This window comes from Rhinolophus hipposideros (assembly GCF_964194185.1).
Source record: "Rhinolophus hipposideros genome assembly, chromosome: 25".
Lineage (NCBI taxonomy): Eukaryota > Metazoa > Chordata > Mammalia > Chiroptera > Rhinolophidae > Rhinolophus > Rhinolophus hipposideros.
In genome coordinates this window covers 3807263-3951441 of record NC_138071.1, presented here as the reverse complement: position 1 = coordinate 3951441, position 144179 = coordinate 3807263, and the positions used below count along the sequence as shown (strand labels likewise).

The window sequence follows — 144179 nt, the reverse complement described above, 5'->3', positions numbered from 1 at the left end:
TGAATCTCAAAGGGAATTCAGTCCCATGTGTTTCTGATTAGCTTGCACTTGAATTATCCAAAAGTTTTGTAAGAACCATTTGAAATATAAAAAACCTTTGAAAAATAAAGCCTATTATAATTTAAAGTTTTATTTATTTATTTTGGTAGAGGTGTTGGGGAGAAGGACTTAAGGGCGTAGTAAAGAAGAATGGTGAGAAGAAGGTATTTTGAGTTAGAATCTGGATCATCAGGAAATCTCCCTAAGTTGCTAAAATTCACAAAATAATCAAGTTAAGTTTTAAAACATGAAATCTATGTTATTGATATTGAGTGAGGCACAGTATTATTGCCTCATTTTTTAAATTAATTGCTGCCTATAACTAGTACCCACATATTTTCATAAATATGGCATTTATATACTATTAGATTTCAAAATGTCTTTTGTTTTCTTTTCAGAAATCACTATAAATGCTTGGTTATATATCATTGAATATTAATGTAACCTTTTGTCCGTTAAATGAGAATGTCCAAAAGTAGAGAGAGCAAGAAAATATTAAGCAAAATAGAGATTACCAAAGTAATCACTTTGTCTAAAGGAATGAAATGTCTTTTATCAAATTCTGATATGTGTGCAGTAATATCATCTACCGAGTACATTTGAAATTAAATGGCTTTATATAAAAAAATATAAAGTTTGTAGAATTGTTACATTTTAAGAAGCATTACAAGTGCATTATGCCATACAGAAACGCACACAGACTAATAAGTTGTACTCAAAAACTCCTTTTCGTCCATATTTTTGGCCAAGTGTTAGTGTCTCAGAGGTACTGAGTATGCCAATGTGCCTGGAACTCAAGAACGGTCTCCTACCCCATTGGCTCTGTTAAAGGATATACTGGGCTCAGATTTACTCGTTGGATATTGTGTCTAAGTACAATGGCACATTTCTTGCATAATGAGTACAAGGCTTAAAGTTATGAAACAAAACTGTCTTATGAAACACAATTTCTTAATTTTCTGAAATTTGATGCCAAGATGCATCCAGGATTGGAGCATACGTGTCTTAGTGCACAGCTCCCTGTCCTTATTTTGAGCTGTCACCGACCACATTCGACACCTCTTATTCTGGCACAAAGGCCCTCACCACCATCATGGAAGAATGAACTTGCCATGAAATTCATGCTTACCACATTCTATGAACGGGCCAGGATTTCTTAGGACATACTTGATTCCTTCAGGAAACATGATTATTTTGGGGTTTCTGAGCAGATGCCTTTCTGCAGTTGAATAGCAGCTTGCCAAGAAGTTTTTGAAATCTAGCTGTTGTAATAAGAAAAGCCAAAATAGTGGTATAAATTGGTGACCATCTGTTAGTGTTCTTACAGAGAATATTACTGCCTTGGGTGGGAGAAGAGAATGCATGAATCTTTAGTGTCACCTAGTTCTGAGTCTATTATTCAAGCACCTCAGATTCATTTATAATTTCATACGATTTATTGTAGTTTATTTTGGGACTAGCCACGCATACATTTGTGTTATTTAGAATGCATACATATACTTCTCAAGTCTATTCCTTTATCTTCACTAATATCTCTTCTTAATCTCTGAGGCAGATGTTTTCAAAGGTGGAGGTGGGGGAGAAGATATTCCTTCCCATGTCATGTTATAAACAACTTAAAAATCCTTTAAGGGGAAAATATCCAGGAGTTTTAATTTTCACTAAGGTAAAAATGGCTAATATCAGAGCCTGTTCAGTGAGCAAACTGGGATAGCAGACACTAGGCAGCCCTGAAGGTGAGAAGAGGAGCACCTTCCAGGATGGGGGTGGCCCCCTTGCAGGACAGGGGCCACCATCTCGCAGCGCAGCCACGGCAAAGAGTCTGGGACTTTACTGTTTGCTTTCGAGTTGACCCATCTAGTCTTATGCCTCCTACAGGCACAAAAATTACATTCACTCCACAATTTTATACTTGACAGTTCAGCACCCCAAAGTGTAGGAGAATAGCCTCGAGTGATTACAGTGCCATATTATTTCACTCTACCAATATTGGAATTATTTTCATTATGTAAAATTGGGCAATCAATTTACAAATATTGAAGTTTAGCACTGAATTACATGCCACAAGGAGTGTACAAAAGTACAAAAGGTAACAGCCAGTTTTAAATAGCACAGAAGGCAAGGAAAAACTAATCTTCAGAATAAATCGCCATCCTAATAAGTTAAGACCAAAATAAAGTATTTTTGCATCAAATTAAAAATGTAATCCCTATCAAAGTTATTTTTTCACAACATCTACCTTTACTGACCCAAAGTAGGTTATTTAGTTAAAATAATAATAATAATAATAGTAAGTACTTATTACTCATTTCCAATAATAATATCTGGCAGAGGAGCAAATTGGTTTTTGTTCGTTTTAACAGGCCATTCATGACCCTATAAGGAGATGTTTTAATGGCGTTTCTTAGCATTTTGAACAAAATATTTGTGCTCCTTGCTGAAAATAGCTTAACATGAACATGACGTCCCAGGGGAATCCTGTCTGCCTCATGAAGTTGCGTTTAAAGTTTTGAGTTTCTGACTTTCTCCTTCCAAATGCAGAGTGGACATATATTCTAACTTCAAATTCAAGCTTTAGAGAAATAATACATTTATCTTCCTAAATAACGGACTTTCCCCCAATTCTTTCAATAAGGACTACTTGATACACTAAAATTCTTAATCCCTATTTTTTTAAGTGGTGAAATATAAATTAATTACTCACCCCATGATGCCTAGTACACTCAACATAACTTCCCTTTTCATAGGTAAAGATATGTGTATTTTAACTCGATCCATATACTAACCGGAGGGGCCATGTACTCTGTTGAAAGTGTGACCTCAAATTCAAAGCTTAACCAGCTGAATAACCTTGAGCAAGTTACTCTCTGTCAGGATTCTACTTCCTGGTCTGTAAAACAGGATGGCAGTGATAACCAGCAAATACAATAGCTGTACCCCGGAGAAGGTGAGATGGTGAACAAGGAGTTCACGGCATAGCAGCCCGTAGGGAGAAAGCTCTCCATAACCGTTAGTGGTTTCCTCCCATTATTAATTCATCTCTTTCCTGGATTTTGTTAACTGCATCATGTTTTTTGAAAAGTGACACTCTCTGTTTTGACTTAATTAAACAACTCTTGCATAAAGAAGAATTATTTTTGCTTTTACTTCCTTTGCCTTTGAGGTCAAATTCACAATATCCTCTCCAAACGCAAGATCCATGTTTAGTACCTTTGCTTTCTTCTATGCCATTTATTGTTGCAAGTCTTACATTTAGGTCTTTGATCCATTTTGAGTTAATTTTGGTATATGGTGACAGATGGCAGTCTACTTTCATTCTTTTCCACGTGGTTTTTCAGTTTTCCCAGCACCATTTGTTGAAGAGACTTTCTTTTCTCCATTGTATACTTTTGACTCGTGTCAAAAATTATCTGCCCATATACCATGTTTCCCCGAAAATAAGACCTACCCCAAAAACAAGCTCTCGTTAAGATCGTCAGCCAGACGGATGTATTTAGTAGTTATGACGATGTTCCAGAAGAAGATGACATGACTGTATTTGAATAAATGCAATTGTTGTGCATGAAAAAATAAGACATCCCCTGAAAATACGCCCTAATGTGTCTTTTGGAGCAAAAATTGATATAAGATCCGGTCTTATTTTGGGGGAAACACAGTATATGTGGCTATTTCTAGGCTTTCAGTTCTATTCCATTGATCTGTGTGTGTGTTTCTCTGTCAATACCATGATGTTTTGATTATTGTTTCTTTGTAGGATAAATTGAAGTCAGGCAGTGAGCATGATACCTCCTCAGGCCTTGTTCTTTTTTTTCAGGATTGCTCTGGCTATTCTGAGTCTTTTATGATTAAATACAAATTTGATGATTTTTTTGTTGTATTTCTTTAAAAAATGCCATTGGAATTTTGATGGGGATTGCACTAAATCTGTAGATTGCTTTGGGTAATATGGCCATGTTAAATATGTTGATTCTTCCAATCCATGAACACAGAATATTATCCCATTTCTTTGTGTTCACTTCAATTTATTTTAATAACGTCTTGTAGTTTTCACAACATTAGTTAAATTTATTCCAAGGTATTTTATATTTTTATTGTTGTAATTGCAAAAGTAATTGTTTTTCTTTCATTTTTTTCCTGAAATTCTATTGTTAGTATATAGGAACACAAAGGATTTTTTAAAAAGATTTTTACTGAAATATAGCTAACACAATATTACATTAGTTTTGAGGTGTACACCACAATTATTTAATATTCATATATATAAAGAGGTGATCACCATGATAAGTTTAGCAATCATCTGACACTGCAGCACATTATTATGGACTATATTCCCCATGATGTACATTACAGCCATATGACTTATTTGTTTTATACCTGGAAGTTTGAACCTTTTATTTCCCTTCATCTTTCTTCCCACCTTTTAAAATTTTTCAATGACAGTTGACATTCAGTATTATTTTATGTTAATTTCAGATATATATTATAGTGTTTATACATTTATATAATTTAGAAAATGATTCCCCTAACTAGTCTAGTACTCAACTGGCACTGTACGTAGTTATTACAATATCATTGATTATATTCCTTATGCCATACTTAATATACCTGTGACTACTTTGTAGCAACAAATTTGTATTTCTTAATCCCTTCCCCATTATCACCCAACCCCAACAACCTTCCCATCTGGCAACCATCAAAATGGCTTCTGTATTTATCAGTTTGTTTCTGTTTTGTTTATTTGTTTATTTTCTTTAGATTCCAATTATAAGTGAAATCACATGACATTTGTCTGTCACTGTCTGAATACTCTCAGCCCAATACTCTCTAGATCCACCATGTTGTCACAAATGCCAAGATTTCATTCTTTTTTTAATGAGTAATATTCTATTACATATATGTACCACCTCTTCTTTATCCATTCATCCACTCAGGGACACCCAAGTTGCCTTTATATCTTCACTATTGGAAATAATGGTACAATGAACATATGGATGAATGTTTCCCCTCAAAGAAGGATTTTGTGTTTTTTCGGATAAATACCCAGAAATGGGATTACTAGGTCCTTCTTTGTCTCTTGTTATAGCTTTTGTTTTAAAGTCTATTTTGTCTGGTATAAGTATTGCTACCCCAGATTTTTTTTTCCTTTTCATTTTCATGAAATACCTTTTTTCTATTTCTTTACTTTCAGTCTATGTGTGTCTTTTGATCTGAAGTGTGTCTCTTGTAGGCAACATATGTATGGTTCTTGTTTTCTTACCCATTCACAAACCTATCTTTTGATTGGAGCATTTAGTCCATTTACATTGAAAGTAATTGTTGATAGATATGTAGTTATTGCCATTTTACTATTAATGTTTTTCATCTTTATTTTTCATCTTAAAGAAGTCCCGCTAAGATTCCTTATAACACTGGTTTAATGGTGATGGACTTCTTTAGCCTTTTCTTGTCTGGGAAACTCTTTACCTGTCCTTTGATTCTAAATGATAGCTTTGCTGGGTAGGGTAATCTTGGTTGTAGGTCCTTGCTTTTCATCACTTTAAATATTTCATGCATATCCCTTCTGGCCTGTAAATTTCTGTTGAGAAATTAGCTGACAGTCTTATGGGAGCTCCCTTGAAGGTAACTACTTTTCTCTTGCTGCTTTTAAGATTCTCACTTTGTCTTTAACCTTTGGCATTTTAATTTTAATGTGTCTAGGTGTGGACCTCTGTGGGTTCAACTTGTTTGGGACTCTCTGTGATTCCTGGGCTTGTATATTTCCTATATTAGGTTAGGGAAGTTTTCCATCATTATTTCTTCAATTAAATTTTCAGTTCCTTGCTCTCTGTCCTTCTGGTATTCCTGTGACACTTATGAGGTAAATGTTCATAACTTGATGTGCTCCCAGAGGTCCCTTAAATTATCCTTGTATTATTGGATTCTTTTTTTTTTCTGTTCTGATTGGTTGTTTTCTGCTACCTTATCTTCTAAATCACTGATTTGATCCACTGCTTCATCTAATCTACTGCTGAGTCCCTCTACTGTATTCTTCATTTCAGTTTTTATAGTCTTCATTTCTGACTGGTTCTTTTTAATGTTTTCTATCTCTATTTTTCTGTTTCCTATCTTTTTGTTGAAGTTCTTACTGAGATCACTGAGCATCCTTAGAACTCTATATCTGGTAGACTGCTTGTTTCCATTTTGTTTAGTTGTTTTTATAGTTTTTTTTCTATTCTTTTATTTAGGACATGTTTCTTTGTCACCTCACTTTGGCTGCCTCCCTATGTTTTTTTCTATGTATTAGGTAGGGCTGCAATGTCCCCCGGTCTCAGCAGAGTGGTCTTATGTAGTGGGTATCCTGTAGGCAGTCTTCTGGCCACCTGAGCCAGGTGTTCCAGGTATGTCCCTTGTGGGCTGTGTGTGCCCTCCTGTTGTAGTTTATCTTTGGTTGCTGTTTGCACATCAGTGTGAGGGATTGACCCTTGGACTGATTGGTTGTGAGGACTGGCCATGACTACAGTGGAGGAGCTGTTGTGAAGAAGCTACGTCTATGGAGCAAGATTTACTTTAGCGGGGCTCTGATATGTGCTCAGTCTGCCCTTTAGGTGTATCGTCTGTGAGGGAAATCGGTGGTGCTCTGGCTCTGTTCAAAGTCAGCCATCTGGCATGCTGGATCCATGGTCTTCTGGGAGGGGCCCTGCCACAGGCCAGTTCAGTCCCCACCTATGCCCTGCTTAGGACCACCTGGCATGAGCCACAAAGAAATCCCCAGATGGCAGCCATCTGCACTGGTCTTGGAGGTACCTGGGAGAGGCTCAAATGCAAACCGAGGATGGCTGTCGTGACTGCTGGGCTTAGGGCTGCTCAGCAAGAGGTATGGGGCATGCTGAGGCCAGTTACTGCTTGCTTGGAGTTTGTGAACCATTGAGCAATTTTAGGAAATTCCTCATCATCAGCCAAGACAGGCTACTTATATGGAAAAGCCACTGGCAGCTGCTTGGATGGGTTCACAATTTGGGTGGTGTGGGGTCTCAGGGTATTACCAGAGTTGGACAAACATTGTTGCCAGGTTGGTGTAAATTCATTTTACACCATCAGGAGGGAAGAGATGGTAGGCCTCAACAAAGAAACAATGACCTGTGTCAGCACTTCTGTCTGGGAGAAAGCTGCCCATCTAGTCCTCATCCTGAAGCCAGACAATTTAGTTCTTCCCTGTATGTCCCTGGCAATTTTCAAGTTGCTGCCCCAATGCTGGAGCTCAGAGTGAGTGAGTCCATCAGCAAGTAAGTCTGTGTGTGGGCCCTTTAAGAGGAGCGCCTGGGACTTCAACAAACTTTTGTCTCACTCAGTCACCATCTCTGCTAGTTTTCACAGCCAGAAGTTATGGGGACTTCTCTCCCTGACACTGGAACTCTGGGCTGGTGAGCCTGGTGTGGGATCCCTTATTCCTCAGGGGAGACCTCTGCAGCTAAGTTGTCCTTCCTGATGTTTAACCGCCATGTGTGGGAGGGACCAGCTTGTTCTACATCTCTGTCCCTCCTACCATTGTTGACTAGGCTTCCTTTCTATGTCCTTAGTTTTAGGACTTCTGTTCAGCTAGACTTCAGTTATTCTAATGATGGTTGTTTTGTTGTTTAGTTGTGATTTGTGATGGTGAGGAGAAACAAGCATAGCATTTACTTACTCCATCTTCTTGACTGGAAATCCTGGACCTTCTCTTCTCACTGTTGTGTTTTGTTCATGAAAATATATAAGGTCAGAAGTTGAATGTGAGGATGAAGGTTTCAGGTTACAAGAAGCTGTGAAGTCATCAGTGAGGACAGTGGTTCAGTGATTCTAGGGCAGTCGCTTTCATACTTCAGTGCCCGTGAGAATATCTGGAGACTTGTTAAAACAGACTGAGCATCTCCCCAGAATTTCTGATTCAGTAGGTCTGGGATGAGGCCTTAGAAGTTGCATTTTTAACAAGCTCCCAGTTGATGCTGATGCAGCTGATCTGAGGACTACTTGATATTTTTTTAAATATCAAGTTATCTAATACTAATATATCATTATGCATAAAATTCTGAAAGAGCAAACCAAACATGGTTGAAGAAATAGGGGTCATGATTTTTAAATCTCTTTAAGTAGGTCATCTTCTAATCTATTAGCATGATATATGACATATTATTTTATTTTATCTTCTCTTTAATTTCAATTTAAAAAGTTTTATATAAATATTTTGTTGGATTTATCCCTGTTATACTGTTTTTATATTTTCAGTGATTTATTTTAAATTTATTTTCTAATATGTTTGTTGCTGGTATATAAAATGCAGTTAATTTTGAATATTTATTTTGCATTCAATAACCTTTGTTAAAAGGTTTTATTTTGTTTAATAATGAATACATGAAGTTTATCAAATGAATTCCCTGAATTTATTGAGACAATGATATGGTTAATCTGTTAATGTGCTGAATTACATGAACTGATATTCTGTTGTAAATCAATTCTGCATAGTTGGGATAAAATACTTTGGTCATTGGACATGATGAGAGTTGTGGGCAGGGAGGATGGCAGCGCAGGGTTAAGAAAAGACAGTAGTCCTGAATAGAGTTTAAGTGCGGAGGCCAAGGGACCCCCCCCAATCTCAAGGACTGGAAGCGCCACAAGAGCCTTGCATCAGCTTTTATTAGTTTGGTGGGGAAGTATAGGAGATAAAGCTTGTCAATCTCAAGATCTGTGAATCTTATACATCATAATAGGAAACTGATTCGAGTTAATCATCCTTGCCTGCAGGCAGCTGGACCATAAGTTTCAACTTCCCCAAGGGACAAAAACCTATATGCATACGAATAGATGGAGAGCACCTCATTGAATCACTTCCCTTGCAGTTCTGGGAAGGAATTCAGCCACAGAGGCTGAGGCTTTCCTTAGCCTGAGGAAGGTGGGGGCTGTGCCCACCTCCATGAGACCTGTGGGTTCTCCTGTTGGTCCCCACGCGACTGCATCTGGCTTGAGTTGTTCCTTCCGTGAGGAATCTTACTTGTCATTGTCCAGTCATCTTTCTGGTACCAAACAGGGAGGTACCAGAGGTACCAGGAGGTACACAAAGGTTTAGCAAAGTCCCTGAAAGGATCGTCTCACAGACTCTCCTTTCTTTGGGGGCAGGTAGAAGGAAACAAACGGTTAAGCTGCTGCGTGGTGACAGGTCATGATGTAATAGCCTTAATACACTGCAGGGTACATTTGGCTAATATTTTGTTTGGGATTTTTGCATGAGTTAGCCTGTCATTTTCTTTCCCATGCTGTCCCTAGTATTTTGACATCGAGTTAGAGACTATTAGAGAGTGTTTCTTGTTATTTTCTTTGGTAGAATTTACACAGCATTGCAAATATTTGTTTCCTCAATGTTTTGTTAGAATTCAGTGGCGAAGCCGTTTTTGTTTGGTGTTTTCACTTGGGGACAAATTTTACAAAATGATGCAGTTTCTTTAACTCTTCCAGAAAAATACAGGTTTTCTATTTCTTTTTCAGTTCATTTTAAAATACATTATCTGAAGAATTTTTCAATTTTATTTAAGTTTTCTGGAATGAAATTGTTTTTAGTATCTTCTTATTGTTTTTTTTTAAATATCTGCAACAAGGCAGCTAGCTATACCTCCTTTTTCATTCCTCATACTGACTACTTGTATCTTTGCTCTTTATCAATCTCATCAGAGGTTTACCAAATTTATTAATCTTCACAAAGTATCATAATTTGGCTCTTTTCTCTCATATACACTTTTATTCTTAAAACTAGTTTATGCTGTTTTATATGTTTTATTTTATTTTATTTATTTTTAGATTGTTGCTTAGCAGTAATTCTGAGCTTTTGTTCTTTTCCAATATCATAGAAATTGAGACTTAAGTACTAATTTAATTTTGTCACATAAATTTTGATATGTAGAACTTTCATTATTATTCAGTTTTAAATATTTATTACAATTTTATCTTCGACCCATGGGTTATTTAGAGGTGGTTTTCTTCCAAGCATATGTTTTTCTAGTTTTCTTTTTGTTTTAATTTTTAGCAAAATTTCATTGTAGCCAGAGAACATGACCTGTAGGTCTCAGTTCCTTGAACTTTGTTGAGACTACTTTTGGACCAGAATATAGTCAGTTTTACAATATGCTTTGTGTATGCTTCAAATGCTTTTGTAATTTGCAATTGGTAGGTATAATGTTTTATATATATTTATCAATTAAGTTTTGTTAATTATATTTTTCAAATCATTAACATGTTATTTTTATTTCATCAAACTCTCCCATTATTATTTGCATTTATTTTTCCTGTTTTTCTCTCAAGTTTTGATTGCTATATTTTGAGGCTGTGCAAACAATTTTAAAACTGTTATATTCTCTTGAGTTACTGAATCTACTAACATTATCCAGTGACTATTTTAATCTGTCTTAATGCTTTTGCTATTAAATGTATCTAGAGTGATGCTAATAGCTTACCACCTTCCTTTTGCTTAGATTTTGATTAGTATATATTATTTTTTTAAATCATTTTACTTCTACATATTCTGAATCTTTAAGTTTCAAATGTGGCTCTATAAATAGCTCTGGGTTTTTGTTTTTTGGTTCTTTTATCCCAGAAGGCTAAAGCATTTTAAATCAAATTCAATCTAATTATCAAATACTGTAACAATAAAAGAAGGCTGTAAAACTCTTCTTACCTATCTGGGTACCTACTTTTACTCAGTGATGAGACTGCCTTTTAACATTGCTAATTCATTAATGATTTCTAAGAATATATATTTATTCAGGATTATTAGTTGGTTTCAGCAGGTGGTTGATCCAGATAGCTAGCCATATTATAACAAATCAAAAGTCAAAATAGTAAAATTTTAATCCACTAAATTTTATGATTTAGTTATAAGATGTGGTAATTCATATATGTTAAATAGTTATTTAATATTTATTGATGGCATTTAATTTTTTCTTCTTTTTTATAAACATACACTTTACATGCAATAAATTTTATCCATTTTAGTGTATAGTTTTGTGGGTTTTGACAAACAGTTTTATATTTTTTGTGTGTGTAACCACCACCATAAAAAAGATATATAACAGTTGCATCACCCAAAAATATTTCCCATGTCCCTTTGAAACAATTCCTTGCTCTATGTCCCACTCATGGCAACCACCGATCTTGTTTTGTGTCCTTATAGTTTTACTTTTTTCATAATATCATGTAAATTGGATCATCCAGTATGCAGCCTTTTAAGTCTGGCTTTTTTCACTTAGCAAAATCCATTTGAAACTTGTCTGTGTTGTGTTTGTCAGCAGTTAATTCCTTTTAATTCCTGAGTAGTATCCCATTATAGATGTACCACAGTTTGTTTATCAAGTTACTAGTTAAAGGACAGTTGTGTTCCAGTTTTGAGAAATTACAAATAAAGCTGTCATAAATTTTGCATACATATTTTTTATGTAAATAAAACTTATCCTTGACGTGGTATTGTAAGTGGATACTTAACTTTCTAAGAAACCATCAAACTGTTTTGCAAAGTGGCCATACCATTTTTACTCCCATGAGCAATGTATGGCAGTTTCAGTTGCTCTATATGATTGTCAGCATTTGATATTGTTAGTGCATTTGATGTCCACCATTGTAATAAGCATATAGTGGTATGTCATTATGTTTTAATTTGCATTTCCCTTATAACTGACGATGTTTAGCCTCTTTTCATGTAGTTATTTGTCCTATGAATATCTTATTTGGTGAAGTGTCAATTCAAAAATATTTTCCATTTTGTATTAAGTTGTTTATTGTTTTATGATTGAGTTTTGAGAGTCCTTTAGATATCCTTAGTATAAATCCTTATCAGATATGTGATTTATAAAACACTTTCTCCCACTCTGTGGTTTGTCTTTCAAAAAGCAGAAGGATTTAATTTTATTTGAATCCATATTATCAATTTTTCTTTCATAAATTATGGCTTTGGGGTCATAGCCAAGAAAATTTTGCCTAACTCAAAGTCACACAGATTTTCTCCTGTGCTTATTTCTAGAAATTTTACAGTTTTAGATTTCACATTAGGGGATCCATTTTGAGTTCATTTTTGTATGTCTGATGTGATTTTTTCCTTCTTTTTATTCTCCCTTTCTTTTTTCTTCTTCTCTCTTTCTTTTGCTCTTGCTCTCTTGTGTGTTCTCTCTGCATATAAATATTAAATTGTTTCGGCACCAATTGTTTGTGCATTGAATTGCCCTGGCATCTTTTTTGAAAAATCAATTGAACATATATGTGTAGGCCCATTTCTGGACTCTGATTCTCTTCCATTGACCTATGAATCTATCCTATCACCAATACCACATTTGCTTGCTTTATATGTCTGAAAATCAGGTACTATAAGAACTTCAACTTTTTTTCTTTTTTCAAAATTGCTTGGCTCTTCTAGTTCCTTTGCCTTTCCATATAATTTTAGAGTCTAAAAAAACCTGCTGGGATATTGATTGGAATTACATTGAATCTGTCAGTTTGGGGTAAATAGACATCTTAATGATACTGAGTCTTCTGATCCATGAAAACACTATATTTCTCCAGTTATTTTGCTCTCCTTATATTTATTTCACAGTGTTTTGTAGTTTTTATCTTATAGATTTTTACACATTTTGTTAGTTTTGCCTAGGAATTTCATGATATTTTGTGTTTTAAGTATAAACAGTGCTGTTTTAAAATTTAAACTTATGTTCCATTATTAAGATATAAAATATGATTGATACATTTGAACATTGACTTTGTATCCTACCAGCCTGCTTATCTCATTTATTAGTTCTCATAGCTATTTTGTAGATTCTTTGGGATTTTCTATGTAGACAATCTAGGAACTTGAGTATGGTGTTGAAAAGGAGTGATGAGAGCAGATATTTTTGCTTTGTTTCTGATCTCAAGGGGAAAGATTTAGTCTTTCACCATTACGTATGATGTTAACTATATTTTGTTTTTCTTAAACAGATGTCCTTATTAGGTTAAGTTCTTTTCTATTCCTAGATTAATGAGAGGTGTTCTTTCCATATTGAATTTTGTTTTGTCAATTGGTTTTTCTGTACCTGTTGAGATGAGTTTTTAAATGTTTTTTTTTGTTTCTTAATATTATGAATTACATTGATTGATTTTCAAATATTTAACTTGCTTTGTACTTCCATGATAGATCTCATTTATTTATGATGTATTATACTTTTTATGTATTATTGAATTTGATTAATATTTTCTTAAGATTTTTGGATCTATGATTATGTAGAATTATGTTAGATCTATGATTATGGAGGATCTATGGTTATGTAAGTGTGTAGTTATCTTTTCTTGTATTGTCTGGATTTTGGATTAGGGTAATGTAGTACTCATAGATAAATTGAGAAATATTTTCTTGTCTTACCCTGGAAGGAAGAGCTTGCCTAAAATTGAAATTATTTCTTTTTAAAAAATTTGGTACAAGCAAATGAAAATACTTGAAAGAAAAGGTTAATAACTTTAATTTTAATAACATTAAATAACATTAATATTTAAAAAATTAAAGGTAAAAAACACACTAGTGAAAACAAAAGAAAATTTTAAAACTTCTGAAAAAAATTTAAGTGCATATATCAACAATTATAGCTTTACAAATCAATAACCCAATGGATGAGTGGCATTAATTTTCAGTTTAGAAACAAACATACATGGTTAAAAAATTTCTTAACATCATTAGGAATACAAGGAGTAAAGATCAAAATAGTAAAATCTGAGTTTTTTGCCTCTCACGTTAAGCAAGACTTTTTTATGTAAATATAACACATATTACTAACAAGTTTGTGGTTGAATACTGGTAGTAGAATTTTCAACTAATACAAATTTTCCTAAGGGCTATTTGGTGATGAGTAAAAGGAACTTAAAACATTCATATAAGTTGATCCTCTAATAATTCTAGGAGTTTAGCCCAATGAAATAATTTTAAATATGAAAAAAATATTTATGCACTAAGAAAGTAATCAAAATAATATTAATAATAGGAAAAAGTAGAAACATGCTAAACGATTAGCACTGACACTGGGTAAATACCTATGAATATTAACATGATAAAATATTATGCAACAGTTATATATAATACTTTCAAATAATATTTAATGACATAATAAAATGTTCATGGCATAATGTTAATAACTATGATATAAAAGATGTACATTAATATGAAAATTTATAAAAATGTAGGAGTGGGTTAGTATGTAATTATGCATATAAAAACAAAGTTGAAGAAATTGCTGAAAATCTCAATACTAAGTGGTATTGACTATGGGTGAGATGGATTAATTTTTATATTTTATGATTGCCTATATTTTCTTTTGTAAAACAATGCAGCTTACCTACATAAAACATGAGCTCTGGGTTCAGACAAATAGATATGCATTTGAATCCTGCAATTATTCACTTATTAATTATATGCCATCCTCTCTGAAACTTTACCAAGCCTTGGTTATTTGCCATGTTTTCCTGAAAAAGGCGATGTAGTAAATACTTTAGGTTTTGTGGGCCAACAGGCAAAATTGAGGGCATTATGTAGGTAAATATGTAACAAGGCAGGAAACAAATTTTCACAATTTTCTATTGAAAAAATTTAAAAAATAGTGATAATAATTAGATGCAATTTTTTGTACTATCTGTCCACTAATGAGAATAATGGCACTTTTTTCTCAAAATAATATTTTTTAAATTAGTTTTGAAAGTTAGTATTCTCTATCATCAAAATTAATCACAAATATATACATCTACTAATGTTTATCTGTCATGAAACTTTATGTATTTCACTTTGCAGATTTATTTTTACACAGATAGTTACTGTTAAATGCTTATATCTATCCATGACCATAACATTTTAATTAAACATAGTTATTGTTTGGAAAGCATTTATAGAATTCTATTAAATTCTCCTTCATATTTGGTTTTTAGTATATCATTATAATGCAGATTAGTTACTTCCAACTGACAGGTAGGTGGAAACTACTCAATTGCATAGTTAAATAGAGTTTGAAATGTGACATTTCCTTCTCATTTGCATTTGGGTCCGAAAAATACTTCTGCAACTATAGTTTGAGGTCAGAATACAGATCTGTGGTAAATTTGAACTGGACTGATATCTCACTTTTTTTAAAAAACTTTTGACAGCAGTTTGACATTTCTTATGATTCAAATAACATTAATTGTTATTGAAATTACTGAAGTATAAGTTGCACATATGAGCACTGATTTGCCTTGTAATTTAAGATTAAACGAATAGGAAACACATTCAAATTTGCAGCAAAAGCTAACTTCTAAAACTATTCAGTGTTTAGTAATAGTAGCTGAGAGTGGTTCTTTTTCATTCATAAAAATTTCAGTCTTGACCCTGAGCTCCAAAAATGTGAATAAAATTTTACCACTGCTAAGCCATTGAACTTCTGTATGATAGAGAAAGTCAGGTTTTCAGCTTCTATTTCTGACAAAGAATTCACAGAAATGGCGGTTAAGTCCATGAGAGTGAATGCAGTTCACCACAGATACTGCTGGATGACACATGATTTAACTATTTTCTGCAAAGTACTTGCTGATGAATATTACAATGAATCAACACTTTACAGTTTTACAAATGTAATACATGTGTCTAAATAAGCCTGTTTCTGCTTCATACATATTGTTCCTACAATCAGTTGTAACACACCTTAGATTCTACTTCAGGTTGTATTGACTTAGTGTTTTCTCAACATCTTTGAAAATCTTCTCCTCTGTATTTGCTCCAGTGCAGACTGTCCATACAAGCTGCTTCTTTCGTCGCTCCAAATTCACTATTAGTTCTTGAGTCATGAAAAGCCAAGGAAAACCACTTGATATTATTTGCCCAGTTTTCCAATTGACTATTGATGTTACTCCAAATGTCCTCAACTCTTTTTTTAAAGATTATTATTATCATTTTATTAGTTTCAGCTGTATAGAACAATGTAATAGACATTTACACCCCTCGCAAAGTGATAACCCCCCTCCCCAACCTACTACCCCTCTGATGTCGTATATCGCTGTTACAATGCCATTGACTCTACTCCCTATGCTGTATTCCACAGCCTGTGACCATACATATATATATAATTGACATTCGATATTATTCAGCTTCAGTTTCAGGTGTACAGTGCAGTGGTCAGACATCTACACTGTCCATGAAGCAGTCTCCCTAATAAGACAAGTGCCCATCTGACACCCTACAAAATCTTTATATTAATGATTATGTTCCCCAAACTGTCTTTCGTATTCCCGTGGCAATATTGTGGTGTCCTCAGCTCATTAAGCAATTGTTCTTATGCAAAGGCTAATAGTTTTAGACAAGTTTATTTTCTATGAAACATGCCTTCTGTTGGTGCAGTGAAATATGACTTGTTAGCTCACCAGTGGTAAACAACTTTCCTTACCTGGCTAACCAATGAATTGTTCAGAAGCTTAATTTTGTTGCAGCTTCATTATTGATTTTTAAATTTTTGTGTGGAAATTCTGCACGATAAGATAGTCTATTTTAAGTATTCTAATTTTCCTGGCTGTTTTCCTGTGAGTTGAGAATATTGTGAACTCACAGTCTGGGAATAGCAACACATATTGTATTCTATTAGCACAACTATAGTGTCACGGCAGTATAAACACAATGCTTTGCTATCAAACTCAGTAAAAATAATCCACACTCCACTGTGGATGATTAAACATATGGTTTTAACATAGAACCTTGTGTTTGAAGTCCACCTTTCTATTCTTGTTTGAACAGGATATGTATGCAGTAGTAATAACTATAAAGTAGCAAGGCGAGATGGTGATATGCGTGGCACTCAACACTCTGTCAAGTTGTAACTGCTTCACAGTGGTCTGTAGGACACCAAATAGCACTGCAAAACCAGGAGTGCCACATTCGGTCTCTGTCACAACCACTCAGCTCTGCATTGCAGAGGAAAAGCAGCCATAGACACTCCCTAAAGAAATAGGGAGTGCCAATAAAAAAATGATGTACGGCTAATGAAATTTGAATTTCATGTAATTTTCAAGCAAAACGTATGAAATAGTATTCTTGTTTTGATTTCTGGAAAAAGAAGTTAGTAATGCAAAAAGCATTCTTAGCTCATGGGACATGTAAAAACAGGTGACAGGCTACACTGGGCCCACAGACCTTAGCTTGCCTCCACCTGCTCTACCTGAGCCAAACTAGTTTTGTGCCTTACACATCTCATGCTCTTTCTTTCCTAGTTACCTTTTTTGATTTGTGTTGTCTCCAATACCTGGAGACAGCATAAATCCCCTCCATTCACTAGCCACCTCACCATCCGCCTTGTAAGATTAACTGTTACAAGTCCTTTATGATAAGCTCACTTCTTACTGCCCCAAACTTTCCCTGATATGCTCCCATCCCCCAAGATTTTCTCTCTTATTTCCATAATAACCTGTGCATAACTACTATTGATCTTATCTTACTATAATCGAATTTTCTCTTTATCCAATTCTTTCCCAAGAGACTATACAATTGAGCACAAGAACTATGCCTTTTTCTTTTATTACCATGTCATTGGTACCTATACCAAGAAAACATGGGATTTACTTATGATAGGTACATATGAAGGTCTGACAATTCATGAACTCATCCTAGCAAAAGTGCTACATGCCTCATTGCTGAATATCACCATGGTCACCTTCAAAGTACTCCCCTTGGGAAGCTATGCACTGACTCCAGTGCCTAGTCCAACTTCAAAACAATTTTGGAGTCTTTTCCTGGAATGGCCATCAGAGCTCTCGTCGTGTTACCTGTGATGTCCTGAATGTCATCAAAATGACTTCCTTTCAATATTTCCTTTATCTTTGGAGAAAAAAAGAAGTAATTGGGGGTCAGATCAGGTGAGTAGGACAGGTGTTCCAATACAGTTATTTGTTTACTGGCTAAAAACTCCCTCCCAGACAGTGCTGTGTGAGCTGGTGCATTGTCCTGATGCGAGAGCCATGAATTGTTGGCGAAAAGTTTAGGTCGTCTAAATTTTTCATGCAGCCTTTTCAGCACTTCCAAATAGTAAATTTGGTTAACTGTTTGTCCAGTTGGTAAAAATTCATAATGAATAATCCCTCTGATATCAAAAAAGTTAACAACATCGTTGCAACAAGTTCCCAAACTTAATTGTCAGAACTCATATATTACACATATGTAATTCATATGTGTAAATATGTGAGCATACATTTGTATATTTATATTATGTATATTTATATTACACATATGTAAAAGTCCATCTGTTTTTATCACTTTCATAAAACAAAAATCTTCAGCATCATAATTTATTGAAGTCACTGCCCATGCTTAACCTTATAAGATTTAGAAAACATTTGGAAAAAATTTTTGAGCCATGAAGTTAACTCTTGTAAGGAAAGCCAGCTTGAGAGCAATGCCAATTCCACATTTTCTAAAACTCAATTGAAAGACTACCTATAAATATTTATTAAGCCAACTCTGGTTATTGGGCCACCTATATATTCATGTAAAAGTGTCTAGTTTTCTTCCATATTTCTATGTGTCTCCTTTAGTATTTTCCTTTCTAAAAAACAGGCTATATTACTAGGCATATTTTAACACCACAATTAGTCATGGATGTGGTGATTCATCATGTTGGCTTATAAAGCGAAAGCAGCCTTGCCCTTCCTAAGCGTTCACTGTTGGCAGCTCTCTTTTCCCCCCTCTGAATCAGACATGTATTTGTTTGAGTAATCAAGAAAGAACTGTCTGTCTTATGACCTTAGAGGCTGGTGAAAGGGAGCAACTGAGTGCTTTTGGCATAGGAAAGTTAGCAGAACAATGCAAATCTGTAGACCAGAGAGTGCTCTGCTTGGCCACTTAGTCGGGGCAGACTTGAATGTCACACAGTCCTCTGATTTCCGGTAGGATTCTTTATCCTCTGCAGAAAACTATTTTAATATAAGCAGAGTGGATTTCAAGACTTATAAAAACAATTCTGAAACTCTCTGTGTGAATTTTATTGAATTCTCTATCGTCTATTAAGACCTCCAGTCTTTCCAAAATGAGCATTCTGAATTTTAGTGTGATAAGAGCCAGTAAGACAGCTTTACACCATGGATGCCATTTGGGGGAAAAGTACATCAAATACCCCTGCTGGGGAATGAGTGAATCAGCCTAATGCAAATTTAGATGAGGCAATTGCACCACACAGAGGTGGTGTTGGAACCATTTCAAAGATGAGTGGAAGGGGTGATAATCAGTGAGCCAAAGAATTTTGAATGCAGTGACAGATCTGATGACAATGAAGCTGAAAGAATCCGGTGGAAGCAAAGACATCACTTCTCATAATGAATTCACTCTTCTTATTTGCCTGTTAATCAATGGGTGTTTTAAATTTACCAGTTGGAGGTAGTCCAAGTATCTGACATAAGCACACCTATTAGGCTAGTTAAAAGAGAGTGACTCTCTTTCTTTCTCTTGTTAAGGGTACGAGAGAGATCATTAGAAGGCCAGTTAGAGGGATAAACTATAATGCAGCAAAATATCCCAGTTGACTCTTTCCTGCTTTGTTTGACATTCTTGAAATCTATGTCCTATATCTTGATTTCTTTGATCAATCTACACAGTTCTTTGGCTTGCCTGGGGAAACTTATTTCACTAGCAGAATTGTGCTGGTACACATCTTTTTTGACTTTATGTACCCAAGTGATCTTATTTAAGTATGATTTGGTGACAGTTGCATGCACTGTTCTGACATCTTCCTAAAATGAAATTATTTTGGAAAAAAGTCAGTAATAAAATCAATTTAGGAAAATGTACTCGGTCAATATTCATATGAAAATATGAGCATTAATAAAGACCTTGCTGTAAAAATACCAGTCATTTTTACTGGATGGCAGGTACAATAGAACAAAGCTATGTCTTTTAGGGGAGAGTGAAAGGGTCTCAATTTGAAAAACATGAGGCAGCAAAGGTTTTAAATGATTATGTTCAAGAGGGTATTCTTGTCTAGAAGGGAGGAGGTAAATGCTGTGCTTACTATCTCTCACCACCACCTCAAATTTACAACTAAACTACGGAACAACCATTTTTGAAAATCACCTGAAGTCTAGCTGAACCAAAGTCCTATAACTAAGGACATACAGAAGAAGCCACATTGAGAACGATAGAGGGGGCAGAGACATGGAACAGATTGGTCCAACACCCACATGTGGCAGTTAAAAATTGGGACAGACAGCTTGGCTGCAAAGGTCCCCATGGAGGAACGATGGGTCCCACACCAGGCTCCCCAGCCCAGGGTTCCAGTGCTAAGGAAAAAAGTCCCCATAACTCCAGGCTGTGAAAACCAGTGGAGATTGTAGCTGAGTGAGACAGAAGGTGCTGAAGTCCCAGGCACTCCTCTTAAAGGGCTCATGCACAGACTTATTCACTGACAGACTCACTTACACTGAGCTCTGACACTGGAGCAGCAGCTTGAAAGCCACCAGGGACATACAGGGAGGAACTGAATTGTCTGGCTTCAGAGAGAGGACTGGAGAGGCAGTTTAGTCTCAGACAGAAGTGCTGACACAGGCCATTGTTTCTCTGTTGAGCCCTCCAACCTCCCAAAATGCAGGCACAGGCAGCCACCAGATCTGGGTCTCCATTAGCCTGGCTAATGCCAATCACCCTGCCTTGGTGATTTCCTGATACCCAACCCATCCAGCTTGTGGACACATCAAGCTGCTTCTAGTAGCTTTTCCATATAAATGGCCTATTGCAGCTCATGCTGAGGAATTTCCTAAAGATCTCTCAAAGGTTCACAAAATCCAAACAAGCATCACTCGGCCTCAGCATGCCCTATACCTCTTGCTGAGCAGGCCTAATCCTGACACTAGCAGAAGCCATGCTCAGTTCACAGCTTGGCATTTTGAGACACCTTCAAGCACAGCACAGGTGGCTGCTATCTGGGAATTGCTTTGTGGATCATGACAGGTAGTTCCAGGCAGGGCACAGGTGGCAGCTGAACTTGGCTTGCAGCCAGGTCCCTGCCAGGAGGACTTGGGGCCTGCACACAAGATTGCCAAGTTTGGACAGAGCTGACTTACCACCCAACTGCCTCCACAGATGTCACACACAAACGACAGACTGGGCAGGCACCAGAGCCTTGCTAATGTGAATCCTGCTCTGTAGCGTCAGTCCTTGCGCAAGACCCACTCTACTGTGTTCAAGGTCAGTCTTCACAACCAATCAACCCAAGGGTCAATCTCTCCCGTTGACATGCAGACAACAACCAAGGCTCAACTACAACAGGTAGACACACATAACCCACACAAGAGACACACCTGGAGCATCAGCTCAGGTGATGAGGGAGACTGTGTCACTGGGTCACACAGGACACCCACTAAATAAGGCTACTCTACTAAGACTAGGAGACATAGCAGCCCTACCTAATACACAGAAACAAACACAGGGAGGCAGCCAAAATTCAAAGACAAAGAAATATGTCCCCAATAAAAGAATAGAACAAACTCCAGAAAAAGGACTAAACAAAATGGAGACAAGTGATCTACCAGAAGCAGAGTTCAAAACACTGGTTACAAAGATGCTCAGTGATCTCAGTGAGAATTTTAACAAAGAGATAGGAAACAGAAAAATGGAGATAGGAAACATAAAAAAGAAACAATCAGAAATGAAGAATACAATAACTGAAATGAAGAATACATTAGAGGGAGACAACAGTAGATTAGATGAAGCAGAGAATAGAATCAGCAATATAGAAGATAATACAGCAGAAAACACTGAATCAGAACAGCAAAAACAAAAAGTGAATAAAAAATATGAGGATAGTTTAAGGGGCCTCTTGGACAACATCAAGTGTACCAACATTTGCATCATAGAGGTACCAGAAGGAGAAGTGAGAGTGCAACAAATTGAAAACCTTTTTGACGAAATAATGACTGAAAACTTCCCTAATCTGATGAAGGAAATAGGCATACAAGCCCAGGAAGCACAGAGTCCCAAGCAAGTTGAACCCAAAGAGGCCCACACCAAGACATATAATTAAAGACAAAGACAGAATCTTAAAAGTAGCATGAGAAAGGCAGTTAGTTACCTACAAAGGAGCTCCCATAAGACTGTGAGTTGATTTCTTAACAGAAACTTTGGAGGCCAGAAGCGACTGGCACAAAATATTTATAGTGATGAAAAGCAAGGAGCTACAACCAAGATTACTCTACCCAACAAGGCTATCACTTAGAATTGAAAGACAGATAAAGAACTCCTCAGATAAGAAGGTGATGGAGCTCGTCAACATCAAACCAGTATTACAAGGAATGTTAGAGGGACTTCTTTAAGAGGAAGAAGAAGGAGGAGGAGGGGAATGAAGAGGAGGAGGAAAAGGGGAGGGAGAGGGGAAAAATATGAATAATTAAATGTCAATAACTATATACCTATCGATGATTATTTTAAATGTAAATGGATAATTGTTCCAATCAAAAAACATAGGTGGCTAAATGGTGAAGAAAAGAAGACCCTTATATATGCTGCTTACAAGAGACTCACTTCAGATTGAAAGACCCACACAGCCTGAAAATAAAGGAACAGAAAAAAATATTTCATACAAATGGAAACAATAAAAAAAGCTATGGTAGTAATATTTATATCAGACTTAATAGACTTTAAAACAAAGGCTATACCAAGAGACAAACAAAAACATTTCATAATGCTAAACATACCAATCCAACGAGAGGATGTAACCCTTGTAAACATTTATGCACCCAATGTAAGAGCATCTAAATATATAAAGCAAATATTGACCAACATAAAGGGAGTGATCAACAGTAATAATAGGGGACTTTAACATCCTACTGATATCAATAGATAGACCATTCAGATGGAGAATCAACCAGGAAACAGCTGCCTTAAATGACACATTAGATCAATACACTTAATTGATATTTTAAAGATATTTCATCCGAAAGTAATAGAATATACATTTTTTTCACAAGCACATGAAACAATTTCCAAGATAGACCACATGTGAGGCCACAACGCAAATCTCAATACAGAAGACTGAAATCATATCACGTATCTTTTCCAAATACAATAGTATGAAACTAGAAATTAATTAAAAGAAAAGAACTTAAAAAACACACAAACACATGGAGGCTAACTAACATGTTAATACACAATAAATGGGTTAACAATTAGATCAAGGAAGAAATCAAAGGATACCTTGAGATAAGTGAAAATGAAAACATGATCTCCCCAAAAATCTATGAAATACTGCCAAAGCAGTTCTAAGAGAGAAATTCATAGCAATATAGGCCTACCTCAAGAAACAAAAAAAATCTCAGCTAAACAATCTAACCTTCTATATTAAGGAAGTGGAAAAAAGAAGAACAAACATAGCCCAGAGTAAGTAGAAGGGAGAAAATAATAAGGATCAAAGCAGAAATAAGTAAAATAGAATCTAAAAACTATAAAAAATCAATGAAACCAAGAGCTGGTTCTTTGAACAGATTAACAAAATTGATAAATTGTAAGACTCATCAAGAAAAAAAGAGGAACCCAAATAAATAAAGTCAGAAATGAAAAAGGAGAAGTGACAGCCCCTACCACAGAAATACAAAGGATTATAAGACAATACTATGAACATTTATATGCCAATAAATCAGACAACCTGTAAGAAATGGATAAATTTCTAGAAACATACAATCTTCTAACACTGAATTAAAAAGAAACAGAATATCTGAACAGACTTATAACTACTGACAAAATCAAATCAGTAATAAAACAACAACAACAAAAATCCTGGACCAGATGGCTTCACCGGTGAATTTTACCAAACATTCAAGTAAGAATTAACACCTATTCTTCTCAAACTATTCCAAAGAATTGAAGAGAAGGGAAGACTTCAAAGCTCATTAAAAAGCCAACATTATCCTGATTGCAAAATCAGACAAAGACATTACAAAAAAAAAGAAAATTATAGATTAATATCCCTGATGAACATAGATGCAAAAATCCTCAACAAAATACTAGCAAACAAAATCAGCAATACATTAAACACATCAGACACCATGATCAGGTGGGATTTATTCCTGGGATGCAAAGTTGTTTCAGTATCTCCAAATCAATAAACATGATACACTTATAAACAAAATGAAAGATAAAGATTATATGATCACATCAATAGATGCAGAAAAAGCATTTGACAAAATCCTACATCCATTTATGATTAAAAGCTCTTAGCAAAGTGAGAATAGAGGGAATATACCTCAACACACTAAAGGTCATATATGACAAACCCACAGCTAACAACATACTCAATGGTGAAAAGCTGATAACATTTTCCTTAAAGATCGGGAAAAAGACAAAGATGTCCACTTTCACTACTTTATTTAACACAATATTGGAAGTCCTAGCCACAGCAGTTAGTCAAAAAAAAAAAAAAAAAAAAAGCATTCAAATTGGAAAGGCCAAGTAAAACTGTCATTATTTGCAAATGACATGATACGATATGTAGAGAACCCTAAAGTTTCCACCCAAAAAAATAATAATAGAACTGATAAATGAATTCAGTAAAGTAGCAAGATACAGCATTAATATTCAAAAATTGGTTGCATTTTTATATACCAATTACGAACTATCAGAAAAAGAAATTAAGAAAACAATGCCAATTACAATTGAATGAAAAAAAGTAATAAATTTAACCAAGGAGGTAAAAGACCTATACTCAGAAAATTATAAGACATTGAAGAAAGAAACCGAAGAAGATACAAATAAATGGAAGCAGATACTGTGCTCATGGACAGGAAGAATTAACATTGTTCACATGTCCATACTACCCCAGCAATCTACAGATTTAATGCAATCCCTATCAAAACACCAAGAAATGTTTCACAGAACTAGAACAAATAATCCTAAAATTTATGTAGAACCATGAAAGACCCTGAATAGCCACAGCAATCTTGAGAAAGAAGAGCAAAATTGGAGGTATCATGCTACCTGCTATCAAACTGTACTACAAGGCATGGAACTGACATAAAAACAGACACATAGATCAAATGGAACTGAATAGAGAGTCCAAATATAAACCCACGCCTATATTGTCAATAAATCTATGAGAAAGGAAGCAAGAATATGCAATGGGGTAAAGACAGTCTCTTCAACAAATGGTGCTGGGAAAACTAGACAGATACATGCAGTAAAATTAAACTAGGCCACTTTCTTACACTGTATACAAGAATAAATTCAAAATGGATTAAAGACGTAAATGTAAAACCCAAAACCATAAAACTCCTAGAAGAAAACATAGGCAGTAAACTCTTTGACATTGCTCTTAGTAATTTTTTTGAGGGGATATATCTCCTAATGCAAGGGCAACAAAAGAAAAAAAATAACCAAATGGGACCACATCAAACTAAGAAGTGTTTGCACAGCAAAGGACCCATCAACAAAACCAAAACACAATCTACTGAACGGGAGGAGATATTTGCCAGTGATACATCTGGTAAGAGGTTAACATCCAAAATATAAAGAAATCATACAACTTAACACACAAATAATTAATAAATAAATAACCCAATATGATTAAAAAATGGGCAGAAGACCTGAAAAGATTTCTCCAAAATGGACATACAGATTGCTAATAGACATATGAAAAAATGCTCACTATCACTAATCATTAGAGAAATGCAAATAAAAACCACAATGAAATAGCACTTCATTCCTGTCAGAATGACCATCATCAATAAATCAACAAACAAGTATTGCTGAGAATGTGGAGAAAAGGGAACCCTCGTGCACTGTTGGTGGGATTGCAAATTGGTGCAGCCACTGTGGAAATCAGTGTGGAGCCACCTCAAAAAATTAACAATAGGACTGCTTTATCACCTAGCAATTCCACTTCTAAGTATTTGCTTGAAGAAATCCAAAACACTAATTTGAAAAAACATATGTATCCCTATGTTCACTGCAGTACTATTTACAATAGCCAAGATATGAAAGCAACCTAAGTGCCCATCGATAGAAGATTGGATAAAGAAGAGGTGGTACATACATACAATAGTTTATTACTCAGCTATAAAACAGAATGAAATCTTACCATTTGCAACAATATTTATGAATCTAAAGGGTATTATGGGAAGTGAAATTTGTCAGATAGAGAAATATAATTTCAGTTATATGTAGAATCTAAAAAACAAAATAAATGAACAAAAAAACAAGAAACAAACTCATCGATACAGAGAACATTTTGATGATTGCCAGATGCGAGGAGGTTTGGGGGCTGGGTGAAAAAGGGGAAGGGATTAAGTACAAATTGGCATTTACAAAACAGTCATGATTCAGTATAAGAAATATAGTCAATAATATTGTATTATTGTATAGTCCGTAATAACTACAGAGGGTGTCAGATGGGTACTAGACTTGTCAGGGGATCAGTTCATAAGTTATATAAATGTCTAACCATTATAATGTATACCCGAAACTAATATAATATCGAATGTCAACTGTAATTGAAAAATTGAAAAAATTAAAAAGAAATACTTTATTAATTTGTGTTGGCAAAAATCTGGGTGACACATGTGGGAATGAATTCTGAAGGGGCTAGACCCCAGGAGGGTGTAGTTTCATGTGTGTTCATTTTGCAAAAATCCATTGAGCTGTTCATTTATTATACATGCCCTATTTTTCATGCATATTGAAATAAGTAACACTTTCAAACATCAACAAATCTGCATGTTCAGTCAAATGTGAACATGATACTAATCCAACTAAACTTTCTTGCTTTACTTTCTGCAAATTGCTCCCCAGTGACTTTTGAGTTTACCTTTTGTACATATCTGAATCATTTATGACATTCATTAAATTCACCCCCTTTTATAGGTGCTGGCTTTTATAATTAAACAAAGCAGTTCCTTCCAAGATTTGAACAGAATGGGGCCCAAAAGAGCTGCAGAGGTAAAAGCAACCTGGGACTCTGTCCCCAGGTCTTCCTCCCTCTTGGGAGTCTGGGACACTGACGGCTGCCACTCTTACCTCCCAACTTTTTACCACCCTGGCTCCAGCACAAAAAAGCCTTTTCTGTTGCTTCCACTTTGAAAAACTAAGACAGGCTGATATTTTCAAAATAAATTCTACTAAATAGAAATAAAGAAGTACGATAGAAATCTAGAAAAGAAACAGCCTTGCAACAGTCAGGTTTCCAATACAATTTCTCATCCTGTCGTAACTACCCTATTTCCCTCCTCCACCTCTTCCATTTCCCTACTATTTTGTATTGGGAGGGGTAGGTAGTAGCTAACCTTAGTATTTCGTCCATAGCTTACAAAATTTCAAAACCGGGTCATGATGGAACTAGAGGGGGAATGAGAATTTCTGAGGGACGGTAGCTGGGAACCAAATGTAGTAACTCATGAGATTTGAACTGCCTTATTTAACATGGATGGAGAGTATTTTATTCACATGGTAAATAGTGGCATAATGTTGGGTAAGAAAGTAGTGTTTTGGAATTTTAAATAAAGAGGGTAAGTGTTGACATTGGGCAGCAAAGGATAGTTACTGGGCGTGCCCCACATTTGTGAGTGACCTCTAGCTTTTTGAATACTCTTTCTACACTTCAGGAAGCCACAACGCTATTGCCTAGTCTCCTTTGCATGCAGGATTTAGGCATGTGATTCAATCGGATGCATCTATATAAGTAATTAGGTAAATTAAAAGTATCCCTTGAAGGCAAAAAAAAAAAAAAAAGAGAGAGAGAGATATGAGCCTTTTATTTTCTCATGAAATACACTGTTTCTGATTTGAGAGTGTGCCCTCAACCTGGGATCTTTATAAACCAAAAGATAGGTATAGAGCTAGGAGAAAAGGAGGCTGAGTTTTACCAACTTATGAAAAAATTCATTTGAGCACAAATTCTGCTTTATATGTGTCCCTTTTAACACTGATTGCTTTAGAGACGGTAGAGGTTCAGTGAGGATTACATACATTATTATTTCAAAAATCATCCAACTACTATGTTGGCAGATATTCCACGTCAATGTTAGTTTGACAGGATATATGAGATCTGACAATTAATTTCACGAACTTGCGACTGTGCACTTACACTGACGAAAATGTAGCAAAATTTCATCGAATTGTGAGTCAAAATTGTCGGCTGACTGTAAGAAGCATAGCAGACCAAGTAAACATCAATAGAGAAAAAGGAAAATCTTAACTGAAAATATGGGCATGAGAAAGATGTGCTTTCTTTTTCATGAGAAAATGCTCTTGTGTCACAACAATGCACCAGCTCACACAGCACTGTCTGTGAGGGAGTTTTTAGCCAGTAAACAAATACTTGCATTGGAACACCCTCCCTACTCACCTGATCTGGACCCCAATGACTTCTTTCCTTACCCAAATATAAAGGAAATATTGAAAGAAAGACATTTTGATGACATTCAAGACTTCAAGTGCAATACAGCAAAAGCTCTGATGGCCATTCCAGAAAAAGAATTCCAAAATTGCTTTGAAGGGTGGACTAGGCACTGGCTTCGGTGCATAGCTTCCCAAGGGATGTACTTCGAAGGTGACCATAGTGACACTCAGCAATGAGGTGTGTAGTACTTTTTCTAGGATGAGTTCACAAACTTAGTTGTCAGACTCTATGTTACCAACATATACTAAGGGACTTGGCAGCATCTCTAGTTTTAACTCCATAGTAGTGGGGTAAGGGAGGGAATGTAGGGAAAAATAAAACATCCTACTCTGGAGCTGGGAAATATTTTGAATCTGACATCACAATGAATATGAGGGGAAAATAAAATTTTCCTAAAGCATGAGCTCAAAATTCCACGGGTTCTTGCCAGGCAGGGGCAGGCCTTGGTCCAGCTACAATAGTTGTGTGTTAGTGCCAAACCCTGAGATAGAAGAGATAAGAGTAACACAGGGATCATACATGTAACTTAGAAAAAATGGAGGCTTTTTAAAGGAAAACTGTGCGGTACTCAAGAAGTCCCATTAACTGTCAGAATGAAATCTGGCGCTTTAGTTATTGACATCTCAGTGACTCCATGTAATGAGAGATCACAACTTATTCCAAAACCTGTGTCCTTCCTAGTAAGCCATTAATCAAAATCTCCAAATGGACACTCAGAAAGTCAGACACCTTTTAATTTCAATTAAATGTTATGCTTAAATTAAATACATATGAATATCAGATTTAAAAATATATATGTACTCACTTCCCATATTCTTGTGAAGGTCAATTCATTCTTGTCAGCATAGAGATGGAAAGGAATGGTGGTTCTTGAAATAATGTTAAGGGAACTATTAGATAAACTTAAGTTCAAGTACAATATGTGTGGACTCAGCCTGGGTGATTTGGCTGTGGATTTCCTTGGTTCTCTAGCCCACATCCTATATTTTCAATGAGATTAGTTGGCTAGAAAAAGATTTTGAAAAAACAAAATCCAGCTTTACCATTCATTTTGATTTCTCCACAGATCAAAGGTTGATATTTGCCTCATGCTTGCTATGGATTGGAGAAAAAGCTTTCTAAAAAATGATGTATTTTATTGGGTTCAAGAAAGTTGGTAAAAAAACATCATTCATCTCTAGTTGGCCCCTACAATCTCTTTAGTATACTTATGGTTTTGTTAGTTGGCAAGAGTGTCAGAAAAATAGCCCATTCATTCATCACCCATTAAAGGAGGCTTCTTAGGTGCTCAGGAGTGGGAATAACACAGGGTGACGGTATGAGTCACTTGCTTAAATGAGAAGAGTACACTGTCTCATCATCCATCCTGCTTCCAGACGTTTCTAAAAAGTTTAAAGCACTACAAAGCCTGTGAGTTCTGAGCTGTTGTTGGTAGCATTGGGGTAAACAAGTTTGCTCTATTAGTTGTTTAAGGTTGGACCCCAACATGGTAGTGCCAGGCTGGGCCTTGCCATCATGTGCTCAGAAATTCTAAAGTCATGTCTGCAGCTGAATTTGATCCTGAAATCCTTTCTCACTGCTTGCTCTGATTGCCTAGTCACCTCCTTTCTGATCTGGTCTGTTACTGCTAATGAAACACCTGGCTGCTTGGAGCAGTCATGTCTGAATCATTCAGCAAATATTTATTGAGCAACTGCAAGAAGCCAGACGCCAGGCTTGTTGCTAAGGACGCAGAGTTAAATAACATTTCCTCCACTCTTGAGTTACCCATAGTCTAGTGGTGTAGAAACACTGATCTATTCCTTTCTCTTGACAAATTCCTTGATACCTAGAAGGTTTAAAATGGTAGCTATAGCAATGAACTGGAGTAAACAAAGAAAAAGCAAAAGACACATTCTAAAAATAAGAAATAAGATGAGATGGCCTTACAAGTCACATGTGAATGTTTCTGAGTTGGTCTGGAGGACTTAAAAGAACAAAATTTTGCATTAAGTTAGATTTGGGTCAGTAGTTTCTAAGAACCTGTAGAATTCTCAGTTCTACCCCAAATCTGAGACTAGATTTATCAGGTGGCTCAAATTTCGCACCTGGCCCTGAGTAGCTGTCGTGCAGGGACTCATGCAGGGCGGCCTGCAGGGTCTCTGGTCCGACTCCCCACATAAGAACGCAGGACATGGTGAGGCCAAAAAGGAACACCCACGGAGCCATAGACAGGGGAGTCATACCACTATAGTCTCGCTGGCTGCTGTGTTGGAGACACAGGAAGCAGGAGCCACACTGTCCGCAACCCTCACTGCTCCGCTTGCAGGCTCAGCCACCATCTTCTTGCTAGCCCCCATTTTTTTCTGCTAGCGTAGCCATGGCAGTTATATTAGTGGCCAATGGCTCACTGGTTACAGCTGATGGCCAACTAGCCACAGCTGCTGGCCATCCAATCACAGTTGATGGCCATTTACTACCCGAGCCAGCACCTTTCCACGTGAGGCCGAGAGCCTGGAAACTGCACTCCTGGCTCTGTCCCCACAGTAGCATCGTATTTTTATTCTCGGTGGCTCTTGCCTTTAGTCCCAGAATAAGACAAGCATCATAATTTCTTGCCTCCAAGTATTTCTCCTTTGAGTTTTATACTCCATTTAAATGATTTTGTGATATTTCCTGTCCCTTCCAGTACCTTCCCTGACACCCGCAGCCCCTTGCTCTTCTGGCTGATTCTCACAGGTTGTCTCCTACTTATTAAGGCCACCTCTCACTACAATAAAATTTGTCTTTCCTACCTACTGCTTCATAATGCTAAAAACACCAATTATTTCTTTATTAATATTCTTTTCTTACAAAAAAAGGGCTTCCCAGTTACAAGCTCCCAAAGTATGCAGCTTCATTATCACGTGGCCCACGACAATGACTGATTGATCCAGGAGTGGAAAACTGACGGAAACTGGGCCAATTGATGTGCGATTCTAGGAATTTGACATCGAGACACACCTGTGTCAGGTAAGAGTGACCAGTTCACAGAAAGGTAATAGAGAGTCTAGGCTGGAATCAAAGCCATAGTGAGCCAAATGCACATGTAAAAGCTTTTCTCACGAAGGAAGCAGGAGAGCCGTGATGAGAGCCATGATGGAGACTCTTCAGACGAGAAGGTTGGGGAGGCTTTCAATGACATGTAAGGAAATAGGAAGGCATCTGAGTGGAAGTTGTATGGTTCCAATTGTCAGGTTTTCCTTGACCTTCACAGATCATTTGTTCCTTTTGTGTGTTCGGAGTCCTTTGGGGGAAAATAAAATGTAAGCCATGGAAATTTAACTATAGCTTTCTATTTATATTTTTGAAAACTAACATGAATACATATTTCATTGAGTTAACTTGGAGAATTCCCCAAAGTATATGAAATCTGATTCTAGAAATATCAAAAATTTCTCCCATTGGCTCGGTTGGCTTCGGCTGGCTCTGTTTACTTATTAACGTGTACGCTGGGCCAGTTGCTCAATGTCTCTCTGCCTCCATGTCCTCATCAGTAGAACAAGGATAAAAATATTATCTGTATAATAATGTTTTTGTGAGGATTAAATGAGATCACATGTAAAGGAGACTGCCTGGCTCTTGGTTAGACACACTAGAAACACGGGTCATTATTGGTGGCAGCATGATCAAAATGGTATTATCAACATTAGATTTATAATCAAGTTCACTTCCACCACCATTTCTTCAGATCTTTCCTATCTCCCAGCACACCCTGTCCCCAGCCTCCTCCACCTGAGGACGGACCCCTGGGTCAGCTCTCTCCCAGTGTCCACACTCTAAAATTACCTCTGTTCATTGTTTCACCTTCCCTCATTCCTCTACCCGTACCTCCACTCTCCATCCACAGTGAATTTTTGAGAACTCAGAGTTGTGGATGGGAGCAAACCAGTCAAAGTAATTCACATTAAAGCTAGAATATCTAAACGACTTGAGAGGATTGGCCTCTTAAAAATGATACGTTTTAAAAAAAAACATCTTAAACTGGAAAAACTTCAGAGAGTGTAATAAAAGAATGAACTGTTTCTGGAAGATTTTAAAGAAACAGGAGAAGATCAGAAAAGACTGAATCTAAACTGTTTTAAAAATGAGTTGAAATACATGTACTGGCCCATTTTGTAGCAATGTTGCATTTATAACATTTCTGAACAATGCAGTGTTCTGGGCCAGTAAATCGAATAGTTTCTGAGACCTGTTGTTTCAGTTCTAAAACCTAAAATATAAAGGGGGAGAGCTACTCCCGGATATGTTTGTAAAAGCGTTTCTAAATTGCGGCATAGATGAGGACACTGACAGAGTGGAAAGAGATGAAATCTGCAGCCCCACTCTGCCCAAAATCAAATCCTGATTCTGATACTTACTTATAATATGATCATAGTACTTAAAGTCTCTTACCATCAGTTCCTCATGTTAAAAGCAGTGACAATATTGTTTATTCAATGTGGCATTTTAATTAATATTTTAAAAAGTTATTATTAATCTAAAGACTGGCAAATACCATAGCAGTTAACTGTTGTTATTCAAGTGGTCAGTTATCATAACATTGAAAGTTCACATACTGAGTAACTAGAAGTTATGTTAAATAATTTGATAGAACTCTATGAGTAGTCCAGATATGGCGTCACTACATTCTATCTTTTGAAATTCCAAGATGCTTGGTGATATTTGTGACTGGTATAATATGGGACCTATAGCCTGTATTTAATAAATACTTGCTCATTTATGGGTGTTGATCTGATGACTTCTTAATTTCCCAGTAACATTTATAATCTGGCACCTTTATTAATGGTAAGGAGGTTTTACTGTAAAATTTTTAGTGGCGACGAAAGAAAATAATTTTTTTGATATTGTCTAATAAAAAGAACATGCACATTTTTAAAGCTTTGTAATCCTTATCACATTCAATTTACTTTCTGGCTCTGTGGGTTACAGAAATCCAAACTTCCAAGTTGTCTCAGGGAGGATTTGCATAGTTTTATTTTAATCTTTTATACAATTAACACATATTTTCATTGTAAAGTTTAATCAGTTGAGAAGTGTATTTTCAGCATCCCTTTAGCACCCCTCCCCAGCTCCACTTGCCTTCCCAAAGAATGTTATTAACGGTTTTTGGTATATCTTTCCAAAGTCTTTTCTAGGCATTTATGCAAAACGACACACATTTTTACAAATGGGATCAGACTTTATATATTGTTTTGCAACTTCATTAAAAAAATTCTAGTGTCTTGTGGATCTTGCACGTCAACCCATAAATTTTATTTATAATTTTTGCATAGTATTTCATGGTATAGATATATTACAATTTAATTAATCCTCAATTGATTAACGATTGGATAATTGCCTATTTCTTGCTCTTAAAACAATGTTCCATGAAACTTCCTGTTCATGGTTTTTTTTTTTTGTAAACTGTTCTGGCATTTATTCAACTGTTATGCACCAGAAGTCTCAAAAAACGAGCGTGAACCCAAATCTTTACAAAATTTTTTAACAGCTTCACTGAAATATAATTTCAATGAAGGATCTCCATATATTTGATGTGTACAACTTGATAAGTTTGAACATATAGTGACACAAGTGATACCATCATCACAATCAAGGTAGTAGACATATGCAATGCCCCCAGAGTTTCCTTGTGTCTTTTGGGGGGTTGTTATTGTAAGAACAGTTAACATGAGATATACCCTCATAATAAATGTGAAGTACACAAATCATAGTTTTTGATGCTCATGTACAAATGTTTTTCTAGGATAGATATTTATAAGTGGAACTGCCGGCCCAAAGGGTATAAATATTTTTAATTTGCGTAAATCCTGCCAACTTGGGAGTAACATTTTTTGTGCTTCAACTTCTGGCTCTCTAGTGTATCTGAAATAACGTCTGACCTCCCCCCAAAATCTTTGACTGCCTTGCGGACCAACATTCCTAGTATAATATGGGCTTAGCAAAGTTCCAAGATGTTGCAGGGGCTCTGGGGAGGTATCTAGAGTCTGCATTGAACTGCATTGAACAACTCCACCATTTCCATCTTTTATTGTACACATATGGACTCACAAAACCTGGGAAAAATCAGACGTGCTGCTTCCATTGGTAAACATAAAATATTTCATATTGTTTCTTCTATTCCTCTTGGCACTTGCCATGGGTTTCAAATATAAGGAAGAAACTTCCTCTTTTCTGATGGACACTTTACCGGGAAAAATCCTTTTGCCTTATATTTGGTTATAGATATGAATAATACAGAAAAACACTTACCTTCTTTAAACAGAGAATATAGATTTCTTTCAAACACCATGGAACATGTATAAAAATGCCAAGAGTCCTTTTTAAGGTAACAAAGAAAATTCAAAAATTCAAAAAGGTAGAAAAAAAGAAGAAAAAGCTGGGATGCTATTATATTGACATGTTTGTTGAAAATAAAGGTAATAAACCTTTATATACTACGTACCATAACCTTGAAATACATTAAAAAATTTTTTTAAATGGAAATGAAGCTCTAAAGAAAAAAAGCAGACTTTTACACAAATTTCCAAGTCCTTGGTTAAGACAGTTAAAGTGAAATGGTATAACGAATTCGTTGGACCTATCAGGTGTAATGTAAAGCAACTTCATTTTTTTCCCCATAGTCTCTGAAGCTCAAGCTCAATCAAGTCTTTCCCACACTGTTGAACGATATCTCAGGTGGGTCACTAAGCCTCAGGGACACTCACAATTCAGTAATTAAAATGCCCACTGCAATTTAGTAATCAGAACTCAAAATTTCATTTAAGGTGAAGCTTTGTCCCTTTCCTCTGACAGGGAGCAGTTCACCCCACATAGCCTTCCTCTCTTGGAGTCCTTTGTGTCTCTAGGCAGTTTTCTTTTCTTTCTTGTTTTACAAATTAAAATTTATTGTGTTGACAGTGGTTATTAAAGTTACATAGGTTTCAAGTGTACAAGTCTGTAATACATCATCGATATATCACATTGTGCGCTCATCACCCAGAATCAGTTCTTACATTTGATCCACTTTTCTCTCTTCTACCATACCCCTTGCCCCTTACCCTCTGGTAACCACTACACTGTTGTCTATGAGTTTTTGTTTATTTGTCTGTTTGTCTTATTCCTTTGCTGCTTTCAGTTTTATATCCCACATATGAGTGAAGCCATATGGTTCCTGACTTTTTCTGTTCAACTTATTTTGCTTAGCATTATCATTTCAAGATCCATCCATGCTGTTGCAAATGGTACTATTTCACCTTTTCTTATGGCAGAATAGTATTCCATTGTGTATATATACCACATCTTCTTTATCCAGTCATCTATCGAAGGACATTTTGGTTGTTTCCATGTCTTGGCCACCGTAAATAAAGCTGCAATGAACATCAGAGCACATACATCTTTAGGGATAAATGTTTTTCAGATTTTTTTTGGCATACATCCTGGAGAGGATTGCTGGGTCATATGGTAATTCTATTCTTAATTTTTTGAGGGAAAAAAAATACTGTTTTCCATAGTGGCTGCACCAATTTACATTCCCTTTAGGCAGAGTTCTTGAATAAGGGCCCTTTTAAAACTTCCCAAGTATGTTCCCTCCCAGAGAACTACTTGACTCTTGTCAGACATGCTTGCCCTACTCCTTGGAAAGTATAGTCTGTGCTCAAGTCTCCAATTTCTGTTTACTAAAAAAAAGAAGAAGAAATGCCAGTCATTAGAAACTTCAAGGGAAGCCTCAGACAACATTTCCTCCACAAGACATGCTAACTAACATCTCAAGATGATTCTCTCAGAGCCCCTTGTCACCTGACTGAGGTGATGGGGAAACCCTTTCTCATAGTTGGGGACAAGGGTGGGGGGTGATTGTGGGGGCACACAGTGATTTAACAACTTCTCCAGCTTCTTTATCCATCAAACTTGTTTATTTGGCTTGAGATGAGAGGATACAAATTAATATTCTCTTTAAACTCTTTAACACTTCATTCCTTAGTCACTGAAGGTGTGCAATCACCAGAGAACCATTTACCTTTTGTGGGGCCTGAAGTTGATGCAATTCTGTGGGAACATTAAAGAAAAAATGCAAAATTAGGAATGAAAATGAATATTTACTAAGAAGATTAAAAGAAATCAAAACTAATTAAAAGTTTTGGAAGCTTACAAGTACCCTAAACCTCACGAAATTAAAAAATAACAGTATTTTTACTAATTAATTCTCCGACACACCTCTAACACACCTTTCCCTGTGACGTTTGGGTGCATATTCTTTAATCTCCTCTTCATATACCAATGATTTAGAAATCCTTTTCTCAATAGACATATTAGGAAGGTATTTCATTTTTTTGCTCTAGCATGATTACAAAAATTTGTTTTTTTATTATTTAAAAGGTTTATTCCACCTTTCCACCTTTTTATTGGAACTGCCATGTACATTTTTGGAATTCTTGTAAAATTTTGGAAAAATCACTTTCACGTATGAGCTGTAAGATTTCAGGATGCTTCTAGTTTTCTGGTGCAGTGATTAAATATCCTTTTAATGGACATGATTCATTGTCTGGGGAGGGGCCTGTGCAAGTTAATTTGCAGTAAATCCGCTGTGACCCACTAATGTTGGAAGAACTGGTTTTATAATCTCTTGCCATGTATCATCTAGGTCATCAGTCCCTTCACTTGGGATGTGAGGACTCTCATCATCTAATCTATTGTTTTTAGTCTTTAAATTGTTCTTAGTCTTTAGGGCTTCAGCTGAAACAGAGAGTTAATTGCTATTACATAATGACACGTGGAGTCTGACTAAGAGGGTCACGTTTGTTTCAAAGACTAAATCAAATTCTGTACCCTATAGACAGAGAATAAACATCCCACCTTTCAAACCATGGAACTTTTAAGATGTTGTTGCAAGGGTCATAATCTCTGACAACAAGGCAATAAACCTAGAAACTTATTATGTAGTGACAGTAGAAAAGGTCACCACTTATGTTACACAAGATACTGGAAAACAATTTTTTAAAATCATGTAATTATATAACAGTGATCTTTTGCTTGTACTAACCCTTATATTTCTGTTTTGATGTGAATGCTAAGTGACGATTTGCTTAAATTTGCTCCCCCTGTCTCAGTTACTGTTATATAATGGACTAGTAGGTAATAGTACGTCTCATAGATCATCTCATAAAAGTCTGCCCACTTACAGATGAGAAAAATGAGAATCAGATAGCAAGGTGGCCTGCCCTAGGGGCATACTACCATCCAGGATTCTGACCTCCAAGTCTGGTCAATTTTCACCACCACAAGCCATGCTAACCTCTGGTATTCTGTGTACACACAACTAAGTCTTCCGTTTGCCCCTAGTATTCAAGTGTTTTTATTTCTTCATCTTAAACTGGTTCTTTCATCTGCTGATCCCTTAGGTGGAAAGTCCTAAATCCCAGCCACTGTGGCATCAACTACATTGAATAAAGTTTTGGCCATGAACTGATTGGCCAAACCTACTATCTCCCGAGGTCCCAAGATGATTGGCTTTGTTGGGTTTTACTCCCACTTTCTTCAGGGAGATCAATATCACGTCAGCTATTTCCAAGCAAATCTAACATTCCAGCCCAGGAATGACTGCTTCTTCTGGGCGTGTTTCTGTGTGCACGGCTTGTTCTTTTCAACGACCTCCCCATGAGATTCTGGAATGTGAAGACTGCTTTCCTCTGAAGAAACCACTGGCCTACACACTTCTATTTAAAAAAAAAAAAAAAAAAAAAGATTGTTACAAGGGGCAATGCTGTAACAAGTAACATAAAGTCCTGGAGGTTTCCTACTGATCTTTCTGCCTTTATCCATGTGCCCAAGGAGAGTGATGCAGTTTTGTGTCAGCTACATAAATGAAATAAAGAACAAGTTTCTGAAGGACAGGCATCCACCTGTAAAACCAGTGCTTCCACAGTGGGCTTCTCTCTGCCACGTGGCTTTCTTCAGAAACACCCTGTTTTCCTAACCACTTATACTTTTGAATTCCTAGCATGCTGCCTTCTCTTAAACCCAGGTCACTGCCTTTCCTTTCTGCCCCTCTTCCCTGTCTCCACTGCTGCATTTCCTTTAAGCATTCAAACAAAAGTGCAGTTTTAATCATTGAATCATACAATACTGGTTGTTATCAGTTAATAATCCATTAGTAATATTTAGGTTAGGTCTAAATATTATTTTGACGTTTTGCTCCAATTTTCTCATGGTGGTATAAGACTTTTTTGTAATACCAAAAATAAATGTAGAAAAAGAATGAGTTTTGTGTGTGTTTGTGTGAGAGACAGAAACAGACAGAAAGAGACGTAGGGACAGATTGCAGATGAATGTTATTTTATATTATTTGGCAACACTTCCAAAAAAAATACAAAAACCCAAGGGACATTAGCAAAATCAAGCCTCTGTAATACTTAAGTGGAGTCTGAAGAAAGTAGCAAAAGATACTGGAAAACAGTTTTTTTTTAATCATGTAATTATATAACAGTGATTCTTTTGTTTGTACTAACCTTTCCACTTACATTTTGATGTGAATGATGTGATTATTTCCTTAAATTTACTCCCGGCCTGTTCTCACTTGCTGTTACATAAAATCTTGTTTCTTAACATGTTAGAAAGAGAGGCAGAAAAATCAGCCTAGTATCCAAGTGACATGTGCCATACCCACTCCTAAACCATCCATTATAACAATTCACGTGTCTCTCTCCTCCAATTCTAAGGGAGGTTGGGGGATGGAGGCCCCTGCCATACTTGGGGTAGTTGAAAGTGCACAGGTCTTGGAGTCCAGAAAATCTACGTTCCACTCTACCTCAAACTCAGTAGAGGAGACAGCACTTTTCATTTTCCAATCAAAAGGCATGCTCTACTTCCCCATATTCCCAATCTCATTTACAATCATGCTACAACACCTAACTTAAAAAATTTATTTATTTTTTTCAATTACAGTTGATGTTCAGTATTATTATATATCAGTTTCAGGTGTACAGCATTGTGGATATGCATTTATATAACTTATGCAGTGATCCCCCTGATTACTAGTACCCATCTGGCACTATACATAGTTGTTGCAATAATATTGACCATAATCTCTATGCTGTACTTTACATCCTCTTGACTATTTTCTAACTACCAATTTGTATTTATTAATCCTCTTTTTCACCCAGCTTCCCAACCCCTCTCCCCTCTGGCAACCATCAGTTTATTCTCTGTATCTATGAGTCTGTTTCTGCTTTGTTTGTTTGTTTATTTTGTTCTTTAGATTCCAATATAAGTGAGATCATATGGTATTTGTCTTTCTCTGTCTGATTTATTTCACTTAGCATAATGTTCTCTGGGTCCATCCATGTTGCTGCAAATGTAAGATTTCATTCTTTCTTATGACCGAGTAATACTCCATTATATTACGTTGATGCAAAAGTAATTGTGGTTTAAAAGGTTAAAAAAAATTGCAAAAACTGCAATTAATTTTGCACGGACCTAATATGTATGTACCACCTCTTCTTTATCCGACCATTTCTTGATGGGCTCTTTGGTTGTTTCCATGTCTTGGCTATTGTAAATAGCTCTGCAGTGAACATACATAGGGGTGCATATATCTTTTCAAATTAATGTTTTGGATTTCTTTGGATAAATACCCAGATGTGGAATGCTGGGTCATACAGTAATTCTATTTTCAATCTTTTGAGGAACTTCCTTACTGTTTTCCACAGTGGCTGCACCAATCTGCAAACCCACCAACAGTGCACGAGGGTCCCCTTTTCTCCACAGCCTCATCAACATTTGTTGGTTGATTTATTGATGATAGCTATTCTGACAGGTGTGAGGTAGCATCTCATTGTGATTTTTATTTGCATTTCTCTGAGGACTAGTGACATTGAGCATCTTTTCTATGTTTATTGGACATCTGTATGTCCTCTTTGGAGAAAAATCTATTCAGGTCCTCTGCCCATTTTTTAATTGGATTATTTGTTTTTTTGGTGTTGAGTTGTATGAGTTCTTTATGAATTTTGGATACTAATTCCTTATCAGATATATAATTGGCAAATATCTTCTCCCACTCAGTAGGCTGTCTTCTCATTTTATTGAACACCTAACTTTTAAATGGACATTTTTTGCTGAAAAATATATAAAGCCCTTGATTTATTGTTGTCATTTTACTTGAGAGCATTGGTATGGTATTTTATGGCAATATATAACATTTCCAACAAAATCAGAACGAAACTACAGAAAACACATAGGAGAGGAATTTATTTTATAATTTATTCTTCTGTTGATAGAATAAAAGTTACACATAAAAGAATGTACGTGTCATTAGTGTGAAGTTCAATGAATTTTCACAAATTGACCATACCTGTCCTGGGGCTGGCCATACAGAGGATTGCTATTTGCATTTAACTCATTCTTTAAGTACTAGGAAAATGACCCATCAGAAAATATTTCCGACTTTCATTTTGATTTTCATTAAAGCATTCCATAAGCAGAATACAAAAGACCCTGGAGAGGTGGTAGATGGTAGTAGAAACTGCTTTACAGCCTTCTGAAGTTGAGTTTAGGATTATCCTAAATTCATGTGCTAGTCTGTTCGAGCTTCATTTTTATTAACTCTCTGACACATTACTTTTTGAGAGGTAACAAAAGTTTTGAGTAATTTTCTTCAACCCCCATCAGGTCACAGTTTGATTTTCACAATTCCTTTTCACCAACTTCTGTCTGCTCACTACGTGCTTTTCCTCATTTAAAATTACCCCTGCCTCTTCTAACCTCCTTTGTCCCGACTTTCCCCAACATTATATTGGGATGAAGATATTTTTCCCCAAGATGGTCTATGGGTACAGTTTATTGAATAATTTTACAAAGAAAATACCAAAATAGACTACTTGATAATTTAAAATGCGTGACTGGTTAGCTTTTGGTGTTGTTGAACTGCAGTGATGGGCTTATAGGTTCCATAGTTCTTAAGGCAGAGGAATAAAATGGAAAGGTGAATTGCTTTCTTCTAGGCCAGGGCATGGTAATGCCAAACAAACACAGGCAGAGCATGAAGAATGGTCGCAGTCACTTCTAGAAGCTTCCTAGGGTGATAGTAGTAAAAGTGGCCACAGCAAGCACAGAAGGCATCCTTTTCTGAAATTGCCGGGCTGTGAACAGCGCTGGGGGGGGGGGGTCCTCTCATCCCAAGAAATACTATCTGCATTGTAGTTAGAAGTAATAGAATGCACCCTCTGGATAAAAGTAAGCATCTGACAGCTTTCTGATGATGATAAAGATGGGCCCCCAGAGGAAGCTGGACCCTCTATGCATCTAGGCAGGTGGGATTCTTTTTACTAATTGGCTAACCGATATGGCACACTCTGTGTCATTGCTCCATTGTATAAATGGGAAAACAAGACGCGAAGAGATTCAACACCTCATACAAGGTCACGGATAATAAGGGGCAGTCAGAACCACACACACGCAGTCTGGCTAGACACTCTGATATGATTTGACTAGCATTTAAATCCAGTAAAGAGAGTGGAGGGATGACTCTGTTGCTATTCAAATAATTGGGCCAAGAAACGGAAAGAAATTGTGCATGAGTATTTACACGTTAGTGTGAGTTGATGGGAGGGTATCTCTGGCATTTAACACGACACAAGAGTCCTGCAAGCATATCTTGTATTTGTGTTGGAAAACTTGAAACTGCCTTGTGGACACAGACTGAGATATTTATTTCAGCAAAATATTTTGAGTCTGTTCATTTTTATACTCCGAGGTTTGGAAAACCTGACATTTTCTTCGCCTCGCTAGTGTAATCTATTTTAGCATTAGTGTTCTCCATTTTCCAATGAAATTCGAGTTTTAGGTTAAAGGGAAGTACTTATTCAAGCAAACTTGTTTTACTGTAGTGTTGTTTAATTTAACCAAACCGGTACTCCCAAGTTGCCCCTGGAATGCAAGCTCTGTAGATCGTGAAGTTAGGTAGCTTAAAACATACAACTGAGTGTGTTCTTGAGGAATCTTAAAATCTCAACTAATGTGTTATCATTTTCAATCACCTTTTGCGAACATATACAAAATCCGTTTCACTGCCGTTAAAGTCCAGGAGGCCAAGTCCTATCTCCTGAGCCCCAATGTCCACTGACTCAGTTACTTAATATGAGACCCAAACTTCTCTTCTAAACTTACTTGTACGGCGTTTATGTCAGTGATCTTTTGGGGAGTATCTAGCTCATCAAAAAGTGGTAAAATTTCATGTACTATACTTAGAAATTAAAGATTAAGCCAAGGCTAACGTTACAAGTTTGGTCTGGCTCAACTAAAGTTGTCTGAATAGAGAGAGAAGCTCTCATTTAATTAAAAACACCAGCAGGTGGAGACTCTTACGTACAGATGCCTTCAAATCACAGACTCCAGTGTCCCCTGTTTCCAGAACCCCAGGCCCATCTTATCAGGCATGTGCCCCTGGATATGATATCAGCGTTTTACAGAAACATGCCCCCAACAGGCCTCACCATTTTTTTCTGTCAAGCCCGCTCCTCCAAAATCAGCGTTGACTTCTGTTTTGCACCTGTTGGATTTGCAAGTGGAATCGCTGTTATATTTTTAATGTGTTATTTTGAAATAATTTCAAATGTACAGAAAAGTGGTAAAACAGTACTAAGAATTTCCATTTGTCTTTACCTAGATTGGTCATCAATTTTAAATTTTACCGTTGTCTCATATTTGCTTTATTGTTCATTTTTTCCCTCTCTCCATATATATATATATATATATATATATACATATATATGTAGACACACACACACACACACACGTATACATACATATATTTATGTAATTTCCGTTCTGTTTGAGAGAAAGTTATGGACTTCATGTTCCTTCCCCCCTACCTATTTCAGTGTTATTTTCTAAGAATAAGAATGTTCTCCTACATATAAACAGTAAAATTTTTGAATCATAAAAATTAACATCGACACAATGCATTATCTAATCCATGAGACCTACTCAAATTATTCCACTTATCTCTTTAATATCGCTTAGAGCATATTTTTTGCTGGTCCGGGATGGAATTCAGAATCACACTTGCACTTAATTTTCATATCTCTGGCTCTGGAATACTTCTTCAGCCTTTATATGTCTTTTAGTGACACTGATATTTTTGGGGAGTACAGTCCATTGATGTTATGCCTATCAATTTGGGTTTATCTGATGTTTTACAAGATTAGTTTCAGTTTCTGCATTGTTGTCAGGAACCTAGTGTAACTGACAGTGTGTGCACATCACATCAGGAGGCCCAGGACATCCATCTATCTCTATACTGAAAATCTTACGCTTTTTTGCTTTACTTGGTTAAGTCATTATTTACTTTTTCCTTCTCACTCACTTCTTCAGTCCTATCCAGCTAGCCCTGTGATGCTGGCAACTCTGAAAATCTCCCCAGTTAAGACTTTCTCCTCCATTCCAATGGCCTTTGCTTAGACTGTTGCATTAGCTTCCCAACTCATCTCCTAACTCTGTCTCTCTTCCAATCCTTCTTCCTTCCCTGATCTTGCCAAAGTTGCATTTCTGAAATACAAACTTGGACATGAACCTTCAACAATTAAGACCTTAATTCCACTCTACTGCTTATAGGAGCATTTCTAGTGCAACAATGTTTCTTCAAAGTAACCTGTTCAAAACAGGGTTCTATGGTCAGTGTGGGAAATCCTATCTTAGTTACCTGGTCTTGTCTAACCATATAGAATAACATATTGAAGACTCTGAGAAGTTCTGCAGAAATAGGTCCAACATTTCTCAAACTTACTTGAACAAGAAACCTTTCGTTTGCCCCAGTTCACGCCATATAACCCAAGAAACAAGTGGTCTATGGAGTTAATATTGTATAAACCCCTTTGGGAAGATATTGTTGTGTAGTCTATGCTCCTTAGCAAGCCTTACAATGAAACTTACCCCGTGGCTGTCTTCACCAGCCCAAAGTCTATCACTTTTCCCACCAATAGTCCCTCCCTTTCATCAGTCGAAACTACTACTACGACCTCAGTACAACCCATACTCACATGCCTTGCGACTACACAAACAATGCCTTCTATCTAGAATGGCTTTTACTGCTCCATCTGTCTTATGGACAAAGCACACTCCTTCTGTGTGTCTCTTACTACTCACAGAACCCGTCTGTGGTGGCAGCAGATGTTTCCTTACTCACGCACTGCATTACTTCCCTTCTGGCATTTCTGATCACCAAATGTGTGATAGTTATTCCCAGACCAAACAACTCTGTATCCTACATTTTTTCTCAATTCCAACACTATCTTCTACGTGAAGATAGCTTTAGATGCCACAGGTTAAGGGCTCAGTCTTACCAGACTGCCTTCTCATCACATCAGAAGCCAGTCACAAGGCTGGGCTGTTACTTGTGCTTCTGACAGACTGGCTATAAATCTGAGGTACCCACAACTCTTGCATTGAATTAACTTATTTGCTAACGCTGCTCATGAAACTCAGAAAAACAGTTTATTTACTAAGTAACCAGTTTATTATAATAGGATATAACTCAGGAACAGCTGGATGAAAGAGATGCAACATGTGGAGAAGGAGTGAGGAGCTTCCACGCCCTCTCCAAGCACCCCATCTTCATGTACTCACCACCCTGTACATTCCCTCTGACCCTGGCCTTTTGGGTTTTTATGGAGGCATTATGCCCTCGGCGTGATTGGTGAAATCGTTGGCCATTGATAATTGACCGCAGTCTCAGGCCCTCACCCCTCTCCAGAGGTCCGGGAGGGGTGCTGAGAGTTCCAACCCTCTAATCACATGGTGGGTTCCTCTGGCAAACCCAGGGATGGTTGAAAGGCGCTTGTGATGAATAACCAAAGACACCTTTGTCTCTCATCACTGAAGAAATTCCAAGAGTTTGCAGCTCTGTGCTGTGAACACTCATTGGAGCGTGTCACACTCGGGTCAATGGCCCGGTTCAAACGCTGCCCCTCCTGGATGCGTTCTGCTCTCATCTCCACACCCCGCTACTGGGGCTCCACACGCCCGAAGGTCAGTAGTTGTCTGCATGTCTGCCCCTCTCCCCACATGGCCAGCTTCATGAACCCTTGGCTCTTGTACTCTTTGTAAACATCAGTGTTGGGTAAACTCTGAGTGAGTGATTGTTGAAGAAATGAATGAACCAGCTTGATGTTTTCTACATGTTGATGAGGCTATTATCTGGGGAATTTGCCAACATCCGCTGTACCTAGTGCCCATATCAGATTATTGATACTGAAGTGACTTGTATCAAGCCAAAATTTTAAGTATCCAAAATAGATTACTTATTTTTTGTTCCCCTTTTCTCACTTCACTCACCTATATTTGGAAATATATGTTATAAGGTATGTGAAGTAATTAACTTGACTCGCGTCTTTAAATATTAATCAAAATCAGCAAGTGTCAATTCATTTTGCCAGATAAGTGCATATTATTGGTATGAAAACCCATTTTCTTCAACTTAGTAAAAAACCATGGTGGGAAACAGTGTTCGCACATCTGTTCTGACCTATCTTGTAATATTTTTAAGCCTTCTTCTTGCCATTAAAGGTGTGATTCATCAGATTTTACATTTGTTCAACAGAATTGATAAGAGCCTTTGTCTGTGGCAGCCGTGTATTCTCAACCATTCCTGTTTCCACCCCGACTCACCAAGGAAGGGCTACTTTTATTACCCGGACAGGAAAGCTAGGGCATCTGCAAGGGTCATGAAACTGACTCTTTTCTGATCTGAGACCTCGGAGCCCCAATGTGTGCAACTTGGTCCGTATCCCTTTGAAGACAATCTTATGTTTCTCAATTTTTCCATAGCAGGAGAGACACCATGGTTTTTCCATGCTGCACTCCAGTTTCTTGAGAATGTGCTTGAAGTCAGATGTTGAACTAAACTTTAGATTTTTGTCTTCTCTTTAAAACGCATTCCATACAGATTATGGCACAAGTGCAGGGTACACCACTTAGCCTTCCCACGCACCGTGATTCATAAGGAAACCCCTTTTACTGGCTGCCAACCAATCAGGAGCTCAGGACTGCACGGTTCCAGAACACGTCCTCAGAGTGGGCTCGGGCTGCACAGGAACGTGGCATGCATTCCAGGTTGGCAAAGTGTACGGTTTGCAATTGCCAGGCAAGGCGGACCTGCCCATCCTGAAAAAGAGTCAAGGAGGCTGTAAATACTTAGGATGGAGGCCAAGAAGTAAATGAGATCGTAACTCTGATTTTTCTCTCTCTTGTCTCTCTTTCTCTCTCATTTGTCTAATGTAGTTTCAGAGCTGAGACGTTAAATGTAAATTTTCCACAGTCCCTTATTCATCGTGTCACTGGCACCACTGTATTCACGTCGCTGTTTGTGAAGCTACGCACTGATCCATTTCTGAATTCACCACTAAACTCACGCTGAAGGAAGCGTGTGCTTGTCTGAAGCGGCATTACCATACAAGGCAGCTTTGAATTCCTCATGCTAACCTTTTATTACTCTTTTAAAGCTTCCCTAGCACTGCCAAACGTCTTGAACTTTCTGGAGTGATTATAAACTTTATAAACATAAACCTCTGATTCCACTTTGGTAATCTGTTAGAGAATATGCCAAAGTTACATTAACAGTGCCCATTTCAGAATCAAAGACCTGGTGTATCATTTTGATTACTTTGACCCTAGAAAACATTTGTTGGTATCTCTAGACGATTGATAAATGGGCATTGCAACAGCTGTGCTGGTTTTCAAGAAGATTATAAAACCCAGAAACAGTGCTTGGGCTGCAAAGCTGGCCTGTGTGTCTGGGTTGTTTGCAAATGCCTCAGATATTTAGAAATCTGCCCCTTTAAAATCTCCAAAACATTTGTTAGAAACACTTCATAATATAAGTATGTTTCCTTTGGCACTTCAGTAGGGCAGTTCTATGTTCATCTCAAAATATGAGAGATCTGGTTGAAAAACAGAATGGGTTTTGTCTCTCGCGGCTGACACGGTGGCTGCTGGCTGCATGGCCCCGAGTCACTGCCACATGGACCAAGTCCTACGAGGCAGGACCTTCGTTCCAGGACAGGCTAACGGTGTGGAAGATGCAAAGCTGTGTGCAAGAAATCTCTGTGGAGGGCAAACAAGCAAATGAAAACTATTTTACGTGGTCCTGACATAGTTTATCTGAAAGGGAAGAGATGTGCTCAGTGATCCAGTGTGTTGAGGTAAATAAGAATTCAGACTTTGGGGCTGACTGCCTGGGTTTGAATTCTAGTCCTTACGGCTCCTAGCTTTGTGGCTTTCGTCACATTACATAATCCCACTGTCCTTAGTTTGCTTACCTAGGAGACGATATAATAAAACTGCCTACCTCCAATGGTGATCTTAAGGATTAAGTGAGTGTATATGTATGAAGCATTTAAAGCAATGATTAGCTCCACTGTTCAAAAGAATGTTAAGGCAATTCAAAAAAGGAGAGTGACTAAAAATGAACATTGTTTAAAAAACTGTTTCAGCCAAAATTTGCTCTCACATGATAACTCTTGACCCAAAATATACACGCATAAGAAAGGTGATTCTGAAATTATTAACTCTTGCTTTGGTAAAATCCATATTAAGTACTCCCAAAAAGGCTCTACAACTATCTCCCAAAGACCTTTTGGTTGGAGATAAGTAATGGAAATTCCCATGTTTGTTTTATAAGTAAGGGACCCAGAAGGATTCTCAGCTTTCGATGGGAATACTGAACCCTCCCTCTGGGGTGCAGCCGCTTGGGGCCCCAGCCTGTTTCTCCGTCTTATGCTGCCATGGAAGTGGACAGGGGGAATCCTTAATAAATACTCAGTGCTGATGATGATTTCACAGTAGTGCCCTAAGTCACCTCACAGCTTTTGCAAAGCCGTACGGCGTATTTTCTGATATTGGAAAATACTAGGTGCGGTGCCATGTGGTAGAAAATCAACTCAGAGTGAAAGGACTGCTTGTCGCTGTGGACCTGTGTGTCCTCCAGCTTCTCTCTTCCCTGCTTTCCTAGCCCCCATTTCACCACCATTAGCAGAACTTCACTGGGAGCAAGGAGAGAGAAAACGTGTGGGGAAAACGTAGTGCACTATACGCCTTTGTCAGGTAGGATGGCCAGAACTCTCACGTGCCCCCTGGTTAGTCGCTCTTTCATATAGGTAAGTGCTTTCATGGTGTGATCCCTAAATTTTATAAATTACAATTCAAAGGAAGTAATTCATTTTCAAATCTCAGAAAAAAAATTATAAGAAATCAGGTAAATAACTGATTATGAAAGTATCTCACGCCATTATTCTTTGGTAAACTACAAGTATTGACAAACTTCTGGGCTAATCTCCAGATTTTCTCTCTTCTATTTGGTTGATCACAGTGGATTGTTAGTGTGCTTAAACACCTGTCTTCTTTATGAGACATATAGTTTTATACCTACATTACTGGGGTGCTTGTGGGTAATGAATAAATCCCCTCTTAGATTTCCTTCAATAAACTTTTACTTCATAGAAGTTGGAGAATAAATAAGGCCCTGTGTTCTAAATTCTTTCCCACTAAATCTTTAGCGGCACCAAAGATGTTTTTCAACTTGGCAGCTGGTGTGCTGAGGATTCCATTTGTCCAGCAAACAGATTCAAAACTTGAAGACTCTCCAGGGCATAGAAGTCCCCTTGCTCCCAGACCAGGATCCTAATCCCTGGAATGTACTGTGCTGAAATAGAGCTCAGCAGTTTTCTGAGTCTAGATGATTATAAATGTTCCTGATGTTTATAAATTCTACAGGTAGAGTTTATGGACTTAGGTTTACTTAGACTGCACAACCTTATAAATCCTGAAGCAAAGAGAGAAGAAAGGTGGATAGAAGGATAAAAGTTAATATTCTAAGTAGTGCATTTGTATAAATAACACTTTGTAGCATGCTGAGTATTCACATGTTTTCCAGGCATTCCCCTTTACATATCAAATAATTCTGCTCAATAGGTGTGACAGATACCATCGCTATGTAACAAATTACCCCCAAACTTTGTGGCATAAAACACCATTCATTTGAGTTCATGGGATCTCTGGTTTGGGAATTTGGACAGGACATAGTAAGTTCAGTGCATCTCTGCAGATGTCAGGGTCTCCAGCTGGAAGACTCAAGGCTGGGGTGAGGGGATGGGGTGAACTCATTTGGAGAATCACTCATTTGGAGAAGCATTCCCTCGCGTCTGGCAGCTGAGGCTTGGAGCCTCAGTTCGTCTTCACAAGGACCCTCCAAGTGGGCTTTTGGGCTTCCTTACAGTGTAGTAACTGGGTAGTAACTCACAGTGTAGTAACATGACGTCTCCAAGCTCTTACTGAGACAGAGCTTGGAGAGGTCATGTCACTTGTTATGACCTAGCTGAGGAAGGCCTACGTGCCACAGTCTGCTCATCCAGGTAGTCACTAAGTCCCTCTCAGGGCCAGGGCAGGGAAGAGACTCACAATGGTGAGTGGCAAGTTTCCAGAAGAGCATGTGAGAGCAGAACTATTACTTATGGCTACGTTTGAAAATGCAATCTGCCACATGGGGATTTGTCCCATTTTATAGATGACAAATTGAGACACAGAGAGCTTAAGGGACTGTTCAGAACTTTCAATGTCTATTGTGGAAATGTTAAAGCTGCTAGAATAATTTTTATTTCTTCAGAAAAGAGAAAATACACTGAACTTATCTTAATTTTACGTTGGAGAAAAACAGAGTAACATAAAAATCATCTCAAAAGTATCATTGATATAATGTCACATTTCATAAGGAGAATGTTTTGTGTATGTTAATATGAGATGCTAACATAACTTTTATCCATTGACTTCTTTATCTACGTCTCTAATCAGAGGGGTTTTTCTTTCTTTTTTTTTTTGAGATTTACATTTCAGGTCCCATACTTTACCCCTCCACCTGCCTCAAGCTCCACATATTCCAAAGCAAACTTCCGTTTTCTTTCCTCCGTGTGGATTTCCTGTTTCTGTTCATATCACCTCCATGTTTCCAGCTGGCAGGGCTGGCGCTTCGGGATTGTCCTTACTCCTCCCTGTCCGTCAACCCCACTGTGACTAGGCATTTTAAGCTCTGTTTTTGCGTGATTTCTATTTATTCATCCACTCAGCTAGGAAAACCATGAAAATAATAATCTCTGTTATTAGAGAAGACATTTCAATATTACAATCATTTTCGGATCATTTCCATTGTCTCCTTTCAGGGAGAAGTCTTCATTACTTTAATTTCCTGTTTACCCATCTGTCTCCTTCACGAGACCATGAGTAACTGACAGCAGAAGCCTTAACCTTATTCACCTACAGTTTCCCAGCATCCTAATGCACCACTTGACCTCATCAAGGAATGTCTGTAGAATGAATAAATGGTCCGCTTTATTTATCTGTACTAGTTGGGAAAGGCTAATTCCTATGACAAACAGCCCTAATCTCAGTGGCTTAACACATTAAATGCTTACTTCTCCCTCACAACATGTTCCAGTGCGCAACAGTGTGGAGAGGAGTGCCTCCTTCATCTCTTGGCTCTACCATCTTCTAGGGAATCCTGACTTTTACTGTTCAAGCCTAGAGGGGGATTACATTACATCTGCTCATGTTCTATTGTACAAAACTCAATTACAAAGCCCCACACAACTGCAATGAATGCTGGGAAATATAGTCAACTGGAATAAGTGATCATCCAGCCAATCTCTGTTACATTATCCTTCTATCTATCCACTTATTTGCAATTACAATAATCATCTTGTAGATGGCCCTCTACATTGCTGACCCTAAATTTCTTTACTCCTATTCTGTTCTCCCAAAGCCCCATTTGGGGAGAGTTTTAACTGTTTGCTTAGGTTGCATGACTCTGCCGCCTGGGCATAAACTGGTTTGAACAATGGGAAACAATTGGTATTAACCAGATTTTCTTTTGGGGAATTTGGAATCAGAACCTGGAGGCAGTCCACTAGTCTCTCAGTGTGACTGAATTTGTAACATGAGCCCAGAAATGTTAGGGCATCCATCTTTCATGTGGATTGAGGGTCAGAGAGAATGTGTCCAGAGAAAAAGAAAAATGGAGCAGATATGCTGGGAGTGACTGGGATGAGAGCAAGATGGGGAAAACATTTGATGGTTGCGTATTCCAGTTCTTGTTCTCTCAGGCTGACAAGTTCCTGCTGGTACCCTTATAATGAATAACGCTTTTGGTTATTTGGAAAAGACAAAAAATAATGCTAACCAAAATGACACCCATCTAACTCCACAAATAATTTGAAATAGGTCAAAAGGTGAACTTATACAAAAACTTGTCTGAAAAACTAACAGATATTTAAGTCATGGTAGCTATGAGAATGGCAGGTCAGATTTTGTTTCAAGCTTCCTGGAAGTCAAAATAAAAGGGAGATATAGTTGTCTGTGTCACTCTCAATTTCGGAAATAAGAAAATCGCACCTTCTTTTGTAGAGTGAAACTCTGTTAGCACTAAGATCTAATAGTAATTTCTTAGGCAGTGGGGTATAAATGATTCATGTGGGAGAGTTTACAGCCTTCCCTCAACCCTCTCAGACTGTCAAAAAGGACCCCAATTCTCACATGTAAAGACTAAGGGCAATGCTTGGGATCGTAGAACAATTTGAACCTCCTTATAGCAACTATGCAGGCCCTTATTATCTAGTACTTTCAATGGCTTTGACCTCCTCTTATTATTTATACTATATATATACTCTCCCCATTCGGCCACATTTCATTGATTGTATGTGTTAGAATTCCTTTTTTTTTTTTTAATTGGGGATAATTGAGGAACAGTGTGTTTTTCCAGGATGTCGTCATTGCTGGTTTCTTTTTTTTTTTCAATCTAGTTGTGGAGGGCGCAGCTCAACTCCAAGTCAAGTCGTTGTTTTCAATCTAGTTGTGGAGGGCGCAGCTCAATGGCCCATGTCAGACTCGAACCGGAGACCTTGGTGTTATGAGCACTGCGCTCTAACCACTGAGCCCACCAGCTGCCCTGTGTTAGAATTCTTTACTGTTATTCTCTCTAGAACATAAAGCACTGTGAGAGCAGGGATCTTGTTTGTCTTGTTCTCTGCTTTGTTCCCAGTGTCTGTGACCAGGCCGGGCATACAGAAGATGCTCAACAAATATTGACTGACTGAATGAGTGAATGAATGAATGAATGAATGAATGAATGAATGAATGAATGAATGAAGCAATGGAGAGAAGTGGAGATAACAGATTACAAGAGAAGCTAGGCAAAACTGAAGTTTGGGGAACTTGTGGAGATAGTAGCTGGAGTGTGAGGAAAGCAGGTAGAAGAGGAAATTTTAATAAGATTGCTGAGGGCAATGCACTTTGATCCTTGGATCAGTATTTAAAAAATTCAATTAAACATTCAGTTTTTTTAAACTCAAAGTGACTGAGCTGTTTCTTCTATTGCTCCATTCTTTAGACCAAATGAATTCCATCTTGACTTATAATACCCTTACCCGGTTTTCACGGCTTATTCAGATGTCAACTTACTGTGTATAATGAAGTTTTTTGCCCAAATTTGTGAGGGAAAAATGATGTACATTATACATGGGTAGTATCTATATAAATGTTTTTCATTATTTTATTTATGCTTATGAGTTAAAAGTGTAACTCTAGAAATCAATAACGATATCCAAATACAAACTAATACTCTGGAATATGACAATCGGTTTTGTTGAACTTACGACAAACTTGCAACGACAAAGAGTTCTTGGCCTTCTATGATGCGTAAATATCGTAAATTTGTTATGCCACATACAATTTCTTGTACCGTGTATTTGTTCTTGTGTTTTGTAGTTATTCGCTACACAAAATTTCTTGTAATATTTTAAAAAATAAATGCTAAAATTCCTTTATAATACAAAAAAGAAGTACTTAAATGTAAACAAATAAAAATTTGAATTAAAAAATTAAAACAAAACATTTTTCCCCTGAAAGTTTGGGCCAAAAACGTGGTGCACAATATACATGGGAGTACATTATGCACAGCAAAATACAGTAATTCGTTTTGTTATTCACCATTTTGGAGGCACATATCATGTGTTAAGCACTCTATTGGGTTCCAGGTAAAAAATATAAGTAACATTGTATTCCTGCACTCAAGCAGGATGACCTCTTTGTCTCCTTGCTCCTGCTGATACTAGTTACCCCTCAGGTTACTAGTTACTAGTTACCCCTCAGGGTCTCTTGTTTCCTCTGTATGTTGAATTTTGAAGTAGAAGCCAGTTATTATTTCTCCCATGTGGGCATTTCACAGGGCTGTGAGGTCGGTATCTTACTCATTCTGCACTCATTCCCTTTTATTTCCTAACAATCAAAGCTCTTTGAAGTATAATGCATGGCCTCGGACTTCACTGCTCATTTCTATCATTATTTGCCATCTTCTATCAAACTCCAAAACACTCCTTCACATTTTTTTGGTAACTTTAGCTTCTGGCTCACCTTTCTCTTCACCATTTTCCCTGTTATTATTGTTGGTGACATAATACATTCATAGTACATTCATAGATGTCCATCCCACACTTGGGCCTGTTATTTCCTAGACTCCTCAAATCCAACCATCTTGTCCCCATCCTACTCAGCTGTAACTCTGAGGAGAGGGAGAATCAGGAGACTTAGCCAGAAGGTCCCTAGACTCCTAAACCCAGCCCTCTTCCTTTCAACTATACTACAATGCCTTCCCAATCAGGATTTCTGGTGATATCAATTCTAATGTTTCTGCATTCAGTAATGGCTGACTCTAGTAATGATAACTGGGTACAAGTTGTTTTTGTTGCCATCTGAAGGTCAGGATATCTTGGGGAGAAGTATCATTGAAGAAAAATCAGTAGCAGCCTTCGTTAAATATCAGCATGAAATACCATTCAAAAAAAGTATAAAATAATGATACCTTGTTTTGAGTGTTTCCAAATACATTATTAGATTAAATAGAAACTACAATGACCTGTTATTTCCCAGGAAGAGATAAAATAATTAGCTAAAGCTATTTAAGCATCTAATAAATATATGAAAAGAAGATTCTATTAGTCAGGCAAGAATGTGCTTCAGGATGTATATTCAAAACACACCCATGTACCCTGTACAATGAGTCCTTTTCATATGTGTGAGTATTCAGTATAATTGTCAAAGTTGTCACTGAACACTTAAATCAGGAGGGGCCAGGGAGGGGCAGAGAGAATCCAATAAGAATTGTGGTACAGTGCTATTTCATGGAGACATTACTGGAGTCATAAGTTTTCTGAGGAAGTAAGTGAACAAGTTCAGATATGCCAGGGCATCTTGAAACAAAGGCGTAATACTGATCTTGGGTGGTGGTGTCTCGTTGGTAACCATGGTGAAGTTGGATGAGCTTAAACACTGTGTTGGAAATTCCTTAAGAATGAGTCAATAATGAATCTTTTGCCTTTGGTGAAATTAGGCTGAAATACTTCAAAGTCAGATTTGGAGATTTATAGTTGAAGACTTCAGAGTCATAGAAGTTTCAGCTAAAGTTGATTAAAGGAAGAACAGCCCTCAGCCCCTCATTTCTTAAAAAAAAAACAAGGGAAAAAAAACCCAAAAAGATACCATACAACACAACGAAGATCAGTGAGTCTCTTGAGCAACTGTTATTTCTTAATGGGATTAAATAATCCAAATCCACTGATTTCTCAAAATTATAACTGTATCCAAGGGTTCTGAGCAAAATTCTGCTTAGAAATGAGTGGGATACGCGCACATTCTGGGAATGAGTTCATGATTAATCACTCTAATATGGTCTGTTCCAGTAGGACGATAAATGTGTTACTTCAATATACTTCAGCAACTGATAATGTGTCAAAATCTTTTTTGAACTTCCTGGGTGTCAGGAAAGAAATATCTCCCCTCTTTTTTCTCTTCCAACCCCTCCTGTTCTCAAGAACCCACTGCTGATTGGGGGATGACAGAATCAGAAGTCATCATTATCCCTTCTAATATCTGAGATGGTGGCTTCTGCAAAAGGGCCAAATACATCTCTCTTCCTGCTTACTGATGCCTTCATGTTTCCTATTCTGGTATTCTCTCCCTCCCAATCCAGTCCCATTTGGGGTGAGGGTCTGTTAAATGCATTTAATGATGTGACTTAAATGCCTGCTGTGTTGAATACAAAAGAAGAAGCTGTATCTCTAAAAAACAGAACTTAAATGGGATTTGGAATGGCAGAGATTTCCAGTTACTGACCAAAGTAACTAAGTAGAACAAAAGGTTACTTTTGAAGAAAAATAAATGCATTAATCAAGATAAAAATTTTTATTACTTCTCTATCTTTTCCCCATTGCAAGGGAAGGATTTAATCAATCTAATAACCATCTTATTCTCTTAAGCATTTGTAGGACAAAATATTTGAAAGTGTTTTTTTTTTTTATTGTTTTAAACATGACTAACAATTAAAAATGGCAGGGGACTTTGAAATCTCTCCTATAGAAAGTTCATTCTCTTGTATTACAAGGCCAATCTAAAAATAAATCAGGATAGAGTCAAACCTGGTGTTTATCTCCCAGGCAAAGTAATTTATTTTTTTAGGACATGCCTAATATACAAGCATTATTAGGTTGGTGCAAAAGTAACTGCTGTTTAAAAGGTTAAAAATAATTGCAAAAACCGCAAGTACTTTTGCACCAACCTAATAGAATCTTTGATAGTAAATTATGGATTCGGTCAAATATCATGGGCCTATACTCCCCAAACCAGTCTGATTCTACCTCAGCCCCAGAAGAATGGCAGCCAGGCAGGCAGACATATAAAGAGTGGCCATGTTAGCAGGCAGGGGAATTGTTTCAATTTATTCCCTCTTCGCCATGTCTGGTAGTGGTTGTGGTGGTGGAATTTAAGGAGAAGCACTATCAGCCAACAAACAGGAACTGAAAAAAAATCAAAATCAATTTATTCTGGGTATGTGTTGGAGAAAACTGCTATTCCCACTATGACAGAAATATTTCACACTGAAGGAAAAAATAAGTCTCATGATTTGCTAATATTAGAAAGAATGAGTCTACTATGATTCCATATTTGCTTCCTTTTCACGATAGGTTGCTATGAAAAAATTCTTAGAAAACCAAATAGAGTTGCAATTTAAGTATAAGAGTGATACTTGTTTGATTCACCTCAAAAGAATATAAATTTTCCCAAACTTCAAGTAAAATGACACTTTTCCTTTCTCCTGAAAGAAAAAACTCCCACATGACTTGAAAATGAACAACTTAAATGCCTTTATTTACTTTAAAGTTTCATAAAACTTATCCTTTTATCAAAATGAAAAGCCTTGTTTCTGTTCTCTTGTCAAAAGCAGCCCTTATTTCAGTTTAATTTTTAATCCTTGGAGCCAGCGCCCCCTGCTGCAACAAGTGCTTCATTGCAGAAGAATATTTTTTTGCTCTCAAAAAAGATGAAGAACAAAGGTACAATTATTAGTGAGATTTTATTTTGAATAATAATATACATATCAGTCATTACATTTAATTTTCATAGTGCATAGTGTACAGAAGTATATAGGGGCAAGTAAACATTAGGAATACCTAAGGATGGAAGTATATAGGTGAAGAAGACATTCAATAAACCCATGAGCAGGCTTAGAAGCATCACGGGACAGTATCCATTAGAAAAGAATAAAAACCATGCAAAAAAAAAAAATCTACCCACACCACGTCAGGCAAGTGCAATCGGTACAAGTTATAGTTTCTTGGATATAAAAGTATATATGTTCTTTGGATTGAAAACATTCTATCAATGAATGGCTTGGCTTTTATATCCAAACCAAAAGTCATCTATAGAAGTAAAAAGTGTGGATACCACATGTGACAATAAAATATCCAAGGCCACAGATGGAGGTCACCAGCTTACAAAGAGAATACGTTTATGAGAGGAAGGGTAAATGAAGACAGAAAGAGAAATGCAATAAACCCACCTCTGCCGAAATTAGAAAATAGTGAGGGCCTAGGAATTAAAATGATAGCAGCTGTCCATCCGATGCTGTGTCTAGCTCCCTGTCAGAAGAATTCATTGCATGTCACTACAGAGTTCAGTGCCTAAGATGAGGCAATAAGTGTCCAGCCTTGGTGTAAGGGTATGTTTCATTTCCTTTGCATTTCACACTAGAGGGAAGCGAGGATATACAGAACCAGAAATGCTCATCTTCTCATTCAGCACACTACATTGTAAATGTTGATATGTACTATTTGGCACAAGGGGGATGAGGACATAAAGATTAATTAAACCCAAGCTTCCAACTCAAAGATTTTACATCTGGAAAGCTAGGGAGAGATAAAATTATTTACCGTTTTTAAAATCAAACGCTTAAAGCAGGTTTTAAATGTTGAGATGAAAAAAATGGGTAAGGAAAAACAGGAAAGAAAGATACTTAACAGAATCTTCTGGTTCCCATATAGTTTCTTTTCTTCTATTTATTTTTCCAAATTGCCTGTTACAGCAGCGAATCAGAGTGTGGGGCCTGGCCTGGCTCCGCTCCGAGGGGCTTCCCCCTAGGACATCATCTTCTTACACTCCACGGAGCAGAAGACCATCCCCTCCACCGGCATGAACTTCTGCCCCAGGAGGCACTTGCTGCAGCAGGAGCACAAGAAGCACTCGGCGGCCGCGTGCCAGCTGAAACCGTTATAGGTCACCCGCTGCACTTCAGGGTCGATGGCGTTGTGGCACCCTTGACACACCTGGGAAGGACACAGGTAAGAAGAGAATGAGTGACCTTCCTGTCAATCTCCTCAGGCCACAACCATAAATGGGCATCTGTGCTGAGCACCACGGGAATCATCAGGTGACTGATACCCCGAGGTACTGTAGTCAATGCAGAGTCCCGATGGTGAGTTCCAAAGCAGTGCGTCTGGTTCCAGCGTATTGTGTTAGATGACACACTAGGAATTATTAAAAAAAAGGTCATGATTTTCCTACCACTCCAAATGCTGGGGAGGATGTGGAGCCATAGGAACTTTCACCCACGGCTGGCGGGGACACACATGGTGCAGCCGGTTTGGAGGGCAATTGGGTGGTTTCTTATAAAAGTAAACATACTCGTATCACACAGTCCAAGAATCATGTTCTTTGGTGTTGAAGATAGGAGTTGACAACTTCTGTCCACTCAAAATCCTGCACGTGGATGGTTACAGCAGCTTTATCCATAACTGCTAAATTGGAAGCACAGATGTCCCTCTTTGGTGAATGGATAAATAAGCAGTGGTCCATCCAGACGATGGAATATTATTATTCACAGCTAAAAAGAAATGAGCCATCAAGGCATGAAAAGACATGGAGGACATTTAAATGCAAATTACTAAGTGAAAGAAGCCCAAATGAAAAGGCCGTATACTGTATAATTCCAACTATGACATTCTGGAAAAGGCAAAACTATGGAGATGATAAAAAGATCAGTGGTTGCCAGGGGTGGGGAGGGTGGCGGGAAGTGGGAGAGAGGAATAGGCAGAGCACAGAGAACTTCTAGGGCAGTGAAACTTCTCTGTACGATAGTATAACGGGGTGTGTGTGCGTGTGCGTGCGTGTGTGTGTAAAACTTTCTGTTCTATACACTGTCCAAAACCATAGAATGCACAAGACCAAGAGTGAACCCTTAGATGAACTATGGACTTTGGGTGATTGATGTGTCAATGTCCGTTCATCCTTGGTAACAAATGTCCCACTCTGATGAGTGACAATGATAATGGGGGAGTCTATGCCGTGTGGGGGAGGGGGCATATGGGAAATTTCTATCTTCCTTTCAATTTCGTTGTAAACCTAAAACTGCTCTAAAAAGATAGTATTAAAAAAAGACTTTTCCTCACTCATTAAAGCTTTGCAGTAATTTTATCAGTTACCTATGACACATGAGATTATTAACACCACTAATTTCTAGACAGTAGTAAATTAAAGTGATGTTCAAAGTAATTAAAGATTCAATTAAAAATACTGACAATGATAATAATTAGTTCGCACTAAAAATATAACTTGTAAAATACAATTTGTAGTTAATTGGCTTCTGTTCTGTCAGTCAAAAAATACGTATCATCTAATATTGGACAATAATAATAATTACATTCCCTACACCATTTAGTGTATATGAATGTTATATATAAACACATATATGACATAGACACATCCACACCCACAAACACACATCATTTTCTTCTTTAGCTCTGTATGTCTGTGAAGAAAATAACTGAATAACCCTCATAGCAGAAAGCGAAATTACCCAATTGAGACCTGCAAAACACCACAGTCCATATTCCTTCTTGTTTATACATGTTCTGAGTGAATGTGACTATCCACAGTTTTTGTTCTCAGTATTTTATAGCAAGTGAAGAAACCAACCAGATTGTCCGGCATTACGTGAAAGTGACTAAACTTCAGCACTCTTGGCCTCTTCATGTGATTGTCAGCACTTACTGAGAGATGATGGGTGGGTGGGTTGAGGAGAGTTAGTTAGCCTGAGCCCCCGTATTTGAAAAGCCTCAATATGCGGCTACTATTCAGTGGTAGATTGGTTTCGGTGTGAAGTGATGCCTTGTTACAAATATCCATTTTAGGGCTGCAATATAGTTTCCAAATTATTAAGAGATGCATGGCTTCTAATTACAGATATTGTAGCTGCTTAACTCACATATTATATCAATGCAGACTTCCCTGAGAAACAAGGGAGATATTCTCTTTGTACGTATATCAATACACTATTCCTGAATCCGGCAAAAGTGAGTGTTCTAATAACAGGCATGCTCCTAATGGGTAGCTGTACCATGCAAACACTTGCTATTGTATATTCATTTTTTATAGCGTTCTAATTCATTTAGAATGTTCTCCTTTGTAGTTTTGTATATATTAATTTTTCAATATTTTTAAACTTGTTTGTGTAAACTGAAGCACTTCACACTCCATTTTTTATTCCTTTGCTTTAGACCATGATTTACCTTTTTTATCTCAGCCCTGTAATAAGATTTGTGGTTCTTTTATAATCTTTTAAAACACAGATTTTCATTTGCAATTTATAAAAGAGATAACTACTATTCAACTATACATAAAATTAATGAAAAAATAACTAATGGGCACACTGCATGGTATTGGAATTCAGGTTTTGCAGTTTCATAAAATTTAGTTTTGTTACTATTTGATTGCCATTCATCCCAAGTTCTGACATATAATCCTAGGTAAAGCCTTATGATCCCTAATTCTTCATAAATCTGAAGCTCCCCAGGCCTCCCTGAGGGCCTGAGGACTACAAAACCCTGTAGAGGATGATGAGCTGCTTCCCATGTTCTTAAACCTCAGATACCTCAGAGTTCTTATTTCCTTCAAGCCCTCCTACTTCTTTTACTTGGATAAGTAATGTGAAATAGCTAATGGCACTTGCTATAATGAGCTCTCTGGCAGCAGATCCTGTGAAATCCTGAAGATGCAAATTCTGGGGGTGGCCACTTCAGACTGGAATTCAGAGACAGTGCAGAGAAAAACTCAGTGCATTTCCCATTATCCTCCTCCTTCCAGGTTACTTTATTCCTCAGAAAAGCTCTGTTTTGAGCAGAGTTCTTGGTTTCAGGTTAAAAATAATTTGTATGTAACCTCTTTTACAACAATTTAAAAGATCTAAGGAGATCAGTGCCCTCAACTAGATAATCTTCAAAATTTTAGCATATTGCATGGATAGCTTTCTTTGCCATCAGCTGCAGTTTGTTTAGGTGATAGATATGTTTATTTTGATATTAAGCAAAGGACAATACCATGTCTTAAACAAAAGTAAACCTTTAAAACAAACCATGCCATATTATAAAGCTAAATAATTTAAAGATTCCCTCTTTTTGTAAAAATCACACCTGTGGTTATAATCCTCTCCATTAATTATATACAATGTAACATAGATACAATGTAAAGGTTTTTTTAAAAAAGCTTCATCTATTTAAAGCTTTATAAAGTAAAGTATTTTATAAATAAGTATTTATCGAGTACCTACTATTTTGTTATAGTGTTGGAAATAGAACAGAAAGCAAGGCAGACAAAAATCCCTGCCCTCGTGGAGTTTACATTCTAGCCCTTGAGACCAAGGTCACACATCCTACAATAAATACACATCATGACAACCCTCTTCTGCAGAGAAACTATTGCAACAAATTCAGAGAAGCACTTTTTTGTCTAAATTATGTGTCAGGCCATATGGTGATTCAGCATCTTTTCCCAGATATAAGGAGGGCTCATGTGGACCCCAAACAAATGAGACCTATCAGAACACAAGTCAGTCACTTAGACATTTCTTAAGTGCTGACATTGAGGAGATGGAAATAAAAGGCAAGCTCTATCCTCAGCTGCTTACACTGTCATGGAGAAGACAGATGAGTGCTATTAACAATTACACACTTGGGGACATCATCAAAATGGCGGCGTGAGGCGAGCCTCTATAAAGCTCCCCTGGAATTTACAACTAATTGAACAACAATAACTCCACAAAGGACTCCCTGCACAGCAGTCAGGCAAGACAAAGAGGACCACTACTGAATTCACCTAAAGGTGGGCGAATTGCGCGAGTGGAGGAGGAGGGAAGGGAGAAGTGCGGAGACGGAGCCGCGCGGGCGCAGGGCGCAGACCTAGCTGAGTGCTCTGCTCCCGGAACTACCGCAGGTGCTGGAGAGGGAAGAACTCGGACTGCTAGGGCTCCGCTTAAGGCTCACAGGGCTGAGGGGGCAGCATATAACATGGCTGTACCCAACATTCACGGCAGAGACCTCAGAGAAGAGACTGAATGAAGAGGGCTGAAAACGGTGGTTTAAGCCCTCACGGCTGAGCGGAGAACAGAAGCCTTAGGCACGGAGACTAGCCACCCCCTCCCTACCCTCCCAGAGCTTGCCCCGCCCCCACCTGCCTGGTGCTAGAAACGAAACAATAGTAGTGTCAGATCAAAAGGACAGAATATTTGCTGTTCTGAGAACTGTGGACCGCAGACACAGATTCGCAGCCCAACTAGTTCCGGCAAAGGGGAGGGAGCTGTGGAAGCAGGACCGGCTGTGGTGGTGGTTGCTGCCATTGCTCTGGGCCACCACTCACAACTCACCCCGCCCCTGACCCCACCTATCTGGGCAGATCCCTGCAGGAGTGAACAGAACTGCTGAAACATATGGGCTCTGAATCGGGTGCAGAAAGAACTTTGGAACTTCAAAAGTTCTCCACATCGCCACAGGGACATGACTCCCTATGACCCAGGCGAACTGTTAACAGAGGAGAAGCCCATTTCCCAGGTAATCCCCCCATTGTGTGTGAAGCTGGAATAGTGCAGAGAAAACATAGCACTGTGTGAGAGAAAAAAAAAAGGCTGCAGTAGGAGAGAAAATAAAACATTCTACCAACAAATACTGGAAAACAAAATAAAGACCTCTTTCTATCAACCTGGTGCAGAAGCCACTCCTGCACATGTCTAGGAAGAGAAATAATAAATCAGTAATTGCCATGAATAACCAAGGCAACAAGACAGCTCGGAAAGAAAGTGAAAAGTCTCCACAAAAAGAACTTAAAGATATGGAAATATGTGACTTAAATGACAGAGAATTCAAGATTGCAGTTCTGAAAAAACTCAACGAGATGCAAGAAAACACAGAAAGGTAGTTTAATGAACTCAGAAACACAATCAAAGAACAACATGAGCATTTTACGAAAGAGATTGAAATTTTAAAAAACAACCGAATAGAATTTCTGGAGATTAAGACTCAATAGAAGAAATTAAGAATGAAATAACCAGCTTAGGTAGTAGAGTTGACCAGATGGAGGAAAGAATCAGTGACATCGAAGATAGAAACCTGGAAATTACACAGATGGAAGAAGAAAGAGACTTGAGACTTAAAAGAAATGAAAGAACTCTACAAGAACTTTCTGACTCCATCAGAAAGAGCAATATAAGAATAATGGACATACCAGAAAAAGAAGAAAGAGAGAAGGGAACAGAGAATATATTCAAACAAATTGTTGATGAGAACTTCCCAACTTGTGGACAGAACTGGATCCTCGAATCCAAGAAGCAAATAGAACACCTAATTACCTCAATCCCAACAGGCCTTCACCAAGGCACATTGTATTGAAGCTGTCTAAAATCAAGGACAAAGAAAGAATCCTCAAGGCAGCCAGGGAAAAGAAGACGGTAATCTACAAAGGAAAGCCCATTAGATTATCATCAGATTTTTCAGCAGAAACTCTACAAGCCAGGAGGGAGTGGAATCAATTATTCAAACTGTAGAAAGAGAAGTTATGAGCAAGAATAATATATCCAGCAAAGATCTCCTTTAGATATGAAGGAGGAATAAAGACCTTTCCAGATATACAGAAGTTGAGGGAATTTTCTAATACATGACCTGCAGTACAAGTAATACTAAAGGAGGCTATACGACCACCATCGACAGGGACAATTTGTGGCAACCTAAAGATAAAAAGGGGGAGAGTAAAGGCCTGAACCGGAATATGGGAATGCAGAAAGTGTGCTAAAGAAAATGGAATACTCTAAATATCAAAGTATCTTTTACATAAACTTAAGGGTAACCACTCTAAAAAAATCCAGAACTGAAATATATACTGTAATAAAAGAAGAAACAGAGGGAAACATCATAGAATACCACCACACAGAAATAACAGACAACAACAAAAAGGCAAAGAAACAATGGAGACATAGCCTTACCAGAAAACTAAAGATAAAATGATGGGAAATCCTCACATATCAATAATCACCGTAAATGTAAATGGACTGAAGTCACCAATAAAAAGGCAAAGAGTAGCAGATTGCATAGAAAAACTAAACCGAACCATATGCTGTCTCCAAGAGACACATCTCAGCTACAAGGACAAGCATAGACTCAAAGTGAAAGGGTGGAAATTGACACTCCGAGCAAATAGTACCCAGAGAAAATCAGGTATAGCCATAATGATATCAGATGAAACAGACTTCAGGGTGAAAAAGATAACAAGAGACAAAGATGGACATTTCATAATGGTAAAGGAGACTATACAACAAGAAGACATAACAGTCATCAATAGTTATGCCCCCAATCAGGGAGCACCAAGATATACCAAGCAACTACTAACAGAACTAAAGAGAGAAATTGTCCAAAACACAGTTATACTAGGGGACTTAAATACATCATTGACAGCTATGGATAGATCATCCAAACAGAAAATAAATAACGAAATAGCAGCCCTAAATGATACATTAGATGAAACGGACATTATTGATATATATAGAACACTTCATCCTAAAATATCAGACTATACATTCTTTTCTAGTGTACATGGAACATTCTCAAGGATAGACCATATATTGGGACATAAAATCAGCCTCAGCAAATTTAAGAATATTGAAATCATACCAAGCATATTCTCTGATCACAAGGCTTTGAAATTGGATATCAACTGCAAAAAGAAAGCAGGAAAAAACACAAATACCTGGAGATTAAACAACATACTTTTAAAGAATGACTGGGTTAAAGAAGAAATTAGAGGAGAGATCAAAAGTTACATAGAAACAAATGACAATGAAAATACATCCTACCAAAAATTTTGGGATGCAGCATAAACAGTTTTAAGAGGGAAATTTATATCATTACAGGCCTTTCTCAAGAAACAAGAAAAATCCCAAATAAATAACCTCATGTTACACCTTAAAGAACTAGAAAAAGAAGAACAAGTAAAACCGAAAGTCAGCAGAAGAAAAGAAATAACAAAAATCAGAGCAGAACTAAATGAAATAGAGAACAAAAAGACAATAGAAAACATTAATGTGACAAAGAGCTGGTTCTTTGAAAAGATTAACAAAATTCACAAACCCTTGGCTAGACTCACTAAGATAAAAAGAGAGAAGACACTAATTAACAAAATCAGAAATTAAAAAGGGGAAGTTATCACGGACACCACAGAAATACAAAGGATCATCCAAGAATACTATGAAGGACTATATGCCACCGAATTCAATAACCTAGAAGAAATGCATAAGTCCTTAGAAACATATAGCCTTCCTAGGCTGAACCATGAATAAATGGAAAATCTAAACAGACCGATCACCAGTAACAAAATTGAATCAGTCATCCAAAACCTTTCCGAAAGCAAAAGTCCTGGACCAGATTGCTTCACTAGTGAATTCTACCAAACCTTCAAACAGGATCTAATACCAATCCTGCTCAAACTCTTCCAAAAAATTGAACAAGAGACAGTACTCCATAACTCATTTTATGAGGCCAACATTACCCTGATACCAAAACCTAGTAAGGACAACACACGAAAAAGAAAACTACAGACCAATATCTCTGATGAATAGAGATGCAAAAATCCTAAACAAAATTCTAGCAAATCGAATACAACAATGCATTAAAAAGATTATTCATCACGACCAAGTGGGGTTCATCCCTGGGGCACAAGGATGGTTCAACATTCGCAAATCCATCAATGTGATACATCACATAAACAAAATAAAGGACAAAAATCATATGATTATATCAATTGATGCAGAAAAAGCATTTGACAAGATACAACATCCATTTATGATTAAAACACTTAATAAAATAGGTATACAAGGAAAATACCTTAACATAAGAAAAGCCATATATGACAAGCCCTCAGCTAATCTCATAATTAATGGTGAAAAACTGAAGCCCTTTGCTCTACGTTCAGGAACACGACAGGGCTATCCCCATCACCTCTGCTTTTGAACATAGTATTGGAAATCCTTGCCAGAGCAATCAGGCAAGAGAAAGAAATAAAAGTCATCCAAATTGGGAATGAAAAAGGTAAATTATAACTCTTTGCAGATGACATGATGCTATATATAAAAAACCCTAAAGACTCCACCAAATAGCTACTAGAAACAATCAACGAATACAGTAAAGTTGCTGGCTACAAAATCAACGTACAAAAGTCCATTGCATTCCTATATACTAACAATGAAATCTCAGAAAAAGAAATACAAAAAACTATTCCTTTTGCAATTGCAGGAAAAAGAATAAAATACCTAGGAATAAACTTAACAAAGGATGTGAAGGACCTATATGCTAAAAACTATAAGACATTTTTGAAAGAAATTGAAGAAGACACAAAGAAATGAAAAGACGTTCCGTGCTCATGGATTGGAAGAATCAACATAGTTAAAATGGCCATATTACCCAAAGCAATATACAGATTTAATGCAATCCCCATCAAAATCCCAATGGCATTTTTTAAAGAAATAGAACAAAAAATCATCAGATTTGTTTGGAACCACAAAAGACCCCGAATAGCCAAAGCAATCTTAAGAAAAAAGAACAATACTGGAGCTATCGCACTCCCTGACTTTAGCTTGTACTACAGGGCTACAATAATCAAAACAGCATGGTATTGGCATAAAAACAGACACATAGACCAATGGAATAGAATTGAGAACCCAGAAATAAAACCACATAAATATGGACAGATAATTTTTGACAAAGAAGCTAAAAACATACAATAAAGGAAAGACAGCCTCTTCAATAAATGGTGCTGGGAGAATTGGATAGCCACGTGCAAAAGAATGAAACTGGACTGCTATCTGTCACCATGTACCAAAATTAATTCAAAATGGATCAAAGACTTAAGCATAAGACCTGACACAATAAACTGCATTGAAGAAAACATAGGTACTAAACTTATGGATCTTGGGTTCAAAGAGCCTTTTATGAATTTGACTCCAAAGGCAATGGAAGTAAAAGCTAAAAGAAACGAATGGGACTACATGAAGCTTAAAAGCTTCTGCACAGCAAAAGAAACCATTGACAAAATAAAGAGGCAACCAACTGAATGGGAGAAGATTTTTGCAAACAGTGCCTCCGATAAGGGGCTAATATCCAAAATATACAAGGAACTCATGAAACTCAATAACAAAAAAACAAACAACTCACTTGAAAAATGGACAGAGGACCTGAAGAGACATTTCTCCAAAGAGGACATACAAATGGCAAATAGACATATGAAAAAATGCTCAACATCACTAAATCATCAGAGAAATGCAAATGAAAACCACAATGAGATATCACCTCACCCCAGTCAGAATGGGTTTAATCAACAAGACAAATAGTAACAAGTGTTGGAGAGGCTGTGGAGAAAAAGGAACCCTCATACACTGTTGGTGGGAATGCAGACTGGTGCAGCCATTATGGAAGGCAGTGTAGAGGTTCCTCAAAAAATTAAGAAGAGAATTACCATATGAGCCAGCAATCCCTCTCCTGGGTATCTACCCAAAAAAATCTGAAAACATGTATCCATAAAGACACGTGTGCTCCATGTTCATTGCAGCTTTATTTACGGTGGCCAAGACATGGAAACAAAATGTCCTTCGATAGATGAATGGATAAAGAAGTTGTGGTATATATACACAATGGAATGCTATTCGATGGTAAGAAAAGATGAAATAAGACCATTTGTGACAACATGGATGGATCTTGAGATAATAATGCTAAGCGAAATAAGTCAGACAGAAAAAGCAGAGAACCCTATGATTTCACTGATATGTGGTACATAAACCAAAAACAACAAAAGAAGAAGACAAACAAATGAGAAACAAAAACTCATAGACACAGACAATAGTTTAGTGGTTAACCAGAGGGTAAGCGGGGTGGGGGGTCGGAGATGAAGGTAAAGGGGATCAAATATATGGTGATGGAAGGAGAACTCATTCTGGGTGGTGAACACACATGGGACTTATAAATGATGTAATAAAGAATTGTACACCTGAAATCTATGTAACTTTACTAACAATTGTCACCCCAATAAATTAAAAACAAACAAACAAAAAAACAATTACACACTTGGGCCCCAAGGAAACAGACAGGCCTCCAGCCTAGCCAGAGAGAAAAGTGTGGAGCTTAGGGTGGGGAATCAGGAAGGGTGTTCTGAAAAATGTTAAGCCTAAACCGAGTCTGGAGGAATGTGGAGGCATCGTCAGGTCAAACAGGAATAGGAGGGTGTATCAGACAAAGGAGTAAGTGCGAGCAGAAGACAAAAGAGTGTAGAAACTAGAAAACACTGGTAACTTGCTGTGCAGATATATGATTTGGGTTGGATAACTAGTAGAAGTGTCTAGACAGGCTAGAAGGGTCAGGATGTATTCAGCAAAAGCTGAAGGATCAGATTTGCATTTTAGAAAGAGTATCTTCTAGCATTATAGAAGATGGCTTTGAACAAGATGAAGAATGGAAGTGGAAAGACCAAATCTGAGGTCACTGCAATAATCTAAATAATGAAACATAAAGGCCTGAAGTAGAGTAGCTGTAACTATGAGGATCTGAGATGTATTGATGAGGCAGAGTTGACAGAAAATGACTGATTCTATGTGGAGACAATGAGTAAGGGTCGAATATTGGCATTGACACCAAAACCTGTTACCTTATTTTCATAGCATCATACTCCTAAAACTATATAAATATGTCATTTTATTTCTTAGCCAGGAGTCTTCTCTACTTCATAGCTAAGGGGGATCTTTAACTAATATGTATTTTCCTGCATATAAATACTTAGTATATATGGTTAGTTTTTAAAATTTACCTTTATTTAAATTATCTATCTCTTGGCCATCACGCAATAGCAGCTCTGTTTAAATAGGGTAGAGCCAAGAAAAAAATATATACTCTCACATTAAATATTTAAGTGTTTGGCTCAAGCAAATAAATCATTTACATTTATTTAGTTCAACTCAATGGTAAGTAGTAAATCGTTAAGATTTAGCAAATCCAAACCAAAATTTGCAGGTCAAGTTTTGTTATACTGTATCAATTCAGTATGTGTTTTTGAAAATAGGCACAGTCTCCAAGCAGCACAAACAAAGCCCTACTGGGGGGTCGAGTAACACGAGCAGAAACCATAAACACTAACATAGAGCTAAAGAATGTCAACAGCCCCTGGGAACCTTATTTAAATGGAATCTGATCTGTATGATGAGAATCAATCAATCTCATTCTCATTAAGGCACTTTCTTAGTGGGGATCTGATTATCACGCAGCATCTGTACTCTAGAGTATAAACTGCACAGGTAAGAAATCTGGAGGTGGCCCAGTCAGTGCATGCACTGCTTTTGAAGTATCTGGATTTTATAATAACACCCTATGGTTTCCTACTTGAGAGCAGTGCTTGCTGTGTGGCACTTGTAAGAACTTAAATGGAGGTACAAAGTCCGTCATAATGCAGATGGAGGCAACCGCATCAGAACGCGTCTCACCACAGCGTGATTCTTCACGTAGCAGGGCTTGCACACGGGCTTGTCGTCAACCATCACGTATATTTCCCCAGCTAGGATGTTGTCACAGTCAAAGCAGCAGAAGTGTTTCAGGTGCCAGTTTTGGTTTTCTGCCTGGGTATATTCATTGCTGAATATCAGCTGGGAAGAGGATAAAAATAAGATGAAGCAGGATTTTGCTTTTTGCTACAAATAACAAAGCTAGATTCTTTAGACAGGAAGGGATTTAGATCCACAAGTGTATCAACTTACTTTCGTGGGTTGAAGTTTGAAAATAACCTAAAGTTTGAACTTAGGTTACTATTTGGTTTTGTCAAAATCTATCTTTTATGTTTCTGGACAATCTTTCATTAGTCAACACAATTAACACAACACTCAGAATGACTGAAATTAAAAGTTTTTTCCTTTGACTCCTTTGGATGTAAATAAAGCAAATGCTGCTTGGTTAATTCAGGTTGCCATCTTGCTAAGGTAGCCTTACAATGGTCAGGGGGCCACATGTGGGTACAGAGATGAGCCTGCATGCAGGTGGCCCCAGAGAACAGACCTCATCACAGCCAGCACATCGGGGTTTCTCGCTGTCACAGTAGTGTCTGCCACAGTACAGCTTCCCATTCTTCCAGAAATAAATCATGTCGACCAGGAGTTCCTGGCAGGTACTGCAGACGAAACAAGCCGGGTGCCACAATTTATCATAGCCGGCCCTTTCAGCATAGATGGCCGGGTCACCTTCCTTCATACTCAGTTTGCAGCAGTAGCAGGACTGAAAGGGAAACCATGCAAACAATCTGGTCATCATAAGACTGGCGTTTCTCATCATCAGCTTTAGGAGAAATGTGGAAAAACTATCAACAAAAATCATTTCTACTGAAATTAGTAGTTTGTCCATGTAGACAATTAAGGTGTTGGTACTTCCTGTGAAACAGAATCTTCCAGGTGGTTCAAACCTAATTCTTGCACCCTATGTGTAACAGAGTATTGTTTCCTGAATTAAAGCCATTTACAGAAAAAAGCTAAACTTTAAGTGGGTGTCTAAAAACTGATTACTGTAGAGTTTATTAGTACTTTAAAAAAATTTTTTTTACAAGACTAAGCCTTATTGGTTGATGTGTTAATTGGATCTTTGAGAAAGATATTAAGTTTAATTCTTGTTTTTTTGTTCATCTATTTTCTTCAAGGTATAAAAAAAGACTCGAATTGCTGTCTCTAGGAGATTTAAAAAATATGATTGAACACATGCACATAAATTTGCGTTTGAATTTTAGGTACAGTCTCAGAAGCAAAACTGAATTCACCTAAGCATACATTATTCTTATTTATGGGAAGAGACAAACAATTGACACCAAAATTATGCTTAGAAACAGATTCTAGATTAGTATGTTGTATTCCAGAATGATACACTGATGCTAACTACGAACATATACGTAAAACTCACAATTATACTTGGCAAAAAGCAATCAGAAAACTTGGCCTTAGGCAGAGGTTTCAAACATGATGATTCTCTAAAATCTGCCTAAACTGACCGTTTATTTCCCTCACTTACTCCCTTTTGGAAACAGAGGAACAACCCCCCAAAAAGGTTCAAAGAAAGTGAAAAGGAACCTATAGAATCCACCAGTTAGGCCAACGGTGCGGCTGCTCTACTCACATACTGAGTTCTTCTGTGCTCGGCCGACTTGCCGTCCATGGCCCCCACCGCGGCCGCCGTGCTGCGGTCCCCTCCAGGGCTGTCCATCCTGGGGGGGCCTTGAGCGTCCATTTCACGGGGAAGTTTGACGTCTCCTACTCCCAGAGCCTCGCTCTTATATTTCTTCACAAACTGCTCCATCTCCTTCACCTCTTTGGGAGACAGCTCATGGCACTTGGACGGGTCCTGGTCGTGTGCGGGAAGCTGTTTTGCCAGCTGCTTCTTCCGGTACTGCGCCCCCTCCGAGCCCGCCACCGGCTGCTTCTCCTTGGGCAGCATCTGCATGTAGTGCCGGGCCTGAACCACAAGGGGACCAGTTAACGCGAGGCGCGGCCATCATACTAACAAATGGTCTTCCTCACCTAAATATCTAAATGCCAACAAATGGTACACTTGCTCAAAAATGGTACACTAAACAGATTAAGTTCAGTATAAATGGACACTTTTATTCATGAAATTAGTTTTTTTCTTTCCAATTTGTAAAAGATTTTGGTTACTAATGTTTACTTGTGCTAAATATATGTAAGTGTACAATTGGAAAAGAACACATATTTTTAGGCAGCATGTCTAGAATGATCTATGGATCAACAGCATTTTCATTATAAAAATATCATCACAAGATTCATTTTAATGATTTAACTAACCTTAAAAGACTTCCACATGTCTCATCTAGTTGTTAAAATAGGAGCTTGACACAAAAATGCCTTACATAGTAAATGCTTTACATAGTAAAAGAAATAGTGTTGGACATTTTTTTGAGTTCTAAACAATGACAGAAATTTTACTCCTTTGGTATTATTTACCATCTTAAGAGAAATCTTCTCAAGAGTAAGTTAGAAGAGTCACTAGATTTGTATAAAACATCTGTTTTTAATCTAATTATTAAGAATTTCAGACCATTCCCTCAAAAAGGTTAACATATTTGGTAGTCAGAAAAATTCTAGGAGATATCTAATCTTACTTTGAAAAGACTGTAATAGGAGTTGAAAGTCAAAATAATGAGAACCCCATGAAAACAACAGACTTAAGGGGGATACGGTCAATGAAGGAACTGCCCCAAATAAGCAGTCCAGGAACTTTCCTAAGGAGACTTCCGTCCCCCTGATTACTTACCAATGCCTGATTCTGGACAGGAGGAGCCCACTCATAGGTAACTGTGTTGATCGAGACATTCTTCTTGGCAGCAATCGGGTTGGTCAATATCATAACGTTGCGTTTATACATGGGAATTCCATCTGATTTTAGCTTTGCAATCAGGGTCGTATACTTGGTGTCTTCAAAAAGTTTCCCCACTTTTCGATCCTCTTCATTGCTCAATAGGACATCATGTTCTTCTTGGCCACACTTGCAGTTACGACATATTTTTCTGTAATTGTGGAGAAAAGCAGGCAATGATTAATTATACCTAATCAAAAATAATTATGTTATCCAAAATATACAAGGAACTCATGAAACTCAACAACAAAAAAACAAACAACCCAATTGAAAAATGGACAGAGGACCTGAAGAGACATTTCTCCAAAGAGGATATACAAACGGCAAATAGACATATGAAAAAATGCTCAACATCGCTAATCATCAGAGAAATGCAAATGAAAACCACAATGAGATATCACCTCACCCCAGTCAGAATGGCTTTCATCAATAAGACAAATAGTAACAAATGTTGGAGAGGCTGTGGAGAAAAAGGAACCCTCATACACTGTTGGTGGGAATGCAGACTGGTGCAGCCGTTATGGAAGGCAGTGTGGAGGTTCCTCAAGAAATTACGAATAGAATTACCATATGACCCAGCAATCGCTCTCCTGGGTATCTACCCAAAAAATCTGAAAGCATTTCTCTATAGAGACACGTGTACTCCAATGTTCATTGCAGCTTTGTTTACGGTGGCCAAGACATGGAAACAACCAAAATGTCCTTCAATAGATGAATGGATAAAGAAGTTGTGGTATATATACACAATGGAATACTATTCGGCATTAAGGAAAGATGATATAGGAGCATTTGTGACAACATGGATGGATCTTGAGAGTATAATGCTAAGTGAAATAAGTCAGACAGACAAAGCAGAGAACCCTATGATTTCACTGATATGTGGTATATAAACCAAAAAGAACAAGACAAACTAATGAGAAAGAAAAACTCATAGACACAGACAATAATTTAGTGGTTACCAGAGGGTAAGGGGGTGGGGGGTGGGTGATGAGGGTAAAGGGGATCAAATATATGGTGATGGAAGGAGAACTGACTCTGGGTGGTGAACACACAATGGGATTTATAGACGATGTAATACAGAATTGTACACCTGAAATCTATGTAAATTTACTAACAATTGTCACCCCAATAAATTTAATTAAAAAATAATAATTATGTGCATACATTTATAATTCATAAAATACTTTTACACACATTCCATTTAATGGTATGCAAAGGCAAATCTTTTTTGGGGGGAATACTAAGTAGCTATCTATAAATTTGAACAAAGAAACATAAAAATGTACCTTTGTAAGACTTTGAAAAAGATTTTGATTAAAAAATCCATGCTCAAGGGGGAATTCTGAGGGTAATCCCAACTAATATTCCTCATTCTTTCAAATAAATAAACAAATAAATAAAACAAAATCATCAAAAAAAATCAAAGTAAGAGGTTTCATATTTTATTCCACGATCACATGTCATAGGCATTACTCAAGTTTTTTTTTGTTTCGGTTTGTTTTTTTAATGAGAGGGAGATTGATACAACTTTTCTCATCAAGAACTGTAATTCTAGATTTAGGTTTACTTTTTCTGTCCCCTTTCCAATATCTTTTCCGCTTCTTCCTCATTTGCCATTACCTTTCTCCTTTCTCTTTCCCTTCCCTTTCCCCTTCTCTTATTTCTTCAAACTTACTGATCACCTACCATATGCTCCATTATGTATAAAAAGACAGATAAATGAAAGTCTTTGCTCTTCTTATAGTTGATGGATACCGTCCCCTCCCCCAATCTGATCTGGCACATAATCACTCATTCATTCATGCAACATGAGTGTCCATGTGCCAAGCAATGTACTTGATATTAAGATATAATGGTGAAAAAAACAGGCCCAGTCTCTGACTTACTAGAACTTACCATCTGATGGGGAGATGGAGACAGACATTAAACAAGCACAGTGTGCGTGCGTGCACACACACACACACACACACACACACACACACACACACACCCTACAACTGCATTTGTGACAAGAAAGAAAAGTACAGGATACCTCCAGAGGGTATAATTTTGACCCTGGAACTGATGAGGAAAGGGCTCCTTAAGAATATTACTCCATAAGAAAGTGACATTTAGGATGAGATCTGAAGGATGTGGAAAACATAGGTGTGGATGGGGTATGTATGTGTACATTTGTGAAGGGGAAAGAAAGGAGAAAAGCCTCCAAATGTTCTGGGTAGAAAGAGTACCTGTGGTGGTCCTGAATTAGGAAAGAGATTGTTCCTTTAGGTTCCATGATCAGAGAAGGCGAGTATGACTTACTGAAGAAAGAAATGGGGCAGTGACAGGATGGGAGGCAGCCAGGAGGTTTATGCAGGGCCTTGTAGAACACATAAGGAATTTCGCCTTCATTCTAAGAGCAATAAGGAAGCACTATAAGCTATGAGATCTGTCATTTTCAAAACCGTAATACCTGCCACGTGGAGAGAGGATGAGGGATAGACACAACTGGAAGGAGGGAGATGGGTCAACATGTCAATGGTGCATCTAGTTTGCAATGAAATGACTCTACGTCCCAGGGATTCCACTGCTACTTCACAAGTGAAATGAGTTTCCATCTTGGATGGTTATTGCTGTGGTCCACATTAAGGTGTGTCAGAGCTTGCACTAGAGTGTTTGACAGTGGAGATGAAAAGAAGAGCTTTAAGATCTCCTTGAATGTAAAACTGAGTAAATTTTGTGTTTGATTTGGATATAGTGATAGTAATCGGAAAGCCCAGTTTGTCAAAAAATAATACCATAAAATAGACCCACATTTCTGGATGAGTAAGTTGGTAGGAGTGTAATTTATTAAGATAGTAAATACAAAAGAAGAACAGATCTGAAGTAAGTGGGGAAAAGGTTGATGAAAGGTCTCCAAAACTGAACTACTGCTAAGTTTGAAATGCCTCTGAGACAAGGTCAGATCTCAAGTAGAATGTAGGATACACAGACGTAGTGTCAAAAACTGTAGCCTGGTAGGAAATATAAGCTCGAGAGTCAGGGGATGGTACAGAGGCATACGGAGTTGAACAGATCACCTTCCCTTCCCGGAGAAGAGTAGAGGAAAAGGTGAGGACTCAGGAAGGAGTCTGGCAGAGGAGCAGAAGGTGGAAAAGGTGACAGGGGAAACCGGAAGTAGAGAGACTGGTATTAAAAACAAACCAAAAATCCAAGGCAACGACAGCATATAAATCAGGGGGGAGAATCTGGAAGTTTAAAAATAAAAACATTCTAATATCCTTACATTGTCAGGATGATATTAAAGATATAGATTGACATTAGATGTTAAGTATGCATGTTAAAAATATCTGCATAACTAAAGTGAGAAATAGTGCATGTAATTTCTAAACTAATAGAGAGAAAATGAAATAAATATATAAAATGCAATTAGTCAAACAGAAAGCAATAAGAGGAGAAAAAAGAAACAGGAAATTAGAAAAGGTAGAACACACAATTAAGATGTTTGATATAATCCAAATGCTCATATATCTATAATCACAATAAATGGACTCAGTTCTCAGTTAAAAGCCAAAGGCTTTCACTGGATAATACAACAAAATCCAACTACATGTTATTTATAAAAGACATTTAAATTTAACACACAGAAAGGATGAATGCATAAAGATGCAAAAAGACAATACAGGCAAATACCAGCAGAAGATACATATATTAATATCATACAGATTGGACTTTAATGCTTTTTCCTTTACTGAATATTAAATAAAATCACTATATAGTGACAAAAGTTTAAAAAACACCTCTATGATGAAACCATTCTAAATGGAATAATATAGCCTAATAACCTTATTTCAAAACATATAAGCAAAAATAACAGAACTATGAGAAACAGACAAATCCATCATTATAGTGACACTAAAAAATTTAGAAATAAAGCTATTAATAACATAATTAATAAGTTTGATCTAACACACACATAAAAAATACCACATCCAGTGACTGCAGAACACACATTCTTTTTATGAGAACCTGAAACACTTGTAAAAACTGAACGCATATGATTCTACAAAGTAAGTCTCAAGAAATGCCCAAGGACTGATCATCAACAACATTATCTGAACAGAAGGCAATTATGTTAACAATCAACAACAAAAAAGCAACTAGAAAGTACTTCTTAAAAAAAAATAAAAAATTCAATGTTGAAAAAAACAATCACAATAGAACTTCAAACAAACAATATTTTAAGAAAAAAGAATAAAAACTTACTTCTGAAACTTGCAGAACACATCCAAAGGGATGCTTAGAAGGGAATTCATAGCTTAAACGCTCAAATTAGAAGAAAAAAGATTAATAAACTAAGTGCTCAAGAAGTTTGGAAAAATGCAAAGTAAACTTAAAACACAAGGAAGGAGATTAAAAATAATAGCAGAAACTAATAAAGTAAATGTCTGCTTCTCATGAGATGCAGAAAAAGCATTCAACACATTTCAACATCTTTTCTGATTATATTTTACTTATTAATTTTCGCTATCGTGTTTCCCTGAAAATAAGACCTAGCCAGACAATCAGCTCTAACGCGTCTTTTGGAGCAAAAATTAATATAAGACCTGGTCTTACATTATATAAGACCCAGTATTATATTATTATGTTATTGTATTGTATTGTATTGTATTGTATTGTATTGTATTGTATTGTATTGTATTGTATTGTATTGTATTGTATTATACCCGATCTTATATTATAGTAAAATAAGACCAGGTCTTATATTAATTTTTGCTCCAAAAGACGCATTAGAACTGATTGTCCGGTTAGGTCTTATTTTCGGGGAAACACAGTATAGAAGGGAACTAGAAAGAATTTTACAAAGGGTTTCTGTGAAAATCCCCACAAACACTCGGCATAAAATGAACTCAGCGTGTTCATTTTATGATGTGAAGCAAGAAAGCAGCCTTGCTCCCACCACTTCATTCATATTGTCTTGTGGGTACTAATCGGAACATTAGAGAAAAATCAAAGAAACAGAAGTTAAAAGGTGACATCAGGAAGAAAGAAACTAAGCTGTTGTTATTCACAGATGCTATGACTAATCATATAAAAATGCAATGTGTTAGCATCAATAAGAGTTTAGTAAGTTTTCTGGATTTAAAATTAATATTAAATAATTGATTTCTCTATGTTAGAAAGTTAGAAGAAATAAACACCTGAAAACTCTTAAATATCTTTGCCAAATAATTATTAAATAATTATAGATTTTTGTGTTCTTAGTTTTCTTAAGGTCAGTTTTGCAAACTGAAAATATTAGATCTGACTTGTACAGTTCTAGAAAGAGACAGACAGGGAGTCAGAGAGGCACCAACATGAGGGGTGGGGGGAAAACCACTTTCCTTGTACACACACTGGTCAGAAATCTTTATTTGGTAAGAATTTGCTGAAGAGTTTGCATATTCTGGTTAAGCTATAAAAGACTCCTACCTGGTTATCTTACACTCCCATCTAGTGGAAAGGAGCATATTATTCTACTACAGTATGTTCTCTCCATTCTTGTTCTTTGGTTAACGAAAACAATATAATTAGTCATAAAACTATCACACCGCTTTTGGATCAAGTTTGAAATCATACTTCCTGAGGGGAAACAGGTGGGTTGGAGATTTAGTTCTTAATATAAAGAGATGTTTCTATGGCTCTGTTCCCCAATAATTAACAAAAGCGATTGACTAAAGAAGGAAGTAATAATGTTACATGGCTATGTGATAGATGCTAGACTTCCTTGGAAAGGTTCATTATCTAGTGCTACACCAACATGTACACCACAAAATAAGGGGAGTCAGATTTTTAGAATTTGAAAGATAAATAGTAAAAGAGTAAGTGAAATAAAGCCTGCTGGCTTCTAAAGCACGAGCTATGATGACAACCTATAGTGTAGTTAAATAAGATATTTATTATGCAAGTGTTATACAGAGGGTGCCCAAAATATATATATACACATTTTAAGAAAGGAAAAAAACTGTATTAGTTGTAATACTCAATATATACCGATAACAAAAGATGAATACAAGTCACGCATTTTTTTGGCACCCCCAGTATATAGAAAGGTTTATTAACCAATGATATAAAAGCTACCTCTATACTTGTTCTTATTTGTCTTGGCTATTCTTGGAAGATTCACATTCTGAGGAAATGTTTTCTCTACCCACCCCCCTTCACCCACCCAACATATCCTTATTAAGCAAGTAAAAAACAGGTTAAAACAACACACCAATAGAAGTAGCTAAAGAAGTCATACTGTGCTCGATTGTCAGTTTTCTGAGTGTTGAAACCTATGATTGATTCATTACAGCTTTCAAATCACAAACATATTATAAGCCTTATCTGCATCCTCACTCCAACATGGTGACCTGCTGTCACAGAGCACTTGGCAGGAATGTGACTCAAGAAAGGGAGAATAGTTCTTTCAGCTAGAGTTGTCATCACTGAAGCAGCTGCAATGACCACATAACTTCCAGACCCCTTATTGGAACTCTATTTGTACAACAAAAAGGGAAAACTACAAACAACTACTTAAGAAAGAAACCTATAAAGTCTGGGCCAGGCGCCAAGTGCTATCCATTGTGGAAATCTGTGGTGTTCACTTCTAATCTAGTTCAAAAATTGTTTTAGATCCTTTTCAACAGTGTTTTATATTTGAATCTCTCATATTTAAATTGGTAAATTTTATTTGTAGAAATAATCTCTTATGAGCTTTTAAAGGCATTTGGAATTTACCTGATAACTTTATTTAAAAAAAAACCTTATTGGGGAAGAAAAGGATACTGTTATCTTGGTATCCAAAAGAAGTCATGAGAATGAATGGAACTTTTATCACGTATTTCAGTCTATAACCCAGATTCCATCCTTCTTAAGAAAATTAAGGACTTTATAAAAGTGGTTTTATGTGAAATGAAAACAAATACAGGGCATATGCTAGGGGCTATGTTTGTAAGGTTGATGTAGTGTCCTTCCTCCGATGATTCACAAATAATTTTTGATGATATATGTAGATCTAAATAGTCTATGTTTATTAAATTCATTTGAATTATACCAACTTGACAGCAGTTTTTCAGGAGTACATGAATCAATTCCCACACTTAAGCACACTTGGGAAATCTAAACCCTTCCTCTCCACGGATTGTTAATAAAAATTATGTGGGAAAAAGAAGAAGGAGGAGGATTAAGAATTTAGTTTAAAACAGCCTTTTTTTTTTATGACTTTAAAAGAGGGGATGGTAGACTAGTAGACTGGGAAGCTCTCAGATTTATACTAAAAACGTGCATTGTACAAAAGAGTTTCCATGTTAATACATACACATACAAAGGCTAACGTGCGTCACAAATTATTAAAACTGTATACTCACAATTTTACATTACAACTTCAGAATTCTTGTGTTAATCCCAAGACAGTACTAAAATGTACCAGAAGCATTGCCTCAGAAAAATACATAGATTTAGTTTCAAGCTGAAGGCAGTCAAGAAACTATCCCTCATCCTCCCAAAAGAGAAATGACTTTTTGTATCCCTATTTGTAAAAATTATTATTTTTACAAGGCAAGTAGTAGCAGCTGGAGTGCTCTGACCCGCTGCCAGCACTCACAGTGATTTAAGGCATGGTCGTGGCACGGCTACAGACCATACTTTTAAGAGGGTTGGAAGCTGCCCTTTTATAACAATTATACACATATATGGACTGAAGTCTGGGCCTCTGTTATAGAATTCAACACAGGCATTCATCCATTTATGGTGCGGAATTTTTACTTTTAGCCAGCTCTAACCAATCAGAAATTCTCTGCACAGATGTATGCTACATTCACGTAACACTTTTCTTGTAAAATGCAACTGTTTTTTTGGAAGGCTTTATCAAACTAAGACAGAAGAATAATTCTTTTGTGTATATGATAAATGACCTGTGGTTCCAATGCTACTACTATGCTTTCAACATGAAATAACTGGCTATAAACTTCTTAAAATTTTGGGTTTATGTCTTGCGTTTCATAAATATTTATCTCTAAATATTACTTGAAAGTATCCCCAAAAAGTAGTAGGTCTTATTTAGTATGTGTCAGGCATCCCCATGTTTTATTCTCTCTAGTCTTATAATCACTGGTGCACTGAGAAGGGGAGCTCATAGTTGCAGGACCCCACTGTCCACAAGTATGCCCACGTCACAAAAGCAAAGCACCACTTAGGGAAGACAGCCTGCTACAGTCTGAAGTTCACTGCTCATGAGAGTGTAAGCATGGCTTCTCGTTTCTGCTCTGCCAGGTAGGACGGTGGTGGTGGTAAGGAAGGTCCTGGCAACCTTTGGGTCCAAATTCCAGGTACACCATCCTTCACCCATGCCTTCAGTAAGTTATCTAACTTTCCCAAGTCCCTGATTTCTCATATATAAAATGGTTAAACTTCCATTTAACCATTCATTATGAATTTGTACCAACTGGACAGTTAACCAAGTTTATTATTTGAAAGTGCTAAAAAGGCTGTGTGAAAGTTAGAGCATCTGAACCTTTCGCCAACAATTCATGGCGCTTGCATCACGACAATGCACCAGCTCCCACCGCACTGTCTGTGAGGGGGGTTTTAGCCAGTAAACAAATAACTGTATTGGAAAACCTTCCCTACTTAGCTGATCTGGCCCCCAATGACTTCATTCTTTACCTGAAGAGAAAGGAAATACTGAAAGGAAGACATTTTGATGACATTCAGGACATTAAGGGTAATAGACGACAGCTCTGATGGCCATTTCAGAAAGAGTTCCAAAATTACTTTGAAGGGTGGACTAGGCACTAGCATCAGTGCACAGTTTCCCAAGGGGAGTACTTCGAAGGTGACCACAGTGATATTCAGCAATGACGTATGTAGCACTTTTTCTAGGATGAGTTCATGACCTTAAGTGTCAGAACTTGTAAGCTGCTAAATTTGTAGTAATTCATTATGCAGCAATAAAAAACTATTATAAGTGCTTATGGTGTGCAACACATAGGAATATTCATAAATGGTATTTCTTATTAATAACTCATAAGCTCAAACAAGTCATTTTAACTTCCTTGGGTTTTACAGATCTTTGATCTGCAAAACTAAGTGTGGCTAGCTAAGTTCCAAGTTCCCCTCTAAACTTCCATAAACTCAGAAATCATTTTTAGCTTTCACCACTGTTGTGACACACCTCGAACAGGCAGTGATGCCTGCTGGATCTCGTCCATTCACTCTCTAGATCCAGGCAACACCATTCATTTCCCTGTGCTGTGCCCTAGGAGGCTGTGGCCTATGCCTGCAGCAGTGGGCTACCTTGTCCCAGCAATGGAAGGGCTGAGTGATGAATAATCAGGTTTGAGTATTTACTTCCTGGCTTCCTACAAGTGTACAAAGTGCCAAGGGGAAAAAAAAATCATCCCTTATTTTACTCTGGGGGTATGTGAAAGCAGGAGAAGAGGGCATTGTGCTCTGTATCCCCCACCCCCAAATTTTTATGCTGAAACCCTAACCCCTAATGTGGCTGTATTTGGAGACAGAACTTCTAGGAAGCAATTCAAGTTATGAGGTCATAAGGGTGGGGTCTTAATCTAACAGCACTGGTGTCTTGATAACAAGAGGGAGAGGGATGTTTTTCCTTCCGAGTGCCCATTGAGGAAATGCCATGTGAGGACATAGCAAGGTCTACAAACCAGGAAGAGGCTCCTCCCCAGAACGCAACCCTGCTGGCACCCCGATCTTGGACTTCTCGACTCCAGAAGTAAGACAATCAATTCTGTGTTTTAAGCCACACAGCCTATTGCATTTTGTCAGAGAAGCCTTAGTAGACCAAGGTCAGGGGCAAGCAGGACTTGTCAGAGGTAGTGTTGGAGCTGAGTCAGGAAGGATGGAAGGACTGTTTCCTGGTGTTGAGACGTAGGGCCTCTCCAGGCAAAGGAAACCCACAACAAGGCGTAGAATTACAGGGAGCAGTCAGTGGCCGGCACTAGAGCACAAGGTGCTTGGAAGGAAAGTGGAACAGGAGACTGGAAAAGCAAGCTGAGGCCAGACGAGGCCACACTGTGCCTCCATGATCATGTCTCCTGGGATAGCACTGAACGGTTACGCCGCTGGAAAGTACAAAGAACCGTTTCTGGGGCGGTGTACAAGGACAGACCAGTAAGAAGTGGAGAATAATTTAGCTCTTTCACATTGTGCCTCATGAAGTTGGAAGGGTCCCAGAAGTCAGGGGCACCAAGAAGATGGAGGAGGAGGCCACTAGGCAGGTTCTGGGCGCCTGTCCACTTCAACCACAGCAGTTTAGTGGCACTAGGCTAGACCTGGAATCTTTGTTACACTTGGGACCACCAGTCTAGAACGTTTGACTGCAAAGACTACTGAAAAATGGCTCATCTAGAGGTCCCAGGCACCTGCCCTCCAAGCCTTCCATTTGTGGTGGAAAAGTCAGGGAATTATCAAGAATTCTGAGAAAAATGTGTCTGAAGTTCTGTTTGCAGAAGATAGAACTACTAAGTAATCCCATGTGGATGGACCCAAGCTAGATTGGAGGTCATTCCAAAGCCCGTTCATTGGCTCTTAACAGATTCTCAGACCGCACTCAGGCAAGTAAATGACTCTGTGGGGAAAAAAAATTTTAAGTGATTTTCATGCTACAGAGATCTATCTACTCTTATCTGACCTATTTTTATCTCAAAATGTCAGATTATAGTGACCTGCAATAGAAATAGAGCAAACAAAAATTACTATTAACTAACCTTCTGCTTTAGAGAACAGAGGCTATCACTTAGGCATGAGCTTTAAAAATCTCATAGCAGTTTTGGCATCTGTATAGCCGAACTAAAAAGACTATTTTAGAATTGTAAAGTAAGAACTGGGCCCAGCAGAGGGCAGTGCAGCTCTCCACAAAACAGTGAGACCAGTAGAGAGGGGTGTGCATTTTAGGAGCTGAAACATTCTAATCTAGCAAAATTATTTAGAGTGTCGAGTGCCTTTCCTTTTTTAAAACATGGCAGACACTTCACCTAACTGCTATGTCCCTTGAAAAGGCAGCACAAAAAAGAGCTATAAAAGTCATGTAATTAAAAAACTCCTGGAAACATTAAGTCCCTACAAATAAAGAACTACCATCATTTCTGGGAGGGCTGAGGGTTACACTGCCTTCACTATTCAGAACTACTATCTTTGTTTCCTAAATCTTACTAAATAAGCTAGCTTTTAGAAGAGCCTCATATCACAAATTTTATTTTTTTACATTCTCCTTTAACATGCTGTACGCAGCCCCAATAGTTGATGAGACTTTATTCTAGAGAGTAGCCTATGGAAATGGGCAGTACAGAAGTGGTTCTCAAGTGAGATCATTCCAACAGGCAGCTGCCAGCATAATAATGTAGAACTGTCTATCTTTATTTTTTCTGTCTAACAATAATAACGTGCTGATTCTCGCTTTGAACAGACTTATGAACAAACTACCATTATGGTCTTGACAGCCACTGATGAGCAACATTTATGTTCTTCATAAGAACATGTTTTAATGCCTATTATAGGCTTATATGATATACAATATTACTTTTAAAAAGTCATGATGGGCCAGCCCGGTGGCTTGTGGTTGGAACACCGTGCTCCTAAGTCTGATGTCGCTCATTAGATTCCCACATGGGCAAGTGAGCTGCGCCCTCTACAGCTAAGACTGTGAACAATGGCTCTCCCTGGAGCTGGGCTGCTGGGAACAGCCAGAGGTCAGCGTGAGCTGCTGTGTATTGCTGTGGGCTGCCGTGCGCTGCCATGAGTGGCGGGTAGCCCGCATGAGTGGCCGGCAACCAGCAAGAGCTGCGTGAGCTGCTGTGAGCGGCCGACTGATGACTGGCGACTGACTGCCTCTGCCGGAGGGAGCGCAAGGCTCATAACATCAGCCTGGGCCAGGGAGCTGTGTCCTACACAACTAGACTGAGAAACAACGGCTTGAACCAGAGTGCAGCGGGGTAAGGAAGGAGGGGGGAAAAAAGACATTTTAAAAAAATCATGCAAGTCAGATCTATACAAAGATAGATCTTCACATCTTCACATCTTCACTAACATTTGTCCTCCACATACATAGACACTTGATTCAAATCAAGACACTGGAGATGAATCATTATTTCATCATTATTATTATTCAAAATTCAAGTGCTTCAAAGTTTTTCAGCGGAAAATTTACAGCTGAAAACTTTGAAGAGACCCTGATTCAAGTCCATTTCCTGGCACTCTGGACACGAATGCTCAATTCATGATTCACATTTGTTATTTATTGCAAATATACAGACAAAATGTGCAAAGTTAACAATTTTTAAGAAAAGACTAGTAATTAAATTAATAAACAGTCCAGGGAAATTACCACAAACTTATCTGTTACTCAGAAAAGAGACATATTCAGTATTCTAGACTCCTAGGAAATCTAAAGGACAGCGGATAAATCAAACAACTCTAAATACAGTAACTACGGCCCAATCAGGGGCACTTAGCACCCAGGCTCGAGAACTTGTAGGTGATCCCCACTGTCTGGGGCGCATTGCCAAAAAGCAGAAATCCCTAACGTGCTGCAGTTTTCCAGATGTTACCTCCAAAAGTGAAGCTCAAATCCTTCGCATTTTTCTTTGCATTTTAAACAGGGGGCTCCAAATCCTTGCTCATGACCTAGGCCCATCTGTTAAAAAAAAAAATGTGGATTTATTATTACATTTTTTAAAAATCTGAAAAATTCAATAAATTGCACTTTTAATTCCACTTCCCACTCTTGTTGATAAAACTTTCAAACAAATCTTTTATGAGTCTCACATTGTTTAGTCAATAGTCACACGCAGCTATGTATATGGTGGCTCCAAGTACATACATAACATACTTTGTATTCTTACTGCTTTTTTCACGAAAAGAAAAGCATCAGAATACAACTATATAGAAGACCACAATATCAGAATTTGCAAAAAGTCATGAATTAATTACCTTTGGCCACTACATGCCCTGTACAGAACAGGTACAGGGAGCTCAGAAAGCAAGCCTGGCCCCAAATGACATATTTTGCAGCAAACCAGGAATGTGTGAAAGATTTTAGGTATTAGAATAAAAATATTATTTTATATTATAATATAATGACAGCAACAACAAAAGAATTGAGGTAAGCACTTATCTCATGGAAATCTTACAGAATTTCATAAAATGCTTATAAAGTAGAATATTATTTTCCATTTTAGAGATGACAACTGAAATTCAGAGAGGTTATGGAACTTGCTTAAGATTAAGACGTTGACAAATGAAAGAGAAGAGATTTGAGTGCAGGTCTGTCTGACTCCAAGGCCTGTGCTCTTATGCCTGGGGTGCGGGTGGGGGCTTACCAGTGCCCTTGTTATAGCACTTTTTTTTTCTTTACCATATCAAATAATTCTCAGGAACTAGCTGATACGCGTGGGGGCAGGTGGGGAGGTGTGAACATGAGGGCAGGACACAGGAAGGCAGTGTAAGCTCTTTTGCTCAACTACTGATATCACAGTGAAAAACATCAGCGGGCTTTGCATCAGCACGTCGGCAAACCACCAGCAACCAGCTTATGTTGTGTTTTAATACCACATCAGTGACAACTGACAATTTGTTATCTGCTAGTGCCTGGAGTATTCAAGCCAGACAAGTAACAGATTTTTCCAATGGCACCTACAGTAACCTTACTAGGCTGTACATGTCAATAGGCACTCAAAACCACATTGCAGCCTGTTCCTTGCCAGATCAGCCTGACCATGCCCTGAAGTGTAAATGAAGCCCTTCCTTTTTTCTGAAGAAAATTACCACATCCTCTTCCCATAACTAAGGGCATATTCAAAAGCAGCTGGCCACTCAGCTGCTTAGGGAGCCCATGTGACTTTAAGTGGAACTATCTCAAGCATGCTTTCTAACGGTGATAAAATCTATCCAGCCTTAAGTGAACTTCATCAGCTTTGCCATGTCTACATTACCAACTTTTAAAAGAATTACAACTCTCTAAATTGTATACTTAACTTTAACAGTAGACAACACTTTTTTTTTTAATCTCGTGAATTAAATTGTTTCCTTGTCACTGATGATCACAGTTCACAGTCCAGAAATAAAGTGGGCTAAGTAAGCAAAAGACAGAGAGATGATGGCTATTTCGGGTTTTTTGGTCTTTTCTAAGGGGCGTAATTAAAGCTCCACAAAGTTTTCTCCATTATATCCACAGTAAAATGAACAGCAAATCTAAAAAGGTACACGTATTCTTTTTTCATGGCCTTTCTAGTTTTCCATTAAGGACAGTTAACAATCCTGAATCAGCCTGGTGTATAGATTGGCTTCATACTGTGTTCTGTGCACCTGCTAAACTCTGATCCCAAATAAAAATTCAGATTTTGTTATTAAAGCTTAATCACATAACTCATCTTAAATCAAGTGCTTTTAAACTCTCTTGTAATTAACAGTAAGAAATACATTTTATCTCATGATAGAACATGCATACACACACAGAAACTTCTGTGTGCATAAGTACGTGTAAATCCTGAAGCAATCACTTACTGGCTGAGAAAATAACCAGGAGTAAGTGTGCTTCTGCCTCTAAATTAAGTGGCTATCTAAACAAATTCTTGCCTGCCTTCAAATCTGAATTTCCTGGTCTGAGCAACGTTGGGCGTAATAAAATACTACAAACAATCCCATCTTGTTCTCTGTTTCTGAATGAAATTAGGAATCTCAGCTAATGTAACTGGGACCTCAATTAGTCAGCAGATATTTTACACTAAGGCCTCAGTGTAGCTTACTGCTGATTTTCAAAGTCAGCTTTGGAAAGGGTTGAGTAGTTTCTTTCCTACCTGGTTCCTACCTATCTTCTTAAAATAGTTCCTACCTCTTTCCTACCTATCTTCTTAAAATAGTCATCAGGTTATTTGTTAGAATGATTAAAACTGGTAGTAGTCCATGAACATCTACTCTTCAAGTGCCCACATCTCCTCAGTACTGGACAGGCCTCGGTGCCCCCGTGTAAGAGACCAGGAGACAAATGCAGAGCAGATGATCTGCTCCCTTCAGGGTGCACAGCGAGTCAGCAGCAAGCCAACCAGAAACTCCGCATCTGATCAGGCTGCTCTGAGCCCTGGGGGCAGACCTCAGTCTTCCAGAGAGATTCCCTGGCTCGCTTCTGCTGCAAGGAAAAGCACTACAAGCCCCCAAAGCCTCCGGCAACACCTCTAAATGTGGATGCGTTTGGAAGAGCTCTATAGGGAAGATCTGAATCTGTCAGGAGGTTGGGGAAGCTCTCCTGAATAAGTGACGCTGGAACTGTGGTCAAAAGGATGCGCAGAGTTGAACTCAGAGAGAGGCAGAGAAGTCTGTTCAAGGCAGCGGGGCACCTACACAAAGCCTGTGGCAGAAGAAGGCACGTTGGAGCCGAGGACACCTAAGAACACTTGGAAGGTGACAGGGCCAGCAGGCAGAGTGGGTTTTTCCCCACCTTTGCCTTTCCTTTTCCCAATGAAGAAATAATTTCCTCAAGCATTTGGCACCGTCTTGGGACACCAAGTTGAAGGCATTCGCAGAGACAGGATGAGACTGGTAAGAAGGAAGTGCTAGACAAAAGCCAGGCAGGCCATGGGGGTGGGGAGAAGAGCCCCTGTGATCTGTGCTACCCAAACCTCAGAGGGGGGACTCTCAGGGAGAGTAGGAGACCTGACTCTGAAACGAGCAGTAATTTGAGAAAATAGTTCTGCAGCCTGCTCTGGAAAGCTCTGGAAAGCACTGCTCCAGTGTTCTTCCACCCCCCGCCTTGCCAGGAAGGTCAACTTAATCTACATATAGCCTCCTTCCAGTACAGTTGTGACCACCTAAAAGCAAGCGTATCTCCCCACCTTGTGAAACACACACTTTTGTCACCAAATGCTCGGACATGACAAGTTAGGGACTTGGAAAATATCCCAAAGAGAGAACAAGTAAATGAGAAAGTGGAATGAGGTCATGACAATATGATACTCTCTCCTGCTATAACCCAGCGAAAGCAGTTCTAATTAAAAATAAACACCCAAATAAAACAGGCACCTAGTTTTACAACCATTGTTAGCAGCTAAAGCATTGAGAGTTTCAGACTGACAATGAACTTAGTTTCCTTGGGGAATTGCATTTACAGAAATATTTTATAGCTACAAATATAGAGCTATAAAACTTAAACCTAATTGACATTCAGCATTGAGATCTGTAACATGCCACATTACTGGATGGGATTTCTTCCAGATTCTTACCCTCTTTATCAACCTGTTAAGATAAAAAAGCACAATGTCACTTAGACAACAAAGACAAGTGTTCGCAGGCTAGTTTGGATTGCCTTGTTCCAGACTGAATTATAATCTAGAGTTCTATCGTGTTCTCTAGTCCTGTTAAATCCAATGTATATGATAAAACTGCACTAGAGCAGACATCCTCTCCCACTGTGAGGTAAATTTCTTCTGCGTCTGTTCCTACTCCAATTTAGGCATCTAGGCATCTGCTATTCTCCCCTCAACAAGTCAAACATGTCAGGTGAGGGAAAACACACTAATTCTACTCTGATAAAATCTGTTTCAGAGCCAGAACAGCCCGGGGAGTTTCTCAGGGCCTCTTCCCAGACCCCTGGGGTCAGAGGTCCCAGGAGCTGGGATTCCTGCATTCTTCCCAGTCCTAGTTCAAGTACTGGAACCCTGTCTGCCCCAAGAGCTCAGCCAATTTCTCTCCCTCCTTCACTTTGTGCTCCGGATTTCCTGTCGTCCAGGACACAGAATTCTTCTCACTACACCTCCTCCCTTGTCTGAACCCTCAACACAGACCACACCCCGTGGTCAGCAGCTTCTGCTTTCCTCAAGAGCCACGACTGTTCCTCTTGCACGTCTGCGTCTTGTAGGGTAGTTTCTGCCCACGGCTCTGAGCTGGAGCATTCTTGGTGAGAGAAAAGAAAAGGGAAGGTGTTATTTAAAGAGACCCGGGTTGCTGGGGAACGTGGGCAGGGATGCTGGAGAGGCTAGGGAGCCTCTCTCTCTTTTTCATTGCTTTAGCTGCTAGCAATGGTTTTAAAAGTAGGTGTCTGTTTTGTTTGGGTGTTTATTTTTAATTAGAACTGCTTCCATTGGGATATAGCAGGAGAGAGTATCAAACTGTCAGCTAAGGCAACATTTTGCTTAGAAAGCGAAATGATCAAGCACTGCACAGAAATGTATCAATTACACCTCAATTTTTAAAAATACCATGGTTATAGATACTAGAGAACTAACAAAACAAGAACTGTGAAAAGGTAAAAGGATCACTGATGGACAATCAGGAGAACTGTGGTCTTGTCCCAAGGTGTCACTGTCAAGTTCAGTGATTTTAGAAGTCACTTGTTTCTTCTCTGGGCTTCATCTAGATAATGAAGGAACTGAACTAGATCAACTCCAAGATACCTCTTAATTCTGTAATTATGGCTGCAAATCATGTTTCAGATTAACTTCACCTCGTTTGTTATTCAACATGGTCATCTGCTCAATGTTTTAAACACCAAATAGAAACTAATTATTCGAGAAAGCTAGTATATTATTGGCTCTTATAAGTCAGAATCATCTGAATTCAGTTTGGAAGAGTACTTTATAAAGTACACATAGGAAATAAACAAATTAAAATTTAAGGGCTAAGACTCAGCTCTGTTGCATGTAATTATTTCAACAGCAAATATGATATGGTATTCCCGGCAGAGTCAACCTGGTGCCTAAAAGCACATGGTTTTCATAAGCACACAAGTCCCAAAGCTGTCTACTTCATATAATTTTAGTAACACATTCTGGCCAGCATCAATACAAGGATATGACAGATTAATTTTTCTTCTTCAATATCCAAGGAAACAGGTCCTTTGGGTTCACTATATTCGGAAAAACTATAGTCAGGCTTTGGGAGTACCTTTCAAGATCCTTTTAAAAAATAAAAATGACCACAATATTTTTTTCGTGTAACACTAGACATAGAAAAATAAACTTTTTAAACATCCTTAAGTATAGGCTCCAGATACTGAACTTATATCCCCATGACCTGTGCCTCCAAACACGCTTATCCTCTGCTTATTTTAGAGTAAGAAATGGGAATGGAATCAATTTCTCCATATTCATAATTTCAGGCAACCAGATAGGTTGGCAACATTTCAGGTGACCTTTCTGACCCAGAAAAGGGTACTGTATGTCAGATACTGTAAAGAAAAAGGAAGGAAGGGTCGGGAAAATATGGTATTTCAAACATGGTCTGAGTTGATTTGGGTCTGGAAGATATTATGCAGTATTCACGGTGAGATCATCTGATCATGCTGTTTTTATAACCAATTTCCCTCTGGGCCAAGGAATCATATGTGGTTACTAAACAAGCGAGTGTTACTAAAACTTCTTTAATCATCTTGGAATGAAGCTGACCAAGGTAGATTACATGCAATATGCATATATGTTCCCTCTCTCCCCATGTATGTACATATACACGTCTATTATCTACCTATCATCCATGTATACGTACACACATAAACATGTATATACATATATATTCCTATTATACTTATAGAGCATTTTAGATCTTGTTCACGCAAATGAATATTCTAGACAATGGAACTACATTTCTAAATAATTCCTCTCAGCAAATGGCTGTCTTAGAAACCTAGTGTAATCTATGACATCCCCTCTCATGAATCAGTATATTTTGATTAATCTGACTCAAGATTTTAAATTGTTTTAATTTTTAGTTCATTGCTGTTTTCCAATCTCTACCAAGACTTGTAGCACCAAAACAAAGAGGGAAGTTACACAGAAAACCAGACTTAAATATGAAAACAGCAGCACCCTTCAACTTTTATATAGTTTGCCAACTTTCTTGGGTGAAAATATAATTTATTGTGATTAAGAGCGCCTATTAATCATTTCTAATAAAATTGCTAATAAGTACTTCTTTGCTTATAAGAACAAAATTCCCTGTCTCTCAAGCCTTTCTCAAGCCTGAAATGCGTGAGAGGAAGAATGAAGAAAATGCCTGGCCTCCTTATCCTTGTGAAGTCATGGTTATGCTGCTCTCAGAGTTGTAGGTCTCTCTCTAAAATGGCAGTTTGTTCCCTCATTTCCAGTCCATTGCTCATGTTCAATTTTCTGTCATGTCACCCGGGGACCATTCTCTCCTAACTGATCGCTCCCTTTGTATGATGTCACATTGCTGCTCCCAATAATAAAACCTAAAGATGATCACAACAATCTGCTTGTTAGGCTCTTCAACCAGCTCAGTGACTGGCACAAGTCTTACCAGGCAGTGAAGGGCCTTTTCATCCTACCACCCCCTCCTCAACTACCTCCGCCCTCTACCCTTCCTCACACACCTCCCCTACCACCCCTTCCTCACACCCCTCCCCTACCACCCCCTCCTCACACGCCTCCCCTACCACCCCCTCCTCACACCCCTCCCCTACCACCCCCTCCTCACACACCTCCCCTACCACCCTTCCTCACACCCCTTCCCTACCACCCCCTCCTCACACACCTCCCCTTCACTGCTCCTCACAAACCTCCCCTACCACCCCCTCCTCACACGCCTCCCCTACCATCCCCTCCTCACACACCTCCCCTACCACCCCCTCCTCACACACCTCCCCTACCATCCCTTCCTCACACACTTCCCCTACCACCCCCTCCTCACACACCTCCCCTCCACCCCTCCTCACACACTTCCCCTACCACCCCCTCCTCACACACCTCCCCTCCACCCCTCCTCACACACCTCCTCTACCACCCCCTCCTCACACACCTCCCCTTCACTGCTCTTCACACACCTCCCCTACCACCCTCCTCACACACCTCCCCTTCACTGCTCTTCACACACCTCCCCTACCACCCTCCTCACACACCTCCCCTACCACCCCTCCTCACACACCTCCCCTTCACTGCTCCTCACAAACCTCCCCTACCACCCTCCTCACACACCTCCCCTACCACCCCTCCTCACACCCCTCCCCTACCACCCCCTCCTCACACACCTCCCCTACCACCCCTCCTCACACCCCTCCCCTACCACCCCTTCCTCACACACCTCCCCTACCACCCCCTCCTCACACACCTCCCCTTCACTGCTCTTCACGCACCTCCCCTACCACCCTCCTCACACACCTCCCCTACCACCCCTCCTCACACACCTCCCCTCCACCCCTCCTCACACACCTCCCCTACCATCCCCTCCTCACACCCCTCCCCTACCACCCCCTCCTCACACACCTCCCCTTCACTGCTCCTCACAAACCTCCCCTACCACCCCCTCCTCACACGCCTCCCCTACCATCCCTTCCTCACACACCTCCCCTACCACCCCCTCCTCACACGCCTCCCCTACCACCCCCTCCTCACACACCTCCCCTACCATCCCCTCCTCACATACCTCCCCTACCACCCCCTCCTCACACACCTCCCCTACCACCCCCTCCTCACACACCTCCCCTACCATCCCTTCCTCACACACCTCCCCTCCACCCCTCCTCACACACCTCCCCTACCACCCCCTCCTCACACACCTCCCCTACCACCCCCTCCTCACACACCTCCCCTACCATCCCTTCCTCACACACCTCCCCTCCACCCCTCCTCACACACCTCCCTTACCACCCCCTCCTCACACACTTCCCCTACCATCCCTTCCTCACATACCTCCCCTCCACCCCTCCTCACACACCTCCTCTACCACCCCTCCTCACATACCTCCCCTACCACCCCCTCCTCACACACCTCCCCTCCACCCCTCCTCACACATCTCCCCCACCACCCATCTGCTTCTGCAGGAGCTTCCCCTTTGCTTGGATCTCATTCCCCTCTCCTCAGCCTGGCAAAGTCCTACGCCCTGTGGACCCAATTTGAATTACTCTTTGATACCTTTCTTCAGTACTCTGTGCAATGTTCTCCAGAACTCCCATCATTCTTGGCACAAATTTGATTATTTAATCCTTTTTTACCATGACTATTTACATATCAGTTTACAGGATTAGACAATGAGTTTCTTGTTTATATTTGAATTCCTAACATCTGAGACTTATAGAAATGACAGTTTTATTTATTACATGTTTTAATTATCAAATGCTCTTTAACACAGTATCTTAACCCTAAGGAACTCCCATTACTTTCCTCACAAATACACACACACACACACACACACACACACACATACATATGCACAAGCTCTGGCAGGGGTGATGATAGTAGCAGGAGCAAATATTCATTTTTCTTTTTTTGTTGAGATATAATTAACATATAGCATTATATTAATTTAAGGTATACAACATGATTTGACATTTGTCTACATTGTGAAATAATCACAATAAGTTTGGTTAACATCCATCGCCTTAAACACAATTTTTTTTTTTGTGAAGAGAATTTTTAAGATCAACTCTTTTAGCAACTTTCAAATATGCAATACAGTATTATTTATCAGGCACTCATATTTCCAGGCACGGTTCTAAGTTTTTTACATGGATCATCAAATTTTATCCTCATAACAATCCTATGAGAAAGTGAAGTACGTTAATTATATCTACATTTTCATCTAGATGAAGAAGTTGTAGCAGAGGCCTTTGAGCTTGCCCAAGGAGACTGCGTGGCAGAATGCCTGTTCTTAACCACCAGTGCCTGACCACAGGAAAAGACCTGGGTTACACAGATACTCAGTAAATCTGCTTGATTTTTTAAGTGGAAAGAAAGAGAATTTTTAACTTAAGACTAACGGATTATAGCTCATGAGTAGAATAATCAACTAAGGGTCTTTAGTTGTCAATACCTCTTATCCAGAAAGCAAACCGGAATACAACTCTTCATTGCAGAGTCTAAGATTCATTTCATATTCCTTCAGCTTTTCAGTGAATGAAGTACAAAGCCAGAGCCCTACATGAATCTATATCATAAAATGAACTGTGAGTCAAATGGACTGACATCTTTTTGTTCACACACAGTAGTAAAAAAAAAAAAATCACATTGACTATCCTGCTAGGAAAGGAAAGGAAACGAGTGATCTTTTAGCCTAAATGTTTAGAATAAATTCTATTCTGGGGGTACTGGGTCAGTTTTCTGGAAGTAATTAAATAGATGCCTCCCCCCACCCCCAATCTGCCCCTGCATTTCTTGAGGCCGTACAGTGACACAGGGACCATCACAAACGCTATTTGTCTATACCATGGTCTCAGATGTAACCAGGTTGTAGCAAATCAACTAAGACCTCTATAAAACCTCAATAACTATTATAACATATTAGACAAAGATCACAAGTAGTTGCTAGTGTTTTTTTTTCCCCTAGGAAAAATCATTAATTTTAGTTTGGGTAGGGCACCTTGAAGCATTTCTAATTATACTGCTGGTGATGATGGTGGAGGTGGTAGTAAAAATACCTCCACCACCACATGCTACGATGCTAGTACCTACCAGGCACAATACACGCATCATCTCATTTATTTCTCAAAACAACCTATAGGAAAATGCTACCATCCCTATTTCACAAATAAGGAAACAGACTTGGAGAGATTAATTTGTGTAAGATTGCCCAGCTAGCAAGTGGCAGCACTGAGGTTTGAATCTTGGCATTTCTAACTCCAAATCCTGAACTCTTAACTACAAAGTCACCAAGTTTTTTTTTCCAAAAAGAGACTCTGAAGGTAAGTAATAATTTAAATGAGCAATATTCCTCATCAGTAACTTCTCTAGAACAATAATAGGTTTTGATCTGAAAGACTGCCTATTTGTCACTGGCCAGGAGCTCCTCCTTGCTAGACAAATCTGAGACTGAGTATACAGAACCTGAACGTCTGCACACCAGCTGCACTAACATTGGAAGCCTTGAGGTGATTAATTCACACACAAAAAGGGCCCTTAGGAGAAGGGGTGTGAGTCAAAGAAAAACTCCAGGGTCCTGATGCAAAATAGGTCTCTTCCAATGTTATAGTAAGAGAAAAATGTTAAAAGAAAACAACCAAATACAAATGAACAAATCAAATCTCAGAGTTGAAAAATCTTTATTCAAAATAGGTAGGCTTATCACTAGTACTGACAATAATTTGCTGTACTTTATATAAGATTCCACACATTACTGCAGTGGCCAAAACCTGAAATACCGTTCTTTTCATTCTTCTTCAAATCACTAAATTTCTAGATTTATAATGCAAAATCTGTTAGTTACAAATTACCCCAAAACTTGGTAGCTGAAAATAACAAACATTTGTCATATCAGTTTCTGAGGGTCAGGCAGCTGGCAGTGGCTTAACTTGGTGGGCTGCTGGCTCAGAGCCTCTCCAGAGATTGTAACCAGGGGTCAGCTGCGGTGCAACCCTCTCAAGGCTCAACTGGCAGGAGACCTCCGTTTAAGCTCTCACAGGTCACTCTGGTGACAAGGCAGCAGGTCCCCGCAGGGTAAGAGACCCAGAGAGTGAGAGCACCCAAGATGGAACCACAGTCTTTAATCTTGGAAGTGACATACCATCGCTTCTGCCATGTTATACGCTTTGGCAGCCATTGCACAGATCCAACCCACACTCAAGGGCAGGGGTATACATGGGACATGCATTCTCACAGGTGGGAAACCAGTGGGGCCATCTTAGAGCTGCCTACCACAACTTCTTTTCCTCTTTTGGCTTTAAATCCAAAGACTAAGTGATTTGTGATGAGACAGTCATACCGTGTTTCCCCGAAAATAAGACTTACTTTTGAGGAAACAGGGTATTACAAAAGGAAGAGTACAAGGGGGTGCTTATCTACCTACCGACCCTTGACTTTATTTTTTCCATTTCAAATATTTAAATGTCATCATCTGAACGGGGATAGTAAAATAGAACTTTGCTCCTATTTTACTGGGGTAGAACTAGTTTTTAGTCTCTAAGCCTTATTCTCTACCCATCTCAACATAGTGTATACACGTATATACACACATATATGTATGTATAGAACTTGTTATAGAACTCAGTCACAAACCAGAATATAAAATATCAGGTTTAGTTAACAAGAAATTTCCAGAAATACATTTAAGAGAAAAATTTCACAATTTGTATAACATGCCATATTCCTCCTGAATGAACATAAAAAATGGAAAAAGATTTATATAAACTTTATGCTATTACATAAATCTATCTGGTGACAAATTTAGTAAAAGAAAACAAATACAGCACTACTTTATGTTAGTAGGAAGCAAATGACTATTTAAGTTAGATAGTATTATAGTTAGCAGTTTGTAACTACTTTTCCAGTACTGCTTACTTATTCAAAACCTAATGTATCTTCACAGTATTGTTAGGGGCAAAACAATTTAGATTTTTTTAACAATCCATGTTCTTTCAGTAAGCAAATGATAAAAAGAAATGTATTCTGTCTGTTCATTTTATACTGGTTCCTTATAAACATGTTCCAAACTGACTACCATTAAATTTTTTTATACTATTGCAGAAAATAAGTTGCTTAGAATGTCTTTAGGAAGACCTTGTTCTGTCTCAGAAAAGGCCTCCTCCTGAATCTGTGACTTTGAGAAAGACAATGCAGGCTATAAAAATGTCACAACAGGCTATGACTGCTGCTGAAATGGCTTCTTAATGAGAATGGGCTGAGATCTGGCTCCACAGGAGGACTCTGCAAGGGCACATGCTTTATATTTTATACACAGCCCTCAGCTCTCACCATTATTAGTTCTAAAAGGGATTTTAAAAACTTTATTCCAAAGGCATCTGTAGGGGTCCTTTAAAAGAATTTAGACCATGACAAACAATCCTAATTTGGTCTTGTGTTACTACCTCCAACTGGCTCTAAAGAGATCTCACAGCTGAATATGGAGGCCTGTATTAAGATTGTGTGTACCCCAAACACGACTACTGCCATCATTTGTGAGGCCTAAGGGCAAAGGTATTATTTCTTTAGGAGTAATCTGTTGTAACAGATGGGCGAGAGTCACTGTACAATAAATAACTTATTGCCACTAATTTCCTAACTATCTAATCAGAGCACCCGCAAGAAAAGAGGACAGTACAGGTGCATTTTTCACAGAGCAGAGAATGAAGGGAAAGGTTTGTGGCACTGGCTAAAAAGCCATTCGAGGAGGGTAACCAGGAGAGTAGGAGGATCCAGGGACCCTGGAGAGTCAAACCCAATGGAGAGAAGGCACAGAAAATCGAGATGCGGGGCAGGGGGGTTCAAAAAGACAATTGGCATTAGAGGCATTTAGAAGAAAGTTTTACAACACAGATAGGGGTCTTGTAAATGGAGAGAGGACGGGAGAGATGCAGGAAACTTCTTGCCAGATGTCTTATGCTTATTCACTCATTGCCTAGACTTTTCACTCCATCCCTTACTCTGGAAAAAATGAACTATGTTTATACGGTGTGGTGTGTACACATAAGAACCCTAAAAAATTTTTGACCCATGTTTTGATATCTGTTAGAGAAGTGGTCTGATTTCACAAGCTTTTGTTCTATATTTAGACTATAGCCCAAGGACTTCTTCACTACAAAAGACAACGTTTTAGATTTGTCCAGTGGTTCAGGGGAAATAGATAACTTTGAAAACATGCATACACCACTTTTTTACAGCTAATATCCAACTTCACTTGCATATTATTTTAATTTTCCTTTAGCTTGATGGAACAATAAAGACATCACTATTAGATAGGACTGATTAGAAGGAGGGCCCACTCTCAAGAGACCAGTGGTATCAAGGCAGCTGCAGTGTCCCGATTCTGTTCTTTTGCATGTACAGAGGGCTACAAGGGTGATTCTGAGGGGGAAAGCCTGCTCTAAGCCCGTTCCAAAGCTTTCAATGGCAGAGAAGACTTGCATCCAAGTAACAGAGGGGTATACGGTATGATTTGTTGCCTGAAAAACCAAAACACAGTGTCTTAAAACAACCGTTTATTCTAGTTTCTGTTCATGATATTCTGCTCATGCTTCTGCAGTCTGGCCCCTTGGGCTGGGTTCAGCTGGATGGTGCTTGTGGTCTGAGCTGGGCTCACTGCATATGCCGTCACTTTGGAAGTTGGTCTAGAGGAGCCTCGGCTGAGATGTTTCATCTGTTCTACGTGATCTGTCATCCTCCCACAGGCTGAGCCAGCCTAGTTCACATGGTAGCAGCAGGGGTCCAGGAAAGCAGAAGCAAAAACGTCTCTGAAGGTCCAAGCTTGGAGTACACATACATTATTTCCACTACAGTCTACTGGCAGCCCAGATTCAAAGGATGGGAAAACAGACTCCATTTCTCAATAGGAGGTGCTGTAAAGAATTATGGTCATTCTTGCAATTTACCACAAAAACTCTGAGGAAGATGCCATTCAGGAAAACATACCTGTTCGCTAACCTAGACCAGAATATCTGGTAATGTTAAATCAAATGCCTCTTCTAGAAAACCCAATTAATATAGCTTTGGTACATACTCAAACAAATACTGGAAACAATTACTTATGTTTACTTTCATCATAAAAAGTTAAAATCAATACAATTTGCAAATTATAAAAAGAAAAAATTAAATCCCATAATTTAATACACTCAAACTATTGAATTTTAAATGAACATTTCTTTGTGCCCAACAAAGTACCAAGTATCAATAATTTCTTGAAAACAAGTTGTCATAAAATTCTTAATGATATATTCAGGTGCTTATTAAATGGTTTGAAGATCTATGTAAGATTTTCCTCCCACTATATTGGATTTCTTGATTACGATCATGATACATCTGTTTGTCGTCCATGTTCAGATGGTTTATCCTCATACCCCTGTGAGAGAGATGGCTGTAACCCATTTTCAGATAAGGATCCTGAGGTTTGAAGGTTAAGTAACGGCCAAGTTCACAGAGCTAAGTAGGTGCCAGGGCTAAGAACTGAGCCCAGGATTCCACAGTAGATCATCAACCTCCATACAATGCCCTCTGGTGCTCTGGCCTTTGGCGTAAGGTACCCAATGATCTAAGGAGGATGAAAGATACAAGGGATCATCATGGTGCCAACCCACAGCCTGGAGCCAAGCCGAGCCACATCAGCTGGCCCCAGGGTGGCATTTCCTCCTCCACCTCGAGATGACACAGTGTATAAATAGGAATCAAGATTCAGATAGATGTACAGATCCATAGCTGTAAGCTAGGCTCCTGCACCAGCTCAGAGACACACTTCCTTAATTCAAACCTGTGACCTTGGAGAAGGACAAATTACTGCTGAGTCTACACCTTGGCATCATTTTAGAAGAGTCAAAACTGAAAATGGAAGGGTGTGAATACCAAGAGTTTACTGACTTTCCGCAGCCACGTTCTTTGGATTCATGCTATTAATTCTTCCTGGACGCCTTCTTTGCCTAATGAAATCAAATTTATCCTCTAGGAGTTAGTTCGAATGTTGTTTCCCCCATAAAATACTCCCAAACCCACCCAATTGACATTAATTACTTCTGCATGTGAGACCTCACATGAGTGACATGTGTTCCTATCACTGCAGCGCTACTCACACTGTGTGCTGAGACAAACTGAGAGGAAACAATGAGGAATCACTAAACCATCTGACAATAATTTTATGCCTGATACACTTAATAATTTTTTAAAAAAATTAGTCCTGTATTTGTCTTTTCTTTTTAGCAACTCCTATTTATCGTGTTTTTAAAAATATCAGCCTATGACAGATTGAGTTTTTAAAATACCAGTTCCACTCCACAGGTATTTTGAGAAACACTGTATTATAGCATTTATTTCATTCTATCTAGCACTGTGGTTAATTTTACATATCCACCTTGCCCACTAGCTATCTTGCCTGCCTGCCTTTTTTATCTGCCAAAGCTGACATCACAGTGTTTTGGGGGATACACAGTCAACTGGTGATATTGAGAGAAATGGGGTTGAGAATCTGTAGTCTTACATTTAAATGGCCCTTTTAATATTCTCTATGAAAAACAAAGGGAAACTTTACTTTGTTTCCCCCAGTTATTTTTACTGTAGGTCAGTACCCACCCCATAAAGGAAAAAACAGATTCCTTACCTTTACTTTGTGACTCATTCTATCAAGGCTTTCATGACTCATAGAAAGAAAAACTCCAGCTAACATCTGGACGATCATTTTGCAATGAAACATGATATCACTTTATCTTCAAACAAAGCAAGGGCAAGGTCACTGTGGCTACAGACTTATTAATGGACTCAGCACCAAGGCATCTGTGCTAGGCTTTCAGCCTCTTGTTTTTCTACACTCACTGTTCAGATAAAAAGTTCTGCAACAACCACACGGAAACTTACCTTTTTACCGTTTTGCATGGTGGTCAGAATGTCACTATAATGAACAGGCTGAATCATTCATGATTTGAGGATGATTCACCAATTCAGAGAATAAATATATGTATATAGTAGTAGCTTTGTTGTCTTAGCAAATGCGAGCTCAGCAGTCCTCACTGCCTAGTTTCTCAGACAGCTCCCCACTCTAAGCTTTACTCAAACCCGAGCAGTCCCCCATTCTTAGCAGACTACCTAAGGATCAGAGAAATTGGTAATTTAAACTGCGATCTTCTCCTTTTTTGAGTATGAGCAAAATAAAGGCAGTGACACCTGGAATCAACCAATTTTTACGGCTGTGTACTCAGTGTGACAGAAACAGGAAGCATTTTTACAGGACTGTTCCTCATTCTACCTAGTGAGTGTGCTGTGGACCTTTCCTCTACTACATTCTGTTCTTCCCAAATATTTTGTGCAAGGAATAGTGCTTATATGGTCAGTTGAGAAGGAAGAAAGAGAAAAGCAATTGAGAGCCATTTTAGGGTGATAGCATGAACTTGCATTAGAAAATTATAGTCCTGTATCTCCTCATCTCTCTGCTCTCCTATTATTTAAGTAGGGATTACAGATCGGGTGCTTAGAAAACACAAGTGGAACTACTCTCAATCTGATTAAAGCTGGATAGCTGAAAAGCATAAGATCTAAATTTAATTTCTAATAACAGTACCTAAGGCAAATTTTAAGATCTTAATATTCACTTAAAAAATAGATGAACTTATCAATTACCAAATTACTTTTCCTAAAATTTTGAAAATCTATGAGGTTTTGAAACGTGTTTTCCATCTGGTTAGTCTTTTTTTCTATTTTCCTCTCCTCGAAAAAGTCTATTTCATAATTCATAATTTATATACTGTTCTCTTTTTACTTTGTAAAAAGCAAAGTGATTTCCTGTATGTACTGTATATTAATGATCTAATAAACAGATTTTTAAATATTAAAGTTTCAGTTACCATGGCAGTAGTTACCAAACAAAAATTAGTAATGACTGCAAACAGGAAACACAACCCAAGATTGACTCTTTTATAAGGCATTTGTAATCAGGAAGACATTTTCTGTACTTACAGGTATAAGATTATAATTATTATAGCCTTATCCATTTATGAGCTTTTGCATATTCTAGTACATAAAAGCTGCTTTCTCATTTCTTTTCCATTTGCCATTACTTAATATACATGAAATAAGAATTCCTGATTACAAAGTTTGCAAAACCAGGAACTAAGAATCACCACTAAAATTGCCCATTCTTTGTGTCAGAAGTTTAGTGAACTGCTGACATGTAGAGTCACCGATGGGTGTAACCCCAGTTGTGCTTACTTTCTATCATTGACTTTGTCATTTACTGTTTTACTCTGTCATTCCTCTTAAAAGTGTAAGTTGTGTTACAAGGCACCTTGTGATTTTTGTTCAGACCAGACCCCCTGAATCTAGAACAATGCTTGGCACATAAAGTACTCACACAGTTCTTAAACGAATCATTGTATTTTGGAAGAGATAACTTTTAAAGATTTTTTAAAAGCTCCATTACTTTTCATTTTCGTATAACTGAATACCAAGGAAAGTAATACATCACTCCTAGGCTTATTTGACCCAGGCTAATAGAGCATTTGAATCTCCATACTACAGATTTAAATTAATTAAACTTAATGTCTACAATATTAAAAAGGTGAACTAATTAAGTAAAAACAAGTTGAAAAATAGCTAAGATTTATGAAAAAAATTATTCAGTTAGTATACTAGGACATTTCATTAAAATCACACATATGTTTATAGATTCTTGACTTGTATAATTTTTAAGCGCTGTGGAACATTAATATTTGTAGACTATTTACAATATTTTCCACAGTCAAAGAGTCACAGAGTTTGGAGAAATCTTAGAAATCACTTGATTCCCCCACTGATTTTTATAGATATGGAAACAGATCCAAAGTAGTCAACATTACAAAAACTAGAGTGGATAAGATCAGCTGACTCTCAGCCCAGTGATTTTTTTAACCATATCATATTGATAAACAGAAGTGGGACAGCTGATGTACTACAGAAGATCTTTCCATACACTATAGTTCTCTCCATACTGCATACGTACTGTCCTTTTCTGATTGCTGAACACATTGTGGTGATCTGGTTTGTAAAGACTTGTATTAAAAACATCAGGCCAAACTGTATTCTTACTTCTAGTTCTCAGAAAAAGAACATAGGAAGTAGTCCTCTTTTATCATTTATCACTCAATAATAATTTATTGAGAATGATCACCAATGTATCAATCTCTTTCTCCTAAGTAGGCCCCTCAGAGTAACGCTTGTTCCCTGTGGTCCATTGTTAATTCCATGCTCACACTACAGGTACAATCCTGGAGCTTAGTGAGAGCCTCAGGAAATAGTTGATCACTTTGGTGTTTTCCAGTGCTTCTTAACAAACCTTTTTGTATGAAGAATGGGAAAGTTAAAACAATGACAACAAAAGTCAGTTCTCCCAGAGTTGAGTTTGTTTTTGTTGTTTTTTAACTACTCTGTTCTTAGTCGTCTGGTCTGCCAATTCAGGGCACTTGAAGCTCTTTTCGGCTGGGGCAGAGAGGTTTAGTGTACCATGTTATGTGGAGGCTTTCTGTCTACTCTGCAGTTCAACAGGTAGAACAGACTCTTCCACAGCACAACCATGAGTGTCCCTATACAGTTTCAGATGTCACAGGTAGAAATCCCAAAGTAGAGAGCCAACTGCAGGGTCATTATTGTTCAGGACCAAGGAAGTAGCAGGAGGCGGCATTACCAGGGCTCCCAACAAATGCTGGGAAGTTGGAAGACTCCTGTGATATATGGTCCAGAATATTATTGGAGCTTATGGAATTTGTTTGCCTGTGAGAGTCTTCCAAGACTCAGTCTCTGTCCAAACAAGGTCAATGATAACTTACACTAAAGGGCATACAGACAACATGGATAAAGTATAAGTAAAATATAAAACACCAGTAGAGAGGCAATTTTATTGGAATAGAAACCATTTCCTCCAATATAATTTCTTTAAACAAATAAAAATGTTGAAATGTACCTTATGTTATTTCTCTTTTAATACTGAGATAATTCACTTACCATACATTTAGTGAGCAAGCGAGGGAAATAACAGGCCTCAGAGGCTAGGTGGTATGATGGAAGGAGCAGGAATTATGAAGACTATGGTTTAGGATCATAGTTAGGTTCTGCCAGTTTCAGATTAACCTATCTAAGCCTCAGTTTCTTTAACCTTAAAATGAGGCTAAAGTCTACTTCATAAGATTGCTTTGAACGGCAAACAAAATAACTATGCATGTATAAATAGGATATAAATCCATTTCTCTAGGGGGACAAAGAGATGAGTGTCCTAAGAGGGCTCTAAGAGTTACAGATCCCATGTTTGGTAATTCAGAAGAAAGAGATCTGGCATCTAGCTTAGGACAAGAAGAGTTCACGGAGGATGGTGTATGGTGGGGGGTACCTTGAAGAATGAGTAAACTTCTGTATTGCAGATAATCATGCAAAGTCAAGGGTAAGGTGATGGTACACAGCTAATAACCAGTTGAGATATAAATCCCCAATTCTACTTCATAACATAGTATAATGGAACCAAATCAATAGAAAACCTACTCAAATTCTATTCAAATCAACATTTGGGGCTAGTTAGGGAAAGTGACTTTTCATAACCAATTAATGTAATGAATCATACAGTGGATTAGAAGAGAACAAAGTCCAGTTGAAGACTACTTTACTTTCTTCTGTACTGGTTTCGAAAGACTAAGTAACTGCCCCTAAGACAAAACCCTGGAAATACCTTGCCCTGTTCTCCCATTTCCCTCCAACGGCGTCAAGCAGAAATCCAACTATAGATTTGCCCATCTAAGTCACCGTTTATTTGCCTTTTCCACTTCAATCAGGGGCTACCAAAAAGAAAAGGCTCATTCTAATTTCTAACATAAATATCTGTGGCTCAGTATTCTTTCCAACTGCAATCACTTGCTTCACTATGGGTTTTTTTGTTTGTTTGTTTTTGTTTCGGCTAATGACAGAAGCTTTTAAAACAAGTTTGGATGCTAAGAAAGGGGACTTTTAGTGACCTGTACTCTTTAAAATGCACAGCTTTTAAAAATAAAATGAAAGAAACAAAGAAAAGAGTACTAGAAAAAAATGCAGTATGTTAGGAAGGATCAAAAGACAGAAGTTAGAATAAAGGCAAAAATGAATAAGGTATAAAATTAAAAGCCTTCCAGCAATTCCAGGCAGTATACGGATATTACTGGAATTTTCTTGCTCTCTGGTATGTTTTTAAAGAAGAAAAAAAAAAGTGATTCTCAGGGGAGAGGAACACAGAAAGCAAAGAGGAAAACAACTGGCTGTGGGCCATGATTTACCATTCACCACAAAATGAGATTCTGTTTCTGTTTCTCAAAGGCCATTGTTTTTTTCCAAGCAGACATAGGCTTCTACTTACACAAAGTCAATTATAATGAAGAGACTGAAGACATGAGGATGAGATCTAGACGCATAACTTAGAAGACAAGGCAAAGACATAAAAGTCAAATTCTAGTCTAAAATATTATTAAAACAAAAACTCTGTATAACCAAACTAGCTACCACATCCTAGCAACAGCTCTCTTACTTCAAACAAAACAAAATATAGCAAAATCTAATTATAAAATCCCTTGTCTTTGTGATGGTGGGTTTTAACTGGTAATTAATCCAAATGTGTGCAAATGATGTGGACACCAATTTCTCCTTTTATGAAACAAGAATCCGATAATAGGATCATCCACCTAGGATGTTGTGGAATAAAGACAACACACCTTAATTCTCCTTACACAAAATGTTAATGAAAAAAAATAAATAACATTTTTCATCTGCCTGGGGAAAATTCCTGATGAAATAAACAGTATAAGGTTTTAGAAGGAAACAATGCCACATATTTTCAGACAGAAGTCAAATTTAGTTTTATTTAGCTTTTTTAGCTTATTTACTTTTAAAAAGTTACATTCAAACGATTGCTTTTCTTGTATAACCAAGTCAAAAAGAAGAGACACCTGAAAACTATGTAGGTACCAAAATAGGGTGAGAAGGCTCTGCTAGAAGGTCAGAGATAATCTTGTAATGTTTTCTTCTTCTGGTATGTTAAAGTTCTAAAGGGAAGGCAAGGTGGGTTTTTGGGGGTGTGTATTTATTTTTGTTTTTTTTAGATTACTGCTAAGACTATGAAATGTATCCCTGGGACCTCTAAACCCTGTGCTGGGAAACTCTGTATGGAATCCACAGAACATCAGGTCTGTCTAGGGTCCTACGAAGGCACAGAGAGGGCACGGTTGACAGTCAAACTGGACATCTTTGGGGTTTTCTAGCAGTTTCCAATTTACTGGCTACCACATCTAGAGGGTTTATTATTGTCATGGAGTTTTCTGCAAAAGCTTTAAATTTATGGAGGTGGGGAAGTGGGGAAGGAAAGGAAGAGGATTACAGAGAAGAATAAGATTCTCAGTTGAAAAGATAACCTTCTAAAGTAAAGAGAAGATGGAAGAGAAAAATTTACACTATATATCAAGAGCATTGTTTATCATAACCTACATTTTGAAACTAAGGAAATTGTTTATAAATGTCTGGATATTTCCTTTGCAAGCACATGTCATTCTTAACTAGACTTTCTTCCATTGAATTACTTTTTCCTTGTCTCAAATGCTTTCAAAATCACTTTTGGATGACTTATTTATTTATTTATTTATTTATTTATTTATTTATTTTTTAAATACACTTTATTTTTCAGAGCACTGTTAAGTTCACAGCAAAACTGAGCAAAGGGCAGAATCCCCGTATATCTGCAACCCACTCCGCTTTCACCAGTGTCTATATCCCACACCACAGTGGTCTATTTGTTACAACTGATAAACATAAATCGGCACATCATTATCCTCCAAAGTCCATAGTTCTTATTAGGGTTCACTCTTGGTGTTATTTATTCTATGGATTTTGACAAACATAATGACGTGTGTCCACCATTGTAGTATCATAGAGAATAGTTTCATTGTCCTAAAAAAAATTCCCTGCTTCACCTATTCAGCCCTCCCTCCAAAAGATGTTAACTTTTAAGTTTTTGAATCAATATTTGTAAGCACGACAAGACTTCCACCCCCCAAATTTTAGACAAGTACTACATTAAGTAGTTGTTACAAAATAAACAATGTTCATCAACAGAAGGCTGAGCAGCAACCAAAATGGTTTTAGTGGCAAGCAAGATTAACAAAAAATATTAGTGTCGTTTAAAAGCAAATGAAACAAGAAACCAAATGGGAAGAGAATAGAATGCAATCACGTTACTCTTAAATTTTGCATTATCTGTCCTGTCCTTGGGTTCCCTTTTGAAAGCTGGTTCTAGTCATAAGCGACAAACTGTTTTCCCACTGTCAGTTTTTATTTTTCAACACCTTCCTAACCTAATATTTTGCAATTTTGTACATTTTCAAAAATCCAGTTCTGAGCATGAACAGAATTAATGCTCAAATCAGGAGCTTTGTCTTTAGAGGATGAAATAATAGCAACCTTGGCAACTATGATGGGCAAGAGAAGAAAATTAGGTTCTATTCTCTCGGCAAAACTTCCTTCCCTGTTTGATAAGAGACAGCTAGCTTAACGTGACCGAAAAGTAAATATGAGCAGTTCATTGCAATGAGACATTTCCCACAGAACGTTACGCTGGAATGTGACACCCGCATTCCGTTTGACTCACAGTCTGGTCCCCACCCTTTCCTCGCAGGGGACCTGAGGCTCCCGTAACGCGGGGTGGGGGTGGGGTTCCCAGATGGGGCGGCGGGTCCCGACGCGGGACAGCCACGCGGGAAACGTCACCGGGCAGTAAAGGCACTGCTGACAATCACCGTTTCGGGCGAGCTGCCAGCGAGGGAGAACGTTTTCTTTGAGAGGTAACTTCCTACGAGGGAGGCAGTGCTTTGGAAATCAAGAAATGAATGACCAAAAAAGAAAAACCATCATCGCCTCCCCAGTCCTCGCGGGCGCGGGGCGCGGAGTGCGTTAAATCAGCCCTGTCCTGCGGGGCGGCGGGCAGAGCCGTCACAGTCACAGCACCGCTCCCGGGGCAGAGGCGCAACGCGAACTCCCTGCGGCAGGAAGCGGGTGCACGGCCGCGCCCGCACCTACGCCCGTCTCTTCGGGAGGCACAGCGCAGCCGGGCCGGGGTGCGAACGCGGCAGGCACTTCCAACCGCCGGACGCGGTCGGACCGGAGGGAAAAGCCCTGCGCCGCCCGGCTCGCGCGCCGCCTTCCAGGAGTTAACCGGGGGCGGGTACAGGCCCGGGCCCCCGAGCCCCGCGGCCGGCTCGCGCCCCACGCTCCGCCCGCGGCCTGGGGGCGGGGCCCCGCGCAGGTGAGGCGGCCGCCAGCCCGCCCCCTACCTTCTTCACTTTGACCGCCAGGTCCATGTCGGTGGCTCCGAGGTTCCTCGCCCGGTCCGGGATCTCACGCCCGGGCTGGTCCGGCCTCCGGCTCCGCCGCGGGTACTTTGGGGACCTACGGCTGTCCGGCGCCGCCACCGCAGCCACTCGTCCCGCGCAGCGAAACTTCCGCTGCCCAGTCCGCGGCAGCCGGCCTGCGGCGGGGACCGGGAACAAAGAGGCCCACACAGCCAATGGCAGCCTGGCGGCGCCGGGCAGCCACCAATCACCGAGCGCCTCACGCACCTTAGCGGCCCGAGCGCGGCGCTGGCAAGGTGAGGGGCGGGGCCGCGTTAGGGGCGGGGCCCCAACGGGAGCTCTCGGGGACCCGCCCTGGGTCCCGCCGAGGCGCTGGCGTCGGTCCCCAGCCTGTAAGGAGCTGGGGCCCGCCTTGCCTGCCCCTGAAGATGAGGGAGAGCCCTTTCCATCCTGGCAGCTTCTACCTGTGTTTCTCTTGGACCTTAGATATGTGTCCTGGGGAGTACTTATCTCGCTATTAGCTTCTTGGTTTATTTTCAGGGAAAGGAGAAAGAGAAGCTGCTAGGAACATTCTTAGGGATCACTGTGATGGTCAAGGCACCCTAATTTCACTGTTGAGTTGTGGGTATGGCCTTTTCTCAAAGGCTTTCTCCATAATCCCAAATACTGGCAAGGACCATCCTCATCTCATGAATACTCACTTACATCTTCATGTAAGTGAAGATTCTTACATATATTTTCTGAGCCTTTGATTATTCAAAAATGAGGATGATGTGAATCACTTCGGAGACAGGTTGGGCCATTCCTTTGGAAGTAGAGGCTTGTTCTTTGTCCCTGCTACGTGAGATGGGGTGAGGCTGCTCATGTGTCTTGTGCTGGGATGAAGCAGGTTCGTAGGACTAACGAGCAGCATTGGAGCAACTGCACGGGATCCATTCCATGGCCTAATTCAGGAGCGACTGCAATGAATACTCTCAGATGGGTGGATTCGGACGGCATTTAGGGATTATTGAGTCTAGCTTTCTCATTTTGCAGGAAACTGAGGACACCAGAGGGGCAAGAATCTACCGGCTTTCTTAGTCTCTTGGGGCAGAGCTAGTGCTCATAAGTCTTTAAGCAAAGTCTCCAGCATATTTGGGACTGTCAAAACAGCTTTTTGATTTAAGTAAAAAAGAAGAGTTCTTTTTTTTTCCAGTTTGTTGTTATGACAAGATTATAATGAGTGGACGGCAGGTGATTTCCTAATCTGGCATCTACTTTTAAAATGAAAATAGTCCCAAATAAAGTAGATATTTGGGTCCAAATGTCTCTCCTCTGTGCCTCTGGAAATTTTGTAACAGAAACACCCAAAATTTATTTGAGCCAACACTTTCAACCCTTTGCTTACTTGGCTATTTGTTAACATTATTCAACAGAACATTGATTTATAATGTGAATGTTTTCCTCATCCTATTAATAAACTAAAAATGGAATGACAAAAATGGATCATGAATTTTTCTTGTCACTCAATTGAAGTAAAACTTTCCCATCCCATTTTCCCAAACCGTCCTAAAACTTTGGGCCTCTACAAAGTTTACCCAGTGTAAGCTCCAATGAACATGAGGTTTGTGACAAGGCAATTTGGTCTCTTTCATGGAGATTAACAGATGGAAAATGTCCAGTAAAACAGTTTAAATAAGGCATCAAACGAATGTTGTAACATAAATTCTGGGCTTATTTGGTGGGATTTCAGAGATGACAGTAAGAAAAAGATCTGGAAACATTTTTCTTAAACCTCAAATTCTGCCCTTTCTTTTTTTCCTCCCAACCCTCCCAGCACACTGTTTATGTGTATCATTGCCAAGGATGGAAGTTGAAATTCAGTGATTTCTATCTGGACTCATTACAGGGCCAATTATATAGAAAATAAAATTGAGGTAGATAAGTACTAAGTTAGGAGGCTTGGACTGTGAGTCCTTATTTAGCTGGTAAAGTGTTTAGCTATATATTAAGGAGTTAGAAGTGATAATACTTGGTAGTTGATGACACAGGAGTGAGTAGAAGATGTCACACATGTTTCTGACTTGATCATCTATCTAGATACTTCAGGTAAAGAGAAAATAAAGGATGAGGGGCAGGATTTTGTTTAGTTTTTCTTTCTTTAGGGGGTAGTAGGGATGAAGAATATCATGGATTTTGAATATCATGGGTTTGAGGCTGGGATATTGAAGTATCTATATATAAATCTTAGAGATGAAACCTGAACTGGAATGATGATTTAGGAGTCAATACCCTACATAGTTAAATGATTGAAAGCCATGAGAGACTGCAAAATAAGACAGTATTGGTTAGTACAACTGAGCAAAGCTGAGCAAGAAAAGCACAGAAAGGAGATGAGGCTAATTAGAGGGTAAGAAAGAAAAAACTGGAGTAGAGTCCCAGCAACCAAGAGAGGAGATTCAAGAAGTAATTATCAACAATGTCAAATTGTAGAGGAGGGTCAAATGCCCATTGGATTTAACAAAAATGAAATCATTGGTAAACTGGAAGCATGCTAGCTATATCCCACATGAAATTTGATGGCCAAAGTAAGGTAGAGCAATGGGTATGGGGAATTAGAAGGAATAATCAGTGTTATTGAAGAGAAAGAAAATATTGGAATTAATGCATTGGTTTGAAGGGAGGGAGTCTTGAATGACTCTTGGGAACCTATTCTGGGTGACTGGTATGGTAGATGACCCTCACTCCTTAAGGTTAGAAACAGAAGAGAAGGAAGATTGAGAAAGATAATGGGTTTAGTTTTGCATGTATTGATTTTGCAAGGGCAGTTGGGTCTGAGTCTGGTGGTCAAAAGTAGGATCTGGGCTAGAGATACAGATGACTGATTATAAATGCGCAGGGACACACACATACATGTACAGAAACACATGTGCATACAAGCACACACGGTAAACAGAAGCACTAGGGAAAGGAAACACCAATGGAAAGTTTTCTACACCAGATGAAGTAAATTTTCAAGATAGAGATGCCTACATCTGTTTCCTTGATTATTAATGTGGTCCCAGGAGCCCTCTTTAGAGATGTTAATCATTTATTAACATCTGTTAGAGGAACTCCTGTGCTGCTGATATAGCCATTATATTATTGTTCATTAGCAGCTTGAATAGGGTTACACATTGTTTTACATCTCAGAGCAAACTATTACCTATTAAAAAAAAAAGCTTTTATTGACAAAACCCTAGGGATTAGCTAAGTAAATAATGGATGATCCCTATGATAGATTTATGATAAGTTCTGAACAATAATACTTGAGAATTTTTATAATAGTAAACACGGTAACAAAACAGAATATAGAATTGTATATACATTGTGCTCACCACTCTGCAAAATACCATGTAAAAAGAACATGAAAATACGCCAAAAATAGTGGTTCCATAGGGATTCCTTCCTTCCTTTAAAAAAGAAGTTCCATGATGAGCATGACATTTTTCTTAGTGGTAAAACCCCATTTTAAAATATATTATTCAAAGCATTTTAGGAATCTGGGGTGAGGGCTGCATAATTTTCAATCTTTCTCAAACTCACATTAAAAAACAACAAAAAACAGACCAACTAATTAGCAATATCAAAAATCCTTATAAAACCTTTACAACAAAACTAGGTGACAAGGTATCTCCATAAACCCCAAAACATAGCAGTGAGAACAAACCACCAAAAGCCACAAGATATGTACATATAAACAATTTGTGGGGATAGGAAGGGAAACAATACAGTGGTGTCTGATGGACACCAGACACTCAAGATGTTTTTCTCCAATAATTCATTTTAAAATACTGCAGGCCAATTTTCTAACAGCAACTGAAACAGTAAGAATGACTGAGGGGCTAAAGCAATCTCATCAGTGGGAGATCTCAAAACTGACCCTCCTGGACTCACTTCTAGGAGAGGGTCCCACAATAAGAAACTGCATGCAGGGAGTAGGATGGCGCAGAAGAGGCGGTGGAAAGTGAAAGGCTAGAGCAGCATTCTCTGATATAGTAGCCAGTAACCACATGTGGTTATTTAAATTTTAATTAATTACATTAATTTAAATACTGGACATTAATTAATATTTAAAATTCAGCTTTTCGGTCACACTAGTCATACGTTAAGTGCTCAATAGCCAGAGAAGGGAACAGAGTTAGGAATTCCCAAAAGCATGCTGTATTTTTTAAAAAGATTTTTATTAAATTAAGCTAACATACAATATCATATTAATTTCAGGTATACATCATAGTTATTCAACATTTCTATGCCTAAAGAAGTGATGACCATGATAAGTCCAGCAACCGTGTGACACCACACCATGCTATCACAATATTATTGACTATATTCCCCATGCTGTACACTACTTCCCCATGACTTGTTTGTTTTATACCTGGAAATTTGAATCTGTCATTGCCCTTCACCTTTTCCCCTTTTTCAATTTTTCAATTATAGTTGACATTCAATATTATTTTCTATTAATTTCAGGTGTACAGCATAGTGATTAGACATTTATGTAATTTAAGGAGCGATTCCCTGACTAGTACTCACCTGGCACTATACATAGTTATTACCATATTATCGATCATATTCCTGGTGCTTTACTTTATATCCCCATAACTGTTTTGTAACTACCAGTTTGTACTTTCTAATCCCTTCCCCTTTTTCACCCATTACCAACCCTCTTCCCATCTGGAAACCACCAAAATGTTCTCTGTATCTATGAGTTTGTTTCTGTTTTGTTTATTTGTTTATTTTGTTCTTTAGATTCCACATATAAGCAAAATTACATTCCATCTGTCTTTCTCTGTCTGACATACTCCTAGCATAATACCCTCCAGGCGCACCCATGCCACCATAGATGGCAAGAACCCATTCATTTCCCTAGCTGAGCAAAATTGCATTGTATGTATGCACCATCTCTTCTTTATCCATTCATCCATCGATGGACACCGAGGCTGCCTCCGTATCTTGGTTATTGTAAACAATGCTGCAATAAACATATGAATACACACATCCCCTCAAAGTAGCATTTTGGGTTTCTTCAGATAATTACCCAGAAGTGGATTATAGGGTCCTTCTTTGTCATTTGTTACACCCTTTGGTTTCAAGTCTATTTTGTTTGGTATAAGTGTTGTTACTTCAGCTTTTTTGGGGGGGTTTGTTTGTTTATTTGTTTGTTAACATTTTAATAAAATATCTTTTTCCATCCCTTTACTTTCCATGGGTGTGTGTCTTTCAATCTGAAATGAGCAGCATATGTAAGGGTTTTGTTTTCTTATCCATTCAGCCCACCTATGTCTTTTGAGTGGAGCATTTAATCTATTTGCATTGAAAGTAATTGTTGATACATATGTAGCTATTACCATTTTATTATAATTTTCATAATTTTGATCTTTTTTTTCTTTTCCATCTTGAAGAAGTCCCTCTAACATTCCTTGTAATACTGGTTTGATGGTGATGAGCTCCTTTAGCTTTTTCTTGTCTGGTAAGCACTTGATCTGTCGTTCAATTCTAAATGATAGCTTTGCTGGGCAGAGTAATCTTGGTTGTAGGTTCTTTCTTTTCATCACATTAAATGTTTTGTGCCAATCTCTTCTGGTCTGCAAAGTTTCTGCTGAGATATCAGCTGATAATCTTATGGGAGCTCTATTATAAGTTACTCATTGCCTTTCTCTTGCTGCTTTTAGGATTCTCTTTTTGTGTTTAACCTTTGCCATTCTAATTATAGTGTGTCTTGGTGTCGGACTGTTTGGGTTCATCTTGTTTGGGACTCTCTGTGCTTCCTGGGCTTGTATGTTTATTTCCTTGACCAAGTTAGGAAAGTTTTCAGTCATTATTTCTTCAAATAGGTTCTCAATCCCTTGTTTTCTATCTTTCTCCTTCTAGTACCCCTATGATGCGAATGTTGTTATGCTTGATGTTTCCCAGAGTTCTCTTAAACTCCTTATTTTTTTGGTTTCTTTTTTCTTTTTGCTGTTCAGATTGGCTGTTTTCTGCTACATTCGCTTCCAAATCACTGATTCAGTCCTCTGCTTCATCTCGTCTTCTGGTGATTCCTTCTAGTGCATTCTTCATTTCAGTTATTATATTCTTCACTTCTGACTGGTTGTTTTTTTATGGTTTCTATGTCCTTTTCAATGTTTGCTATCTCGTGGTTCTCACTAAGTTTCTTGAGCATCTTTATAACCAGTGCTTTGAAATTTGTCTCTGGTAGGTTGCTTTCATCCATTTTGTTTAATTCTTTTTCTATAGTTTTCTTCTAGTGTTTCATTTGGGATGTCTTTCCTTGTTTCTTCATTTTGGCTGCCTCTTTGTGTTTGTTTCTGTGTATTAGGTAGATTGGTTATGTCTCCCAGTTTTGGTCGAGTGGCTTTATATAGTAGATAGCCTGTGGGACCCTGACACAGTCACCCTGGTCACCTGTTCTGGGTGCTCCAGGAGTGTCCTTTGTGTCGATTATGTGTGCCTTCCTATTGTAGTTGAGCCTTGATTGCTATTGGCACATCACTGGGTGAGATTGACCCTCAGGATGATTGGCTGTGGGATTGGGCCTTGTCCACAGCTTACAGTCTCAGTGTGGGCAACTTACCCCATCGAATGGGATGCCTCTCAGTGGGCTCTGGTGCCTATTGTGACCACCTTTTGGCTGTGCCACCTGTGGGGCTCTGCTGTGGTCTGAAGCCAACCTCCAAGTATATTGACACTGGGGCCTCTTGGGAGGGGCTCTGGTGCAGGCCCAGGTCACCCACTGCCTGTGACCAGCTGGGGGCTACCTGGTAGGAGCTACAAAGAGATCTGTAGTTGTTTCTGCCTGTGTTAACTCTGGCATGTGGGAGAGGCCACGCTGGGAACCAAGGACATTTGTCACCAGTACCAGGCCTGGGGTAGCTCTGCAAAATCCCAGGGTACCCAAGTCCTGCTGCCACCTGCCAGCTGTCTTAACATTCAGCCAATGACAAACCCTCATGTGGTACGAGAGTTGGATGAGGCAGGGTCTCAGGGAGTCACTAAAGTAAGAAGAGTTGTGGTCACCAGGTTAATGTAGACTTTGTTTTGGTGCCAGTGTTGAGCCTGGAGCTACTCAGCAAAAGTCTCAGAGTAAACTGGTGCCAGTCACCACCCACCTAGGGCCAAAGACTCCATACCTGAGTCTGCCCTCTATGTGCCTCTGAGTCCCTGAGTCACTGCCCCTCAACTGGAGCCTGAGGTCAGTGTCTATGAGTGAGTCTGTGTGTGGACACTTTAAGAGCATGCCTGGGTTTCCTGCTGCCTTCCATCCCATCTGGTCAGTGGCAATCCACACTGTTTTTCACAACCAGATGCTGTGGGAGCTCCTCTTCCTGGTACTAGTACTCTGGGCTGAGGAGGCCAGTGTATGGCTGGAGTCTCTCGCTCTTCAGCGGGGAAACTCCATGACTGAGATATCGCTCTTGTTTCTCAACTACCACACGGAGGTTTGGGGCTCATTTTGTGTCTTTGCCCCTCCTACCAGTCTTGATGTGACTTTTTCTTTATATTCTTTATATTCGTTATTATAAAACTTCTGTTAATCCAGACTTCAGATGGTTCTCTAGGTTGATAGTTCTATAACTTAGTTGTAATTTTAATGCATTCACAAAAGGAAGCAGGCACACTATTTATTTACTCTACCGTCTTGGATCTCTTTCCATATATATTTTTTAACATTTCATAAAAACAAGGGAAGATGGAGCTTTCTGAATTTGGACACGATTTTCTGACACTGCCTTATGGTACAATTTCAGGAAAATTAATATCACATAAAAATGAGCAAGACTAAATTGTCAAGGTCAAATCCAATACCAAATTGTCATAAGAAAAAACGAGAAAATAGAGCTGAATAACTTCCCTAACAAATAAGGAAAAACATCAGAAAGATGTGTCCACAAAACAGAACGATAATGTAAGCTACCATTTTAAAACAAGCTAAAAGATATTAAAAAGTTAATGCATACCAAGAAAGAACAATACAAAACAGAATTTTTAAAACTCAGAAGTGAGGAGATAGACCTCAGGAAAGAATTACAGATGAAGAAAACAGTATGTCACAAATGAAGACTAAACTAAAAAGAGTACAAGGGGAAAAAACTAATAATGCCTAAAAATAATGGAAGATAAAACAGGAGAAAAAAGAAGAAAATTTTTATAAAAATCAAAAATAAATGAAGAAAGAAATATAAAGTATTCTAGAGAATGTAACAAATATTGAAAATAAGATAAAAAGATCAAACATAAGGTGATAGGAATCTCTGAAGAAGTAAAACAAACCAAAGGAACAAACAAATACTAAAATCTATGATTCACGAAAAGTTTCCTGAATTAAAAAAAACCATATATATATATATATATATGGTTTTATATATATGTATGTATGTATGTATGTATGTATGTATCTATGACTACATGTTGAAAGATCACACTGTATACTTGAGAATATTGACTCCAAATAACCAACATAATACATATTCTAGTAAAATTCCTGGATTTTGAAGAATAGGAAAAAAAAATTTATTTGGGTATTCATGCAAGTTTAGGGAGGGATAAGGGGAAGAAAATTAAATTATCAGCAGAATTTTTCTACAGTAATTCTCCAGATCAGAAGAAAGTAGAGTAACATAATAAAGATATTCAAGAAAGACAGTGTGAGCCAAGGACTTTATATGAAGTGACTTTCATGTATGAAGGGCACAGACAAACTTTAATCAGGATAGAACTCAGGAAGCGCAGTTCTCACGAGCCCTTCCTGAGGAATCTTCACAGGGCTGTTTTCTCTCTGTGTGTGTCTATGTCTGAATACTTCTCTCTTTTCTCTCACGAAGACACCAGCCAATGGATTTGGAGCTCAACCCCTAATCCAGTATGACTTCATCTTAACTAACTATATCTACAAAAGCCCGATTTCCAAAAAAGGTCATATCTGAGGTTCTGGGTAGAGATGAATTTGGGGAAGACACTACTGAACCCACTACAGTGGAGGAATGAAAGCACCATAACACAATAAAGCTCCTGCTTGGAAAAAACAGAAGTAATCAGTGGTCATTTTTCCACAGCAAACACTATATGTTGCAGAATCACAACTAACTTTATTGTCAGTGTATTCATCTTCCATTTTAAATGTACTGGATTGTTACTTCTTGGAGGCTCTTCTTTATCCATTGGCCCCTAAGGTGAGTGATTGAAAATCTCAATCTCACTGATTGAGATTTTTCTCCTTGAGAGCTGTGCTATCATAAAAGCCCCTTTTGGAGTGTTGGGGTATTTGGGATAACAAAAGGAGATGAGCTATAGGCCCCCTATACCAGGCTTGAAATGCAAGGTAACCATATGCCTGTCACTCTTATTTCAGGGGAACTTTAATACAGTATTTCTCAACCATGATACCCAGGACATCTTGAGCCAGATAATTCTTTATTGTAGGGAGCTGTTTTACATATTATAGGGTATTTAACAGCATCCCTAGCCTTGACTTACTAGATACCAGTAGCACCCTACCCAGTTGTAACAACCAAAAATGTCTGCAGATTGTTTTTTGTGGAGCAAAATCACCTCAGTTAACAACCACTGCTTTAAATGATTCCATAAATCTATTAGCTATTATTGTATAAGAAACCACCTCAAAACTTAGTGGCTTTAAACAACAAAACATTTATTTTTCTCACAAATTCGCAGCTTGAGCAGGAAAGGCAAGAATCCTTTGCCCCTGCTGTATACCACATCAGCTGAGAAGGCTGAACAGGAGCACTGCAAGATGGCTTCACCTGACCAGCCTGTTGGTGCTGACTGTTGGCTGGGACCTCAGTGACCTGTGCAGGTGGGGGCCTTGGGTATTCTTGAACATAGCCTCTCTGAGTGGCTTGGGCTTCTTTACAGCATGGTGACTGGGTTGCAAAAGCAAGTGTTCTGAGAAAGTGAGGTGGAATTCATAGCATTTTTATGTTCTGCCTGTGAAAGTCACACATATAGTGTCACTTCCATCATGCTCTATTGCTCGAGGTAATCACAAAGATCTGCTCAAGTTTAGGGGCGGGAGACACACACCCTGTCTTGATGAAAGGAGTGTCAAAATCAGTTTAGCAAGAGTACATATATAGGATGAGAGATATTGTTGCAACTTCTTTGGAAAATATAATCTACCACCTGCCCTATTGTAACAAAAGTTCACATCCTTTCCACTTACCAAATATAATTGTTTAGTCTTCTAGGACTGTCAAGTCTCCTCAGTTAAAAGTCTAGCATCTGTCATCTAAACCAAGTCCAGGTGAGGCTGATGCTCCTGAGATCTGATTAATCAGGTACAGCTCTTTGAGTCCCACTCCTCTTGCTCTGAAAAGCTATGAAGTAAAGAAACAACATATCTGTCCTTCACACACACTCAACAAATAGTGGACAGTCCTAGAATATCTGCTATATACAATCCCTTTTGAGAATGGGTAGGACTGCAAGCACATAACAGTCACTGTTCCAGAGCAATTCTGAAATCCAGCTAGGAACACGTTGTCACTTTCTTGATCAGGACTCATTCCTACTCCTTGGACATCATTCTACATGGACCTTGGCTCCACTCTCTGGGACCTTGGTTCTGCTTTCTGACTCACTCTTCCTTTCTCATAAAAAATGTTCCATATTTGCATCTGAGTCATTTTCTTACCCTTCTTCCTATATGCAAAAGTTGGGAGTCCAAAGGTCTCTTTGCATTTTGTACTAACCCTGTTCCTTTCAGTACAAGCTGTTATAGTTATTTTAAAAAGCTTGTGTGTCTCTTATGTATCAGTGTATAATGCATTTTATTATGCCAAAGCCACACCTACAAATTTCTTTTATATTATCATTTCCCTATCTTGTGCTCCCAGTGTGAGATTTCCATGAGGTAACATATTTAGTATTCTTTAGTATTCTTAGAAACTCTTTTAAATGCAGATTTATGAGTCACACTCTTAAAATCCTTGAAGGGCCTTTGTCTGTCTGAAAGGTCATATGAGTCCCTGTGTTAGATATTTCTAAAATTTTAACAAAGGCTTTTACATACCACCTTGGACTTAATCTTTACTCAGAAGTCATATCTTAATTCTTAAATTAATAAAACATTTGCCATATGGAAATGCTGGATATGAAAAACAATTTGACTTTTGAATCCAGAAAGTACAAATCCCCTTTCAGTTGACAGTGCATTCTTTAATTAATCTTTCTTCTCACATTTTATCATAAATTCAGGCAGTAAAAAGGTGGCATTTTTAATAGTCTGAAATCATTAAGTTCTAGGTATTTTCTATTTTCTACATTGCTGCAGACAATAGTCTTGGTGGCAAACTTTCTGCCACTACATAACAATTGCTTGCTTTCCTCCAGCTTCTAGTAAAATTTCCCTACTTTCCTTTTAAGCCCTCGCTGACAGCCTCCTCTAGTCCCTTAGCTTCATCTGTCTCCTAGAAATCCTCTAAACTTTTGCACAGCATCTGAGAGCCCTCTGAGGTTCTTCTCACTTCTGCCCAAGTCCAACGCCACGTTTTCAATTTTTTTGGCAGCACTCTACATCTATTATCCAAAAGCAGTCATAGTATTTATTGCTTTGTGATAAACCACCCCAAAGTTAATTGCCTGAAACAGTCATTTTAGTAGACTTAGAAATTGTGTGGACCAGAAATTTGGTCAGAACATAGTTGGAAAATCTGGGAAGGTCTTTTTCCATGATGTCTGAGGCTTTAGCTGGAAGTGTTGAAGGCTAGGGATAACACAGTGCTTGGGAGCCAGAATCACATGGAGGTGGCTTCATACGTGTGGTTGACGCTGGCCATTGAGCAGGACTATCAGAGGAGTATCTACATATGATCTTTCCATGTGTTCTTTCTGCATGGGCTGGTTTGAACTGCCTCACAGCATGGCAGCTGAATTGTAAGAGTGAATATCCCAGGGAGCCCGGTGGAAGCACCCGACATCTTTCTGAACTAACCTTACGTGCAGTAGAGGGTTAACTCAGCAGACTCTGCATATTCCAAGCACGGCGTATTCTGTATAAAGACTGGCTCTGACTAGCTCCTAGGAGATAACCTCAAAACCCTTGGAATATCCTTCCTGATAAAAATGTCTTTGTATATGTGGAAACTTAGGGCATACCAGATCAGTTTGACCACCTGAGGAGCTATAGACTGAGAACTGAGGTCCACCAGACAGGCACTCCACACCTGTGTGAATGACCGCAAACAATAACACTAGACACAGTGGCTCAGATGAGTTTCCCTGGTGGACAATACTTCATGAGCATTGTCACACAGCATTCCTGGGAGAATTCAGTGCCAGTGTTGCAATTCTACTGGGAGAAGACAAGTAGAAACTCATGCCTGATATCTCCTAGATTCTGTCTGTGTGCCGTTTTTCTTTGCTGATTTTAATTTGTACTTTTTCACTGTAATAAACCATAATCATGAGTATGACAGCTTTTCTGAGTTCTGTGAATGCTATGCAATCCTTGAAACTGAGGGTGGTTTTGGAGACTCCAGACATAGGAAAGACTTGTTTCCTGTGTTTTTGGAGCTTTAGCTGAAAGACCTGAAACCTGGGGGTGACTCAGTGGTTGCAGGATAGAATCATCTGATGATGCGTGCATGTGTCCTCTGGTGATGGCTGTACTAGGACTATCAGCGAGAACATCTACAAATGGCCTCTCCATGTGATTTTCCTATATGGGCTACTTTGAACTTCTTCACACTTGGTTAGCTGGGTTCCAAGAGTTAATATCCCGAGAGAGCAAGGTGAAAGTGCATGACATTTTTCTAACCTAGCTTCATAAGTCTCATGGCATCGCTTTGACCCTGTTGGTCAAGGCAGTCACAAAGGTCCACTCGACATACACCTCACTGTGCAATAGGAAGAATGTCAGTTTCACATAATAAGAATGTGGTATGGGAGATACCACATCTTTGGAAAACACAATCTGCCACGCTTGCAATGTAAAATTTTGTATCTCTAGCTTGTAGCCATAGATTTTTACCTCATAGCAACAATTTGGGGTCTCTGTCTATCTCCTCTATCCTCAATTTAATTGCCTTCTCTAGGCCACTGTTTTAGAACAGCCAGAGATAATAGAAAGCTTCTCTTTAGTGCTGGGCTGATCCCAGTTACTGTATTTTGAAATAAGGGTTTGGAGAGGGATAATTTCTGAAATATTTCCTTTCAGAGAGTGCTGAGTAGTATTTATGGAATTACTATCTAGAGCAGCATGCTTCCTGGGTGGAATACTTTTGAGCAATAAGCACTGAGGGCTTTTTACATTTTGCTTAGTGATCAAAAGCACTGTGGAAACACTCTGTGAATAAAGAACCATGAGCACTGCTATAGCCTGAATGTTTGTGTCCCCCCAAAATCCAGATGCTGAAACCTAATCCCCACAATGATGCCATTAGGAGGTAGGGCTCTCGAGACGTGCTTAGGTCATGAGGGCAGAGCCTTGACAAATGGGACTGACGCGCTTATAAAAAAGATGCCAGAGAACTCGGACACAGGGAGAAGATTGCAGGCTATGAACCAGGAAGCACGCCCTCATCAGACAGCTAATCTGCAGATGCCTTGATCTTGAATTTAGCAGCCTCAAACACTGTGAGGAAATCAATGTTGGTTAAGCCACCTAGTCTATAGCATTTTTGTTATAGTAGCTGAAAGCACTAAGAGAAGTATGACACAAAATTTAAACAAATATCATCCATTGTCTTACATTCTTTTAGCAATAGCATCAATTTAGTTTTTAAAGAATATAATTATAATTTTTCTTGTAGGTAATGAGTTCAGTGCTTTAGTGCAGAAATAGAGCAGTTGGCTTGTATGTAAAGTACCGTGCTATATGCAGTTCCTACGAGGCTCAAAGAGCACGGATACTTTTAATTTCACATTAATTATAACACAACACCTGGCCCTGATGAGGTATTACTACTTAATAGTTAAACTCATTTTACTTTATAGTAAAACATTCTTCTACTATATTGTCATTTAATAATTTTTTTTACTTTAAAAATTTATACAAGATCTCATTTTTTAAACTGCCTTTCCTTGAGTATACCATTTCCTGAGAGCTTAATATATTATGGCTAATGGAAATGTGTACTTTTAAGATTGCCTCTTAGCTGTACTATAAATACGAGTCTCTGGTAAGCCTCAGTGTGAACAAAAGCTACTAATTTATTTTTCATAAGTTGAATCAGTCCTAAAAAGGGATGGCACCAGCCGATTGGTGATTATTTTAATGTCATGTTGCTGTAATAGCTGGATAAGGGGGAAAATCAATTACAGCGCTGAAAGAGATGCAGATTTTGTTCACTTAAAACTCAGGCGTTTAAGCCCTGGATAAAAACCTAGCCTGGAATGCATTCTGAAAGGCTTCTACCAAAAGAGGATGTAGTAATTCTTAGATGCCTGTCATTTAAACAAATGGATTAGTCAAAATAATGATGTGAGAGATATGCCAAATAAGGCCAACTTGCTTTTTTTTTTGGATGTGTGAAAAGTAAATTGTGCAACGGAATTTCCATCGTATTTCATCTGTTTTTGATAGATCACAGAAGCTGTATCAGTATTCATATACACACCAGAAATTCCAAGAATATAAAAAATGAATGAATTAATTGACTTGTTTGCTTCTTGTTATTAAGATTTAATTTCTCTGTAACTTTAAAAAGTAATGACATATACATATTCAAAATATGTATACATATTCAAAAGTATGACGTATACATATTCAAAATATGTATACAGTTAATTTTTTCCTGTTGCTTCTGCTTTTCGAGAATTAACAGGAAATAAACTATGTCATGATACATTACACTGCCTACAGCAGTCTACTAATCACATTCAATCTAATTGAAATCACTTTATTTCCTACTGAGAGCTCATAGTCAATACGGTATATAACCCCAAAACATTAGATGACCTTGTTTCTCTCAAGTTCTAGTGTGAAGAGAGTAAGTAGTAGGAAAAGTTAAATAGCAATTCATTGATTCAATTAATGCAACTTATAAGTGATAGACAATAAGTGCTACAGACTTTAAAAATGAGATATGTGTAAGCATGTTTACAACAGCTCTGTTCGTAATTGCAAAACACTGGAAAAAACCAAAATGTTCATTATCATTGGAGGAGATAAGTAAGTTGTTTATATTCACACAATGGTATTCAAATTTTAAAATGAATGAACTATAGCTATATGCATTGACAATGATGAATCTTATATATAATGTTGTGTTGGGGCAGCTAGGTAGCTCCACTTAAACAAAGATACAGTTAGATCCAGTCCTTATACTAAATACCGATAAAAACTCAAGGACTTAAATGAAATCATTTAAGTACTAGATGAAGACACAGGAGATTTTTTTTATATATATAAAATTGGATTAGGTAAGTATATTCTAAGTTAGATTAAAAATTCAAAACTATTTTAAAAAAATTAATTACATGAAAAAATGCCTCATGTCAAAACTATCATATGTGCAAAGTGAAAAGACAAATAACAAATCAGAGAGAAAAATTGTTACTTGTGCAATTTTAAGAATTAAGATGCTAAGGAATAATTTTTAAAAAGTATCAATAATCTAAGAGAAAACGTGCAAAGGAAATGAAAGATATCTTACAGAAAGCATAAGAAAAACTTGTACAACTTTACTCATAATAATACAGTTTCAAATTAAACTACCATTCAAATTTTTCACCATCAAATTAGCAAAAATCTAAGTTTAATGAAGCTGATGGGAAATGGGCACTCTTATGTATCATTGGTATGAGTATAAAATAGTACATCCTTTATGAGGGCAATTTGGTAATGCCTATCAACATGACAAATGTATTTCCCTTTTGACCCAAGAGTCCAACTCACACGAATTTATCTTACAGAAATATATGCACACATAAAAAAATCATATGTTATTATCTGAAACATTGTAATAGTAAAATATTAGAGAATATCCAAGTGTCCATTAATAAGGCACTGGTTATAAAAAGCTATGGTAGATACTCATCATAGAATATTATGTATGTAATTATAAAGAATGAGAAAGTGCTCTGAATACTTTCTGATATGGAATGATCTATATGTGATAAGTTTTAATTTAAAAAATGGGGGAAGTAAGAATACAGTTGTGTTTGCTTATATTGGAAAGATTCAAAAGAAACTAACAAAAGTGATTACCTTTTGGGGATGAGGTAGGGGTAACATAGGGTGGCTGCAACGAGGAGGAAGTAAGACTTCAGTATATTGTATTGCATTGGTTTGAGTTTTAAATCACATATATGATACCTACTCAAATTAATAAACCCATGGTGATAAGAAGGAACAAAGTACAGAAAATACAGCATAATTGCTTTTGTGTGAAGTTAAAAAAAAAGGAAAGTAGCACAGTTTATTAAAACATGATCTCCCCTGGAGAAGGTTCCATGTACATTTGAGAATATATATTGTAATCCTTGGGGAATGTTCTACAGATGTTCTCTATTACTATGTTTATAATGTTGATCAATTTTCTATTTCCTTGTTGATCTGCCTACTTGTTCATTATTTAAAATGGGGTATTGAAGGATCCAGTAATTATTGTTGAATTGTCTATTTCTCCCTTCAATCCTGAAGTTTTTGCTTTATGTATTTTGGATTTATGTATATGTGTGTATATGTATATATATACATGTACATATGTATATATATATATATACATAGATGGACAGATATAGTTGTAGATATAGATATAGACAGATGTAATTATTTTATCTTCTTAATGAATTAATCCATTTATCATGATAAAGTGTCCGTTTTGTCTGTAGGAACAATTTTCATCTTCAAGTCCATTTTTCTGATACTGCTGTAGCCACTCCAGCTCTTTTTGGTTACTGTTGACATTTGTCTCCTGAGACAGAGTAGGATGTGGTAAGAAAGAGGAAACTATTGTTCATAAAGCTTCTAAAATTTTCTATACTGCATTATGCAGGAAAATTTCCATATAAGAAATATTCTTTAACTGATGCTGCTTTAAAGAATGCTTAAAGAGGATGATGCTTTCCAGGAATTAATATTTCCTGGCTTACCTTTATGTTGCTGTTATAAAATGAAGGGCTAAGTTTTGATAGACAAGGCATGGAATATTTGAAAAATCAAAAAATCCCATTCTATGTATCACATTGAAATTAGTAAAAATCATTCCACAGTATAACTACAGATGGGCCATGACTGTGTTTATAGTTTAATAAAATAGACCAGGTATAACATTCAGGAACACATGATTTGGAATATGATTGATGTAGAAAACACATACACAATACACACTCTTACTCACATCCCTTAATAAATAATTGATTTAGGTAGGTACATTAATTTTCTATTGCTGCTATAATATATTATCACAAATTTAGTGGCTTAAAAAATATGAATGAATTATGTTACAATTCGATAGGTCAGAAGTCCTACAGGAGTCTCACGGGGCTAAACATCAAGGTGTCAGTGGAGGGTCCCGGGAGAATTTGCTTGCTTGTTTGTTTGTTTGTTTTAGCTTCTAGAGGCTGCCTCAATTCCTGGCTGATATTTCCCTTGTTCCATCTCCAAAGCCAGCAATGTGGCATCTCTCTGACCCCGCTTCTACCATCACAGCTCTTTCTCTGACCACAGTCAGGAAAGATTCTCTTTTTTTCTTAGAAAGGAGATTAGATTGGACTCACCTGGATAAGGACCCCATGGCAAGGTCCTTAACCTTAATCACATTTGAAAACTTCTTTTTTCATGTAATGTAGCATATTCATAGGTTCTGGGGATTAAGAGGTGAATATTTTTGTGGAGACATTATTCTGTCTATCACAGTAGCATTAATTACTGGATTCTAAAACCATTAGTGAAAAGTTGATGGGGAACACAGATTATGTGCAGGTCCCAAAAGAAAAAAATATAACTTTAAAACAGAGAGATTAGCTGGTCTCCCCTGTAATGTAGGAATCACATTTACTATCACTAATAATGGGATATCAGATATTATGTGACTTTCAGTGTGCTGCACAGTGTTGCAGAGGTCTGACAATTAGGTTCACGAACTCATCCTAGAAAAAGTGCTACATATGGCATTGCTGAATATCACTACGGTCACCTTCGAAGTACTCCCCTTGCGAAGCTATGCACTGATGCCAGCACTTAATCCACCCTTCCAAGCAATTTTGGAACTCTTTTTCTGGAATGGCCATCAGAGCTGTCATCGTATTACCCTTGATATGTTCTGAATGTCATCCAAATGTCTTCCTTTCAGTATGTCCTTTATCTTTGGATAAAGAAAGAAGTCATTGGGGGCCAGATCAGGTGAGTAGGGAGGGTGTTCCAATACAGTTATTTGTTTACTGACTAAAAACTCCCTCACAGACAGTGCCTTGTGAGCTGGTGCATTGTCGTGACGCAAGAGCCATGAATTGTTGGCGAAAAGTTCAGGTCGTTTTTGTCTAACTTTTTTTAAATTTCTATTTTTTTTGAAGGGAAAAAGTGTGTATTTCCAGGATTTTTTATTGGAGAACAATGGTGTGTTTTTTCCCAGGACTCATCAGCTCCATCCAAGTCAAGTTGTTGTCCTTTCAATCTTTGTTGTGGAGGGCGCAGATCAACTCCGGGTCCAGGCGCCACTGTTAGTTCCAGGGGGCACAGCCCACCATTGCATGTGGGAGTTGACGGTTCAACCTTATGGTTGAGAGCACGTGCTCCAACCAACTGAGCCATCCGGGAGCTGAGTGGCATCTCAGCTCAAGGTGTCGTGTTCAATCTTAGTTGCAGGGGGTGCAGCCCACCATCCCTTGTGGAAGCTCAGCTACTTCTCATTGACTTTGTTCTAGTTGTGGAGGGTGCAGCTCGCTGGCTTTTGTGAGACTCGAACCGGCAGTCCTGTTGCCCAGAGCTCGCACTCCCTCCAACTGAGCCCCGTGTCCACCCCTCGTCTAACTTTTTTACACAGCCTTTTCAGCACTTCTAAATAGTAAACTTGGTTAACTGTCCAGTTGGTACAAATTCATCTGGTATTGAAAAAAGGTTAGTAACATCGTTGCAACAAGTTCACGAACTGAATTCTCAGACCTCATATACAGCCTCACCTGGGAATTATTCTTGTGAAAAATGTGTAACTTGACTATAATTCAGCCTATAGTTTTAACCTCCAGTGTATAGGAAATATGGAGGATGGAGGATTAATTTAAAGGATACCACAAGGAAATGGACAGAAAAATCAAGGATATGTAATATTCTACAAGACAACTTATCTCTTTGAAAACTGTATCATGAAAGAAAAAGGAAGAGGAAGTGGCAATTGCTTTAAAGAAGACATAACAACCAAATACAATTCTTGGTCTTTGATTAGCTCTTGGCTTGAAAATAAAAGGAACTATAAGATATGTTTAGGAGACAAATGGCGATACATAAATACAGACTGGGAAATAGATGACATTAGGAAGTTTTCTAAATTTGTTAGATGTGGTGATAAAACTCTCAATAAGTAGAAGAATGCTCTTATTTTCTGTAAGTGTATGCTAAAGTAGATAGGTTGAAGCAGCATGTTTATAATTTATTTTCTAATGGCTCCAAAGAAAACATATATAAAAAAAACAAATATGGCAAAATGTTATTGCTGTAGGAAGTACACAGGGGATATTGTGCTCTTTCTATTTTCCTGTGTGATTAACATTTATTTTCATTTTAGTAGAACTTAAAAAGTCCAATGTGAAAGTACACATACACATAACTTACTCAATTGCATTATAATCTGTTGGAGGTTGTCATGACAGAAATGATGTCCACAGTAATAATTAGACAAAGGAAAAAGTTTAAAAAGTAAACATTTGTCAGTTTTTTCTCACCTTTTCTCAATTCTAGGCGACAGACTTATTTTTCTCTTTATTTTAGAGGGGAAAAACAGTTTCTAGCATGATGGAATTTGTTTTTAGAACATTCAGTTCTTTTCAGGCTGCTTGGGGGCTCACCTTATATGGAGCTTCAGGATGTCCTAAGCAGATAACCAGTCTCAATTCTTGAAACAGACAGAGTATGTCTCATTCATGTGTTATGTGACCAGGTTGCCAATATAAGAGACTACATAGAGGTCCGTAAAGCACGGACGGTGAATCACTTGAAGGACCCGCTGAACTTCAGCTCCATCAGGAGTGTCTGGCATCCAGTGAACCGCTGCTGTTGTGAGCACCAGGTCTTCTTGCTCAATGGATGTCAACTGCCGCGAAAGCCCTTGTAATCACGGCTAAAATACTTGAGAGCTCGCCTAACAGACGTTGCAGAAGGTTGGAGACCCCTGGTGGCAACACAGAGGAAAATCCGCTCACCACAAAGTCCCAGTCTTTCTAGTAAGAAAAACAGAGTAAACGGAAACTGAAACCAATCTTTGAGTCTCCTTTACTTCTCTGACCTTTTCACTTCACTTTTCTTTCTCCATCTATTTAAATACTTTGTCATCTCTTAATGGTTTTTCCGTGCCGCTCTTCTCATTTACATGTTCTCTTTAACTTATCCATTCACCAGTTCATACTTATAGCATGGTTTTCTCTATTGAGCCCATGCTTGTATTTCCAACTCACTGCTAGATATTTCTATTTAGATATCTCTTAAACTTAACATACCAAAATAAAACTTATTGCCCAAACATGCTAATCTTATATTTCCTATCTCAGGAAATGAGATGGTATCACAATACCAGGCCAGAGGACTTATACTTCAATAAAGCATAAAGGTACAAAGAATCTTGCACAGTTAGAATGTATCAGGCACAGGGATAGGTTCTGGGATAAGGAAAATAAAGACACACCTTAGAGTAGAGTGAAGAAAACAGACCCTTTCATGTGACAGAGGAGTGTATATCCTGCTTTGGGAATTCTGGGAAGGAGACGTAACTCAGCCTGAGATGGAAAGATTCAAGATGAAGGATTCCCAGAGAAATCACTACCAAGTTCTGTATTGTACACAGTAAGAATTTGTGTTGTGAGCTGACTCCTGTCCCCACTACCACACTCAAAAGTTGAAGTCCTCATATCCAATACTTCAGAATGTGCCTGTATTTGGAGTTAGTCTTTAATGAGATAATTAAGTTAAACATGGTCATTAAGGTGGGCTCTAATCCACTATGACCGGTGTCCTTGTAAGGAGAGGAACATTGGGCATGGATACAGAGAGAATACAACGGGAAGACACAGGGAAAAGATGGCCATATGTGAGCCATAAACCCTGTCAACACTTTGATCGTAGGTTTCCAGCCTCTAGAACTGAGGAACTAAATTTCTATGGTTTTATCCACCCAGTCTGTGGCACTTTGCTATAGCAGCCCTAGCAAACTAATATATTCTGATTTCTTTTCCAAGATAAAGGTAAGAGATCTTTCTAAGCAGAGGGAAGAGAATATGCAAAACAAGTAATCATGATAGGTTATAGATTACCTGGGAATCTATAAGTAGTTCAGTAGGACCAGGTTACTGGGCGTGCAGAGGGGAAGAGACCTGGTGAATTTGAGGCAATGAAGCTGGAGAGATAAGAAGAGGCCAGATTATGAGAAGAACTCCACTATACCAAATTAAATAGTGGAAATCAGGGCAAAGAAATAATAGTACTAAGGAAGTAGTCATTTGCTCCCTCAAAACAAACTTAATCATTGGTGTACAATTCTTAGGGCTTTGTCTAATTCAGTTTTCCATCTTAACAGCTATTATTTCATGATGACAATTACGAACTGTCCACTAGATAGAGCGGTATTTTAAATAATCCTTTTCTTTTACAGGACATTTATCCCTCCTGGGCAATCTAAATATTACTTTACCGAATTTTATGTCAATATTCTTTCCTCCACTCCTTTATTTCAAGCTTCAGTGATTTTTTTGTCTTCAGCGTTTATGTTTTAACAATATCTGGAATTTGTTATAACACATCTGTTGGGTTGGTGCTTAAATAAGTTGGATTTAACTAGAACGGCATTACTTCTTAAAGTCAGTGTCTCTATTTCTCAAGTCTTAATATTTATTTTGCTTCTTTATAATTAATTTTCCTAATATTTAAGGCATGGGTAATTTATCTTTATTGTCCTCTCTGCAATTTCCCTCTTATCTGTTGATTCTTGACTCTCTCTCCCATGAATAGAACAGTATTGTTGTTACAATAAAATAAAATGTAAGCTCCATGGAAGGAGTAGCCATGACCCACTTTTTCATCAGTGTGTTACCAGTACCTGATATAGTGCCCGATACATGATTGATAATAAATATATTTTAAGTGAAAAATATAATTTACTCTCAACCACCCATCAACAAATCCTTATGAAACAGTTGTTCTTGTATTAAAGTAATACTTTAGAACCCCCTGGAGAACTTTTCCAATATACACAGGTGCTAGTTTTCCACACATCAAATCTGAATTTGGGAGAAGGAAGGAACGACCAGGCATCAGTATAGTGAAAAAGCTTCCAATATTATTTTGATATCCATTACTAATGGATAAGGGGAGAAATTATTCCTTTCACCTCAGTTAAATTCCTCCTGACCTGAGTGCAAAGATAAAGAAATATGTTGTGTAGTGAGAGAAAATGGAGTAGGAGATTTTACCTAGAATTTTTCAACACATCCTTTAGCAGTTTTTATTCATAAGGCTGGTCTCCACTGAGATCAAATTTCTGCGTGCATTATCGTTAAAATGGTGTCTTTGTATATATCTATTAAGTCCATCTGATCTAATGTGTCATTTAAGGCCTATGTTTACTTATTGATTTTCTGCCTGGATGATCTATCCATGGATATAAATGGGGTATTAAAGTCCCCTATTATTATTGTATTGCTGTCAATTTCTTCTTTTAGGTCTGTTAATGTTTCCTTTATATAGTTAGGTGCTTCTATGTTGACTGAAAAATATTTACAAATATTATATCCTCTTGTTGGATATATTATAATTATAAAAAGATAATATCGTATCATTTTATAATTGTTTAATGCCCTTCTTGTTTTTTATTATAGTCTTTGTTTTAATGTCTATTTTGTCTGTTATAAGTATAGCCGGTTCAAATTTCTTTTGGTTATCATTTGCATGGAACATCTTTTTCTATCCTTTCACTTTCAGTCTTTGTGTTTTCTTACATCAGAAGGGTCTTTTTTTAAACCCATTCAGTCACTCTCTGTCTTTGGATTGATGAATTTCATCCATTTACAGACACACACACACACACACACACACACACACACACACACAGGAATACTACTCAGCCATAAAAAAGAATGAAATCTTGCCATTTACAACAACATGGATGGACCTTGAGGGAATTACACTAAGTGAAATAAGTCAGACAGAGAAAGACAAATACCACATTATTGAAGTTATATGTGGAATCTAATAAACAAAGCAGAATAAAACTCATAGATGCAGAATAAAACTCCACATTATTGAAGTTATATGTGGAATCTAATAAACAAAGCAAAATAAAACTCATAGATGCAGAGAACAGAAAGGTGAGGGGAGGAAGGTTCGGGGTTGGCAGGTGAAGGGGCTAAAAAGATACAAACTGCCAATTATAAAATAAATGAGTCATGGGAAATGTAATATACAACATGCTGACTATAATCCATAATATTGTAGTGCATACCTGAATCATACCAAGAGATTAAAGCATAAAAGTTCTCATCACAAGAAAAAAAAAACACCAAGAAATTTAACTTTTATGGTGACAAATGATAACTAGGCTTATCGTAGTGATCATTTCGCAAATATTGAATCATTATGTTGTATGCCTAAAATGAATATAACGTTATATGTCAATTATATTTAAAAAAAAAAAAAGAAATAGTGTCTCTAGAAGGATGGGAAGACCACAAGGCTTAGAATCAAAAGCCTGGGTTTATTGCTAGCTTTCACATTTATTAGGTTTGGGAGTTCAAGTAAAATAGATAGCTCTCGGAGCTTTGGTTTCCTCACCTGTAAAATGAGAATAATAATTTCTATTTGAAAAATAAGTAAATACAAGCATTTGAGGTATGAATTGTTTTGACTAATTTTTGTACTTGAAAAGTACCACTTAGCACTCTAACCTGTAAGGCATGTGTTTATTCAAGTTCTATTTATAGAAACAAAGATGGGTAAAGTTCTTAGTAATAGACTTCTAGAGGTAGCTGCCCTCATAACTACAATGACTGCTAATTGATTTCTCCTTCTATAACTCAAATCAAGGATGTAATTGCAGTGGCTTTGGGCAATGGCTTTCTTCACTGCCCTTTTAAGATATGGCAGTTCTCTCTGCTATGTCTTCTAAGGCCTACATATGACCAAGTTGATAGTTTTTCACCACTAGAGATTTTTTCCCCTGTGTTTTTCTCAAGGAACTTTTCTTTCTAAACAACTGAACCTCTTAAGATAGTTTATCTAAACTTGAACAAATGATAGAGTTTACACAAAATACCGTTGTCCCAAGGACTGAGGTGCTGTTGGGCATATAGGTCTCAGATCAAGAGCTGGAAAGCCACAGGAGCTGAGAAATACCATAAAACACCAATATCTTATATTTTGGGGGTGCTTTATAATGATAACTTCTGTTTAAAATAGAGAATATAAGACCGAAGGACAGAGAAGTTGATCTAGACAAAAGGAGGACATATAAAATCTTGAATATTTGGCTGTCAAGCTTTAAACATTGATGTGCTTTACATTTTTATTTTAAAAATTGCTTTAGATTTTTTGTTTATTTTGAAATTAATATTGAGTACATTATTCAAATATTAGAAAATGGGAAAAAGTAAATGCAATCCCCCATATTCCTATCATCTCAGTGCAATAGCTGTCTTTTGGAGTGTGTTTTCTTATGCATTCCTCACTCCCATGATCTCAGATGCAAGCATAAAGGTACATAAGCTTGGTTAAAGGTTGGAGTTGGGTACCCCAAGGAATTTCTTCATTATGAAGGCCTAAGTCTTTGGGTTCCTTTCTTTGTGACATTCAAGGGAAGCTCCTAGAATTGGAATTTACAGTTCTTTATGAAACTGCTCTGATCTGTCAGTGAACCAGCTATTCAAGTTTCACTAGTGTGGTGTGAATTCTTATGGAGGATGAAGGAAATGGTTTTTTAGGATCCGATGGAGAAAGAGTGTCAGCATAGTCAGACAACTATTCCACGATCCCAGATGGCACTGGGAAGTGTCACAGTGTCCATAGGGCAGCTGGAAGAGGAATTTCCCAGGACCTTAGAGAAATGTGCAGAGGAACATTGCCACCATGAACTATTGAAGATGCATGGGGTAAACTTGTTAGATATTTATGTAAAAAAGTTCAAACAGAAAAAGTGAGATATAAAGGGTAAATCCAACAGGCCCATTATATGATACCTGTTCTAGAAGGAAAGAAGAGAGGTGGCAGGAAGAAAGGTATCAAAGACATACTAGAAAAAAACATCTCAGAAAAAACCCCGCAAGATGATAGAAAGAACAGAGTGCAAAACAGGATATAAGAAAAAAAATGACTCACACCTACACATGTTCCCATGGGATTCAATTACTCCCTGGAAAAAAAAAAAAGAAAATTCTAGTATCAAAACTTTTCTTCAAATAACAGCTGTACAACACCTGGATGATTCAAATCACCAAAAATAATTCATCTAAGTGACAGCAATAGATGGAAATACAATTAAGGGAGGTTTTTACCAAATTCTTGAATCTTGTTCCTTGTGGTAAGAAATTATTTTTGCTTGCTTGTGTATAATATAATAGATGAACCTCTGTCTCTTTGTCTGTCTCTCCTAAGATCAGTGATAAGGGATGTTGGAGATGGGGGAGTGCTTTTCATTTCTCATAAGTGAAATAAAAAATTGACCCTCACCATCAAAGTAGAAAATAAATGAAACTTAATAGAAAATAAAGAAACAAACCCTTTGACTAATATTTCTCTCTTACAGTTCTAGATCTTTCTGCACACTGTCCTACAAAAACAACTATTAATTAAGATCCTACTGAAGAGAAGGGAGTCTCCCGTGCAAGTTGGCCAAGAAATACACTAAAATATTTGTATATCTTCCTTGGTTTTTATTCCTCTCTCTAGTGGCTAGTCTCATCTTTTTCAAGTTCCAATTAAAATAGCCTTCAATTAGGCATATTCTTTTGCTTTCCATAGCTCACCACTCTTAGATACAAGATCAGGATGACATTGATGAGACACTCCCAATGCCCCAGGATAATTGCCCTGGGACCCTTCCTTCACACACTTCCTGTGAGATTCCAGTGAGACTGAATATTTGACAGGAACTTCAAAATACCATTTTTGTTACTTTTTAAATATGTGAGCAGCTATGCTTTCATTTATATAAGTTTATACTCTACGAACATTTATAAAGATATTAATGAAATATAAACCTGGAATTTTGACTACATAAAATCGATTGTCTTCCAAACCACAAATTACCCTTGGATTGTAGCAATTTTCTGTTTAATAGTAGCATACCCTATAATCATTGTTTTTGAGGTGTACTGACTAGGTATATAATAGATTTTAACTGAGTTATTTTTATTCATGATCTTTAAAAATAACAAATACTTATAAAACACCCAAGGGCATCTAAACTAAAATTCTAGTCATTTTTGTAAACCAAATTTGACAAAAATAATTCCTTACATATTGGAAGATGGGTTATACTCTAGGAAGCTGAATTTATGACTAGCCTCCTACTGGGTTTTGATTATCTCGTTGATGCAGACCACAATGGGAGCTTCCAAATAGATGTTCCCAAGCTTTGCATGTCCTTAAAAACAAATCCAGGGATGTTAGCAGAATGGCAGAGTAGGCGGCTCCAAGCACCTGTCTCTCCACAGAAACACCAAAAAACAAGCAGAAATTGGCCTAACCAATTTTGTGGGAACTTTGGAAAGCAGTCAAAGGTTTACATAAACTTGGTGAATGCTGAATCAAAAACAAACAAACAAACAAACAAAGGCAGTCTAACAGTGACAGGAAAGTTTTGTGGCATTTTTACATGCCCTTGCCCTCCCCTTCCTCAGCTTGGTGGTGTTCTTGAAGATGGCAGCCGACCTACCCAGTGCAGTACCCTGGCCCTGGTTCCAGAGGGAACAGGGTGCATCTTATAGGCAAGTCGTTGTGTTTGTCTGTTCTAACCTGTCTGGGGGGGTTGCCTGAAACACTGTTGCAGGGTCTCTGTTTTGCCTAAGTTAGAAGTCGCTCAGGATGGGAAAATGGCCAGTGTTGCTTGGAAACATTATGAGGCCATGAAAAACCCACAGTCAGCTGAGGCTAACAATGGTGGCTGAGACACAACAGACTGCCAAAGCCTGGGAACCAAAGCTGGGGAGAATTTTATTGTGAGAAATCAGGGCATGGAAAAACACCCAGGTACACTGGGGAATTTAGAAAGCTACGCATAGCCCAAGGTGGGCCAGATGTTTAGAAAACACCATAGAAGACCCTAAGCTTTCACCTCTGGCTGATATCCAGGTTCAGTGTAAGCAGGAAGTGGTGTCTAAGACGAGCTGTGAACAGCCTGGCTAAGTGTAGAAGGAATGCCTTATAACATAGCATATCTGCAAAAATTAGGAAAAGGTTTTTTGGCTTTTGTTTTTGCTTTTGGTGTTTAAGGCAATTGCTCTCAAAAATATTAGCTGAACCCAAGACAAAGGAACGAAGACTTCAGTCACACCACACAGACATGGGAAAGCCAATCTTCATATTCATATGGAATTGCAAGGGGCCCTGAATAGCCAAAACAATCTTGAAAAAAAGAACAAGCTTGGCAGGCTCACATTTCCCAATTTTAAAACTTACTGCAAAGCAACAGTAATCAAAACAACGCAATGTGGTATTAACATAAGGCTGGTCATACAGACCAATGGAATAAAACTGAGAGTTCAAAAGTAAACCCTCAGCCAAATGATTTTCAATAAAGGGGCCAAGACCATTTAATAGGTGAGAACTCATCTCTTCAATGTGTGGTGTGTAGACAACTGTATATCCACATGCAAAAGAATGAAGTTAGACCTATACTTCACGTTACAAACAAAAATTAATTCAACATGGGTCAATGACCTAAATATAAGAGCTAAAACCAATCAAACTCTGAGAAAAAAGCAGAGGAGTAAATCTTTGTAACTTTAGATTTGTCAGTGGCTTCTTAGATGTGACACCAAATGAAAGAGTGACAGAAGAAAAAATAGATAAATTGGAATTCATCAAAATTAAAAACATTTGTGCATCACAGAATATTATAAAAAAGTGAAAAGACAACCTACAGAATGGGAGAAAATATTTGCAAATCATATAACTGATGAGGGACTAGTATCTAGAGTATATAAAAACTGTTTCAATTCCACAATACAAAAACAAAACATTCCAATTAAATGAGCGATGGATTTGAATAGGCATTTCTCCAAAGAAGATACACAGTGGCCAAAAGCACATGAAAAATGCTCATCATTAGTCATCAGGGGAACATAAACCCAAACCACAATGAGGTACCATGTCACATCTTCTATGATGGTAATAATAATAATAATAATAATAATAATAATAATATAATAATAGTAATGAAACTAAGTGTTAGCAAGTATGTGGAGGAATTGGAATGCTCTTACATTGCTGGTAGAAAGGTAAAATAGTTTGGTCATTGTGGAAAGGAGTTCCTGAAAAAGTTAAACATAGAATTATCTTAGGATCCAGTAATTAAACTCTTAGGTATATACCTGAAAAAGTGGAAAATAGGTTCTACAATAATTAACTGCACACATATGTTCATAGCAGCACTATTCATAATAGCTAAAAGGTGGAAACAGTCCAAATATCCATCAACAGATAAATGGATAAACAAATTGTGGTAAATATATACACACTACACACACACACACACACACACACACACACACACACAGATACATGCTACAGCATGGATGAACCTTGAAAATATTGTGCTAAGTGAAAGAAGCCAGACATAAAAAGTCACATATTGCATGATTACATTTATGTGAAATACCCAGAATGGATAAATCATAGAGAATGTAGATTTCCAGAGACTGAAGAGGAGGAGGAGAAATGGGGAGAATTTGCTTAATGGGTATGAAGCTTCATTTTGGAATGATGGAAATGTTTTGGAACTAGACAGAAGCGGTGGTTGCATGCATTGTGAATGTACTGTTGCAGAATTATTTCTTTAATATGATTAATTTTATGGTACATGAATTTCACTTCAATAAATTATGAAGAAAACATAAACATAAACAAACAAATCCAGGAAGCAGTTGAGACTGACTTGAGGCAAATCTTCTCATTTCAGAAGCTATAGCTCATCAGATAATTCCATAGGGACAACCAATAAATACATTCTTGCCTGATGTTTCGTGATAATGAAACTTCTTTCTCCAGGAACAAATACATCACTTGTTCTAATCACTTTACACCAAACACGGTCTCCAGCAATGTCACAGGGAGTGAGTCCGGTTGTCACAAGGCAGTTGTTGATCCAGGGTTACCAAGGTGGGTTTTATAAACACCAAAGGTAAGAAAAGAACCCGACATGAAATGTTTCCGAAGAAGCGTCCCCACCACACAGTGAGAACGTGGTCAGTCCCTTTCCATAAAACCATGACTCTGTAGCTCGTAGGCGACAACTCATGATGGAGAGAGCTTTCGAGGGGTATATAGATGAGCTTAGGAAGTCACAAGGGCACATCCTGTCTAAATGTACACTTCATAGCACAACATTTATAAAATAGAAATAGGAGGAAGAAGCTTCTCTAAATTGATTATTTCATGGACCTTCTTGCGAAGAGTAATTTAGGGCTAACTCATTGTGATGAAAATTTGCATAACTTTTGCCAGGTTTCATGTTTCATACCATGGATAAGTCACATGCTTAATGAGAGGACGCAGTAGACTCATTTGGTGGGTGTTTTCTAAGCCCACTACTGAATCTTCTCTGAAAATGCTTGCTTCACTGTGGCCTTTGGCCCTCCCTTGCTCCCTGAATAAAGAAAGAAGAGGAGCAATACAATTGAAGAGATGCTAATTACTAGCTAAGTGGCAAGAGATTCTGATGAGAATTGACACAACCGGATGGAAGTAGAAGCTTAAGTATATGTGTTAAAGTGCTTCTCAGGCTATTTCACGTGGCTTAGATTGAAAATGCTATTTGTATTGTACGTTGAGGTAAACGGGTGAGGCCCTTTGATCTGGAAGTGAGTAGCCAAGATCTGGCTGTTCTAGGCCTGTGGACCTCTACATACTCACATGTGGTACAGCCACCATGCCCCAGCTCACCTATGTAGAAGTTTTTATTCAAGTCATCTGGAGAACTAAGGGGAGGCTTAAAAATAATAGTATAATAAGCCTAAGGAAGATACTTCTTTATATACATTAGAATGAGTAAGATTTAAAATACTGACAATATCAAGTGTTGCTGAGGATATAGAACAACTGGAACCCTCACATAATGCTCTTTGGAGTGTAAAAGTGTGCAACACCTTGGTAAACAGGTTGGCAATTCCTTAAAGAGTTAAGTGTGCATTTACCCTATATCCCAGTTTCCTAATGGACACTTGTAGGTATTTGCCCAAGAGAGATTTCCATATATATTCACAAAAATCTTGTACAGGAATTTCATAGCAGCTTTTTTCTTAATAGCCAAAAAAGTACAAACAACTCAGTCTATTAATAAGAGAGTGAGGAAAACTTGTGGTATATTCATACAATGGAACACCAGTCAGCAATAAAAATGAAAGAACAATTGATACAGGCAACAACATCCATGAATCTCAAAAACCTTATGTCAAGCAAAAGAAATGTGACCCAAAACAGTAAATCATAATTGGTTCCATTTATGTGATATTCTAGAACAGAAAAATTAAACGATGGTGATAAAAGTCCAATCAGAGGTCGGTTGGGATGCAAAAGTTTGACTAGATGTGGCCTGAGGAAACTTAGGGAGGTAGGGTGTTCCACATCTTAATACAAGTGGATGTATGAGAGTGTGATCCCAAAGCACGGTGAATGCTGCTGCCGAGTACCATCCAATGAAAAGGAGATGTTAATCGTGATTTTTGACCTTGATGGAACTGTGTAAGCTGAGTTTGTACCCAGGACACTACGGTGAACTCTGAATATTATGATCTTATTAAAGCATTTAAGAAATGATGTGTGTAGAAAGCAGCCTGGGAAATGGGTAAATGGTTTCAGCCTCCATCATGAATATTATGCTCTGTGTCACACAATGCTCTGTGTCACGCATCGCTTCTGGTACGGCAATTTCTGTCAGATAAAAACATCATGGCATGTCCTCATCCACCTTATTCATCAAATCTGGCACCGTGCGACTTCTGGCTCTTCCCCAAAGTTAAAATGATTCAGGACATTGAGGCAGTCACAACAGCACAACTAACGACACTCACAAGAGAGGACTTCCAGAGCTGCTTCAGAGAGAGGCAAGAATGATGGGATAAATACATGTGAAATGACGGGGAGTATTTTGAGGGGGATAAATGGCAATGTGTCTTTTACTGGAATTAATTTTTTAAATTTAAACATTCACCATATGTTTTGATCACACCTTATTCATTTGTCAAAAGCTCATCTAGCTGTGCCTTTAAAAGCTGTGTATTTATTGGATGAAAATGACATCACAATAAAGTTGATGAAATTAAAAAAAAAAAGTAATAACGTAAGCATACCATTCATTACTGTGGTAGTAATTATCAGAAAAAATTTTGGAGGTACTAAGACTGATTACCTCTGGTGAGGGGGATTAGGGAAGTATTGGGGTGGGAAACCATTGATTTTCACGTTATACAATATATTAATTATTCTGTTTACTGTGCAGATATGTTTTTTTATTTGTTTGTTTGTTTGTTTTCAGTATTTTAAGGCCAAGAAAAGGACTTAGGGTGGTTAGGAGGAAGGGAATTCATTTTTAAATTTTATTTTATTTTATATTTTAAATTTTATTAAAATTATTGGGGTGACATTGGTTAAAAAATTATATAGGTTTCAAGTGTGCAAGTCTATAATCCATCATTTGTATATTGCATTGTGTTCACCACCCAGAGTCAGTTCTCCTTCTGACACCATATACTTGATCCCCTTTACCTTCCTCTACAACCTCCCTCCCTTCTTACCCTCTGATAACCACCATACTGTTTTCTGTGTCTATGAGTTTTTGTTTGTCGTGTTTGTTCATTCGCTGTTTTGTTTTATATATCAAATATCAGTGTAATCATATGGTTCTCGACTTTTTCCACCTGAGTTATTTTGCTTAGCATGATACTCTCAACATCCATCCAAGTTGTCACAAATGACAATATTTCATCTTTTCTTATGGCTGAGCAGTCTTCCATTGTGTGTATGTACCACAGCTTCTTTATCCAATCATCTATTAAAGGACACCAGTTATTTTCATGTCTTGACCACTGGGAATAATGCTACAATGAATTTATTTTTACAAATAAATGTTTCAATTTTTTTTGGTAGATACCTATAGGATCCCATACAACAAGGGTTGTGGGGAGCGAGGAGGGTGGCGCAGGGTTAAGAAAAGACACTAGCCGTGAATAGAGTTTAAGCGGGGCCAAGGGACCCGCAGCCTCAAAGACTGGGCTGGGGTGCCTAATCTGGCCAATGCATTAGCTTTTATTAGTTAGGCAGGGATAAAGCTTGTCAATCTCAAGATCTGTGAATCCTATACATCATAATGGGAAACTGATTCAAGCCAATCACCCTTGCCTGCAGACAGCTGAACGGTAAGTCCTAAGATGTATGTACTTCCCCAAGGGACAAAACCTATATGCATATGAATAAATGGAGAGCACATCATTGAATCTCTTCCCTTGTAGGTTTTGGGAAGGAATGTAGCCACTGAGACAGAGGCTTTCCTTAGCCTGGGGAAGGTGGGGGGCTGTATCCACCTCTATAAACCCCATGGGTTCTCCTGTTGGTCTCCACTCGACTGCACCTGGCTTGAGTTGTCCCCCTACCCCTGTGGGAATCTTACTCATCATTGGCTGACTAGCCATCTTTTTGGGACCAAACAGGGAGACATAAGGTGCAAACACAAAGGAGAAGCAAAGTCCCTGAAAGGATCCGTCTCCTTTCTTTGGGGGCAGGTAGAAGGAGACAGATGGTAGGCTGCTGTGTGGCCACAGATACCCAGAATAGGGATTGCTGAGTCATATGGTAACTCTATTCTTAATTTTTTGAGGAAACTCCATACTGTTTTTCATAGTGGCTGTACCAATTTATATTCCCACCAGCAGTATATGAGGTTTCCTTTTTCTCCACAGCCTCTCCAACCCTTGTTTTTACTTGTCTTATTGGTAATAGCCATTCTAACAGGTGTGAGATGGTATCCCATTGTGGTTTTGATTTGCATTTCCCTAATAGCTAGTGAAGTTGAGCATCATTTCATATATATGTTGGCCATTTGTATGTCTTCTTGGGTGAAGTTTCTGTTCAGGTTCTCTGTCCATTTATTAATAGGCTTGTTTGTTTTTTGTTGGGTGAGTTGTATGAGTTCTTTATATATTTTGGATATTAACCTCTTATTGAGGTATTTGCAAATATTTTCTCTCATTTGGTTGGTTGCTTTTTTGTTTGGTTGATGGTTTCTTTTGCTATGCAGAAGGCTTTTTAGTTTGATATAGTCCCATTCATTTATTATGGTTTTACTTCCTTTGACTTTGAGGTCAAACTCATAAAATCCTCTCTAAGACCAAGGTCCATAAGTTTGGTAACTACGTTTCCTTCTATGCATTTTATTTTTCATATCTTATAGTTGTGTGTTTGATCCATTTTGAGTTAATTTTTGTGTGTGTTGTCAAATAGCAGTCTAGTTTCACTCTTCTCATGTTGCTTTCCAATTTTCCCAGCACCATTTATTAAAGAGGCTTTCTTTTCTCCATTGTATGTTTTTGGCTTTGTCAAAAATCATTTGCCACATATACGTGGGTCTATTTCTGGGCTCTCAATTCTGTTCCATTAGTCTGTGTGTCTGCTTTTCTGCCAGTACCATGTTGGTTTGATTATTGTTGGTTTGTAACATAAATTGAAGTCAGGGAGTGTGATACCCCTGGCCTTGTTCTCTTTTCTTAGAATTGCTTTGACTATTCTAGGTGTTTTGTGACTATATACAAATCTGATGATTTTTTAAAAAATGTCATTGAGATTTTGATGGATATTGCATTAAATCTGTATATTACTTTGGGTAATGTGACCATTTTAACTATGTTGGTTTCTTCTAATCCATGAACATGGAATATCTTTCCATTTCTTTATGTCTTCTTCAATTTCTCTTAATATGTCTTGTAATTTTCAAGAAGGGTTTTTAGATACAGAGTTGGATGTCTGATCCTTACCCACAGAAAAGACACTTGCTGTTGGACTGAGAGAAGAACATTTGGGAAGGACACCTTTTAAGAGGCTAGGAGCTATTTTTGTCCATTACCCACCTCAGTCACCACAAAATGGGACAGCCTGCTCCTCTAATCAACAGTCCGTATCTACTATGCACTTAGCCAGCCACTGTGGGAGGTAGACTATCACACTGCCTATGTTTCAGGATTTCTTTCACTATACAGGCAACGATTGCTCTATGGGTACTTTGGATCCTTGGACTTGGTATAATTCTGTTCCTGTTTGGAACCTTTTCTGCTACACTCCAGGATATTGATAAAGGCAGGGACAAGACAGACTGGGGCTCCCATGCCTGAACTTGGGAATAGACTTGGGCATTCCATAACACCTGAATTTGGGGATGAAGGGAATGGATGTCTTTGTTTTATTTAGGACATTATAGACAAGTAGAGTGATTTTGATAATGTTTGTTATGATGATTTTTAAGCTTGAATTTGTAGTCAAGAAGTAACTTTTTAGAAAGAGGGAGGTTTTTCTCAGATGACAGGAGACTGGTGAGAGAAGAGATGAAGAAGGTTACAGCCTGATGTTTTTGATGTTGCTGGTGTTTATTGATTCCATGTCAAGTTCTACCCATTGGAGCCAACTTCGTTAAAATAAAAGACTCCTAGAATATTATTGGCATATATAGTTGTCACAAAGTCTTTGGATTGAATTGAAAAATAAAATAGTTCTGTTAGTTTTAAAAAAAGAATTGAAGCATAATTTACTCTAACCAGTAAAATTTTCATTTCAATACACCATAAATCTTGATGTTTATGGAGTCTCTTCCTCTGAGAGGTAACAATTAAACATTTTTATTTCTTTGTGTAGTAAAACCTGTCAAACCTAGTAGGAAGACATTGAAGACAATGCTTAGGAAATTTAACAGTATGGAAGAGTTTTGCTGCCATCTACTGGACTAGTGGAATATTTTTCATTATTCTGTAATGTACAATTTCCTTTTTACCTCATATCACATTCATATAAAACTGTAATAATTATTTTAATAAATATACTTGATTTGCACATAACTTTTTTTACTACATTAATTTTAATGTTATGTGTTGCGTGTATGAGTGTTATGATGGTGGTAACGCAGTGGGTATGATAGAATGTGAAAATAAGTTTGATTAGGTTTTAATAATAATTCATTTTTAAATAATTTTGTTTAAGTTAAATTTATTAAAAGTTTAAGGATCTAATATATGGGGTATGAATACTGATATTTGTTACTCAATAAACTTTAGGCAATTTGGATAAACTTATGAGTGAAATGAAGAATTAGCCGTAATGAGAAAGAACGCTGGGGAAATAAATAGGAAAAGCATATATATGAGGAGAGAGCGCAAGCAAGAAAAGACATATTTGCTTACTTAGCTAAAAATATTCAAAGTTGCTTTCTTTCTAGTTATAATCTGCTTTTACATTGTATTTATCTAAAATACAGACAGGGATTGATTTTTGTCACTTTTGCTCACTGATGAAAAATGCCTGGTGCATTCTAAGTGTTACTAACTATTTGTTGGATAAACTGTATTTAT

General features: G+C 38.0%; 1 protein-coding gene across 2 annotated transcripts; it reads right to left on the bottom strand.

Moving 5' to 3' along the window:
• Window positions 1-56629: 56629 nt before the first annotated feature.
• On the bottom strand, window positions 56630-108514 carry TES (testin LIM domain protein). Of its 2 annotated transcripts, XM_081038453.1 has the most exons (8): window positions 108219-108413; window positions 85120-85205; window positions 76790-76822; window positions 72443-72695; window positions 71291-71626; window positions 70190-70405; window positions 69625-69783; window positions 56630-58114 (listed from the first exon to the last, which is right to left on the bottom strand). In XM_081038453.1, exons 1-8 carry the CDS (start codon window positions 108243-108245, stop codon window positions 57926-57928), a joined length of 1299 nt encoding a protein of 432 aa, XP_080894579.1. In that variant the 5' UTR covers window positions 108246-108413; the 3' UTR covers window positions 56630-57925. The 2 variants fall into 2 exon arrangements, with proteins under 2 accessions (XP_080894579.1, XP_080894580.1); XM_081038454.1 differs by lacking the exon at window positions 76790-76822 and having other exon boundaries at window positions 108219-108514.
• Window positions 108515-144179: the final 35665 nt, after the last annotated feature.

Excerpts from the sequence above, each read along its gene's own strand:
- TES (XM_081038453.1), bottom strand. The coding sequence starts at position 108,245 with ATGGACCTGGCGGTCAAAGTGAAGAAG. Across the intron at positions 69,784-70,189 it reads GATGTGCTGGCTGTGATGAG|CTGATATTCAGCAATGAATA; the intron begins GTCTGTTCTCTG and ends TCCTCTTCCCAG. Across the intron at positions 58,115-69,624 it reads ACGTGAAGAATCACGCTGTG|GTGTGTCAAGGGTGCCACAA; the intron begins GTGAGACGCGTT and ends TGTCCTTCCCAG.